Here is a 144,179-nt window from a genome sequence, read left to right on the forward strand (position 1 = left end):
CTTGATTCAGCTTTGAAAGCTTGTATGATTCTAAGAATTTATCCATCTCTTCTAGGTTATCCAGTTTGTTGGTGTCTAGCTTTTCACAGTTTTCTGTTATAATCTCTCATTTCTGTGGTGTCCATTGTAATTTCTCCTCTTTTATTTCTAATCTTATTTATTTGAGTCTTCTTTATTTCTTGATGAGTCTAGCTAAAGGTTTGTCAATTTTGTTTATCTTTTCAGAGAATGAGGTCTTAGTTTCATTGATTTTTTTCTATTGTTATTTTAGTCTCTATTTCATTTATTTGCACTCTGATTTTTATTTCCTTCTACTGATTTGGGGTTTCATTTGTTTCTCTTTTTCTAGTTGGTTTAAGTGTATTGTTAGATTGCTTACTTGACATTTTTCTTGTTTGTTGAGGTAAGCTGCTGTTGCTATCATCCCCACCCCCTACCCCCACTTAGTATGGCTTTATGCTATATCCCATAAATTTTGGTACATTATATTTTCATTTTCATTTGTCTCTAGGTATTTTTTCATTTCTCTTTTGATTTCTTCATTGACCCAATAGCTGTTCAGTGGCATTTTGTTTAATTTCCACATATTTGTGGCTTTTCCAGTGTTTTTCTTATAGCTGATTTCTCATTTTGTACCCCTTGGTCAAAAAAGATGGCTTTGGCATTATTCAATATTCTTAAATTTATTGAAACTTGTTTTGTGTACTAATATGTAATATATCCTGGAGAATGTTCCATGTGCATTGAAAAAGAATGTGCAGGGAGCTGGCCCCATGGCTGAGTGGTTAAGTTCATGTGCTCCACTTTGGCAGCCCAGGACTTTGCCAGTTCAGATCCTGGGCACAAACCCAGCACCACTCATCAAGCCATGCTGACATGGCATCCCACATAGCAGAGTGAGAAGGACCTACAACTAGAATATACAACTATGTACTGGGGAGCTTTGGGGAAAAGAAGAAGAAGAAGAAAAGGATTGGCAACAGATGTTAGCTCAAGTGACAATCTTTGAAAATAATGACTGTGTATTCTACAGTTTTTGGATGGAATGTTCTGTATATATCTACTAAGTCCCTCTGGTCTAATGTGTCATTTAAGGCCAATGTTTCCTTGTTGATCTTCTATTTGGATGACCTATCCATTGATGTAAGCAGAGTGTTAAAGTTCCCTACTATTATTGTGTTACTGTCTTTCTCCATTTATGTCTGTTAATAATTGCTTTATATATTTAGGGCTCCTATATTGGGTGCATAGATATTTATAAGTGTTATGTCCTCTTGTTGGATTATTCCCTTTATCATTACATAGTACCCATCTTTGTCTCTTGTTACAGTTTTTCTTTTAAAGTCTATTATGTCTAATATAAATATTGCTACCCCAGCTTTCTTTTTGTTTCCACTTGCATGGATTATTTTTTTCTATCCCTTCATTTTCAGTTTGTGAGTACCTTTAGGTCTGAAGTGTATCTCTTGTATGTAGCATATATACGCATCTTATTTTCTTTCCATTCAGCCACACTATGTCTTTTGATTGAAGCATTTAGTCCATTGATATTTAAATTAACTACTGATAAGTATGTACTTACTGCCATTTTGCTACTTTTTTCTGAGTGTTATAGTAGTTCTTCTTCATTCCTTTCTTCTCTCTTGCTCTCTTCCCTTGTAAGTATTATCTCTTCCCTTTTTAGTATTATGTTCAGATTCCTTTCTCATTATTTTTTGTGTATTTCTTATAGATTTCCAGCTTGTGATTACCATGAGGTTTATATATTATTATATATAAATACCTATGTAAATAGCAATCTATATTAAGTTGATGCTCTTTTAAGTTTGACCTCTTACTAAAAGCCCTATGCTTTTACTCCCCTCCCCCCACATTTTATGTTTTTGATTTCATATTTAACCTTTGTGAGAGTGTGTGTGTGTGTGTGTGTGTGTGTGTGTATCCTTTAACCTCTTATCATGGAGATAGATATTTTTAGTACTTTTGCCTTTTGACCTTCATACTAGGTTTATAGGTGTTTGATCCACTACATTTACCACATATTTGCCTTTACCAATGACTTTCTTCTTTGATAATTTTCTTATTCCTATTGGTGGTCTTTTATTTTCCACTTAAATAAGTCCCTTTCACACTTCTTGTAAGGCTGGTTTAGTTGTAATAAGCTTCTTTAGTTTTTGCTTGTCTTTATCTTTACCAAGATTATGTCTCCTTCCATTTATCTCTCCTTCCATTCTGAATGATAACTTTTTCAGGTAGAATATTCTTGGCTGTAGGTTATTTCCTTTCAGCACTTTAAATATATCATGCCGCTCCCTTCAAGCCTATAAGATTTCTGCTGAGAAGTCAAGTGATTGCCTTTTGGGGTTTCCTTTGTATGTAACTTGTTGCTTTTCTCTTGCAGCTTTTAAGATTCTCTTTATATTTAATTCTTGACATTTTACTTATAATGTGTCTTGGTGTGGGGCTTTTGGGGCTCATCTTGTTTGGTGTTCTCTGTGTTTCCTGTACCTGGATGTCTATTTCCTTCCTCAGGTTAGGAGGTTTTCAGCTATTATTTCTTCAAATAGATTCTCTGCTCCTTTGTCTTTCTCTTCTCTTTCTGGGACAACTATAATACAGATATTAATATACCTGATGTTGTCCTAGAGGTCCCTTAGACTGTCCTTGGTCTTTTTACTTCTTTATTCTCTTCAGCTTGGGTTCTTTCTTCTACTTTTTCATCCAGATCACTGATGCATTCTTCTCTATCATCTAATTTGCCGTTGATTCCCTCTAGTGAATTTTTCATTTCCATTATTTTAATCTTCAGTTATGATTAGTTCTTTCTTATATATTATAATTCTTTGTTGCAGTTCTCACCGTGTTCATGTCTTCTTCTCCCAAGATCAGTGAGCATCCTTATGACTATTAGCTTGTACTCTTTATCAGGTAGATCGTTTATCTTTCTTCCATTTAGTTCTTTTTCTGAGGATTTGTCCTGTTCCCTTATTTGGAACGTGTTCCTTTGCCTCTTCATTTTGCTTACTTTTCTGTGATAATATCTATGTATTAGGTAAATCAGCTATATCTCCCAATCTTGGAAATGTGGCCTTATGTAAGAGATGGCTTACAGGGCACAGAAATAAGCTTCTCTCTCATCACCGGTTCCAAACGTTCCAGGGATGTCCCTTGTGTGGGCTATGTATGTCCTGCTGTGGTGGTGAGGTTGCATGGGTAAGCTAGGCTTCCCCCAGGCCAGTTGGTTGTAAAGTTCAGCCTTGTACAGCTGCTATGGTTACTTTATTGGACAGCACAAGCCCCAGCACAGCTGGCTGCAAAGTATAATAGCACATGGTTACTGCTGTTTTGCTGTTAAGTCAGTCAGGCTCCCAGTGGGGCTGGTTGCTAGGCTCAGGGTCTCACAATTGTTACAGCTCTTTGTAGCATGCAACTGTTGTCAGCTCTCTCATAAGCGCAGGTAGCTGGGGCTGGCCCCAGGCATGGCAGCGCATAATTATTTCAGGCATTGGAAGTTGGGGCGGATCCCCTGTGTGCCTGTTTGAGATGACAAGCAACACAAGTCTGCTGTGGCCAACATGCCCCACTGTCTGTGAGCCCACACATGCCGCCAATGCAGGCCAGCATGCATGCATGCCCCACTGAGGTAGACCCACTCACCTCACTGCAGGGGTCCCACACACCCCAACTATGTGGGCCCACAAGTTTGCAGCAGGCTTGCCCACCCTGGCTGTGCTCGATTGAGTTGGTGCTCTAGTGGAGGGCAAACTTTCACACTAAGAGCCTAGAGGAGGGAATCCAATGGCAACTGCCAGTGTCCATGTCAGCATGACTGCACTAGGTCACAATAATGGCTGATGCCAGTGTCTCAGTCCCTGAGGCCCAGTTGCTTCCTGCCTCTCTGAGATGCACTCAGGGCTTAGTAAGCAAGTCTGTTTTACCAAAGGCTTATGCACTTTTCTTGTGTGTGTTGGTTTCCAGAACAGGTGAATCTGTGTGTGAGCTCTTTGAGAGCAGATTTTTCTTTCTCTGAAGTTTGATAGTTTTGGGGGGTATTCCCTGTTGGTTTTCAAAGCCAGCAAAGCCAGGCGTTATGCGACCTCATCTCAGTGGTGCTGAATCTAAAGGCTGGGATGCCTGTTATGTCATAGATCCCCTCCTGTAGTAGCATAGATCCCTGGCTCAGGTGCCCCACTCCTCCAGGAGAAGTTTCATACCTATAAGATTGCTCCTAACCATGAAGTACTGCAACAAAGATGTACTTTTTTTTCCTCAGCAGAGGTATAATTCTGCCTCCTCCACCTCTGTCAGTGTTGTCCTTTGTTGTCAGTTTTCTTTTTATCCAGTTCCCAGATGTCTCTCAGAGGAAACTGTCCCATTGGTAGTTGTAGGTTTGTTGTGTCTGTGGGAGGAGGTGAGTTCAGAGTCCTCCTACACTGCCATCCTCCCAGAATCTAGCAATTTCTTATACAGTTAAACTTACGCATACCCTAGGACTTAGCTTTATACTCCACAGAATTTGACCAAAAGAAGTGAAGATATATGTTTACACAAAGACCTGTAGTGAATGTTTATAGCAGCTGTATTAGTTTTCTATTACTGTTGTAGCACATTACCACAAACGTAGTGACTTAAAACAATACAAACTTGTTATTTTACAGTTCTGATATCAAAAGTCCTGGGAGGCTGAAGCCAGGGTGTCAGCAAGGCTCTGCTCCTCTGGAGGCTCTAGTGAGAATCCACTTTCTTGCCTATTCCCAGTTTAGAGGATGCCTTGATTCATCCCATGCCTCCATCTTCAAAGGCAGCAGAGAAGCATCTTCCAATCTTTCTGTCTCTCTCTCTTTCTGTCTCTCTCTCCTCTGCTTCAATTGTCACATCTTCTTCTCTGACTGATTCTCCTGCCTCCCTTTTTCCCTTATAAGGACCCTTCTGATTATATTTAGTAAACCCAGCTAATCCAGGATAATCCCTTTATCTAAAAATTTTTAATTTCATCACATCTGAAAAAACCCTTTGTCATGAAAGTATTCATAGTTTCTGGGGATTAAGATCCAGACTTCTCTGGAGGTGAGCATTATTCTGCCTACCCCAACAGCTTTATTTATAATCACTAAAAACTGAAAAGAAAGAAGATGGCACATCAACTGATAAATGGATAACAAATTGTGGTATATCCAATAAAATGAAAACAAAATCTAAGACCTGAACATCACTCTCTTACACAATCTTCGTACACAAACATGCTTGATGCAGGTGAGAAGAGAACAGAATGATAAAGCTACAGTCCATCTTAGAGTCATCACCCTCCCCACAATACAGACAGAAAGCTGGTGTTTGAAGAGATTAGGTGACTTGACCAAATTCACACATCTGAGATCTACTGCTTTTTGGTTCAGCACATTTTCCTGCCATACTCCTCATTAATTCTTGGTCCTAGAAAAATCATAATATGAATTAAAAATAATAGCATAGAGAACGATATGTTGCTCACTCTTCCCCTTAAGTCATAAGGCTTAGTAAAGCATACAGGCTGGCATGTTGCAGTCATTAACAACCCAGACTTGGGGAAAAACAGACCTGAATGCAAGCCCTGGCTCTGCTACTTCTTAATTATGTAAATCTCTGTGCCCTGGCTCTAAATTCATAAAATAAATAATACCTAACATCCAGGGCAGTTGACAGAATTAAGTAGAAACTTGCTGGTAAGGTACTTAGCATGATAAATACTTAGTAGCTGGTAGCCATTATTATTATTAATACCATTATTACTATCACTATCATAGATCTTATTGAAAATTCAAGGATGGAGGTAACAGACCTATGAAGGCCCTTTAACATCCACTCTTCTAAAAAACAGAAAATTTATACAAAAGCTCACAAGCCATTTGTTAAAGTTTTAAATCAGCCCAGCAGATGCTTAATTTAAAAACATGATAATTCCCTTTGCAAAGCAGATGTTTGCCTGAATTCCACTGACTGTTTTAGAAAACCATTTCTTGCTTGAATTTTACATTTTAAAATAAACTTGTCTGTCTTCAGACGGGCAAGATGGATAGTCTTGAGAATAGATCAAGTCCATCTTCACTTTCCTCAATTAGGTAGGATACATTGTTGAAGAAAAGAAATTATTCTGACACTTGTTAAAAGGTAAGGAAGACTGTATTGAAGACTATCTTGAGGGCTATGATGGCACTGGGGCTGCTCGACAGTATCCTGCAGTGGCATATTGATTATTTCAGATTAAAGTTACTTGAGAAGCAGCCAATGGGGGAAAAAGCATTTCCTCCTCCTCTTTCTTTTCCCCCTGAAAGCAGGAAATAAATCTCCCACGTGACAGGTACTCTTCCCACACCCACACCGGGAGATAGAAATCCTTGTCATCAGAGCTAAGGAATTCAGGGCCAAGCAGCCTGTATAAATAAACTTTGTTACTTCTACTAATTTACCACCTCAGCCCTAAACCCTGTTTAAATTTATCTCTTAGTACGCCCCCAAAACTTAAGTATCCTTGTCCTGTCATTTATCACAAATTTATTGTTTCTTTGTATAAAAGGATCTAAAACAGCCTGCTTTGCCTGTCTCAAAGAGCATCATTTTCGCAATTATCCTGTGTGCACATAATGTGCTTTTTTTGTTAATTAGTCTTGTGTCAGTTTTATTATTAGTCAGGCCATAAGAACACAAGAAGGGTAGAAGGGGGAATTTTCCCCTCTCTGACAGTGTCAAGGCTATCATAATAGAGGCAAGAGATCAGGCTCAACTCCAAATACAGCAAAGACAACTGGGGATTTATAGCCAAGGAGCAGAGTTGGGGGTTGGTGAATAAAAAATTAGTAAGAGGAAACTTCAAGAGTAGAGGAGAGTCTTGCTATTATGAGCAAACAGGATTCTTGCTGAGGGCAGGCCAGGGTAATCAGATATCAAGAGTGGGGCATGAGGATGGGCCAGCCTGGTGGCGTAGTGGTTAAGTTCCACGCACTGCACTTTGGTGACCCAGGTTCATGGGTTCAGATCCTAGGTGCAAACCTATACCACTCATCAAGCCATACTGTTTTGGCTACCCACATATAAAAAATAGGGGAAGACTGGCACAGATTTTACCTCAGGGCCAATCTTCCTCAAGCAAAAAGAGGAAGATTGGCAACAGATGTTAGCTCAGGGCCAATTGTCCTCATCAAAAGAAAAAAAAGAATAGAACACGAGGAATTTGATTAGATATCAAAGGGAATCAGGTATCAGGGTGGGGAAGGATTTTCTCTAAGTTGATGGAACAAGATTCTTGCTACAACCAGACTATGCAGGCCCAGCCAGGATGGGGGCCAAGGTTCAGGCCTAGTCAAGAAGAGGGCTCAGAGAAGCCTGGGTAAAGTTTGGTTAAGAAGAGAGTGTTTGTCAACATCACATTTAATATTTAGTGATAACCAAGATTAAGTTCAATTACAAAATGTTATAAAAATATATATAAATTCAAACTAACTTTTAGTTTGAAGAGAGATAGATAGGAGAAGGCTTTTTACACAATACAAAATAATTGACTTTACCCAAAGTTTCAACCCTTCAGTAAATATTGTCAGCAGTGCAGTCAGAATAGAAGGGCTTGTATTGCCTGCAAACCCTGTTTTTAGAGTTGCACAGAAATATATAATATAATATATAATAGTATAAACATATAATAATAACATCTCACATCTACTCTGTAGGGGAGGAAGACAAATCCTCTACCCTCTGGGTCTTTCTGGTTGGGCTACAAATTAAATTGACATGAGACAGAATAAGAGTAGAATATTAAACAAAGCTTCGTAACATGTATACATGGGAGAGGCTCAGGAAAACTGATCAACTTGACAAAATGGTAGAGCCCCTCACCTTAAATACCATCTTCAACTACAAAGGAGGAAATTGGGAGATTACCAGAAAAGCACAGTAAGCAAGAGTAAGGTTATTATGCAGACTTGAGTCCTTGCCTTCCTCATTGAAAAGAGTTTCTAGAGATAAGGTCATTCCTCCTTCTTCCTGGTTCAGAGAGGGAGACACCTTTACAGATGGAGATTTCCCTTGCAAATGTAAATGTCTCTTAAAAGGGTAAATTCTACTTTTCAGAGCTTCTCTCATGTCTGCAGTTTTTAAAAGTAATCAGCCCAAAATAATCCTCATACCAAAGATACACATTTTGCGGTGGTCAATTCTGATCTCCCACAACTCATTCTTCACTGTTTGCCAGTACTGTGCTAAGTCCTTTATGCACATTAATGATTTAATTTTCACCACAAATGTATGAATTAAGTACTGTTATTATCTGTATTTGTTAAATGAGGAAATCCAAACACTGAGAAATGAAATAACCAGGATGAGGTGATATGTTTGGTAAGTGGTGGAGTCGGGATTCCAGCTTCATTCTTGTGCCTCCCACACAGGTGAAGCACATGAGTGAAGCCAGTGGGCTCATTGATCATTGCTGAAGGTGTAGGTGGGGCTGTAACATGGAAGGAAGGGACAGGCTGGGAAATGTGCCAGCAACTGAAGGATCTTAGAGAACTCTGTCAAAATGTAAGATCAAGAGGTGGGATGAGAAATAGAAGCCAATTAGGGTAAGGTTGGGAAATCTGTGAAACCTTTATTTAACATACCAAAGAGAGAAGGAAAAAAAGTAGACAGGGTTGGAGAGAGAGGCCTAGTTGGGGGAGAGAGGACATAATTGGGGAATTGCTACTAAGACGTTGTCTTCTCCTGAGAAAGACACACCCCCTTTACTGGAGAAAAATGTTAACTTAAAAATGCTACTGAGGCTGGGGAGTGACTGAAGGAGGTAAATTTAGCTGGAGAGCTGTTATAAAGGGATAAAAGGAGAATGTCACTTGAAATTGAATACAAATTACACAAGAAAGGCTTAATCTCTTACTCAATTCTCTCTCTCTTCTGACAGGTCACTCTCTCCAATAACAATTAAAATAAGAAATGGTGTTTTGCTCACCTGTGTACCACCCTTCATTACAATAAGCACGAACAGATCCTACATTCATTCCATAAATATTTATATTGAGATATTTACACACGCACATTTTAACAATTTAAAATAAATCATACTCTAAAAATTGACAGAGGTTCAGTACAATCTCTTCATTTTACAAATGAGAAAACAGGCTTCTAGACATGAAATAGTAAATTAACAGGTGGTAATAGTAAAACAAGGAATAACAGTGAAAAAAAAAACCCAGTAAATTAACAGAAAGATTCCACATAAACATGAGGTTACTCTGATCCCAGCCCTACCAAAAAGCAGCCTAGTGCTGGCATTCTCCTCTGGATGCTCTCTATTGTGCTGATATGAATATGCATATGCACACACACAGACACACACACCTACCACCAACTATCCACCCATTTTAAAGAAAGAGCCTAGGAGCTACAGAAGGGGATTTATAATGAAACCAAGTGAATTTGGGCACAGAAATTTCCAAAGTCTTGTACTTTATTTGAATTTATATTTTGTATTTTTTCTTAAAATATTCCCCCAAATTATATAAAGCTCAGGCCTACATATGTCATTCTCAATCAGGCCCTGAGTAGTAAGAAAAGCATAAACTATACTTGCTAGAAACTCAATCATAAAGTGATGAGTGGAGCCCAGCAGAAAGTGGGGACAGAACTAAATAACATGAAGAATTTAGTCAGCCCAAGGGCATCATAGGTGGAGGGAAATGACTCAGCAATCTTGTCCTTCTTTTCAGTTAGGTAATTTTGGTGAAGAAAAAGAAGAAAGTAAGGTTGAGAATTGCAGGGGAAGGCTTCCAAAATCTAAGGAAGCTAAGCAAGTCACAGCAAGCAAGGCAGATAGGAGGGAAAGTAGTGCAGCACAGCGTGTCCTCACCAGTCAGACGCCAGCTCATGCCTGGTGTGAAAGAGCCCATCATTAAATTGTCAGGAATTTTATAAGCAAGTAGTTAAATGCAGCCATTATTAAACATTAAATTATATTAATTTACTAAGTAAATTGTATTACAAAACAAAGGTAATAAATACACAGCATTCTCAGTTTCTAATTACTGTGTTTATTGTCTGTGCTTGTAATCATACAACCAGTTTAGACTGACCCGTATTATCAAGAAACAAAATGTTAAAATTGTTTTTCAGGGGCAGTGAACCAAAACTGCAAGTCATTTAGCCAGAGAAGGTGCAGAAGAGAAAATTTTGACCTAAAATAACACCTGGAACCAACAAATCCCCCTGGTAGGTAATGGAACCAAAAGGACTGGAACACGACAAAACTCAAAAGACCAACCCTTTCCAGAAGTGAAGGGTCCATTGTCAGGAAGATGTGGCATTAAAGTCCCTTTCCATACCTCACCGTAAATGGTTTGCTCGGAGGCTTGCCAAATGAAACTCATCCTGCCAGCACTTCTGCATGCCAGCCTGCCCTCCTTAATCTCTTAAATTTTACCCCAAACCCTAGACTAAGACAGATTTGAGAGCTTTGCCTCTCTGTGTCCCTTCTAGTCGACCTCACAATAAAGCCTTTTATTCTCAAAAGCTTGTGCCATGGGTATTGGCTTCTTTGTGCATCAGGCAGCAGGCCCTTACCTGGTAACATGCTCTTCAAGTGATTGATGTCTAATGTATCTAAATACTATATAATGATATGCTCTTGTACATATTGCCCCAACTCCTTATTCGACACATCATGTTGGTAGCTTGAAATCTGCCCTGGTAGGGGTGTTTGTACCACAGAAATCAGCAAACACTACAAATCACACTTTGACTTCTTGTTTTGTTGATTGTCTAGACTTAAGAAAGTCTTAAGATGAAAACATGTTAGTAATGCAGACTAAACTTTAAGCTGTGACTGTTGCCATTACTTTGTGAATAGCTCAACAAATTGAGAAATATTCTTCCAATGTTTGAAAACTATTATCTGGTTCAGCAAAGAAGTCACTCATGTTGTGAGAGAAACAAGTGAAACTCTGACGTACCTCATTATTTCACTTTAATTTTACTTATTAGAATAGATGAAAATTTCAACCAATATCTATGGCAGAAGTAAATGAGGAGAGAAGATTGTTAACCATTTACCAGCATAACACAAGTCTTAACCTATGGTCTGCAAACATCTTCCTAGGAGGTCTTTGCCCATGAGTGAACTCCAGAACGTCTATTAAATTATATTTAACACTTAGCAAGCACATAGTATACTTTCCTGAGAGATGGTCCCTAGCGTTCATCAGATTCTCAAAGAATATAATAAAGACTCTGAAAGAGTCTGATTTAACTGACTATCTCTTTCCTCCTCTGTGAATAGGAGGATTAGTTTAAGTAGGCAAAAATTCTACACCTAATGTGTGATGCAGAGTCGGTGAGCTGAGGAGTCAAAAGAAAGATTTCTTGGACTCTCAAGATCTGGCAGTAGTGCTCTTTTATTTAGAGAATAGTGTGGAATAGCATGGGGACAGGACCATGGGCAGGCAGAGCTGGTGCTGGCATGCTGCTGCTGCCGCTGCTGGCATGGGAACAGGACCCATGGGCAGTCAGAGCTGCTGTGTGGGGACAGGATCCACGGACAGTCAGAGATGCCGCTGGCATGGGGAGCTGCTGCTGCTGCCACCGCTGCTGCTGCTGCTGCTGCTGCAAACATGGGTGGAGAGTTAGGCTAAATTTAAGGCAGAGGTATATGAGTTATCTCTTTACAAAAGAAAGAATATGTTAAAAAAGTTGTTAGAATGGTATCAGTGCCAGTAGGGTTCTGGTTATTGGGTGGTCCTATAACTTTTAGATAATAATCAAACTGGATTAAGTAAACAGCAGAAGCCACCACTTAAATATTACCTTCAGCTAAAGACAAAGGAGGACGTTGGTGGGGGGGGGGGGGGGTCAGTTACATGAGGTTGCCAGGCAATAAACAACTTAAGTCCTTGCCTTCCCCATTGAGAGTTTCCACAGATAAGGCCATCCCACCTACTTCCTGGCACAGAGAGGAGGCAACCCCCACAGACGGAGATTTCCTTTACAAATGCAAATGTCTCTCAAAGGGCAAGCAAATTCCAGTCCTTGGAGCCTACTTCTCATCTGCAGTTTTAAAATTAACCAGCCTAAAATCCTCATCAATGTGTGTGTATGGGGGAGTTACCCACATCCAAGCAATTCTCCATATCAGCTGTGTGTCTCACAATTCAACTCAATTCTGACACTATCTACTCAGAGACAGCATCAATTCCACAGGTTAAGGGCTCAGACCTAAAAGACTACCCCCCCACCCCACTTCAGATGCCAATCACAAGTCCAGATTGTTACCTGTACTTCTGACCGACCGACTATAAATCAGAGGTTCCTACAACCCCCTCCTTGAGTGCAACTAGTTTGCGGCTGACAAAACTCAGAGAATCATTTTCCTTATTAGATGATCAATTTGTTGTAAAAAGATATAACTCAAGAACAGCTAGATGGAAGTGATGCATAGGGCAAGGTACTGTGAAAGGGCTCAGCGCTTCCCTGCCCTCTCCAGGCACATCACTCTCCCCAAATTTCCATGTTTTCATCATCCCATAAGCTCTCTGCACCTGTCTTTTCAGGTTTTGATGAAGGCTTCCTCACAGGCATGGCTGATTAAATCACTGGCCATTGGCAACCGGACTCAATCTCCAGCCCCACTCTGTCCCAGGAGGTGGGAGTTGGAGGGATTGGACTGAAATTTCCAACCCTCAAATTGCCTAGTCAGCCACCGGCAAGCAGCCCCCGTCCTCAGGTGCTTTCCAAGTCATCTCATTAACGTAACAAAAACACTTCTTCAGCTCTAATCACTTAAAACATGGGTTTTACGAGTTTTGTGCTAGGAATGGGATCAAAGACCAAATATATATTTATTATCTCACAATATCACAGTAAGCATTTTTGAAATTATTTTAGTTTGCAGAACTCTTTCTTCAAATGAAATCACACATGTGGAACGGTTATAAGAAATAAAAGTATACCACTTGGGGTATGGGGGTGAAGGGGAGCAGATCAAGCAACTCCAAAATATGTCTCTTTGACATATGGATTATTTTGAGCAGGTTATTTTTAAGAAACAGCTGACATAAAAATATCTGAAAACTGGGTAGAAGTTACCCTTTTGTAAGAGACATTTACATTTATAAGGGAAATCTTCATTTGTAAGGCTATCTCCCTCTCTGTACCAGGAAGAGAAGGAGGACCAAATCTGTAGAATCTCTTATGGATGGAGAAGGCACCTATTCAAATCTGCATAACAACCTGACTCTCCTTTGCTGTACTTTAGGCACCTCACTAATTGCCCTGAGGAACTCAAGGGTGGGTGTGGACGCATTTAATTGTTTTTTCCAAATTATTCTTCTTCCTTCTGTTATGTTAAGGAGATGCAATCACCAACCACTCTGAACCTGACCAGGCCTTATCACAAGAGCTACGCCTTATTTTTAATGCTAAGATCTCTCCAGAAGGAGCTTAGTCCTTATTACCATCAGCTGCAGTGCATGTGGAAGCATGTTTTCCAACAGAGCCTGAGCGAGTTGCTACCCAACCTGAAGTGAGTTTGCTCACCTGTTGTGCATCAAGTCAATCTCTGACACCGGGTGTGGTGGAAGAAAGCAGGGATTTTATTTTTTCACGGTGCTGAGCAAGGAGAGAGGGCAGCTAACAGTGAAATCCCAAACTCTCCAAAAAGCTAAAAGGAAGGGTTTTTATTTGGGGTTTTAGGTAGGGGAGGGGAAGCATATGGCCTTGCTGGTAGTAGCTTTCCCACCAGCCTGTCTTTGGCCTTGACACACTTGCAGAGAGGAGGGAGCCCGTGACCTTGCTGGTCAGCAGATTTCCCACCAGCCTGTATCTCTTTGCAGGGAGGAGATGATCCAGGTGCTTGTCCCTGGCTGTGTCTGTCTCCATGGAGGATAGTGGATTCTGGAGCCAGAAGGCTAGAGAGTAAGCAGGGAATGAGCGTTTTGGTTTTAACCCCATATACACTGGGTTTAATGTGGGGAAACTGATATCAGGGTCACTATCAAAGTGAATACCCACCTTTCCCTTTTGAATATCATCCCCCATCTGAAATAAGTGTCCCTGCTTCCCCCTTGTTTGGGGAACAATGACTTTGGAAATTATTCCACATGGTCTCCTGTTTGCTCCAAATATACTTTGCTAGACAACTATTTCTGCTGGAGAGGCTGACGTAACTCACCAGGAGACAATCCACTTTGGTTTTAGCAGCACTTTACCTGATAAGCTCTGTCAATGAAAATAATCCATAACCAATCTATAAATGAAAATTTGGGTGAGTTTATTCTGAGCTTAAATCTGAGGATTATAACCCAGGGCCTTTCTTCCCAAAGGAAGAAAGGGCACCAAAGAAGTGGGGTGCACAGAGTGGTTATATACCCCCAGAGAGGATGTTTCACATAGGATTGAAATGTCCCTTTTACAATAGTCGGGAGACTGCTCTGTCGGTACAGTGATTGATGGAAACAGCAGGTAGGTCTGCTATCTCGGTGAACACAGCAGGGTGGCAGGTCTGTTGTCTCGAGCTGGGTGGTCACAGGTGAGCTGGGTGGTCACAGGTGAGTGTAGCAATCAGTTCCTAGCCTAAGGAAAGATGCTTATCCCTAAGGAAATGCTAATGTGGGGGAAGTTGCACCTTTATCTCAAGGGCCTTTGTTCTGGCCATAGGAAATGTCTAAGCAGATATACAATGCGTGCTCAACAGCCACAGTTAGGCCCTTTTGGAAAAAGAAAGTCAGGCCGAATTAGGTTTATACCAAATGGCTTCCTCATATACTCCAATATATCCTATTGCTTGCCATTTTTATTTGTCTCCTCCCATAACTGGTTCCCCCAAATCAACATCTTCTTTTGTCTTTAGCTGGAGACAGTATTTAAGGTGATGATTTGGGCCATCATGGGGAGTTACTTAATTTTCCTGGGTATCTCCCACATATAAAGGAGGTCTACATGTTGTTAAACTTGTGTTTCTTTTCCCTGTTAATCTTTTATTACAGGGAGGTCTCAGCCAAGAACCTGTAAGAGTAGAGGATTATCATTCTTTGTTCCCTAGAGGGCAAAGAGGAACAGGGAAAATCTCCCTTGATGATCCCTCAGATATTTCTAGAACACCCCCAGCTCTCCATGAAAACCACTGGAGTAAACAATCTTTAGGACACAGTGTTGTGGGGGTCTGGAATTGGCCACCCAAAGATACTGCTCTTTGGTATGAGGATTATTTTGGGCCTGCTACTTTTAAAAATTTCAGAGATGAGAGAAACTCTGAGAAGCAGAAGTTACCCTTTGTTAAGAGACATTTACATTTGTAAAGGAAATCTCCATCTGTAAAGGTGTCTCCCTCTTTGTACCAGGAAGAAGAGGGGATGATTTTATCTCTAGAAACTCTTATCAATGTGGAAGGCAAGGACTCAAGTCTGCATAATAACCTGACTCTTGTTTACTGTACTTGTCTGGTAATCTCTCATAACTGACTCCTCCCACCCCCAACATCCTCCTTTGTCTTTAGCTGAGGGTGGTATTTAAGGTGAGAGCTTCAGCCATTTTGGTTGGTCAGTTTTTCTGGGTCTCTTCCATGTATACATGTTATAAAGCTTTGTTCAATTTTCTCCTGTTATTCTGTCTCATGTGGATTTAACTTGTTGTCCAGCAGAAGGACCCAGAGTGGGTAGAGGAAATGTTTTCCTCCCCTAAAGTGTCATTCTAAAACTCTTCATATTATTTTCCCCCTCAATACTGACAAGAACCACTGTGACAAGAAGAACATATGAAAGCAATGACTCAGCCCAAACCCATACTACCCCTATTGGTAAAGCAATGCCAGGAGAACCTCTCATGAGCAGGATTATTTAGGTCAAGAGGGATAAAAGCATGAAGAGCGCTTTCAGAGGGATATTGGTCATTGCTTATGTCTTGCACCCTTCAGATCAGCCTAGCTGCCAAAATGAACTCAGCTGACTCCACAAGACCAGGAGAAACGCCGTGTCCAGCCCTGCCCAAATATCTGGCCCACCAAATTCTAGGCTACAACAAAGAGATTGTTACTGTTCATCACTAAATTGTGGGGTATTTTGTTATTCAGCAGTCGATAAATAAAACTGGAATAGTAGTAGCTTAATCAAACAGGAAATTTACTGGCTCTCATATCTGAAAAATCCAATGAAGTTCTGGCTTCAGATGTGGCTTGATGCAATTGCTCCTAGTTTTAAAATTCTCTGACTTTGAGTTAATGCCACTCTCAGGCCACTTCTCTTGGTTGTAAGATGGGAGCTGGCCAGTCTTATCTTCACAACTTCAAGATCAGTGGAAAGAGAGAACCCATAAAGTGTTACTGGCTACTTTCCAGAGTCCAGAAATTCACCTCAATTAGACTGACTGAGGCCCCCAACCCATCACTAATCACTGTTGTCATACAGATTGGATACGTTAACTGGCTTCCAGCCTGTCTCATGCATTACATTTTAAACCAGGGTGTTAATCTGTATTCACCTTTTTAAAAATTTTATATACTTTATGGTGCTTTGATATCTTGAGGGCTTGCAGACCTGGGCAGGCACTACTCCTCACAGGGTTAGTTAATTCCTAGAGATAGGAAACAACTCATCTGTGAGCATGACTTTGATATATCCATCAACAAATTTCAAGTCCATACCACTCCCATCTGCCTCGTTTTGCCTGTCTCCTGAAGTTCAGATAGCACCCCCTTCCCTAAATCACCCCAGGGCCAGGTACCAGATAACTAGAGACCATTGTATATCCCAGACTCCAGCAAAATTATCCAGACTAGCCAGTCTTAAACCTGCTCAGCTGCTTACCTTGCCTCACCCATTCCTCACTGATAAAGACTTTTGCCCACCTTTTCCCCTCACTCCTTCTGCCTCATAACCAACCCTGGTGCTTCCCCATGTGACCTGCCATGGTATGGCATGCCTCCTCTTCTTGGGAACTGTAAGCAACAAATGCAAATTATCTCCTGATCTATTGACCTCACCATATCTGCATAAAACAAAGTCCTAGGTACATTTAAAAACAACATTACCAAGGTCACATGTCCTGAGAGTAAGGTGGTTCATCCAACAAAAAACAGCAGATATTTCTGGAAAACACATATTTAATCATAAGTATCCACAAAATATGATCGTTAGTATATTAGTTTCCTGTTGCTACTGTAATGAATTATCACAAATTTAGTGGCTTAAGCAACACAAATTTATTATCTTACAATTCTGGAGATCAGAAGTCTGAAATGAGTCTCACTGGGCTAAAATCAAGGTGTCAGCATAGCTGTGCAAGGTTTAGGAAAGAATTCATTTTCTTGCCTTCTCCCATTTCTAGAGGCTACTTGCATTCTGTGGCTCACTGCCATTGTCCATCTTCAAAGCCAGTAACAGTAACAGTTCAAAGTCAGTCAATTCTTTCTTACAATGCCATCTCTCTGATTCTGGCTCTTCTGCCTCCCTGTTCCCCATTTAAGCACCTTAGTGATTACATTGGGCCTATCCATATAATCTAAGATAATTTCATTCTAAAGTCAACTGATTAGCAGACTTAATTCCATCTGCAACATTAATCCCCCTTCCTATGAAACATAATATGTGTGGGTAAGGAAAATACTTTTCCTTCTACATTCCTAGGTTCTTGGCTGAGATCTCCCTGTAATAAAAAGAGAGATTAACAGGAGGAAAACAAACAAATTTAATAACATTTATATCTCCTGTATACACAGGAGATACCCAGGAAAACTGAGAAACTCCCTGAAATAGCCCAAGCCATCACCTTAAATATCATCTTTAGCTAAAGATGAAGGAAAGATGGTGGGGGGAGGCCTGTTATGGGAGGTTACCAGGAAAAGCACAGTAACAAGTTACAAGGGTTTTTGTTATGAGAGAGGGAGAGACCTTATAAAAGGAGATTCCTCTTATAAATATAAATGTCTCTTACAAAACAGTAACTTCTACCCAGTTTTCAGAGCTTCTCTCATGTCTGCTGTTTCTTAAAAAATAATCAGCTTGAAATGATCAATAGGCCAAAGAGGCATATTTTGGTGTAGCAAATTCTGCTCCCCTTCACATGTGACGCAGAAGATGTTTCTGATCCATAATGCTGAGGCACACAGGCTTGGATATTCTAGAGCATGGTATTGGTGGCAGAGAAAAATTGTAGTATTCTCCTTTATTATCAAATTTTTACAGAAAAATCCATAGTCCCCAGCACCTAGTATATGCTGAATAATTGTTTGTTGAACTAACCTGATAAACCAATACCTTAGAGGTTGCCATCTTCTATAAAAAAGTAATTTTAAAATGTGTTCCATTCTCCAGAAAGAAAGGAAATTTTAAAAAGGAAGCCTATTAGACAGGTAGTGAAATTTTTTTTAAAAGGGCAGCAGACCAGAATAACCCCAGGAGGTAGGTACAGCAAAGTCAGTCTAGATTTAAGTGCCTCATTTGGGGTGTCGATAGGTGGCTCCCCAAACACCATCAACACAATCTGCTGGCCAAAGAAAGCTGGGTTTATTGCTCACTTCAGTAAGGAAGAACATCACCTGGCAAAGCTTTGGCAGTATCTCAGAGTGGCGGTGATAAAGTCAGAATTTATTGAGGATTAGCAGTTTGATTTAAGATGAGAGGCTTGTGACGATTGAGTCAGGATCATGATGAGGTTCAGGACATGCCACTCCAAAATACGGCACCTTGACATATTGAATATTTTAAGTTGAAGGAGTTTGAGAAAATGGCAGATAGAAGAAGGTTACTCTGACCTTCTCCCTGTCCTCGACCCCTGAAATAGGTCATAAACCCTCATGTGAGAAGTGCCCTCCTCGTATCCAGAGGAAAGGAGCATCCTCATCTCTGAAGACAAAGGAATGCTGTGAAGAATTCTAACCAACAGGCCTTGCTAAGTTTCCTCCAGTTTACTACACTTACCTCATGCTCTCTGAACTATCATATTTCCACACAACTGCCCACTCTTCAAACCTAGCATAAAAATATTCAGGGCTATTTCTTTGGGTCTTCATTTTCTTATGAAGGATCCCATGTCACATAAAACTTACATTAAGTAAATATAATTTATTACATTTATACAGGGCTCACAAAAGGCCCTTGGCCAGCTGACTGGGTCAGACACCTGGAGTGAAAATCTTCCAAGAATTTACTTGTCACCTGTGGATCCTGAGACTTAGATGATCATGTTTTGTCTTGGGTAGATAATTACTAGTTACCAGTAAGCGTGGAGTAACTAGCTTTTCCCAAACTCTACTCTGTGATCTTAATATGTATTTTGTTTTAAAAAATGTCCCATATCAACTTAATTTGGGAAATGCTGGATTAAAAGAGCCCAATGTATCCATGAGTCTTCCACCATGTTGTTGCTCCAGCTTCAATTCCCAATTGTCTGTGTCCAAGGCCTGGAAGATGCTTGTGTTACTGTCCAAGGGGGGGTCGTTTGTCCACAAGACATGCCAATAGTCAAGAGGTAAGGTGGTAGGAGAGAAAGAGTTTTTTATTACAGCTTGTTAGCAAGAGGGAAGATGGCTGACTAATGTCCTAAAGAGCCAGCTTATAAGACAAACACTATAGGCCAGTTATATACTGGGCTGGTCTCCAGGTAGAGAAGGTAGCTTGTCTCCAGGTTGGGTAGACATCTGGTCCCAGTTCCTGATAGTCCCTTGTTTTACTGGATATGCATCAGAGACCAGAGCAACACCCTATACCCTGATCTTTCAGTTGTCATTGATGATGGCTATTATACGCTCTCTGCCCAGGGGTCATCACATTCCTAGAGAACTCAAAAGAACAAATTTATCATCTTATCACAGCTTAGATGGGCCATAAAATCTACAGAACCTGCAAATCCCTCAGAGACAGACCCTTACTTATCTAGGCAAACTAAAGCAAAGATTCAAAGGGGCTGGTGAGTCAGGGTTAGTCAGTCAGAAGTCACTCAAAGTTACAATATGGTTTCTTTCCTTGCAATATGGCTTCCCTTATTCCAGCCTTGTGTTGAGCCAGTATCACTTGGAGGAGCTGCACTGCAGTGGCTGCTGGAGAGACTCACCCTGAGAATAAAAAAGACCCCACTCTGTAAGACCTATTTTCTGTGTCTCAAGCAGGGCTGGGTTCTAAGGGGAGAAGGAATGAAAGCTCTCCTCTTAGATTCTGTCTCATAAGATGTTGCCTGATGAAAAATCATGTTTCTATTTAGAACCTCATGAAGACAAGTGAAAATAAGTCCTTCTGTTTCTGGTCTTCACTGAAGCAGCCAAATAGTCAGTCAATATCTGCTTTTCTTCCATTATCCTCAGCCTGTCTCACACTTGCTGTCCTGTGATTGCAATCAAAGCCTTTACTCCCATCTAGTTACAAAACAATTGTCCTATGCGCGTCAACAGTTCTAGGTACCCGCAAACCAGAGGAGTGGTTTTCAGCAGCTCAGTTAGCAAATTCTGACTTATATAAAGCAGATAGTTTCTTTACTTCAGGCTTTTCAGAGGTTAAATCTACTAACATGCAAATTTATTTGGCCCAAATTCTTTTTGCATGACACACCCTGTGATGGCTCACAAAACCCAAGTTTTCAACAGATTCTCAGAACACACATTAGGGAAATAACTTCACAAGTCTTCTCTGCTCAAAATTGAGAAGTAGAAAGCCAGACAGGCTTCTCTCTGGGCTCTATTCCATTCTTGGGATTTCTCTTAGTGATGGGTGAGGGATACAAAATATCTATGTTTCTGAAAAGCCTGTGTCAAACAAATCCTACATTTAAAGCATATCAAATTTTAGGCACTCAGGGACTCATAGAGCTTACAATATCTGTAAAGTTTAGAATTTTCTAAAAGAATTCCTTTATAGGCTTCTGCCTTCCTTAACTCTAGAATCCAGTAAAAAGCAAAATTTGGTTAATTGATCCTCATCAGAGGCAGGTACAACCACTTTGGAAAAAACTATTTGTGAATACCTATCAAAGCTAAGCATACTTATGGCCCAGAAATTCCACTCCCGGTGCTTGCCTAACAGAGGTGAGTGCTTATCTCTACCAAAGATATGTACAGGAATGAGAAAGCTTTGTTAACGGCCCCAAACTGAAAACAGCCCATGTTCCATTAACAGTATCATGAGTAAACAAATGTGAAATCTTTGTAAAAAATGAAAGAATTATTGATCCACACAATGACACGGATAAATTTCTCAAAGATAATCTTGAAAGAAGTCAAAACAAAAAGTATAACGTATATTCTATATGATTCCATTTACATAAATTTTTTTAATTTTATTTATTTTTTTCAGATGTACATCACAATATATTTCGAATTCTTTGTAGATTACATCATGTTCACTGCCCAAAAACTAATTATAGTCCATCCCCTCACATGTGAGCCTAATCACCCCTTTTGCCCTCCCCTTTTTCCCTATAGTAACGGCCAATCCAATCTCCATTGCTATGTGTTTGTTTGTTGTTGTTTTTATCTTCTACTTATGAGTGAGATCATATGGTATTTGACTTTCCCCCTCTGACTTATTTCACTCAGCATAATACCCACAAAGTCCACCCATGTTGTCACAAATGGCCAGATTTCATCACTTCTTATATTTGAGTAGTATTCCATTGTGTATATATACCACATCTTCTTTATCCATTTGTCCCTTGATGGGCACCTAGGTTGCTTGCAAGTCTTGCCTATTGTGTATAATGATGCAATGAACACAGGGGTGCAGGTATCTTTATGTCTTTGCATTTTCAAGTTCTTTGGATAAATACCCAGCAGTGGGATAGCTGGGCCATATAGTAGATGTATACTTAATTTTCTGAGGATACTCCATACTGCTTTCCATAGTGGCTGCACCAGTTTGCACTCCCACCAGCAGTGAACAAGTGTTCCCTTCTCTCCACATCCTCTCCAACACTGGTTGTTTCCTGTCTTGTTAATTATAGCCATTCTGACCAGAGTGAGGTGATACCTCATTGTAGTTTTGATTTGCATTTCCCTGATAGCTAATGATGTTGAGCATCTTTTCATATGCCTGTTGGCCATCCGTATATCTTCTTTGGAGATATCGCTGTTCATATCCTTTGCTCATTTTTTAATAGGACTGTTAGATTTTTGTTGTTGAGCTGTATGAGTTCTTTGTATATTTTGGATATTAACCCCTTATCTGAATTGTAGCCCAAATAATGTCCATAACATTGTGACTGGGTGATATATCTCTAAATCTCTTTTGATATATATTCCTCCTTCATCTCTTTTTTCTTGCATTTTTTCTTGCTTTTTAACTGATAATTAACATGTTTCTCTGATTCCTATATTTTATCTAAAGTTGTAGTTGAATCTAAAGGCAACACTACTTTACAAGTGCTCTTATATGCTCTCACCATAAAGTCATGAATTTTATTTGTCTTTGACATTATCAGCTCATGGTGATGATTGTCAATCTATTAATTCATTAGAGGTTATAAAATGATGATTTCATATTCTATCTTTTTTTCACTTGTTAACTAAAATACATCTATAAGGAGAAAGTTTATCAACTATTTTGTTACCTAGAGGTTTAGGAAAGGCAGGTAAATGATTAACTCTTATTCTTAATTAGCCAGTTTTCAAAATAATAAGTTGATTGCTTAGTACCCTTCAAAGGTGACCAATGAGTTTTTAACTACATTTTTTAGAATAATATGAACTCGTGCATTTAAACCTATTCATAGTGTTTAAATTAATTGTAGTTATTATCCTTATCAATGTTCAAACTATATCATCTCTGGCCAGCAGGAGCCTCTTCAAGCTGGCTACTGAGTTTTTGTCACATAATCCTTGTAGTAGTTGGTTCAGCCTACCACAAAAAGATATTACAAACTAATGGGCTTAAACAACAGCAATTTGTTTTCTCACAGTTCTGGAGGCTGGAAGTCCAAGATCAAGGTGCCAGCAAGATTGGTTTCTGGTGAGGCCCCTCAGCCTTTCTTCTGTACACAGATGAAGAGAGAGAGGAAGAGATCGGATGTCTCTCCTTCTTGTTATTAGGACATCAGCTCTATCAGATTAGGGCCCCACCCTTATAACCTCATTTTCACCTTAATTACCTCCCTAAAGGCCCTATTTTCAAATACAGTCACATTGGGGGTTAGCACTTCAATGTGAATTTTAGGGGGACACAATTCAGTTCATGACAACCCTAGTAGGCTTTGATGCCATCCTTGCTTTCTTTCAAGACAAGATATTCTTGGCTTAATCATCTTGTACCTTTCCTAGCCTAGACCTGGAATCAACCATTTCAATAAATGCTTTCTTATTTTTTTCTTTATTAAAGTAATATGTGTGTGTGTGTAGTTTTTTAAATTTTGATAAATGTGTACATTCATGGAACTAACACTCTAATCATGACGGAATATTTTTACTACCCCAGGAAGTTCTTTTCTGCCCAAGTCTAGTTAATCCTACCCTGTCTACCAAGAAGCAACCATTATTTTGATTTCTGCCACTATAAATTGACGTTGCTTATTCTTGCTCTTCATATAATTAGAAGTATACATTACGCACCCTTTTGTGTGCATACTGGCTTCTTTGGTTCAACATAATATTTTTGAGAATCATTTGTGTTATTACATGTATTGGTAATTCATGTTATTATCCTTTCAGTCATCAGTAAATAGAACTCTGCCAGTTATCCCAGAGCTCCCTCCAAGAGCTTGTCCCAATCATAACTCTCTTCCTCCCTCCCAGAGTAACTACTCTCCTGACTTTCTAGTTATCATTTCTTACATTTCTTTGTGGCTCTATCATTCAAATGTACATCCTTAAATACTATAGGTTAACCCTCCCCATGTTTTTACATGTCTTCTAGTTCTTTTAATCTACATATTTTTCCTCCATTCCTTTCTTTTCCTTACAGTTTGCCATCTGACCTGTCAAGTTTCTCATGGTCAGGCTCTTGGTCGTGGTTGCTTTCAGTATGTTCCTCTGTCCCCTGTATTTTCTGCACATTGGCAGCTAGAGCCAAAGGCTTGACCAGACTCATGTCTGATCCTTTTTACAAGATTGTGTATCTTAGTGTCTCCTTTTGTGATATCAACCATTGATGATCATCATCTAAATCCTTTAATTTGTTGGGGGTTGTAAAATTGTGAAACTCTATTTCCATCATTTCATTTTCATGAAATGTTTCCCTCATATACTATTTGGTGAATCAGTAGGACAGGTCATACATGGAGGTCAGGAGTTATTCTGGATTCTTTCCCTTTATTTATCAGTTTTCAAGAGAATTGATTTCCTGTCATTCTCAGAATGTGACTGACTATACTTTTAAGTATGCAATTTGAACTTAAACATATTTTATGTGTTCCAAGACCTATCTTTACTAAAGCTTAAATTGTTTTATCTTTGGTGAGTGGGAAGCTCTTCAAATTGGCTTCTGTCTTTTGACATGACTCTATTAGTCTTTGAAGCTTCCTTGCTCTCTGGTATATCACGGTGTCCCATAAGCATCTCATACATTTAATGCCTTGGACCTAGAATCAGCCATTTCTCTACTAAGCCTTGTGTTTTTTAGTGGGAAATGGTATTTCAAGACAATAAAATGGGTGCCAGGGATGCACATTGTGACTGAGTTGTCCGTGTTTCTAGACGTGTGTCATCAATTGCTGCATAACAAACTATCCCAAAATCTAGTGGCTTGAAGAAACAACAATCTTTTATTTTCTCACAGTTCTGCAATTTGGGCTAGGCTTGGTGTGGACCATGAATGTCTGTCTCACACAATGTCAGAAGGGACATCTCCACCAGGGCCGGATAATCACTCACATGGATGGCAAATAACTGCTGTCATCTGGCAGCCCAGCTGGGGCTGTCAGCCAGGGTCTCAATTGTCTCCCTGCATGGCTTTTCCACACTGCTAAGTAGAGCTGCTCACAGGATGGCAGATGGTTTCTAACAGGGAGTATCCTAAGAGCTAGCATGCCAAGAGTTCAAACCTCAATGTGCAAGAACTTATCAAGCATCTGTTTGCATGACGTTTGCTCATGACTCATTGATTATAATGCGTATCCCAAAGTCAGTGTGGATGGGAGCTACACAAAGGCAGAGAGGTGTGGTTTATTGGGGGCCGCCACAGTAATAGGATAGCCATACAGACTTTCCAGTGAGCAGAGCTTGTGTTCCTTCTAGTTTATTTTTAATGATATTTTCCTTGTGTTTCTACTTCTTCCTTGAATTCTGTCTCATTATTTCTGAGTTTTCCAACTTATTTATGTTCTTTCATGTCTTTTATCAACTTCTTGATGTCTTTTAATTAGCTTTAAAAATAGGTTACAGTTTTGATCTGTTTTATGAGCACTTTCTGGTGCATTTTTTGCTATTTTTAGGAATGTTATTCAGTTTTTTATTCTTATAATAATTTTGTACAAAATTTAACCTTGATGGCTTTCTTTTGTCCACTTTTATGTGAGATTAGTGTTTGTGTTTTACATGAGGTTAGTTTTCCTCTTTTAGAGAGAAAAACTTTTAAAACTAGGCTAAGTTCACAGAGCTTCTTTTTCTGTGTTCGCATAGTTCTAAAGCATTTGGAACAACACCAAATATTGGCAAGGAAGTAGAGAAACTACATCACTGATACATTGCTGATGGGGATATAAAAGGGCACAGCCCCTCTGGAAACCTGCTTAGCAATTTCTTAACCAACTAAACATGCAACTATAATATAGTCCAGTAATTGCACTGTACACAAAAACCTCTACAGGAATGTTTATAGCAGCTTTATTGGTAATAGCTAAAAACAGGCTAGTTGTCCTTTGACAGGTAAGTGGTTAAACAGACTGTAGGACATCCATACCATGTAATACTACTCAGTAATAAAAGGAAGGAACTATTCACACTTGTAACAACCTGGATGAATCTACAAGGAGCTATACTGAGTGAAAACAACCAATCACAAAAATTACTTACTGTATGGTTCCATCTATATACTGATTCCATTTATATAATGATACTACAATGGTAAAATCACAGAGATGGAGAACAGATCAGTGGTGGCCAGTAGGGTGGAGGAAGAGAGAGAGGGAGGTAGGCAGATGTGGTTATAAAAAGGCAACATGAGAGGTCCTTGTGGTGTTGGAACTGTTCAGTATTATTGACTGTGGTAGTGGGTACACTAACCTACATATGTAACACAATTGTATACAACTAAATATGCACATACACAAATGTGCATAAATAAATCTGGGAAAACATAAATTAGGTCAGTGGATTGTATCAATGTCAACATCATGGTTCTCATATTATATTTTTGCAAGATGTTACCATTGGGGAAAATTGGGTAAAATGTACAGAGGATTTTTCTGTATTATTTCTTATAAGTGCATGTGAATCTATAATTACCTCAATAAAAATTTCAATTAAAAGTCACACAAAATTTGGCTGTTTATTTCTAAGACTTTCTGGGTCTGTTCCTGTCTCCTACTTTTACCTAGATGTTCTCCTTCTCTTGATTTTATTGTTCTGCTCACATTTGTTTCCACACTCAGCAGTTTTCCCTCACAGTGAGTTCCTATTTTGGAAGACAGCCTTGCTTGCTGATCTGTTTCAAAAATTCATAGGGCTGGAATGCCCCAGCCCTACAGACCTTGCCACAAACTCCTTACCCTTACTTCTATTAAAGAGGGCAATGTCTCTGCCCAGTTCAGAGTTCAATTTGCTCTTCTCAAATTCACCAACTAACTCTTGCCAGTGAATATGCTTGGTTATTGTAAGGTCCTCCTATTCCAGGGATCTTGAGTTTCCCCATTGCCTTCTCTGATTTCTTTTCTTTTTTTTGGACTCACATGCCTACACCATGTCAATCTTATGAGTTTTGGTAGGTTGTCCCTATTCACTTTCTTTTTGAGGGTTTAAGTAGAATGCCCCTTCATATACTTTTGTTATAAAACAAAAATATGTTTTTATTAATTTTTTTATCACAATTTTTTATTAATATTTGCATGTATGGAGTTCACAGAAAAGAAGGAAAACTCAAAGAAGCAGTTAGACTGGGGAGTTTAAATACAGTTTTCACAAAGGAAAAGAGAGTTTGGGCTTCAAAGAATGATAAATTGTGGCAAAATGTCTGTGGACTTTTTCTTTTCTTATCTATTTCCTCTATCTTTTGTGAGTATTCTAGAATATCCAAAAAGTATGCTCCCCCCACTGCTACCATCTTTCCAGAATTCCCAAAGATAATCCTGCCTCTTTTTTTTAATGTGTGGATATACTACCTTCCTTGATTGTGTCCCACCTTGCCAAGAGTGTGACTGGATGACTCCTTCGACATCCTAGTGATAAAGAAGAAGACACATGTAAAAGGAACATTTAAAATAGCTCCTGATGTATTTTCTATTGCAGAGATTTTCTTTTCCATGCTGCCTTTTTGCTATTAAGTTTAACTTGTGAGACTGAATGCTCTTGGGGAGGGAAAGAGAATTCTGCTTACAATGAACTCTATAGAATGAAAAAGATGTAGGTAGGGTTAATTACTCCAGGTCAAGAAGGAGAAGTAAAATCCCTTTTAAAGAGAAAAAAGAGATGATTGAAAGAGACTCAGCCCCTCTGGCCTGGGCCTTGATCTGGGGTGGTGGATGGGGCACAAGAACTGCAGAGTGATGTCCAGATAGGTTGAGAGAGAAGTCAAGAGCAAAGGAACTTGTGCCCCAAATCCTGATAGGAATTCTGGGAGATTACCTTATAGGTTGCCCCTGTATCAATGTAGGGCAGCTTCATAGAATAGTATAGCACAGGAAACCTTTTCCTCTCCCTTCTTGGGTTTATTTGCAGGGGCCTTCTAATTGAATTAACAAAAGACAGATTCACAAGAGAAATGGCTCACAATTTTTTATTAATATTTGCATGTATGGAGTTCACAGAAAAGAAGGAAAACTCAAAGAAGCAGTTAGACTGGGGAGTTTAAATACAGTTTTCACAAAGGAAAAGAGAGTTTGGGCTTCAAAGAATGATAAATTGTGGGACAGTGACTAGGAAATATATAGAGGAACTAATGGAATAGAAGGGCTATTTTAGTAAGGTCTGTTTACACAAACTCATCTGGCATCAAGTCTCCATCTTTGATGATGAGTCTCTCTCCCTGGTGTGGGACAAGGGGCATTTTCCTCAAAGTGAAATTTGTGCTCTACTTTTAGACATGTAAGGGGAGGGCAGAGAACTCTTCCTGCATCTATTGCCAGTAGCACAAAATAATTATTATACAGAGGTGGCATATTTTGGCTGGCGTATTCTGATCTCCCATAGGCACAGTGTTGTGTTCTCTTGATCAGAGAAGACCCCAGAGCTAGCACTTCTACAGCTCTGTAGTTACACTATGGTACATAAGGTATTCAAAATTCTGTAGACCTCAGGTGGTAACATGGAAGATAAGTAAGAGTTAAGAGACTCTGTGTCTAACTTGGGGGTCCCCAAGGTGAGATGACCCTATAGGGGAGCAGAATTTGCCACCCCAAAATGTATCTCTTTGGCTTGATTATTTTTTGGGGGGGAGGGAGTTTGGTGAGGAAGATTGGCCCTGAGCTAACATCTGTTGCCAATCTTCCTCTCTTTTTGCCTGGGGAAGATCATTGCTGAGCCAACATCTGTGCCAATCTTCCTTCACTTCGTATGTGGGATGCCACCACAGCATGGCTGATGAGTGGTGTGTAGGTCTGCACCTGGGATCCAAACCCACAAACCTTGGGTTGCCAAAGCAGAGCACATGAACTTAACCACTACACCACTACACCGGCCCCTGGCTTGATTATTTTTGACAACAAATGACTCAGGAAGAAACTTTGACCTCCCCCTAACTGCCTAAAAGAATTTGAGATAGAAGGTCTGTTCCAGGAAGGAGCTATCACCGCAAATAACTCTAGCATAATATGAACTAGGTGTGGTGGACAGGGAGGAAGGTAGCAAGGCCCATTTGATCAGAGTCCTATGTTCCAATGTCTCTGCAAGGCATGGCAAACATTTGTTTGTCAAACATTTGCTTTTTCATCTCCATGTGAACTGCCTTCCTCCCCTTTGAAGTCCCAAACCACAACCCCCAACATCCTCCTTTGTGTTTAGCTGAAGATGGTATCTAAGGTGGTGGCTTTGGCCATTTTCGTGAGTTACTCAGCTTTCCAGAGTTTCTCCCGTGTGTACATGTTATTAAACTTTGTTTGGTCTTCTCCTGTTGTTCTGTTTCATGTCAACTTAATTCTTAGACCAGCCAGAAGAACCTAGAAGGGTACAGGAAAATTTCTTCCTCCCCTACAATCCTTAGAAGAAGCTTAGGGAGAATAGCTCAGGCCAGGAACTGACTAGAAGAAACAGCTGAGACTCAGAGGATAGGAAGCACCTGGGAGAGCTGAGAAGAGGCTGAGTCCCCAAAGGGGACCACCCATGACTGACAGCAGGGAGGGTCATGAGCTGTACCTACACCCTTAGACAATTCTTCAGTAGTAAAGGCAGTGAGAACAGAGGCCAATGCCCAGAAACCAGGTGACAGAAGTAAGATTTTGGGTGGAAAACTCTTCCTTTTCTGAATCCAGTAGTAGGGGCCCTACAAATTATCTGATGATAAACAAAAAACAGAAGAAAGATGGGGTTTATTTATGCATGCATGTAGCAGCAAGAGTCCTCAGTGATGAGTAACTTGCCCAATAGCCAGAGATAAAACGTTTATAGACCAAACTTCCTAAAGGGTAAGGGTGGTTTAGGGCTTCATTAGGAAGGTGTGGAGGTTCTATTGAGCTTTTTGATGCTAATAAAAATGGACAGTCTGTCTCCATGGCAGCTAAATTCATAGGAGACACCCTTGGAGGGGGGTTAATGGCAGCTGTACTTTCTGGAGGCTCTGCTTTAGTCAGTTAAGGGACATTCAAGTAAGATTTCCTTCTGCATTTTCTTTAGCTCAAATGTTTTCACTTCAAAATAATTTTTATATCAACTCTGGGCATCTCAGTGGGTCTCCGCAAAGGTCAGCAACAGCTACCAGGAAAACCCAGCATTCAGGCCAGGTCACCCTAATCCCATGAGGGTGAGCTGTCACACCAGGAAGGAGTGGGGAGAGGGCTGGAAGGAGAGAGCTACCCTGAGACAGGTTATGGCTTCAAATTTACTGGATCACCACTAACTGGAAAAGTAACATCTGCATTTATTTAGTCATTGGTGAAAATGAGAGCTTCAGAGCAAGCAAGCAAGCAAGCATGGAAAATAAAGGGATTTATTCTTTTTCCTGCAGCATATATCAATTCTTTTTTTTCAATTATTTTATTAAGGTCATGATGGTTTATAACATTGTGTAATCTCAGATGTACACAATTATTTATCGGTTTCTGTATAGACTGCACCATGCTCACCACCAGTAGTCTGTTTTTTATCTGGCACCACACATCTGTGCCCTTGTACCTCTTATGCCCACCCCCAATGCTCTTCCCCTCTGGTAATCACTGATCTGTTCTCTTTGTCCGTGTATTTGCTTGTCTTCCACTTATGAGTGAAATCATGTGGTATTTGTCTTTCTCTGTCTGGCTAATTTTGCTTAACATCATACCCTCAAAGTCCATCCATGTTTTTGCAAATGGGATGATTTTGTCTTTTTTTATGACTGAGTAGTATTCCACTATACATATATATATATATGTATATATATATATCAATATATCTATATATATATATATATATATCTCACATCTTCTTTATCCATTCATTTGTAGAAGGGCACTTGAGCTGTTTCCACATCTTGGCTATTGAGAATAATGCTGCAGTGAACATAGGGGTGCATGAGTCTCTTTGTATTGTAGATTTCAAGTTCTTTGGGAAAATACCCAGTAGTGGAATAGCTGGGTCACATGATATTTCTATCTTTAATTTTTTGAGAAATCTCCATACTGTTTTCCATAGCATCTGTACCAGTTTACATTCCCACCAGCAGTATATGAGGGTTCCCTTTTCTCCACATCTTCTCCAACACTTGTTGGTTTTTTGTCTTGCTAATTATAGCCATTCTGACAGGTATAAAGTGATATCTCATTACAGTTTTCATTTGCATTCCCTAATAATTAGTGACGTTGAACATCTTTTCATGTGCTTGTTGGTCATCTGTATTTTTTCTTTGGAAAAATGTCTGTTTATATCCTCCGTCCATTTTTGGATTGGATTGTTTGTTTTTTTGTTGCTGAATTGTATGAGTTTTTTATATATTTTGCAAATTAACCCCTTATCAGATATATGATTTGCAAATATTTTTTCCCAGTTTGTGGGTTGTCTTTTTGTTTTGTTGATGGTTTCAGTGATGGTTTCCTTTACCTTGCAGAAGCTTTTTAGTTTGATGTAGTCCTACTTTTTTTTCTTCTGTTTCTCTTGCCTGAGTAGACATGGCATTCAAAAAGATGCCTTCAGCATATGTAAATTCTTGTGGGCAGTGTCTACTCTCTCTTATATCACAACTCCTCCAGAGTTGGTGAGGAACATCACCTCCTAAAGTGATTCTTTTCAAAACTTTTCAAAGGCACAGTGTCTCCCAATCTGAGGCCAGGGAAGCCTTCATGTGCCTAGCAGAGCTTCTGGAAGTCATGGAAAGAGAGAAAGAGAGAGCCTGGAAATTGGTGCTGGATGATTTCTTGAATAATTAAAAATATCCAGAACAATTTAAAAATTGATAAAGTATATTTTGGTTAGTTAATTTGTGTGTAATTGTACCTAAGTAGAATTATGAATAGGAAGCACTTGATGATATGGTTTTTTGTGGTCCCTAGGAACCATGAGACTCCAGTGTTAGCCTCCACACTCTGTTTCTGGGTCTCAGTATTCCCCAGGTAGACCCAGACCAGACCCTCCGCTGCCTCCTTTTCGCTTTCTGATGAAGTCTGCACTTGTGCTAAAGCACTACAGCTCCTTGTGCACCATTGAAGGCCACTACGTTTAAGGAAAAATAGAAATGTTTGAGGAAAAATAGAAATAATCATGGTCAGAGGATCCAGCTACTCCCTGGGCTAAGAAACAAACAATAACTTAAAAAGACTGTCTTACCCAGTCTGACGTTTGTGAAGGAAAAATTATTGTCATGCTGCTTTAACTCTTCCATTGGCTGTCTCTCCTGGAAACAGACTGAGTCACTTACTGCAGATGGAGCAGGAGAACACTGTTAACACAGGGAAATTCCAAGCTGAGGGGTCAGGGGCAGGTTACTCTCGGGCAAATTCCTTCTCATAATTCCTGATTGTGATTTGTATGTGACTACAGCTGGCTCTAAAGCAACATGTGGGTTTGGCATTGAGGAGTTCCCTGTAGAATTATCTAGCTTACTGTTTTTTCACACAAAAAAAGTACAAAGAGACAGACAAAAGGCCCTACTCAAATCAGTAACTGCTGTTAGCTGAAGGTTGTCCTTTACGCTCTGCAAAGACAATGATTCTTAGACTTTACTGCATATTAAAATCAACTGGGGAGATTTGACAAATGCAGGTTCCCTGCCACACCTCAAGTGAACCGAATCTAAACCTCAGGATGAGACCCAGGCACCCATGTTTTTAAAAATTCCCTCAGGTGAACCCCTTATGCAGCCAAGTCTAAGAACCATTGTCCTAGGAGGGACTTCAGGAATGATGACACTGAATCAAAAACATGGGCTCCCAATGGAATTAAGGAATGGAATGGGCTTCTCCCCCAATTCAGAGAGAAACCACCAATGAGAGGACAGGACCTTCAGCACAGATTGCAAATATAATCATACCATTACACATGGGTATTTATGAGTGGTTGACAAGCACCTCTTCCTCCTCTAGCTACACGTGCAATTAGCAAAAAGATCTCTAGTTTCCTAGGCTGTTCTGGGTCAATCAATCAATTAACAGTTACTCAGTCCAAGCATGGGGGGATTATAGCCACAGGATGCTAACAGTTTTTGTTTTGCTGAATGCAAAGATGGGAAATGCTCCGTGCCCTCTTCTGGGAGTTGATAAATTGATCAAAGGCTTGGATAATGGGCCCCTGCAGAGAACTTAAGTAACACCACATGTGCTCACTGAGAAGTGACCGGCAGGGTTATATGAGGTTAGAGAAGAGACAGGAGAAGTCAGTGAGGGCTTCTTGGGAAAGGGCCTGAACTAGGCTGGCAGACCTCACTGAAGCAAGGGGGTTTCCTGACCCTGACTATTATCAACACCGAGGTTTTTTGATATGTGGATGACATAATGCAAATAATTTCAGCAAACATTTTTGAGCCCCTCGTATATGCCAGGCATTGTCCTTGGGCCTGAGAACACAAAGTAAACAAAATAGATACACCCCCTCTTTGCCTTCCAGGACCTTAGAATCTGACTTCTCCCTACATCACTCTAATGCCCTTGGTCTGAATTACTCAAATACTCTCTGTACTGGGTTGAATAGTGGCTCCTGCAAAATTCATGTCCACCAGGAACCTCAGCATGCAGCCTTATGTGGGGTAAGGGTGTTGGCCAACCTAATTAAGTTAAAGAGCTTAAGATTTTCTTGGCTTAGAGTGGGCCCTAAATCCAATGACAGGTATCCTTATAAGAGACAGAAAAGTAGAAATAGATATAGACACAGAGAGGAAGGCTATGTGAGGAGCAAGGCGGAGACTGAAGTAATATGTCTACAATTCAAAGAATGCCACGGATTGCTGGCTACTGGAAGCTAAAAGAAAGGCATGAAATGGATTCTCTCTCAAAGCCTCCAGAAGGAACCAACCCTACAGTCACCTTGATTTCAGATTTCTCATCTCCAGAAGTGTGAGAGAAGAAATTTCCCTTGTGTTAAGCTGCCTAGTATTTTTGCCTGGTAATCTTTTACGCAGCCCTAGGAAACCAATACATCCCCTAACTTGGCTTCCTTCCTCTGCACTTGTCCTCCACAGCAATCAGAGTAACCTTTCTGGGACCCAGGTCATATCATCCACTGCTTTAATCAAGCTCTCCACGGGCTCCCATCTTATTCAGAGCAAAAGACAGGGTCCTTTCAAGGAACTTCAAAGTCCTTAGTATTGGGGAGTGGCAATCAGCCCAGTTACCTTTCCAGCCACATCTCTTAAACAAACCCCTCATGAGCCCTCCACCTCCAGAACACTGAGCTCTAGTCACTCTGAAATGTTCCTGGAACTCCTTTTCCACCTGCCTCGAAGGCTTTTCTCCCCTGGACACTCCTCGTGGCTCATGTCCTTTCCTCCATCATCTTAAATATCACAGTACAGTATCAGAAGAGGCCTTCTCAAAACACCCCACATAAAAGAATGTCACTCTACTCTCTTCTTATCTGCACCTGATGTCATATACACATATAGATGCACCTGATGTCATATACACATACAGATAAATAGGAATATAGATGTAGATATAGATTATTTATTTGTATACAACTTGTCTCTCTCAACAGAATACAATCTCCTAGAAGATAAGGATTTTTTCTTTGCTGCTTCATTCCCAGTACATATTTCTGAAATGTCATATCCCTGTGTTTTTACCTGTCCTTTGACACATGATAATTATGTTGTATTGAGGACATTTTTTCATGTTTCTTATCTCTTCTTGTGGGTTGCAAGTTTCTTAAAGTTAGGAATCTCTGTCCTGCCTGCTCGGCTTCTCCCTCTGCTTAGCCTATGTGTAGATAGTCAAGGCTCAAGATCGATACTAATTGTTTGGACCATGTTTTTATAAATAATGTATTTTCTGATGTAATGTTTTTAAGTATAAAAACTGTATATACTAAAATTTGAATTTCTTGTTTTCTTAAGAGATTTAAGGATGAACTCTCCTAAAGGACAGTTCATTTGGGGAATGAGTTTGTTAATTATATAAAAGGTTGTACCCAAATTATTCTTTTAGTGAAAAGAGATCCTATTCTCTTTGATATTTAAGTGTCAACAACACATCTAGTACTTGGCATATTAGATTTTGCTTCTTAAAAATGCCAGGTATGATGTAGACCACATATTGAAAGGACTATGAAAGCTCATTAATTTGAGTTCCTCTCATTTTGAGATTTTGTTACTGCCAACCGGCAGGTGTGCCATGGGTTGAAATATCTTACCTAATGACAAATAGATATGGCAAGCAATAGGATATATTGGAGTATATGAGGAAGCCATTTGGTGTAAACCTAATTTGGCCTGACTTTGTTTTTCCAAAAGGGCTTGACATGGCCATTGAGCACACATTGTATGTCTGCTTTAAACATTTCCTATGGCAAGAACAAATGGCCTTAAGATAAAGGTGCAATTTCCCCCCACATTGGCATTTCCTTAAGGATAAGCATCTTTCCTTAGGCTGGGGACTGATTGCTGTGCTCACCCGTGACCACCCAGCTCACCTGTGACCACCCAGCTCCAGACAACAAACCTGCCACCCTGCTGTGGTCACCGAGACAGCAGACCTACCTGCTGTGCCCATCAATTGCCGTGCCAACAGAGCAGTCTCGTGACTATTGTAAAAGGGACACTTCAATCCTATGTGAAACATCCTCTTTGAGGGTATATAACCACTCTGTACACTCAATTCTTTGGTGCCCTTTCTTCCTTCGGGAAGAATGGTCTCGGGCCATGGTCCTCAGGTTTTAGCTCAGAATAAACTCTCCCAAATTTTCATTTGTAGATTGGTTATGGATTATTTTCGTTGACACTAAGTACGTAAAGACTTTTTAGTATTTTAACTAATATCTCAGGGAAATTGTTTAAACTATTTAAGTAGTTCTCTAAGAAAATGATTTCTAAGTACCATACTTATAACTTCTTCAGTTCTGGACTAGAAACCAGGAGAGTCAGCTCCAGACTCTCTCCAGCCCTGTGTGCCTTAGATGAGTCATCTCATCCCGTTTGGGCCTCAGTTTTCTCATTTGTAAAATTAGGGGTTTGGAATGGATGAGGTCTCCCACAGTTCTAGTATTCTGTGATTTTATATAGTTAGATGTGGCATTGTCTTGGAAATCTGGCTTCCTGTCATATTTGAGCCCTTTAAAGGCTTGTCTTTTAAACTCAAGCCTTTACTATTTCCTCCAAAATGCAGAGTTTGATTAATCTGTGGCTCTATCATTGAACATTTTCAGGATAGCATATTAACCCAAGTCCTCTATTATGTAGGTAAGACATAATTCAAAGTAGATGATAAGAAGATATCCAATATAGCATTTTAAAAATTGATTTTTAAGCTGGAAAAAGTAACCTCTGAAGCATTTAATCTAATCCTACTGAAACTCTTAAGAGTTTTATTTCAAATATCTATAAATTTGTCACTAAATAAATAAATAGATAGGGAGAGAGAGAATGTTGGACTTTATCTAAACCCTGTGCTCACAGAAAGCAGCAATGTTGAGAAATCTCTCTGTGTTGTGAGAAACAGCCAGCCACACTGGGCCACCCTGTTCTCACATATTTCCCTCCATCCTTCCTTATGATTCCCTGTGGACTGGCTGTGGGCTTCCTTGTTTACCTCCTCCTGTACAGCTGCAGATCCCTTCTTTTCCTTTGAGACATCCCTCATTAGTGAATGTTATTTCTATTGTAACAGCCTGAATAAAATCATCTCCTTCATCACCTGGTATTGTCTTTAACCACAGATAGAGAGGAGGGAGTGCTGGGGGCTACGATGAAATGATACAGCGTGCTATTTTAGTTTAGGTGGTCAAGGAAGGCCTCGTGAAGAGGTGACATTTAAACTAAGATTTAAATAACAGGAGAGAGCAAGCCATAGACAGAACAAGGGGAAGAGACAGAACTCGGTAGGGCCTGGGGGCAGCCAGTGCAAGTATCCTAATGCAGGACCAAGCTGCTTGTTTTCCAGAAGTCTGGAGCTGGGCAGTGAAGTGGGATTAGGGCGCAGTCCAGGGGTGGTAGAAGAGGTTGGGAAAGAGAAATAAACAGAAGAATGCCTTGTAGCACATGGTAAGAACATTAGATTTTATTCAAAATACAATGGGAAGTACTGGAGGCGTTTAAACCAAGGAATAACAGGATCTGATTTATCTTTTCGAAAAGACAATTTTGGCTGTTACATGGAGAATGCATCTTATGTGGACAAGAGTAAAAGCAGGAACTTTGTCGGCCATTGCGACTGTCCAGGCAGGAGCTGATAGTGACTTGGTAGTGTCGGATGGGCATGGGGAACAGCGGGTGAACAATTTAAGAGCTATTTTAGAGGCAGAGTTAATAGGATTTACTGATAGGTTGGACATGTGATGAGAAATTAAGGACAAAGAGGAATTAAGAACAACTCCCAGGTTTTTGTTTTTGGCTTGGGAAACTGGTTAGACACTGGCATGAGTGGTGCCCAACAGTCTCCTGGGGAGGGAATTAAGATTTATACTCGAATTTAGATGTTAGAGGAAGTCTTCTTGGGTAGGTATTATACTTGCTTCAAATAAAGGCATGTGAGAACTCGAATTAATTAGAAAAACAAGATAAATGTGAAAGTGTTTATACTCCAAATTGGTCAAGCAAGCCATATAAGTTAAAATTCATTTACTGACAATAAATTTATCAGGTTTCTGCCATGTGCTGTGCCGCAAGAGTGTGTTCTCCATCCTTTACTTCTTGACTTTTCTAATTCTTTATGCAATCCCTTGGTAATCTCGTCAACTCTCATGTCTTTGCCTAACATATATATGCTGAATCCCCTGAAATCTTTATCTTCAGTCCAGGGACCTTTCCTGTGCTGTAGGTGTGTGTTCGTTCACTGGATGTCTATTGGATGTCTCACAGGCATATAAAATTAAATGACACAGAAAAACACATTATCTTCTCTCAAAGTATTTTGCTGCTATTTGTCCTGTGTTTGCTACTTCAGTGAATGGCATCAAAGCCCAGCCGTTCACCAGCCAGAAACTTGATTGTCACTCTGGATACTTCCTTATCTATCCCCTCATCCATGTCTAATTCAGTTCCATTAATGCGACCTCCATCACATAGTTCATATTTCTTCATCCCCTTTTCTGCGACTAAAGATTGTCAAGGAAGAGAATCCTCCTTTCCTTCTTGGGCTCTCCAGCTGGGTCTGTGAAATAAACTGACAACAGGCAGATTAACAGGAGAAAAGGCAGACACATTTATTTGATGCTAAAAGTTTTATAATGGCACGAGGCAAGGTTGGGAGGTCTTAGTAGAAAGGAGAGAAAACTTCCAAAGAAACAGCTAATCTTGGAAGCTTTTGTACCATTTGGACAAGGGAGGATAAGTTTAAAGAGAAATGATGAGGCAAGGGAAAAGATCTTTGAGCAGCAAACTGCAGGAGGGTAAATATGTGGGAAACTAATGGTAGCTAAGGACTAGTTAGTAGGATTGTTTGTGCAGACTCTTGCTCAGTGCCTTCTCATCTCTGGTTATAAGATTGTTCTTTCCTCCCGGGTACAGGAAGGACAGGGGACATCTTCACGTGGGGAGTTTGTTTTCTTGTTTTCACATGGATAGGTGGAAGACAGAGATCTCATTCTGTGCCCTTTTTCTCAGTTGCCTTCAGCTCAAAATAATCCCTATGCCAGAGTAGCGTACTTTGGGGTGGCAAATTCTGATATCCTACAAGATCATGTAATCATTATCCCTCACTTGAGGTTTGTATAGTGATACAACAATGATAGTATTGTATCTGATTTCCTGGGCACTGATGCCTCAATCTGCTTTCTGCACCATAACCGTGTGGTATATCTAATACATCATTATGACCATGCCACCCTCTTGATTAGTACTCTTTAATGGCCCGTTACCTACAGGATAAAGTCAAAACTCTGTAGCCTGGCATATACGGTCTTCATGATTTGAGTCCTGTCTGGCTCTCCCTTCTCGTTCTATACCAGCACAGCTCTACAGTTAAGCCATCACAAACCTCTTGAAGCTTCTCCAAAGGCATTATGCTGCTTTGCTTCTCCTGCCTTGAAAGCCCTGACCCCTTACGTACCATTGACCTAGTGAGTACTTGCTCATCTTTCAAGATGCAGCCCAAGTAACATCCTCTCTATGAAGTCATTTCTGTCCACTGCTCAATTGAATAGTCTCCACCCTCCTTTGTACTCCATCTCTATTCTGTATATATTTCAACCACAGCACTGTATATATCATTGCACCTACTTAGAAGTGTATCTTCTCCACTGGATTGTGCACACTTTGAGGGCAGGGAATGTATCTTACTTATATTTGTATCTTTAGCACATAGCTCAGTGCCTATTATATAATGGCATTTGATAAAGTTTCAATAAATTATTCGATGAGTTAATGAAAGGATGAATATATACATTGAAACTAGGGATCAAAACTTGGGACTCGATAGAGGCTATCATTTACTTCATGAAGACAAATCAGATAATTGACCTAAAAGATAGAGAAAAATCATGAGAGAAAAAATATCAAAGAAATAGTATGTGAAAAACTTTGTCACTGAAGAAAAACACAAGACTTCAAACTGCAATAGCCTACTGCATGCCAAGTAAGATAAAGAAAAGCTAGCTACCCCCTAAAGCATCATTGTAAAATTTCTGAACCTAAAGAAATCAGAGACAAAAAAAAAGCCATCCATTTAAAAATTTACACTTATTTGCCTACCTAGAGTTTAAAACTCCCTCCATTTTCCTAAGAGAAGCCTGATATTCAGTTTTCTAGACTTCCATTTACTTCATATGATTTAGGAGACACTGGCTTCATCTCCAGCATCAGGAACAGACCCTTACCGGCACACGCCAAACAGAGTAAATCTCCTTCTGAGTGACAGGCTCAAGAATGGTCATGTGGAGCAATAATTCAGGCAATTCAGGAAGTAGGGAAGGTTTATGAGGGTGTCTGGGAATATTCCTTCTTATTCTTCTAGAAAGCCTTCTGGTAGTGACTCTTTGTTTCTGCTGGTCATGAATGAGGAAGCAGGTACCTCCAAGGGAAGGTACTTACCATACTTTCATGAGGAAACCAGGTCAACCAACCCTAAAAATCATCCTACCTTGGATTTTCAGTTACAATTTGGGCCACTTTGAGTTGTGTTTTTTGTCCTTTGAGGCCAAAAGCATATATCCACAACAATAGAAAAATCAGGCTGACTTAATACATAATAGGTAGAAAATAATAGTCAGGACAAGGAGGTATTTAGAAGGCATAGCTTTCTTCTAACAATGATAAAAAAAAAAAAGAGGGGGCCCGCCCCGTGGCCGAGAGGTTAAGTTCACGTGCTCCGCTGCGGAGGCCCAGGGTTTCACTAGTTCGAATCCTGGGCACGGACATGGCGCCACTCATCAAGCCACGCTGAGGCGGCATCCCACATGCCACAACTAGAAGGACCCACAACTATGTACTGGGGGCCTTTGGGGAGCAAAAGGAAAAATAAAATCTTTAAAAAGAAAAAAAGAGAGAGAGAGAGAATCAAACTCCAGGGAAATAAAAATTACAAAGGAAGGGCATAGTTTAAATAAAAAGGAAATTAAGAAATGGCATACCTTTGAACAACTGTTGAGTTAGAAGGAAGTGAACTTAATCTAAACATCATCCTTTGCATGACATGGGAATTTGGCTTTGGAACAAAAGAGAAAGAACAATATCATTGCTCACTACTTAGTTCTGTAGTAATAACTATTTACAGAACTATAAGAATATGAATGCTATTTACTGATTTTGGTGTCTAGAATTAACTGATAGATGCAGTGTGGAAATGAATTATGGTTTCAGAATGGAATGTAAATGTTCTTAACCTTAGCAATAAATAAATAAGTAAATGACAGCTGGCAGCAGTTGGATGGTGGAAGTAGAGAGCAGCAGTAGAGAGCAAAGGGGATATGTATACTAGGGAAGCTGGTATCTTCATTTTACTAATTGGCAATCTAGGAGGTGCGGCCCATGCATGATGAATAAGAAGGAGAGTTATGGTACTCAGCCTCCAAATTTGCAGCCAATGAACCCTGCCACCTGGTACTCATGCCCTCATATAGTCTTTCCTCATATTGAATAGGGCTGACATAGTATATAACTAGGTTATATAGTATAGTATAACAAAGAAGATCTTGCAGAAGTGAAAACGTGTGACTTTCAAGGCTAGTTCATATGAGACATTGTAGATTCCACATGGCCCTCTCTCTCAGGTCACTTGCTCCAGGCGAAGCCAGCTGCCAGGTAGTAAGGACATTCATGTAGTCCTATGGTTATCTGTGTGATGACAGTGTGAGGCTTCCTGACCACTGCTAGCACCAACTTGCCATCCATGGAAGTGGATGCCTTCAGATGACTACAGCCCTAGCTGGCATCTCATCTGCAACTTCATGAGAGAACCTACGTCAGAACCACCTAGCTAATCTTCTTCTGAATCCTGGTCCACTGAAGTTGTCTAAGATAATAAATGTTTATTGCTGTTTTAAGCAGCCAAGTTTTAGGGTAATTTTTTAAACAGCAATAGATAACTGATACAGATTTTAGTATTAGAAGCGAGGTGATACTACAACAAAAAAATCTAAAATGTGGGGGTGGCTTGGGAACTGGGTAGTGGGTGGAAACTGAAAAGATTTTAGACAGAATGTTAATGAAAACCTAAAGTGTCTTCAAGTTACTTTTAGTAGAAACTGGATGGCCTTTAGGAGGCTGTTGTCGTGAACTAAGGAAACTAAAGAAAATGTTATTGAAAACTGGAGAAACAGAATCCTTGTTATGTAGTGACAGAAAGTAGCAATACTGCTGCCTGAAGTGATATGGAAAATAGAAAAGTGTCTGATGAACTGGGTGATGTGGTGAAGATTTTCAGACAGGAATTTGAAACTGTTACCTGGTTTTTTCTTGCAGCTTATGTTAAAATATAAGAGGAAAGAGATAAGCCAGAGAAAGAAATTTCATATGGAAAGAAACCAGAACTTCATGAAGCCAGGTTTTAAAATTTTTCAGCCTTTCCAAGTGGAAAACAATGCTAAAATTAAGATATGGCTTCTAGAAGAGGATAAAATCCTGGACACCATCAAGAAAACAGTACCTAGCTGCAAAGCCAAGGGTGCAGCTATAAAATCCTTTGTTAACACCTCAGAAAGATTTAAGGCGATGCTTTAAACAATAGAGCTTTCTAAGAAGTTTTAGGGTGCTGTCTCTCAACAGTCTTAACTGAAGATCAAGATGAAGAAGACTGGATCATAAAGAAACCCTTATGTGTGTGTCTCTTCTGTCCAATGGCGTGAATCCCCAAAAAGAAAATTATGCTGGAAAAAATATTACTGGCTTGGATTGAAAAGGACAGAAACAATATGAAAAGAAAAGAAGCACTGGACCCACAAACTTACAGGTGGGAAGCAAGCAGAGAGACTATTCAGGTGCAAACACAGATAACATTTCATCGAAAAGGTAGGCTAACTCAGAAGATGGCTACAGTAGCCCAGAAGGCAGAGCCAAGGGTCATGGAGAATTATTCCAGGAAAAGAGTAGGACCAAGTCAAAGAACCAAACTCAATGGATTCATCTCATGGTGAGTGCAGGGCTGGAAAGCACAATCAAGGCAGGAGCAGGTGAAGAAAGGTTTATTGCTTGCACAGGTAATGGAGAACACTGGGGATAACTCCCAAAGCAGTGTTTCCCCAAGCTCAGTGCCTGTGGAGACTTTATACAAAAGAGAGTAGAAGATCAGGGTTTATTTGTAACAATTGTGTCCCTTTAAAGTGCATGCATAGCATGTAGATGTGTTATTACTTATATCACATGATCTAAAAATGGCTGTTCGGACCCTCCCAGAGGAGGAGAATGTAAGATGCTAATAAGTTAAGGTAACTTTAGTACATCTGGTGCTGGAACAATTTGCAGGGATCTTCCTGTAAATGTGTGATATCTCTGCAAAACAGGGATAGCAACCTCCACAAAACAGAACACATGGTTTCTTTTTTGTCTGAAAAACACTTGACAAATTATGTTAATTTTTGACAGATCCTCAGTAACCCTTTCCATGCCTGGTTCCCTGGTCACATAACCACACCTGATTTAGATGGCAAGATCCTGCACTTCAAGTAGGTGTTATAAAAGGATAAGACTCATGTGGCATCATGAGACGAAGCAAGTGTAGTTTTTATGTGAGAGAGATGTGAATTGTGGAGGGCCAGAGGGAAGACTGTGTAGTCAGCTTCCAAGATGAACTAATTTCTGTTGTTCGTGACCTTGTGTAGTCCAATCCCACATTAACAGGGCTGACCTGTATAATCAAAAGGATAGTGCAGAAATGATGGTGTGTGACTCTCAAGACTAGGCCATAAAACACACAGAGGCTTCCACCTGGCTCTCTCTTGCATCACTTGCCCTGGGGGAAGCCAATGTCTTCTAGCAAGGACACTTAAGTAGCCCTATGGAGAAGTCCACAAGGCAAGGAACAAAGGCCTCCTGCCAGCAGTCAGCACCAACTCACCATCCATGCAAATGAGCCATTTTGGAAGCAAATCCTTAAACCCCCATCAAGTCTTTAGGTGACTGAAGCTCTAGCCGATGTCTTGACTACAATCTCATGAGCCAGGACCACCCAACTAATTTGCTCCCAAATTCCTGACCCATAGAAACTGTGTAAAATAATAAATGTTTATTGCTGCTGTAAGTCACTAAACTTTAGTATAATTTGTTGCACAGCAATAAACAACTAATATGAGAAATTTAAGTACTTTAATAAGATAGCAGTAACAAATAGAAAGTCTAATGGTACAAGGATATTGGGAGCATAAAGTGGAGCTGAGGGGGTGTGTGTAAATGAGCAAAACCCTTATGTGCCAGAACAGAAAGTCAATTGGTGTGTCTAAAGTAAATAAGCAAAGAAATAGCTGAATAAAGATATTGTTTAGAAATTTGAAGATATAATTATTAAAAAACTAAAAATAGAAATGATTCAAAGTGACTGCCTCTGGCTGGGGCAGGGAATTGTCACTTTTCATTGTAAGTCCTCTGTTCCATTTGATTTTACTTCAAATTCATGTTATACTTTGATTTAAAAAAGCATACTGAGGAATTTTGTTTGGATCAAAAATGAAATCAAATATATCTATCAACATAAATATAAATGCTGACAAATACTTCTATGTCAGACATTTTTATGTCTCATTTAATCTATGAGATATTTTAAACATCCAGCTTTGTTTTAAATATGAGAAAACTGAAGAGGAATATGCCACAGAATTCTTGCATTCAAATACATCAAAATTTTTCTCCACTAATCTTGAGTAAAAAAAAATTTTTAACAGTAGTTTATAAATGCTTTGGTGTCTATTTTTTTAATTTTTTAAAGTTTGGCACCTGACCTAACCTAACATCTGTTGCCAATCTTTTTTTCTTTTTTTCCCTCTTCTTCTCCCCAAAGCCCCCAGGTACATAGTTGTAGATTCTAGTTGTGAGTGCCTCTGGTTGTGCTGTGTGGGATGCTGCCACAGAGTGGCCTGACAAGTGGTGCATGTCTGCACCCAGGATCCAAACTGGTGAAATCCTGGGCCACTGAAGCAAAGCGCACAAACTTAACCACTCAGCCATGGGGCTGGCCCTAGGTAAAAATTTAAAAACACATCTGCCATACCTTCTACATTGTAAAAGATTGAATATTTTTAAATAAACATTTGTTTAATTAACTAGAAGTCTGCCTTACATTTTGTAACTTCAGCAAAGGTAAATGTTTGATACAAACTCACCTATTAAAAGCAAGTAACTCAGCTATGATCATAAAGTACAATCCAACTTTATGCTTGAGAAAGTTTAAGACAAAGGAACTCAATAATTCTGAATGAAAGGGCTGGCAAAGGCATATCACACGGTTAAAAACAAAAAGCAGGAGTTGTAAGCTTAATAGCAGGCCAAGTTATTTTCAGAGCCAAAAGCAATAAGTGAGACCAAGATGTCTTTTAATAATAAAATGCACAATCTAAAAAACATCTAAAAGTTGTTAATATATCAAATAATAAAGCATCAATATTCACACAGCAAACTCCATAAGAAATAAAAAATAGACTTTATCAAAGACTATTCTATTCTAATCACTTTCTCAACCTAAGAATATTCAAGTAGTCAAAAATTAGGTAATGGAATAAATAACAATGAGATGAGGCCATTCTTATTATGGCTATAATTTTCTCCTTGAAATAGAAAAAGACTATTCAAGTATCCACAGAACATTGTAAAAATAATTAGTCATAAATACTAGGCCATAATAAAACTTAAGTAAATTCCAAAAAATAGACATGGTACAGACAGCCAAGATCACAGTACAATAAAACCAGTAATTCATAACAAAACTAGAAAAGAAAGAAACAAACAAAACTACAATATGACAAAACAGACACTTCCTCACAGAACTCTTGGGTTTAAGAGAAAAACAAAATCCACATGACAGATTCCTGGAAAATAACAATGATAAGAACATTACATATCATTACTTTTGCTATTCAGCTAAAACAATGTTTATAGTTTCAAACACTTATCTTAACAAATAAAAAATAGTGAAAATAAATGAAATATCTATTCAAGAGATTAGAAAAATAATAACAAAGTAAATCTAAGATGGGGCTCTTCTGAAGGCGTGGTGGAGGTTCGCACGTTCTGCTTCGGTGGCCCAGAGTTTGCAGGGTCAGATCCCAGGCACAGACCTGCACACTGCTCATCAAGCCATGCTGTGGCAGTATCCAATGCAAAGTAGAGGAAGATTGGCATAGATGTTAGCTCAGGGACAATCTTTCTCAAGCTAAAAAAGGAATATTGGCAACAGATGTTAGCTCAGGGCCAATCTTCCTCACCAATAAATAAATAAATAAATCTAAGGGACACAGAAACAAGGAAACCAAGGAGATAAAAACAAAAATGAGTAGGAAAGCAAAAAAAATAATACAACTAATAAATAAATCCAAAAGTTAGATCTCTAAAAAAGATTAAATGAGTATGTGATTGCTAACTTAATCATATAAAAAGGAAAGCTCATAAATTCAGATAATAAGAAAGGATATTAGGGAAATAACCACAGATCTAGAGGAAATTTAAATTATCATAAATAATCACAATACTACTTTACTGAACTCTATATAAATAAACTTGAGAACCTTGTTGAAAAATGAGGTTATATAGAGGGTGACGTCAGCTTCATGGAAGAGTGAGTTGTTCCCTTTGTCTCTCCCCTCTAAGTTACATCTAAATGCACATCCGTTAACAAATAGAGGATTCCCTACACAGCACAACAGGAGACCTGAGAGATCCACACAGCTATACATCTGAAGGTAGGTGTACTGGGTCCCTGGGAAGCTATGGTTCTTGGGTTAGTGCTACTGAACTAATGGAGTGGACCCCTCCTACTCCCTGGCAAGAGCAATTTAGGATGTGGATCCTCACAAGGCAGCCAGTGTGACTATGAGTGGAGGCAAGGACATCCTGGCCAGTGTGGGAACATTTTCAGAGTGATAGCCTGGCCTATGGAAGCACCCACTGTGCCACAGCAGCCCTGCCTGTGGGAACACTCTCCCTTGAGTGGCATGGTAGAGGCTCAGACCCCACAAATGTGCCCCACCTGCCAAGCACAACACCAGCCCACACAAAATCACCTGGTCCACTGACACAGCAGCCAAGAGGACACACACACCAAGCAGAGTGCCTGGCTATGTGAAGGGGCCCCATCCATGTGGGTGAGACCTGCCAAGCACAGCAGCCCTGCCTGCAAGAGTGCAACCAGCCCACCCACCAAACACAGCTGCTGGCCCTTGCAAAGGCATTCTGCTCATGTGAGCATGATCTTCCAAGTGGCTGCAGCCAGCCCACATGAACACACGGTGGCCCAACCAGCAAAACTACAAGCATACAGGGCAGAAACAGAAAACACAGCCTTTGCTGCCCATCCCAGCAGTGGCAGGTTGGAATCTGCCAGATATTACCACAAATGCACAAATGCTGGCAGAGGAAAAATTCATCAAACACCATGAAGAACTACGGTAACACTGCAGAATGGAAGGAAAGTGACAAGTCTCCAGAAGCAAACCTGAGTCACAGAAGACTACAATCTAACTGACAGAGAATTCAAAATAGTTATCATTAAGAAACTCAGTGAGTTACAAGCAAACACAGAAAGTTCAATGAGCTCAGGAATAAAACTAAGAAACAGAAGGAATACTTCACCAAAGAGATTGAAGGCCTTAAAAAACTACAGAAATTCTGGATGTGAAGGACACAATTAATGAGATGGAAAATAATGTATAAACCATAAAAAATAGAGTAGATGTTATGGGGCACAGAATAAGTGATCTAGAAGATAGAAATCAAGAAATGCTTCAGGTGGTGGAGGAAAGAGAACTGAGATTTTTAAAAAATGAAGAAATTCTTTGAGAAATATCAGACTCAATTAGGAAAAGTAGTATAAGGATTATATGTATCCCAGAGGGAGAAGAGGGGGAGAAAGGATCAGAGAGCTTGTACAAAGAAATAATAGCTGAGAACTTTCTAAACCTGGGGAAAGAACTAGACATACAAGTACATGAAACCAATATAACTCCTAATTATATCAAGGCAGAAAGACCTTTCCCAAGGCGTATAATACTAAAACTTTCATAAGTCAATGACAAAGAAAAAAACATTAAGGGCAGCAAGAGAAAAGAAAATAACCTACAAAGGAACCCCCATTAGGCTTTCAGCAGATTTCTCAGCAGAAATCTTACAGGCTAAGAGAGAGTGGAATGATATATTCAAAACACTGGAAGACAAAAACTATAAGCCAAGAATACTCTATCCACCAAAATTATCTTTCAGGTATGACAAAGAAGTAAAAGCTTCCCCAGATAAACAACAGCTGAGAGAGTTCATCGCCACTAGACCTGCCTTAGAAGAAATGATAAAGGAAACCCTCCTACCTGACACAAAAAGGCAAAGATTTACCAAGCTTTGAATAAGGAGATAAATAGACAAAATCAGAAAATTGCAGCTCTCCATCAGAAGAGATTAGAAAACAATTATAACATAAAAGATAAAGAGAAAGAAAGCACCAAAAATAACTTTAAACACTTCAATTTAACCACAAACTCACCACACAAAAAAGAATAATTTGTGGCAACAATCACACAGAAGGGGAAAAAGAAATGGACAGAACACGCTTAGGCTAATGGAGATAAGAGGCTATCAGAAATATCAGAAAGAGGACTATCTCATCTGTGAGATCTTTTATACAAACCTCATGGTAACCATTAAACAAAAAATCAGAGCAGAGTCATAAATCATAAATAAAGAGAAAAACATCACAGAAAACCACCAAACTGAAATGGCAGTCAGAAATACAAGTAAAAAGGAACAATGGAAATGTAGAACTGGAAAACAACAGATAAAATGGCAGTATTAAGCCCTCATATATCAATAAACACTCTAAATGTAAATGGGTTGAAATCTCCAATCAAAAGACACAGAGTGGCTGGATGGATTAAAAAACAAGACCCAAGGGGCTCCCCATGGCTGAGTGGTTGGGTTGGCACATTCCACTTTGGCAGCCTGGGGTTTTACTGGTTCAGATCCTGGGCACAGACTTAGCACAACTCATCAAGCCATGCTGAGGCTGCCTCCCACATGCAACAACTAGAAGAACCCACAACTAAAATACACAACTATGTACTTGGTGGGGAGGGGGGGGGCTTTGGGGAGGAGAAGGAAAAAAATTTAAAAAACAAACAAACAAAAAAAAAAACAAGACCCCAGAATATGCTGCCTCCAGGAAATACATCTCAGCTCTAAAGACAAACATAGGCTCAGAGGGAAGGTATGGAGGATTATACTCCAAGAAACTGGCAAGCAAAACAAAGCAGGTACAGCCATACTTATATCAGACAAAGCAGACTTTAAGATAAAAAAGATAATGAGAGACAAAGAGGGGCAGTATATAATAATAAAAGGGACATTCCACCAAGAGGATATAACACTTACAAATATACATTCACCTAACACAGGAGCACCAAAGTATATAAAGCAACTATTAACAGATCTAAAGGGAGAAATTGAAAGCAACACAATAATAATAGAGGACCTCAACATCCCACTTACATCAATGTACAGATCATCCAGACAGAAAGTCAATAAGGAAACAGTGGCCTTAAATGAAACACTAGGCCAGATGGACTTAATAGATATAAATATAACATTCCTTCCAAAAACAGCAGAATACACATTCTTCTCAAGTGCACAGGGAACATCCTCAAAGATAGACCATATGTTGGGACACAAGGCAAGCCAAAATAAATTTGAGAACATTAAAATCATATCAAGCATCTTTTCTGACCACAATGTTATGAAACTAGAAATAAACTACAAGCAAAAAACTGAGAAAGTCACAAGCATGTGGAGACTAAACAATACACTACTCAACAGCCATTGGACCAATGAAGAAATCAAGAGAAGTAAAAAAATACTGGGAGGCAAATGAAAATGAAAACATAACATACCAACTCTTATGGGATGCAGTAAAAGCAGTACTAAGGGGGAAACTTATAGCACTACATGCCTACCTCAACAAACAAGAAAAATCTCAAATCAGTAAGACCTAACAGAACTAAAAAGGAAGAATAAACAGTCCAAGCCAGTAAGGAGGGAAATAACAAAAATTAGAGAAGAAATAAATGAAAAATAGACTAACATAACAATAGGAAAGATCAATGGAACTAAGAGCTGGTTCTTTGAGAAAATAAACAAAATTGACAACCTCTTAGCCAGATCCACTAAGAAAAAAAGTGCAAAGACTCAAATAAATAAAATTAGAAATGAAAGAGGAGAAATTACAATGGATACCAGAGAAATGAAAAGGATTATAAGAGAATACTATGAGAAGCTACATGCCAACAAATCAGATAACCTAGGAGAAATGATAAATTCTTAGAATCATACAATCTCCCAAAACTGAATCATAAAGAAATAGAGAATCCAAATAGACCAATCATAAGTAAAGAGATTGAAACAGTAATCAAAATCTTCCCAAAACGAAAAGTCCAGGACCAGATAGCTTCTCTAGTGAAATCTACCAACTATTCAAAGAAGATTTAATACCGATCCTTGTCAAACTATTCAAAAATATTGAAGAGGACAGGATGCGTCCTAACTCATTCTACAAGGGCATCACTACCCAGATACCAAAACCAGACAATAACAATACAAAAAAGGAAAACTACAGGCCAATATCACTGATGAACATAGATGCAAAAATCCTCAACAAAATATTAGCAAATTGAGTACAACAATACATTGAAAAGATCATGCACCATGATCAAGTAGGATTTATTCCAGGGGTGCAAGGATGGTTCAACATCTGCAAGTCAATCAATATGATACACCACATTAACAAAACAAAGAATAAAAAATCACATGATCATCTCAATAGATGCAGAGAAAGCATTTGACAAGATCCAACATCCATTTATGATAAAAAAATTGTCAATAAAATGGGTATAGAAAGAAAGTACCTCAATATAATAAAGGTCATATATAACAAACCCACAGCCAACGTGATACTTAATAGTGCAAAACTGAAAGCCATCCCTCTGAGAACAGGAACAAGACAAGGGTACCTACTCTTGCCATTCCTATTCAACATAGTATCAGAGGTTTTAGCCAGAGAAATTAGGCAAGAAAAAGAAATAAAAGGCATCAAAATTGGAAAGGAAGAAGTGAAACTGTCACTGTGTGCAGATGACGTGATTCTATATATAGAAAACCCTAAAAAATCCACCAGAAAGCTATTAGAAATAATCAACAACTACAGCAAAGTTGCAGGGTACAAAATCAACCTAGAAAAATCAGTTTCATTTCAGTACATCGATAATGAACTAGCAGAAAGAGAAGTTAAGAAGACAATCCCATTTACAACTGCAGCAAAAGGAACAAAATATTCAGGAATAAATTTAATCAAGAAGGTGAAATGCTTATATGCTGCAAACTATACGACGTTATTGAAAGAAACTGAAGCAGACATAAAGAAATGGGAAGATATTCCATGCTCGTGGATTGGAAGAATAAACATAGTTAAAATGTCTAATTTACCTAAACCAGTCTACATCTTCAATAGAATCCCAATAAGAATCTCAATGCCATTCTTCACGGAAATAGAACACAGAATCCTAAAATTTATATGCAACAAAGAATGACCCCAAATAGACAACGGAAGCCTGAGAAAAAACAAAAGCTAGAGATATTACAATCCTTGACTTCAAAATATATAGTAATCTATATAATCTATAATCTATGCTATAGTACTATATAGTATTATAGATATATTACTATAATCTATAGTAATCAAAACAGTATGGCACTGACATAAAACAGACACATGGACCAATGGCACAGAATTGAAAGCCCAGAAGTAAAACCACACAGCTAATCTTTGACAAAGGAGTCAAGAGCATACAACGGAGAAAGGAAAATCTCTTCAATAAATGACGTTGAGAAAAATGGACAGCCATATTCAAAAGACTGAAAGTAGGCCATTATCTTATACCATACACAAAAATTAACTCAAAATGGATTAAAGACTTGAATGTATGACCTGAAACTGTAAAAATCCTAGAAGAAAATACAGGCAGTACACTCCTTGATATCAGTCTTAGCAGCGTCTTTTTGAATACCATGTCTACTCAGGCAAGGGAAGCAAAAGAAAAAGTAAACAAATGGGACTACATCAGACTAGAAAGCTTCTGCAGGGCAAAGGAAATCGTGAACAAAATGAGAAGAGAATCTACCATTTAGGAGAAAATATTTGCAAATCATATATCCAAGAAGGGGTTAATTTCCAAAATATATAAAGAACTCATACAGCTCAACAGCAAGAAAACAAACAACCTGATCAAAAAATGGGCAAAGGGTATGAACAGATATTTTTCCAGAGAAGACATACAGATGGCCAACAGACACATTAAAACCTGCTCAACATCACTAATCATCAGGGAAATGCAAATCAAAACTACATTAAGATATCATCTCACACCCATCAGAATGGCTATAACCAACAAGACAAGAAATAAGAAGCATTGGAGAGGATGTGGAGAAAAGGGAACCCTTATACATTGCTAGTGGGAATGCAAACTGGTACAGACACTGTGGAAAACAATATGGAAATTTCTCAAAAAATTTAAAATAGAAATACCATACAATCCAGCTATCCAACTACTCGGAATTTATCCACAGAACATGAGATCAACAACTCAAAGAGATTAATACATCCCTATATTCATTGCAGCATTATTCACAATAACCAAGATGTGAAAGCAAGCCAAGTGCCCATCAATGGATGAATAGATAAAGAAGATGTGGGGTATATATACATATGTGCGTGTATATATATACACGCACATATACATATATACACAATGGAATATTGCTCAGCCATAAAAAAGAAAAGATTTGCCATTTGTGACAAAATGGATGGACTTTGAGGATATTATGCTAAGCAAAATAAGCCAGACAGAGAAAGACAAACACTGTATTATTTCACTGATATGTAGAAGATAAACAAACACATAGATAAGGAGACGAGATTAGTGGTTACCAGAGGAGAAGGCAGTAGGAGGGAGGGTGAAAGGAGTAAAGGGGCAAATATATATGGTGACGGATGAAAATTAGACTATTGGTGGTGAGCACGATACCGTCTATACAGAAACTGAAACATAGTAATGTACACCTGAAATTACACAATGTTAGAAACCAATATGATCTCAATAAAATAATTACATAGAAAAAGCTTATATAAACCTTAGCAAGGAAGAGAAAATTATGATCATATGAAGATAAGATTATGTATCTGAAAACCCTAACATAATCAACTGAAATTTTATTATACTTAATACAAAATTCAATATGTTGGCTGGGGGTGAAATTAATATGCCAAAAGTTTATAGCCTTCATATGTACAAACAAGTTGAAATCTAAAATTGCATACAGTTTAAAAATATAAGCATGAAAATATTAAACCATAAAAATACTAATAGAAAATATGGGAGAATTTTTCTTTAAATGTTCTTGGTTTTGGTAAGGCATTTCTAAGCAATGCCTACAGAATCTAGAAGCCATTAAAAAAAAGAAAAAAGATTCAAAAATGCAACCACATGAGATTAAAGCAGTTCTTTGTGGCAAGAAAACGTCAAGTCAAAAATCACAGAGTTAATTTTCTTAGCATCACAAATCAATACTGGAGAGTCTAGTAAATTATCAGAAAAGTGGGCAAGAAATGACCAGATACTTGCAAGTTAAGAAACATGATTGGCTTTAAAATTTATGAAACGATATGCAACCTCAGACCCAGTCATAAATGAAACACAAACTAAACAACGAGGTGACTTTTCTTTAAAAAAACAACAGCGCCAGCGAGAGTGTGGGGCACTGAATCTCTCCCACTTCACGTGGGAAGATATATGGATACAATCGCACTGGAGGGAAATTGAACAGGAAAGTTGATCTTTCGGAATTAAAAGTTGATACGCTCTTCGGCCTCGCAATACTTCTAAGTTTTTACCCTACTATAAATTTTTTGTGTGTGAAATGAAAGATGCACACAGATATTAATTACAGCATTATTTGTAATAACAAATATTGAAAATAAATTTAATACAGTGAAGAGTTAAATAAGTTATGCTGTGTCCCTATATGCAGTACATTGTCATTTCAAAGCACCTTCACATGTACTGATTTGGGAAGCTCTCCGAAAATACGTTAAGTGAAATAATTACAGAACAGCATGTTTGTCACTACGTGTCTGTGGGGAATGTTCAGAATCCTATAAGTTTTTAAATGCATTGCCCATTTCTGCTAGGACTCTCAGAAACTAGTAACAGTAACTCTTCTGGGCCAGGGGCTGGGCTCCTGAGGGACAGGGGTGGGAGACTGCCTCTGCACTGGCTTCCCTTATGCACCTTTAAAATTTTTACGTATGAATAAGTTATTTGTTAAAAATAATAATTTAACATTGTCTAATTTGAATATTCATCCCTGAAGAAAGACACTGAGCGGACTAGAGAGAGTCTCCTGCAGGAATGCTTGAGTGCTGGACCCAGGACCAGTATTGGACAGGCGGAGCAATCAAGGGCACACTCTCAACATCAGGGGAAGGACTGAAGGGAGAGTTGGCAGAACCATCAGAGAATTAACGTGAAGGCAAAGTAAATCAACCTCTTGATATTCGGTATTGTTTCAGTTTTCCCTGTCAAAGCGACTGAAAGGGAGAAGACTTTTGTTTGCCTTTAAGTTCTTTGAGGGGCTTGTTTCTCATTCCCCTGCTTCGTGGCTTGATTTTCTCTAAGTTTCCAAGCACATGGACCATCTGGGGGTTTTGTCCTTTGCTTAGAGCTCCAGAAAAGACTTCCTATGGGTGAGGGGTTTCTGCAGCCTCGTTGGGAGTGGTAAGGGCAAGACAGCTCCCTCTGTTAGTGGAACAGGCCAGGACTGTAGGACTAAATGGTGTAATTTAAGAAGAGGAAGCACCTTAGGGAAAATAAACAGTTCTTAGCTGCTGGGGACATAGTTATTTCTCAATTTAATAAATTATACTCTGTCCAGCAACAAAAGATTCTGATGTACCTTAAAATATAAATGTTTTTCAATAAAGAATTTAGTGGGAAGGAAAATTGAGGTCAAATCTCAACACCAAAGCAGGGGAATGTAAGTACACAGAAAGACATGACATGAAGTCCTACACAATTAGTAACAGTGGGTCAAAATTCACTTCTACTTCCTGCAGCCAAGATAAGACAGCTGAAATGCATAGGCCCCTTGGGGAGGTCATTTACTGACTGGGGTTGTGTAAGTGACCAAGAGCAGATTCTTTTCTGGGAACTGGGTTTGATTTGAAGGAGAAAAAACATGTTTCCCAAAGACAATTAAGTCTGTCTCTAATATTCTGCCCTTGTCCCCTGCTCCCCAGGATGCGAGCACAGAAAACTGTTCTGGCTTCTACACTCCAACCTCTGACTGGAACCCCATCTAGGATGGATGTTAGCAAGAGTGCCAGCCCAGGACAACATTATGAAGTACTTTTGGGTTTTGGTTTTTGTTATCATTTGTGCTTCCTCACTCACACTCTTCTGTTCTCCCTTTCCTGCGTAGCCTTTCTTATTCTTCTCCATTTTTTTTCAAAGCACAATTCTAAGAGTGATTTCTTGGCTAATTGTTGTAGAGCCATGTTCCAGCAGAAGGGGGCAATTGCATGGTGTAGCTTTCCTGCTACCAACAGTGTTTTTCAATGTTACAAGGAGTTTTGAAGGGAAAAATCAGGGGAGAAAGAATGTTGGAGTCAGGAGACACAGGTTCCAGGTTTGGTTCCTCTTCTGTTTACTAGTTGTGAACCATAGGGGTAAATCATTTCGTTTGTCTGTGACTTATTTTGAAAACTGGCAGTAGTATACTAATTGCCTAAGGGTGGAACCAAATTGCTGCAGGATCATTTAGGATCTAATTCTGTAAGAGATGTAGTGAAAGTCTAGCACACAGCCCAGGACAACTGAGCAGGCTGAAAGGACAGTAACTGTGTGTGTAAAATGGACCTGGGATGTTTTTAAAGTAAACTGGCTAGTTCCTCAAAACCGTGTTAGGACCTAACAGATAGTTCGTACTCCTATTTGTGGAACTCCTAACCTACATCATGAAACTATCACGATGTACCCTTAATCCACATTAAATGTAATTTTTCATTTACAATTTAAAGCATATTTATATTCTTTTATTTTTTGTGAGTAATTTACTTTATCACTATAAATCACAAAACTGATGTTTTGACATTCATTTTGCATTCTCAGAAATTCTTGTAAAGTGAAAATAAAATCTAACAATGAATTATATTTAAATATAGTAAAATTTTTACAAGTACTAAATTCAATGTTTAATGAAGTTAACACATATTTATCAACATTTAATTAAATGTTTTTCCTTTTTGATTTTGCAACTCTCTCAGCATATCTTGAAGCCTATAATGTCCTCCGTAGGTCTCAAACCCTAACAAGCTTAAAGTATCCAAGCGCTGTTAGCTCTAGTGCCTTCTGAGCAAAGTTGCTCTCCAGACGCCTGGTCTCATGACAGCAATGGGTAGGAGTGGAGGCAAATACTGTCTGCCTCAGGGACATCCGCCCCGAACTGCTGACAGAGGGGACTCCACACACTGTCAGAGGCATAAGTCTCCTTTTCATTAATTGATTTTAATGCTGTGGCTTTGGGATGTGACAAAGAAAGAGATGCAGAATCCAATCAGATGTCATTTAATTTCTTTGAAAGTTTTAGTTCAGACTAAAAGAAAATAAACAAACAAAGAAAGCAAGATCCAACGAAGCTGTAAAGGAAGCTGCTATAACCTTCAGGCTGGGCACTGACTGACTCAAATCAAATGGAAGATTTCAGGAATAGTATAAACTGGGATAATGGAATCCTAATTAAAAGGGATGCACCTGGAATCCTATGTTATAAAAACCATAAAAAGGGGCTCAGTATGTCTGTAGTGACCCAATCACCTTGTAGGTGTTCTGTTATCTATTGTTGTGTAACAAACTACCTTAAAATTTAGTAGCTTAAAACAACTTGTTATTTTTATATTTCACAATTTCGTTGTCCAGGAGTTCAGATGGGTTCCCTAGGGATGATTTGATTCAGAAGCACAATATCTGGGGCCACAGCTGGCATGATCTGAATGGTAGTAGGCTGGGACAGCTGGCACTGGCCAGGTGTATCTCTCTCTATCCAGACATGACACCTGCTAGTTTGGGCTTTTCCATGGCGTAGTGGACTCGAGGTCGTTAAACTTCTTACATAGCAACTGGCTTCCTTCAGAGTGAACATTAAAAGAGATTGGGTGGAGCAACAAGACTTCATTTCTGTCACATTCCATTGATTACAAGGAAGTCAGAAATTTTGAGGAGATGTGGATTCCCAGAGGCATGGTCCATTGAGGGCGCCATCTTGAAAGACCATCTGCCACATCAGGTCTCTTCCTGGCTCAAGGTCTATGACTGATAAACACCTCAGGTCCTAGAGACAGCAACCCCAATATGACTAGGACAGACAGTAAAACTTAATCCTGGCAAGGCTTAGAATTGTACATAGACAGGTAATAAAATGAATCAAATATTCGGTAATAACTTGGGGCTAAGTTTAGGAACAATTTATATATTTGGTGCTATGTTTGAGAAAATCTGTCATATTCATGTATCTGACAGATTAACTTTGTGATTCCAATTTAAAATGTGTAATTAAATAATTTATTTTGGGCCTGAGTTTTTAGGTGAGAGTGATAAGAGAATAAGTTTGTAAACAATGTTGGAATGTTTAAGGGAATCTAGGATTCGCTATTTTTTTAATTTATTTAGATTTAGGAGAGTGGCTAGGTAAAACAGGTTTTGCTTTTGATGTTAGGCATTCCAAGTGCTTCAAAAGAAATCAAATATATTACACTTGTAAAAGCAGTGTAAAATGTTTGTAAAAGTATAAATAAGTTGTAAATAGGGTTAATTATTTAGCATATTTTGTTCAGAATAAACTGATTAAATGGTAGTCAAAAGCTTCCTTAATTGTTAAAATTCACTGTATTTATAAATACAATAAAGAAAAATGAACTTTAAGCTTGTGTTCAACAAGGTTTAAAGAGAACCAGGATTTTTAAATTTTTATATTAGTAAATTAAAAATTAATTGTGTTTAAAGTAGGCGCAAATAGTCTTTGGTATGTGTGAAGCAAGCCATGCACACTAAGTACCACAAATTAATACTTCTGATTCAATCTTATTCCTCTGTGCTCCACTAAATTCGTCATTCTCATTCTTTGCCTTAGTGTCTCGGAACTATTAACTCTGGTGCTAATCTCTGTTAATCTATTAAGAGTTAAAGTATGAACATCTTACTTAACACTCCTTAAATATGGAAATAGCCTCAGAGGCGGGAGACTGTACACTCACACACAGATCCAGTTTTGGAGGCCTGAGCTTAGAAGATTAGGGAAGGGAGCTCTTTAAAAAAGAATATGTAAACATATTTAGAATGAAAAAATCATAATGAATTACAAATTTTAAAAATATTACAAAATCCAAAGAAATAGTATAATTTTATCAACTAACTGCCTGATACATTCTATAATATCTTTTTCCTACCTTTTTAAAACTTTTTGGCTGCATACTTGGATTGCCTCTTCATATGACAATGATTTTGATAATAGAGAATAGAAGTAAAATAGAAAAGATTATATATTCTTTTCTCTAGTATGAATGAGCTTGTTCTTCATTATTGATTATTACAAAAGTTTCTTTCAGTTTCACAATTTTTGTTGATAATGCAATGTGAATTTTTAAAATATTTGTCAGATACTTTCACATCTCAATACAACCTCTAACCTTCACTTTTATGTGCAATGCTGGCTGGTTGGCACGGTGGCAGTGGGGGTTTTCCTGGGTGCCATGCTTATGCCATAATAGGTAGCAACAACTAGACTATATTGGAATGAACCACACAATAGATCCACTAAACCAAAATCAAATATTTTGCTAAATCTGCTTCTACTTAGCAAGATCTCAATAATGGTGCAGTCTGTCCAAAACGAACATGTCACAGAGAAGTCAGAGTGGTCAAAGGAAAGTGGTCCTAACCAGTCGGGGGAGAAAAATCTTACTTCTCTAGATTGTACCAAATGTGTATCCATGTGATCATACGGCATATATACAATTGTGTCAAACAGTTTTAAATAATTTGGGCTTGATTAGATACACAAAATACATTAATTGTACATCAGTTGAAAATTACTTAAAAGTTTAAAGAATGAAATAGAAATCACCCATCATTCTTCAGTCAAGGCATAATTGCTGTGAATATTTTTGAGAGTTCCTTGTGATATTTTTAAAAACATAGTTGTGATATTTTTATAAACATAAGATGCAACATTTTGATTAAGGCCAAGTTAGAGTAACTGGTTTGCCCATGTGCACCCTTTCCATGACCGGGATTGCATACATTGTATAAAAATGGCCTCACTAAAATGTAAAAGAACAATTTAAACAATTACCATGTAACTTATGTAATCAGCCTCTGTTCTGTAGCTGTGACTTCGCCCTCCTCATCCTACCCTTGAGGCTCATGCTAACCGCCCAGGGCCAAGAGGGAAGGTGAGGCTTAGGGAACGGGTGAGAATGTTTCTTCCCATCTTACCTAGGAGGTTTTTTTCTCTTTTAACTTTTAATTTTGATATAATTTTAGACTTACAGAAAAGTTGCAAAAATAGACAGGAAGTTTCCAAATTCCCTTCACCCAGTTTTCCCTGGTGTTATTAGCTTCTATAACTAATGATAATAGTTCTTCTAATGATAATAGAACTATTATCATATACGGAACCAGGTAACTATTATCAAAACCAGGGAATTAACATTGATACAATGCTGTTAGCTAATCTATGGATTCTATTTACGTTTCACTAGTTTTCCCACCAATGTCTTTTTTCTGGTTCTAGGAACTAACCCAGGATTCCACATTGTATCTATTGCCACATCTCCTTCGTCTCGTCTGTGACAATTCCTTACTCTTTCTTTGTCTTCTACAACTTTGGTACTCACAGCATACTGGCCAGTTGTTTTGTAGAACATACTTTGATTTGGGTTTGTCCTGATTTGATTGAGTTTATGTGTATTTGGCAAGGATACCACAGAAGGGATGTGCTCTTCCCAGTGCATCACATTAGGAGATACATGATGTCTGTATGTCTTATTACTGATGTTGACAACTTTGATCACTCAGTTATGTTGCCTGTGCCAGGTTTCTTCTCTGTAAAGTTACTGTTCTTACCTTTGTAATTAATAACTGTCTTGTGGGTAGATGCTTTGAGGCTATGTGAATATCCTGTTTTTCATCACACTAATTTTAGCATCCATTGATGGCTCTTATTCTTATCTGCACTAATAGGATTTTTAAAAGCTATATTTCTGAATTTGGGACCCAAGCCAATAAGGCAAGATTATGGCCTACCCATTCCTGAATATTTAATTTTCATTAATCCTTCAGTTGATGGAATATCTTTTAAATATTTTTTTCAAGAAAAGTAATATGTGAAATGTTTCCTCAGCCCTCATACAATGAACATCTATGTCTGTGGCTCTTCCCCATGAGGTCTGACCTGAGGAGGCGCACTTCTTCACACTGGAGCTCAATGGATGCTGCCCCATTGTTTGTTGCTGTTAACCTGTGGTTCCTTTATAGAAGCAGCTGCCCCTTTCTCTTCCTGAATTCCGGAGAACAGTTTTCTTCTTATAATTTGAAAGTCTGGTCAGGAAAGACATAGAGATGTCTTTCAGTGATTGTGTTTCAACTATGGTACTTTCAGTCCACACATTCCTTTGGACACGCATGCGTTTAGAGATTTCAGTTTAGGCAAGGTGCGCTCAGGTAGGTCTTTCATCACTGCTTTTGTTCTTGCTGTCTTGATTTCTCCCTAAGAGTCATGCATATTTCTGAGGTAATATCATGCTTCTTTAGGTGTCTATTTTGACTGTCTCCTTCACTGTTTTATCTTTGTGACCTTCCTTTACATTACAGAGAGATTTCTCAAATTTCTCATCTATATCAATCATTCAATTTTCTGTAATGTCATTTTATTCTTTATTCTCGTCAAAGGGTATTTAAATTATTCTGCTGAATTTCTAATTTGGGGGAAGATCTTCACTTCATGTATCTGCCTTTTTGTTTCATCGTCTTCTTTTTTCATCTCAGCCTGTTCTTTATTATTTTTTCCTATTTAATAGAGACCATAGCTTCTCACACATTGCTGAGGGTAGTAAACGGTTTTCTAAAAGTTTCTTCTTTAGAAATTCCTATAGCTTCAGGGTGATGTTTGCATTCTGCAATCTTGAAAGGTTTTTTTTTTAATTTTAAGCAAAGTCCATATATTTTTGTTTCTTGTATATTCATCTTTGAATGAGGAAAACCCCAACAGACCTGGCTTTTTGCCTTGGACCTATTGTTGCTTTCTTTAACATAGGTCTGTGGTATTTTTTATAGTAGCCCAAAGGGGCTAAGACACATCTCAACTAAATACAGCACCAGTTTAGGATCACAGTATAGCACAGTATAGGATCTGGAACCAGAAAGGAAAAGGAAAGTTGAGACAACCAGAAAAATTTGAATAGAGTCTACCAATTGAATGCTTGTACTGTCACAATGCTGATTTTATGATTGGGTGGGTTAGAGGGTGGTGAGGTAAGAGAATGTCCTCGTTTTTGGGAGTGACACACTTTAGTATTTAGGGGTAATGGGGCATCATGTCAGAGTGTGTGTGTGTGTACACATATACACATACACAGAGAGAAAAGGGTGTGTATGTGTACACATATACATAGAGAGAGAAGTAATTGTGTGTGTACACATATGCTTATATACAAAGAGAGATTGGGGTGTGTGTGTGTGTGCACATATACACAGACACAGAGAGAAAAGGGTGTGTGTCTGTACACATATACATACACATAGAGAGAGAAGAGGGGTGTCTGTGTGTGTACACATATACATACACATAGAGAGAGAAGAGGGGTGTCTGTGTGTGTACACATATACAGACACATAGAGAGAGAAGAGGGGTGTCTGTGTGTGTACACATATACAGACACATAGAGAGAGAAGAGGGGTGACTGTGTGTGTATACATATACAGACACATAGAGAGAGAAGAGGGTTGTCTGTGTGTGTACACATACACATACACATAGAGAGAGAAGAGGGGTGTCTGTGTGTGTACACATATACAGACACATAGAGAGAGAAGAGGGGTGTCTGTGTGTGTACACATATACAGACACATAGAGAGAGAAGAGGGGTGTCTGTGTGTGTACACATATACAGACACATAGAGAGAGAAGGGGGAGGGTGGAGGAGGAGGATGGAGACCATATAGTAATTGGGGAATCTAAGCAAAGGGGAAGCTGGAGTTCTTTATATTGTTCTTGCAACTTTTCTATAGATTTAAAACTATTTCAAAAAAACAATACTTGTCTTAAAAAACCTAACAGAAATTTATGACCAAGACCTTAAGTTTGATAATAAAGAACAGGAGCAGAAACTTGGTGTCCCAAATTAAACTAAACTAAATGCTAAAAAATGGTGCTGAACAAAAGACTCCAAATTGTGAAAGAAATCCTGAGAAAAAACAACAAAGCTGGAGGCATCACAATCCCTGACTTCAAAATATACTACAAAGCTATGGTAATCAAAACAGCATGGTACTGGTACAAAAACAAGCACACAGATCAATGAAACAGAATTTAAAGGCCAGAAACAAAACCACACATCTATGGGCAGCTAATCTTTGACAAAGGAGCTGAGAATATACAATGTAGAAAGGAAAATCTCTTCAACAAAGGTGTTGGGAAAACTGGACAGCCACATGTAAAAGAATGAAAGTAGATCATTCTCTTATGCCATTCACAAAAATAAACTTAAAATGGATCAAAGAATTGAAAGTAAGCCCTGAAACCATAGGACTTCTAGAAGAAAATATAGGCAGTACACTCTTTGACGTTGGTCTTAAAAGGGTCTTTTCAGACACCCTGTCTTCTCGGACAAGGGAAACAATACAAAGAATAAACAAATGGGACTTCATCAAACTAAAGTGCTTCTATAAGGCAAAGGAAAACAGTATTGAAATGAAAAGACAACCCACCAACAGGGAAAAAATATTTGCAAATCATATATCTGACAAAGGGTCAATCTCTGTAATAGATAAGGAACTTATGCAACTCATCAAGAAAAAATCAAACAACTCAATGAAAAAATGGGCCAGGGATATGAACAGACATTTCTCCAAAGAAGATATAAGGATGGACAATAGGCACATGATAAGATGCTCATCATCACTGATCATCATAGAAATGAAATCAAAACCACACTAAGATATCACTTTATACCCATTAGAATGGCTATAATCACCAGGACAAAAAATAACAAATGTTGGAGAGGTTGTGGAGAAAAAGGAACCCTCGTACACTGCGGGCAGGGATGCAAACTGGTGCAGCCACTATGGAAAACAGTGTGGACAGTCCTCAACCATATGACCCTGGCATCCCACTACTGGGTATCTATCCAAAGAACTTGAAATCAGCAACTCAAAGAGACTTGTGCACCCCTATGTTCACTGCAGCATTATTCACAATAGCCAAGATGTGGAAGCAACCCAAGTGCCCATTGACTGATAAATAGATAAAGAAGATATGGTATATATATACAATGGAATACTACTCAGCCATAAAAAGACAAAATTGTCCCATTCACAACAACATGGATGGAACTGGAGGGTATTGTGTTAAGTGAAATAAGCCAGATAGAGAAAGACAAATACTGTATGATTTCACTCGTATGTGGAAGATAAACAACATGGACAAAGAGAACAGATTAGTGATTACTAGGGAGAAGTGGGATGGGGAGTGAGCAAAAAAGGTGAAAGAGCACACCTATAAGATGACTGACAATTAATAATGTACAACTGAAATTTCACAATGTTGTAAACTATCATAACCTCAATAAAAAAAAAAAGAAAAAGAAATGGTGGTAAGTTCTGAAATAAAAATGTTTGTTTCATTTCTCTCATCACTTTTGTTGACTTCCGCCATGTATCAGGCTCTGTTTCAGGTGCCGGCCTGCACATCAAGATGGATAAGACACGTGTCCTAATGAAGGAGACTGATACATACAAACACAATTAGGAACTGCAGCCAAGGTGGTACAAGGAATCCACGCTTTAATCACCCTCTCTGATCAAAAGATATAGCAATGACTGGTGTTCAATTGATAAAATAAGGCCATTATAGTAAGACGCTCTAATACCTTAGCAGCCTACGTAAGCAAACCAAAATATAAGCCTGTAAATGCTTCAAGGTTAAGAAATCAAAACCTAAGGACCACCTACCACAAACAGCCAACTAGTCTTTTCCAAACAAGGCAAATGGTTAAGCTAGAGCCAATTAAACAGCTTCCTCGTCTTGCTCCCACCTTTTCTCTGTAAAAGTCTTTTCCCAGCTTCTGTCAGTGGGGCACTTCTAACCACTTCTGCTTCAGTACTGACTGATTTGAGTCAATTTTCGCTCAAATGAACACTTAAAAATTTTAGTATGTCTCAGTTTATCTTTTAATACTGGTAAAATATAAAAAGAGAAAGTGAAAATGACTTAGCTGAGCTCAGAAACCAGAGAAACATTTCTATGGGCTGGAAGCTGAGCAGGGAACAGGGCTGAAGGTGATCCCGGCCCTGATATCAGTTCGACTACATTAAGCCCAGCATATATGGTGTTAAAACCAAAGCCCTCTTTCCCTGCTCACTCCCTGGCTCCCTGGCTCCAGAATCCACCATCCGCCATGGAGACAACTGGCCAAGGACCACCACCTGTGTTCCTTATCGTCTCCTCCTTCTCTCTGCAGGTAGTCTCAAGGCCACGCACACAGCCTGGTGGGAAAGCTCTGACCAGCAAGGCCATATGCTCCCCCTCCCCTACCTAAAATCCCCAATAAAAACCCTTCCTTTTAGCTTTTCGGGGAGTTTGGGATTTCACCGTTAGCTGCCCTCTCTCCTTGCCCAGTGCTGTGCAATAATAAAATTCCTACTTTCTTCCACTACACCCAGTGTCAGAGACTGGCTTGCTGTGCAACGGGTGAGCGAACCTACTTCAGGTCTGATATCTAAGGGACAGGCTCTGCGCCTGGAAAAAGGCCCTGTGACCAGGGTTGAGATCCTGCCTGGAAAAGCCGACAAAAAACAAGCCCTATTCCAGAGGGAAAGGTGGGGTTGGGGGATGGGCTGTGTAAGCTGAGCTCAGGCTGGAAGCCAGGGCTGGGGTGGAGATCTTGCTGACTGTGAAAGGCAGTTAGAAACAGAAGAAGACTCTGAATTGAGCAGTTAGAAATCTCGGATTGGGAAGAAGGATAATCAGGAACTCACACAGTTCGAGGCGCTTTACACATATTAACTCCTGTAACTGTCTCACAACCCATCGGGGAAGAGCACTGAGGTGCAGAGAGTCTAATTAACTTGTCCAAGCTGACACCACTAACAATAGTGGGCAGAAATGGTTTTTCAGCCAGTGCTCTTGAGCAAAGCAGATTCTCCTTACAGCAGAATGGTGGAAATTCTAGCATGCCTCCCCTTTAACTCTGCCTCAAAATGACTCAGGTTCTGTTAAATATCTTATTTTGAATAGCAATACAAATTGGCAATTATCACTTTTTAAAAAATCATTCTATGATGCACATTTTTCCACACTTCAATATCTCTAAAATTTGAAAGTTTCCCAGAATTTCTGTTGGCCACCAGTCTTTTGTGATGTGGTGGTCCCTGACAGGTGATAAGATGATAAGACAGATGAGGGTCAGAGGCATGAAGAAAATTCTGAGGATGTTCTAAGAAATGTTCTGTCACCCATGCTCTAATTACCACAAAGACCAATGTGATGTAAAAGATATGAACATCAGTGTGTGAATCCAAAAAGCTGACAACGGTGTAGGAGCACCTTAGTCACCGACTTTTACACATGTACAGAGTTATATACAATACAAATTGACATCTAGGGGCCAGCTGGTGGTGTAGTGGTTAAGCTCATGCACTCCGCTTCAGTGGCCTGGGGTTTGGGGGTTAAGATCCCAGGCAGAGACCTAGCTCATCAAGCCATGCAGTGGCTGTGTCCCACATAAAATGGAGGAAGACTGGCACAGACGTTAGCTCAGGGCCAGTCTTCTCCACACACACACGCACACAAATTGACTTCTAACTCAAAAGAACTCTTTTTGATAAGTATAAAATAAAAATTACGTGTGATAACACAGCATTATGGCAAGATTTAATTGGCAGGGTTTTTCCCTTAGTGGTACATAAAATAGTGCTGACTGTTTAGCACTCTCACTGGCAATCAATGACACCCTGGATTTCATAAAATATGACACATTGCTTTTGTTTAACTCGTAGCTACCATCTGGGGATTAGTTCTGTGACACTGTCTTTGATACCCTCAATATCAATCCAGGCTGGGGATGAACCCAAATTACCATTCAAAGGTCTACCTCTTACTTGGAGGCCTGGCAGGCCCGGTGAGGGCAGCTCCACACCTGCCGGACAGGAGGGGCGAGCTCAGGGTAAACCCCAAGCAAGAGAGAGAACAGAAAAATCTCCTACTCGAAAAGAGCCTGCTACTAAATGTCCGGAATCCCATGACATTTTACAAAATAGCCAATAGACCAAAAAAACCAGAATACAAATTCTCTTCAGATGAAATCCAGTTTATGGAGCAGTATAAAAAAATACATAAAAATAAAGATGTTTATGATATTCAAAGAGATAAATGAAGACACAATTTGCATTAAAAATAACAGACAGTTTTAAAGGCAGCAATTAAAGATAGGATATGAGAATTATTTTAAAAAGATTCTTGACGTAAATTTAGATGTCAATAAAGCAACGTGACTCTAGTGAGCCTCAACACGTGTATAAGACCGCCTTTAAGTGCTGTGCATCCGTGGCTGTCCCAGCATTCACACACACTATGAGGTAAACGCTCTTATCCCCATTTTCCGCATGAGGAAAGTGAGGTCCAGAGAAGCTAGTAAGTTGTCCAAGCCCGGTCAGCTAATGAGTTACAGAAACGGAACTGAACCTAGACAGACTGGCAGCAGAGCCCCAGCTCTTAAACACCCCCAATTCTGCTTCTGCCTAAATCCTGAATGGAGCTTTGAAGAGAGGATGTGTGAGTTTGAAGATTGGAGAACTGAAATAAATCTAAACAGAATTTGGCACAAAACTGTCTTTAGCACAAAATTCACAAAGAGACAGATAATTAAATAGCAGGTTTAAGACACAGAGGATACAAGGAAAGGACCCAACACTTATGTATCAGGAGTTCTAGAAGAAAGAATGAAAGAAATGGTGAAGAGGCAGTATTTGACGAAATAATGGGGAAGAATTTTCCAAAATTAAATGAAGATGCAACTCTTGAATGGACTGTTGAAGAGAGAATTTTTGAATTGGAAGATTAGAGAATCGAAGTAAATCTAAACAGAATTTAACAATACGACAGAAACCAAGGGCGTTTTATCCACGAAGGACCGGACACAGAGCACACTTCTCATCAGCTACAGTAGATGACAAGGGGGTAATACTTTAATGTGTTAAAAGAATATGATAGTGAACAGGATTTTGTGCTCAGTAAATGAATCATTAAAGAGTAAAGGAAAAATAAAGGGAATTAGTCACAGATCCTCACTAAAAGACCTACAAAGTATCATATGTCAGCAAGAAAAAAGTGCATTAAGGATAAAAGAAACAATGGTAACGTACATTGACAAGTGAGAATTTAATTAGCTACCGAATGTATTAAAAAAGGGTTTATGTTAAACAAAGAAGAGAAATAAAACATGTAATGAAAATAAGCAGGGGGAGTGTCCTAAGGGTAAAACCCTCCAAGGTCCTTTCTGTGGTCAACTCTACGCTCTGTTAGAACAATTCACAGCTGGGCATCTGTGTGTTACAAATCTCAGCATAGCCCCTGTAGCAGGCTGAAAACGCCTCCGAAGACGTCCTCCTCTGCATCCTCGGAACCTGAGAACATTGTCTTATGTGGCAAAGACTTTGCAGATGTGATTTTAAGTTAAGCACCCTGAGACGGAGAGGTTATCCTGGGTTATCTGGGTGGGCTCTAAATACGAGCACAAGTGTTCTTCTAGCAGGGAGGCAGAGGGAGATCTGACAACAGGGGAGAAGACAACAAAGGCAACAGAGGTGGACCTTAGAGTGACACGGCACAAACCGGGGCATGCTGGCACCTACCAGAAGTTGAAAGAGGCAAGGTAGGATTCGGTCCTGGAGACTCTGTGGGGAGCGCAGCCCTGCTTCCGTCTTGGTTCTGGACTTTGGGCCTCCAGAGCTGTGAAAGAGTAAATTCGTCTTGTTTCAAACCACAAAGTTTGTGATAATTTGTTACAGCAGCTACAGGAAGCTAATGAAGATCCTAAATTTAAAACAAAACAAAATATCTTTCTCTAGTTTAAAACAAAAGAGGTAAAAAGAAATTCATGTATAATAACAATAACAATTATAATGTACCCATAAATAATTTAACAAATAAACAGATATGGAAGACTTCAGTGGAGAAGATTTCAAAATATTATTAATTACCACTAAGGAAGGAGCAAGAGAGAGAGGAGGAAGGGAAGGGGGTGAAATCAAGCCTTGAGAATATCTCTAACGTCTTATATCCTTAAAAATATCTGAAGAAAATATGGCAGAATGTTGAGTCCTTTAAATTCAGTAGTGGGTATATTAATGTTATATTATTCTCTTTTCTTGTTTTTATATTTGAAATGTTTCACAATAAAAAAATAAAAGAACAAAAGCAAAAATAAATAAAATACCATGGGGCCCTTTCGTATCAAAGTGGAAAGAGAATTCAAAAGATAGGCTCTGTCTTCCTGCTGGATGTTTGTTTGTAGATGAAGCCTTGGAAGCTGTTGAGAGAAGCAGCTTCGCATGCACGTGACATCAGCAAGGGCTCTGGGAGCCCGGCAGCGACTGAGGTTGGCATTTGGCAAAGACAGAAGGGACGGACCATCCCCCAGTATGAGGGAAGGTGGATATGCTGGGCCTGAGATATCACGTGTTCTTCTCTTAGTTTTAAAGAGATTCTACAGCACAGTTCAAACAAACGCTTTCAACAATCTTTTTTGGTTTTTGTTTGCTTTTTTTTTTAATGCACTTCTTTTTCAGATAACTTGGAAGAGACAGAAATATCCCCTGAACTCTAGTAACTGAGCCCGGTTGTGTGGGAAAGAGAACCTGCCTCCAGATCAGTGAGAGGTTGTGTGATGGGGAGGGAGGTCTGAACCCGAGCCAGGAACCGGGTTCCAAGTCTCAGTCTACAAGTAACTCGCTGGGAGGTCTCTACGATTTCCATCACCTATAAAATGAGGAAATACATGTAAACAACCGCTAAGGTCATTGTTGACATTATCATGCTACAGCCACCTCGCAGTGTTTTTGTGCCTTTTATACATTAAATAAGCCAACCAAATAAATATCTTTTTCTCCCTTAAGATCCCCCAGTAATGAATGAAAAGTGAGAAACCTGGATTCTGGAATGGAAGCAATTTGTCTCTTCTTTTTGAATGAATTTCGTCATCACCATCAGGATTGTCTTTGAGAAAACAGAACTATGAGATAACAAGTCTTCATTCTTGGAACTTTGGTCTGATGATTTTATTTAATGAATATTTTTGATATTTTACAACTATATTAAGAGAATTCTGAAGACCTCTACCCAGAGAAGAAAATATCTGAGCAAGTATTGTGAAAGAGAACCCAAGGAAATAGTTAGGTTAATGAGCTCAATCCACTTGTTCACATATTCACTCTTCACTAAAGGAAATAATAACCTACTGGACAGCTGTGGCAGAGACCACTAACAGCCCCTGAGGTCCACTCTCTCCTTCTCCCTTTTATTGATATAATCACTAGAGTGTTAACTGGGTAATTGGCTTCCTAGCTACCAATTGCCTTTCTCAGCCTCCTTTGTGCCTCCATCTGGAGTCTGGCCAACGGATGCAAGAGGAAGTTACAAGAGCAACTTCTATGTCTCATCCTCTAAAAGGAGAAATTGCATGCACTTTACTCTGTTTCCCCCTCCTGCAGACTGAAATTCAGATGTGGTGCTAGTGAGGCAGCTTTGATTTGTGAAGAACAGATGCTTGGGGATAACAATGATGGAGCAACAAAACAAAAGGACCCTGGCCCCTGCATGATGCTGTGGAGCAGAGCTCTCTCCCAGGACTGCAGACTGCTCGCCTGTGCACTTTGATGTGAGAGAGAAGTCAAAATCTATCTTGTTTCAGCCCCGAAGTTGTGGGTCTCTTTGTCACAGTAGCTTAACCTGTGCCCGAGTTAATGCAATGACTGAAAAGGAACTCAAGATTTTCACAGAAGTCCCAGAGGAGAGGGGAACTTTTATTAAGGATCTGTAACTGCCAGTAAGACCAGGAACAAATACTAGCTTGAATCTAAATGCAAGGAAATGATCAGAAAAATCCATATAGATGGACATTCTGCAAAACAACTGGCCTGGATCCTTAAAAGTTGTCAGTGGCATAAAAGACAAAAAGAGGCTGGGGTATTAATTAGATTAAAGAAGTCTAAAGAACCATGACAAGTAAATACAATACATGAGCCTTGATTGGACCGTAAATCCAAATATTTTTGAAATTTATTATATGTTTATACCACATATATTATAGCATTATATACATATAGCATTATTGCTACAAGTGGAGGAATTAGAATATGAAGTGTGTGTTGGATAATAAAGCAGCGTGGGTGCTGGCTGTCTCGAGGATTGCAGCTGCAGTGTGGTTATGGAGGAGAACGCAGGAAACACGCTGAACCAGTTAAGGGGAAAGTGTTTAATGTCCACAAGTTATTTCCAAATGTTCGAGTAAACTAATAATAATAGAAGTAATAATAATTTTTATATATGGCAAAATATTAACAATTTATGAATCTAGGTGAATGTAGGTGAGGAGCATATTGACATTCTTTGTACTTTTCTTACAATATTTCCGTAGATTTGCAATTTTAAAAACATAAAATATTGGAAGATAACTGGCAGAAAATATACATGAATATCTTTTAGACTTTAAGCTGGGAGAAATATTCTTAAATTGGTTATATAAGAAAAGATTGATATATTTAACTACATTAAAATTAAAGAATTTTGTTCATCAAAGAAACTCTAATTCTGTTTATGATATTTAAGGTTTTTGTTATCTGCTTGACTTTCCCCATTAGAAATGTAGCTTCCGGAGGGGAAGAACGTTGGTACTGTATTCCTAGTGCTTACACCAGCATCAGCATACAGTAGTTGCTCAGTACACATACGGTGACTGAATTACTGAAGGAAGGAATGAATGAGTTATATGAGTAAATTCTAATGTTTGTTAGTAATCCTTTAAACCAAATTATAAAGTATTGTGGCTCGATGGGCTTGGTTAAGATCTGGTTTTGAACAACAGTTCCGGAATGCTAACTTAATTATGTCATTTAATCTTGTCACTGAATCCCAAGGGCTAGTCTGGTGACAGACTGCCTGAGTTCAAATTCTGATGCTCTCAGTAAGTAGCTACAGAGCAGTGATCACAGACAAGTCACATAAGTTCACTAAGCCACACTTTCCTTACCTTTAAAATTGGGGAAAATACTAGTGGCTACTGCTAGGGTTGTTGTGAACAGTTAAATGAATCGTACACACAGATCAAAGTGTGGGCTTCATCCAGAACTCAGCAGTGGAGGGCTGGTGTGGCCTCCAGGCTGGATCTGGCCCTTCCCTTCTCTCCACCATCCTCCATCTGCTCCCACTTTGTGTTTATGCTCCAGTCACTGTGTTCCTCGTTTCCGTGAATACTCATGCTCTCATTCATCTAAAGGCCTTCGCGTGTGCTGCTGCCGTGGCATAGAACACCCTTCCCTGGTGGTTTATCTGATCGCTCCCAATGTGCATATCTCATCTCAGAACCTCTCCCCCAGAGGGAACCTCCTCACACCTCGGCCCCAGTTTAGTTAGGCAGCCTCCTATGTGCTCACATAGGCCCCTCATAGCCAGACGCTACTGAATAAGGGCTCAGCAATTGTTAAATGAGTGAATTGTAGCCCCATTCCCAACAAGACCAGACAGCTTCCTAAATGTACTGAGCCGGCACAAAGGTATTCAATGGAGAATTTTAAAAACTAACAGAGACTAAGAGTCGCTAAGGAGTGCTTCCTCTCTTTCTCATCCCTATACCATCCTCTGAGCTTATTCACGCCCCTCCAGCTCGAGACACAGGGAACTGTTAAATCACTCCTTGACCACCCCCCAGGCCCTGGCCACATCCCCCCAGCTTGTAGAAATACACAGTTAGTTTTCTGTGATTTTAGGCACCTCTTTGAAAAAGAGAGCTCAGTGAAACTTCCCTGCTCACACTCAGAGCGGCAACTCAGCACTGGGGTTTGAACTGTTGGAAAGCTGAAACCACCCAACATGTGCCACTGTTTTGTTCCCTTGTGAGTCACTGAACCTGGCGTCTGGCCTGATAATGTCCTATTAATATGAGGTATGAGTATCCGTGGCATGCAGGAGTAAGGAAGGGTCTGTCTCCTATCACTCTAACCTTGACAGGAAGTGGCTTTGAAGATGACCGCTTGCCTAAAGGTAAAACATGTTGGCAAGACAGAGCTTCCCTCTGACTACTCCATTCCCTCCACTGCCCTCTGGCTTGATTCCTATTCCCAGCATTTAAACACGTTGTCCTCTTTTCTGTCTGAGCACAGCTTGTGTCATCTCTGTCAGATTGCCTTCCAGGGCAGACACCCAAGCTTCAAGGACTCACAGTCTGTACTCAGACCATCTCATGGGCATCTGAGGTGGGGCACACATATTCCCTCGGAGCTGAGCTCTGCTGACGTTGAAGAGTCTGCACACCTGAGGGGCATGCATCTTGTCTTCTCACGGTGAGTTTGTGAGGGTAAACCATACTAAGTGTTAGCCACAGAAACTGAACACAGTATCAAAGACGCATGTGCTGTAGAAGAAGAACATGGATGTTAGAGGAGAGCAAAACTGCTCTTATCCAAAAATTGACCAGAATACCACATTGTGTCATATATTCCATTATTCTACCTATTTCATCAGGATTTGTGGAGGCAGAAAATTCTTACATTTGGTTCAATTCAAGAAATAATTGATGAGCAACAACTGTATTCCAGTAATATGTAAGGTGCTGTGGAAGATACAAAAGACGAAGCCTGGTCCTTTCCCCGAGAAACAGAGACCAGTTATTCCAGTTGTAATCCCACCTTTATCATTTCACTAGCAAAAGCACTCATATTTTTTTTTCTCTCTTTACCTACAAGTTATCTATTTCTTTTAATTTAGTTTCCCATGCCTGGAATCTTTCTATCCAGTTCATTTAACACTTTCTTAAGGTACATTCTAGAACTATACACACAGTCTTTCGACTTTAGACAAAACATGAATTTCTATAAGATGGAGTCATATTTTCTGCTTATTTCTCATTGTTTTTGGGTGATATCCAATGGCAGATTGATGCTGATTGCCTTTAGGAGTACATTGGAATGATGTCTGTCTTCAAGGATGTCTATATCCGTTTCTTGGACTATGAACTATCAGGTATAATCTAGCAGCTTCCAAATCTGGTTTGTGTTACTTACGGCTAAATGTGATACAGTCTATTGACATATAACCACGTTGAAGCTCCTATGCCATTTATATGACAACTTAGATAAACCTTCACCTTGATAGCTTGACAATCTACTTAAAATCTCAATAGTTCAACGATAACTCTATTCTTTAGTTAACGTCCTTTCGAAAGACTTTTTGAAAAAGAAGTTTTCATGATGAAAAACTATAACCAAGGCACATGATACAAAGAGGAATAGGGACTTAGGAGCCCAATCAATTTCAAATTACGTCCTACGTCTGCCAGTTACTCTGTACATGAGCTTGGCCAAATCACTGAACCCAAGATGTGGTTTCCTCAGCAGCAAAAACGAGGTAATAATACTTCCTGTGGAGAAGCGTGAGGATTAGGAATAATGCCCAAAGGCATTTGGAGAGTGCCCACAGCACGGAGAGCACTTTCTGCAATCACGGAAATTCCCTATTGTGTGTATCTTATATGGTAGCTGCTAGCCGTATGTGCCTATTGAATATTTGCAATGTGACTGAGGAACTGAATTTTTAATTTTTAATAATTAATTTAGTTTAATAATTCCATGTAGCTACTGTATTAGATATCACAGGTCTAGACTATGATAGGTCCTCAATAGATAATAGTCACTGATATGATTAATAATGGGAAGTTTGGATTTCCTAAAAGATGGTCTAAAACAAAAAACAACTCCAACAAACCAAAAATTCTCATTAAAGTTTTCTGAGATTTTCTATGAGACCTTGTGGCACATTAACCTAAATATGGCCTTTTAGATCCTCACGACCTCACATCTCTATGTCCTTTCCCTAGCCCTGAGACCAGCCCCTGCACCAGGACTTCCCTTCCTCCTTACTACTGGTATGCCCACCTCTGCTGTCATTATGTCCTCCTGAGATCCTAGACTGAGAACCCTGTACCCCTGATGCTGCAACCCTTGAGTCACCAAAGATACCATAAAAGTCTGAGAGAGAGCGCGTGTTCTTTTGGTGTTTGAGATCAGCTCCATCCAAAGCTTGCAAAAAAGCATCTCTGAATGCGTCATATCCTATACTATACACTTTGTTCACCTTGTCACCACAACAGAAAACGGGCTTCAAGATTAACGAGTTCAGCCAACAAATACTGCTGGGAGTAATTTTATCACTCTCACATTTCTCAAAAGTAACTCCATACCAGTTTCTAAAAATACCAACCATTCCAGGCCAAGTGACCTTGGAGACCTCAAGGTCTGAGTAACTTGGGCTTCAGTAGTTCTGACCTCTCTGATTTCTAGAAAGTCCAACCATGAAGAAATGATTCTAATTGTGAAAATTTCTTTGTTTATGGTTTAGAACCTTGATCTTATAGTCTGGATAATTATGATTGATTCTGAAATATAGTAGCAGAAACAAAGTAAACTAGAGGTTAGTTGCATGCTTTATAAACCAGACATAAAGAGACTGATATTAGAATTTGCCAGAAATTCCAGAAGGATGCATAAAATGATGAGAAGTTAGCCAGAAACTTGAACAAGCAGGAAAAGTATTATCCAGGTAGATGTAATACTTTGAGGCAAACATATGCTTTAGTGTGTAGAAACTTATACCAAATAGGCCTAAGAGCACAGTGAAATTATAAATAATAGCGTGTCTAAGCCAGAAGGATCTTAGATATAAGCTAGATGATCTGTGTGTTCTATGGAGAAAACTGAAGCCCACAAGTGTGATTTGCCCAGAATCATGCTGTTAGCTATTGGCAGAGCCTAGAATCAGTACCTCCTGTCTCTCATTTGAGTGCCCTTTCCAGTGTACCAGAAAGTTGTCTAATTTGGGGATAACAAACCATTGAGTAAGGGAAGTCACCTTCTACATTCAAGAAGAGATTCTTTCTTAGGCCCAGGGTTTGTCCGCAGTCCCAGAACTCAAACGCAGGCAGCTGAATTGGCGGACTTGTGAGTCATGTTAGCAGAAGCATCAAGAGCTCCATCGACTGAGTTCTACTATATCAAATCTAGGTCCTCCGGTAGGAACTGAAGTGTTCAGCTCCCTAGAGATGCAGTTTGCTCAGCAAGTGCCTGAGAGTCATCAGATAACGCAGAACACATTGTTTGCTCTCCAAAGGAAATGTGATGCAGACTCCCAACTTCCCTATGCAAGAATAAACTCCTGACCCACCCTCTGCAAAGGCGAATTCCTGCTACAGATTCAACTGAGTGCATAGGCTTTAGAAACAAGAGTGCCCGCTGCATATCAGGGTATGCTCCTGGCCTATGATGCCGGGAGGGCATGAGACGCTCGGGTCTAAAATGTAAACTGAGAATTGATTCATTCATTCCACAAACATTTCTTGAGTACATATCACATTCTGTTCCAGCTACTGCAAAAACTACAAAACATAGACGTCATTTAATTCATCAGAAATATTGACCGAGTGCTGTCTCACTGCAAGCTGCAGATATGGTTTGCTTGTCTGGTGCGATGTTGCTCCTGCCTCTGTGGTCCCTCAGTGCGTTGTCTACACCTCTGCAGGGCCCTGTTTTATTTTCAATATTTGTCTCTGTATATTCGTTTCCCTTTCCTAGAATGCATCTCCTCCAGGACAAGGAACAGAAACTTCTTCATGATAGCTCAGTAAAAGACAGGCACATTTGTTAGCAATTGCGAGAGACCATCCACTCTTTGTAATTTGGTTCAGTTTAACAAGTATCTGTTCTTATCTACGATGTGTTTAACATTGTGCTGGGTGCTGTGGGTATTGCTACAGACTGAATGTTTTCACCTCCCTCAAATGCTTGTGTTGAGATCTAATCCCCAATAAGATGGCATTAGAAGGTGATGCTTTGAGAGGTGATGAGGTCACGAAGCTGGAGTCCTTATGATGGGATTGGTGTCCTTAGAAGAAGCCAGAGAGCTAGGCCTCCACATGAGGTTACAACCAGAAGTCAGTCATCTGCAACCCAGAGGAGAGCTCTCACCAGACCCCAACCATGCTGGCACCGTGATCTGGGGCTTCCAGCTCCAGAACTGTGAGAAATCAATTTCTGTTGCTGATAAGCCACCTACTTTATGGTGTCTTGTTTTCACAGCCTGAGCTGACTAAGACAGGTGTATATAACTACCTAAAGTTGTATGCCCTTCTCTTCAGAGGTTTGCAGTTTTCTGTGGGGTCCAGAGAGGGAAGAAAAGATAAATATAAATGCAATTCAATGCTAAATTAAAGTAATTAAACGAGAAAATGCAATAATCCAACAAGGTATTTGGTGAAAGGAGAGAGCAGTGTAGCTGAAAAGACATCACTCAAGCGAGTAATCCAAGCATCAGAGAGAGGAGGGAATTTAGGTGACAAGGCAAAGCCTGAGGGGAGGCATACAAACAGGAATGGAGAGGAACTGAGTCTAACTCGAGTGGAGGGTAAGCGGTAATCACTGACAGAGATTTGCTTGTGTTCACCACGTTTGCCATTTTCTGAGCTGCAATAAAAATCATGGAACTGTTTTCTAAATCCACCTGCATTTCTCGTTGTAGAAAATTATTGTTTTCAATAACCGATCTAGAAGGATTCTATTCCAGACCCTAACAGTCAAAAGAGATATTTGGGGGAATACCTTTACCTTCTATAATTGAGAAAATCAGGGAAATGCCTTTGTCTTCTTTAAGGCAGTGATTCTCAAACTTTCTCATGCATCACAGTCACCTGGGGAGCTTGTTAAAAGACAATGTGAGGCCACTCCTCAGAGTTTCTGACTCAGCAGGTGTTGCCCGGCCTGAGAATATGCCTTTCCAACAAGGTCCTGAGGATGCTGATGTTGCTGTTTGGAGAGCACACGTTGAGAACCACGGGTCAAGAGCAGAGCTGAAGTGGGCTCTCCTATGCCTGCTTATAAAACAGGTGATGCCAGCCACAGGCACGAGGAGACCCCGTATTAATAACCTAGATACAAAAGTAAGGCATATATGTGGTTAAATAAACTTAGTGTGTTGTTTGAGATTGTGGGATATAAAAAACAAACATTACAAAGTGACTTCTAGGAATATAAGCCTTTTAACTCAATAGTGAGCTGACTCATATCAACTTAAGTTAAAAAAAAAATCAGCGTCATTGCCACTGGTTTTGTGTTTGGACTTTGGCACAGCATGGGTGTGTTAGTGAGAGTTCCCCAGAGAAACAGACCAACATGCGTATGTATATGGAAAGAGACTTGTTTTAAGGAATTGGCTCATGCAACTGTGGAGTCTTGGCAAGTCCAAAATCTGGTGGGGTGGCCAGCAGGCTGGAGACTCAGGAAGGAGCGGCAGTTGCAGTCTTAAGGCAGTCTGCTGATACTGCAGGTGAAATCCTGAGGCCTAAGACCGTCTGCTGACAGAAAGCCCCCTGGCTTAAGGAAGGCCAGCCTATTTTTCTATTCACACCTTCAGTGGATTGGATGAGACCCTCTCACATTACAGAGCAATCTGCTCTAGTCAAAGTCCACTGAGTTAAACAGAATAATGTTTGACCAAACATCTGAGCACTGTGGCCCAGCCAAGTGGACACATAAAATTAACCATCACAATGAGTTTATTTCACTTCTTTTTTATTTGTCTATTTTCTTTTTGTTTTCAGGATTGGTTTAATTCAAGTCAACAAATGTTTCACTTGCTCAATCGTTTTAGTAGGCTGTAGTTCAGGAAAGGGAATTATTAAGATTTAATTGCGAAAAAAAGTTTATGTTTCATTCTGTAAATATTTAGTTATATTTAATAATTGAATAATAAAGTAAAAATAAGATATGAGTACTAAATATTTATAAAGATTTCTCGAGCGCTAATTTTGTGAAGCCAGCCCTGGTGGTCTAGTAGTTACAGTTCAGCGCTCTCATCACCACAACTCCAGTTTGTTTCCAGGTCAGGGCACCACGCCACTCATCTGTCAGTTGTTGCACTGTGGTGGCTGCATGTTACTGTGATGCTGAAAGCTATATCACGGTGTTTCAAACACCAGCAGGGTCACTCATGGTGGATGGGTTTCTGCGGAGCTTCCAGACTAAGACAGACTAGGAAGAAGGAACTGGCCACCCACTTCCAAAAAAATTAGCCATGAAAATCCTATGAACAGCAGCAAAGCATTGTCTGATGTAGCGCCAAAAGATGGGAGGATGGTGCAAAAAGACTGCTCAGAGCTCTGCCCTGACGGACACAGGATCCAACTAGGAGTCAGAATCGACTCGTTGGCACAAACTACAACTTTGTCAAAGGCTCTTGGTGTGGTTGAATTTTAGACAGAAACTCTTGCCAAGATTTTGGTTTAGGGATGCATCTGTGGTTAGGGGTTGGGGAGTGGAGAGAAGGTCCTGGCTTTGCCTCAGCTTTGTTCACTCTGGGAAACTCATTATGTCTAGGCTATGGCTGACAGTGGGGAAACACCAAAGTTGAGGTCTTAGCCAGCTCCACAAGGGTTTTGTGGAAGAGATGTGAGGGAGCCTTAAGGCAGCGGAATGGAGACACTGGCAAGATATCAATCTTAGGGACTGATCCTTCACTCTGGCTTGGGATTTGGGGAAATAAAGGTCTTTGGACTAAAACTAAGAGAGGTTTGTTTTTGTTTTTTATCTTTTTTCCATTTAACTCTAAGGCCAGGGGAAACTTTAGTGCCCAGATGAAAAAAAAATATGATTGGAATGGATGAAAGAAGAGTGTAGTAGTTGAATGGTACCCCCCCCCCCCAATAAAAATGTTATGTCCATGTCAATCCCTGGAACCTGTGAATGTGACCTTATTGGAGAAAACGTCTTTGCAGATGCAGTCCCTGAGTCTGTGTTAATTTGCTATGGCAGCCTCAGGAAATGAATACAGGGAGTTCTGCTTCTGCTAAAAATACCGATTGATTGTGGCTTTCCAGAGTCCTAGGAAGTGCAGCACTGAAGCACAACAGAGGAGCTGCGGATGTGGCCAGTGGGAGGCAGCGGCCCTGGCCAGAGCAGCTTGATAGTGGGAGCCAAAGGCCCAGATGAGGGCCCTCCATGCTGCTTCCTGGGCGGCAGGGCACTCAGCAGTTCAAATTGCCTCAGCACTGGAAGATAATTTAAGTAATACTTTGAAGTAATACTAAAAAATTAGCTCAGACCATTTCAACTCCTATATTCTATTCAGGCCAGTGATGGAGGGTGAAATCTTTACCCTTTCCACCGGGGTTCTGTCAATCCACGTGGAGGTGAATTTGCATATGTCTGACTGCATATACTCACATCTGTTTGGTCTTGATGTCCTACTGACAAATGTATATGAGCAATAGGCAGTATAGGCAGACCCAAGGAAGCCTTCATGATCACGTTCTCTTTACCTAGTCTTGCCCACCCTGGGCACCTGAGGTTTGATTTGAATAGTCCAAAGGAATCTACATCTGATACTTGAAAGTGCTTAATGGAGACCACATTCTGGAATGAGAACTAAATACATTTGCTATATATATATATATATGTTGACTGAGATATACATATACAGTAAATTCTCATTATTCATGGATTGCCTATTTGTGAATTCACCTACCTGCTAAAATTTATTTATAACCCCAAATCAACAGTTGTGGCACTTTCGCAGTCCTTGTGGACACGCCCAACATGCATACTCCCAGCAGAGGTGGAACAAGGCAACACTCTGCCTTCTTGTCTCAGTTCTCACACTGTAACCAAGTGTCCTTTTCGTGGCCTGTTTAATGCCATGCGTTTTGCATTTTTGAGCTTTTTGATGTTGATCCTTAACTGCTTAAAATGGCCCCCAGGCATGGTGCTGAAGTGCTGTCTAGTGATGCTAAGTGCAGGAAAGCTGGGATGTGCTTCCAGAGAAAACACGCGTGTCAGATAAGTTTCATTCAGGCGTGAGTTATAGCGCTGTGGGCTGCAAGTTCCACGTTAATGAATCAACAACATGTATAATAAATAAGGAGTCTTTAAACAGAGACACATATAAAACAAAGTTGTGTATTGATCAGTTTTGAAAATGCTGTGACCACGTGACCAGAGGCTCACAGGAACCCACCCTGTGTTTCTCCTAGGAGTGATGGCTCAGTGTCCGCGAGTTCACTGTTTGTGGTGACTTTATAGAACATAACTACTGTTAGCCAGGAGGAGCAACAGTATACGATTATAAAAACTATTTAGTGTAATTCTGACATAAATTCCCAAGTGTTCCCAAGAATGACCCTTCACCAAAGTCTGCTTGGATTCACCCTGCCGCCCTTTCCCCATGCCCTGTCTCAGTCCCTCTGGTGCCCACCCTGGCCTATTCCATTAGGTCCCCTCTCATCCTTTTCTGAGTTGAATTTCACAGTCTACGCTCAGGGCCTTTATCGTAGTGTGCACAGTGTCCTTGGTCTTTTCATAGACGCAAACTCTAAGTAAAACTTTTATAGAGGCTTAACTGTCTTTAATTTCTTTGCAAAAATGCCAACTTTCTGCTTTACTCGTTGACTTAGGAAAGCTTCTCTTTGTGCCTCCATGTTCCTCTTTCTGAACTGAGTACCTTTATGTTGTGTCTGGGTTTTGGCCAGTTCAGCGTTTCCTCTCTTAAGGAAGATTTTTGCATGTTGGCTTTGGAGCTAAAACCACATATTTTATTGCAAAGCACCATGACACAGCCTGAGTGGTATTAAACTTCCCCTCCCCATCCTTCCTCCTCCCAACCATCAGTAGATAGAGATAGAGAGAGAGATGTAAAATATATATGTACTCATATAAGATATATTATATGTACATTAATATTTAATAGTTATACTCATTAATACAGAGTATTGTTAATTGTTAATACTCTGAGATAGTATTTAATACTCTCTCATATCTTAGTAACACATGAACTACTTGTAGCTCTTAACAATCTTTTAGCAATAGGATAGAAGCCTCAACCCGGAGGGCCTTATTCTGAGTAACTTAGATTTTATGCACTTTTGCCCCAGGAGGATGAAAGTAGCTGTTGCCCACCCATCTCAGAAATTCTATCCTGTGGCAATATCATGAGGGTCAGCTTGGCCTGCTTTGTGAATGGTTTCTCTCAGAGTATTTTCAAGTCTTTATTTGAGGCTCATCTCAAAGTGAGAAGCCAACATTTGGGCAGTTAAAATAAAGATATTTCACCCATGCTTAATTCACTGGGAAAATTAGGAAAAAGTAGTTCGTAAGGAGAAATCAGAAAAAGAAAGCCATGCCTGGAGAGCAGGAAAACATGGGCTGCCCCATCGTGGAGGTTTCCTCTAATGGCTTGTACTGGTGCTGTCGTACATTCATGTTGCATGTAATCAGATTCTTATACTTTTATTTCATATGTTAAGAGACGAACAAAGGATGCCTCTGTTTCCTCCAAATGAAGCTTACTGGCTCTATATTAAGAGAACAACAGGATCAAAGAGGATCCAGGATTGGAGGGCAAGGAGAAGCAAAAAGAGGTTTAATTGAGAAAGGGCAGGATATCAGTATCTCATGGTGACTGAGGACACAGACGCAATCTGTTGCTGGAGGCCTCAGTTCTGTGACTTCAAGTATTCTCACACTCGCTCATAAACCCAGAAGTCAGGGCGTGGGGCGTGGGAAAGAATGTGGTTGTGGTCACCCCTCTGTAAACGGCAGCAGCGACTAGGGACACAAAGACCTTTGAGAAAACAGCCCACCACCATGAGAGAAGATTACAAGAAAGGAAATTTGCTTAGCCCATGACAAAGTTTACTAGCTTAGTAGATCTGTTTGTCTAATGAATGTCCATTTCTGAAGACTCCATTCATCAAATTGGCTCAGGCTTAGTCATCCATGAAAAAAGCTGTTCAAAGACTCAGGAAAGACAGGGCACAGAAAAAACTTACAGACCAGGGCTTGGGGAGGTTTGAAATAAACACAAGAATCAAAGATAAACACCAACTGTCTAAGGGGAGGAGCTGATTTTCTCAAGGCTGGGTAGATGGATGTCGAAGGGAACTGCCATGTTTCTTGTTGGGCAAGGGAATGAGTGACAAGAAGGAGCAGGAATAGCTGATATGCCTACTGTGAAAATAATTCTAGATGAAGTCTCAAGGCCGAGCTGAGTTTGCGCCAGTTATATGCCTAAGCATCAGCACAAACCATGTTTTATCTAGGGGATGCTAAGAGTCAAAACTGGGAAGATGAGAGTCTGCCACTGAGTTCAGAGGGAAAGGGCTAGAAATAAGAGACAAAGTCAAGATGAGGGGAGATGGTACATAATGGCAGGGCCAGCACTTGGCTCGGCTCCAGGGGGCACCATTCACAAGTAGTCTACATGAATGGTGCGCCATAGGGCTGGGCTGTGGGTAACCTGCCCTCCTTTGCAGTTGTACATAGTGCAAGGGACCAGGGGAAAAAAGAGTGAGACTGTATCAAAGCTAAGAATGAGCTGGAGTTTTTATTTGCTCCCCATTTAAAAGCATGGATATCCTGGGATAGAATCAAGACATGGTGGAAGGAAGACAGGTCTAGAAATGAGGAGACATAGGGTCAAATCCCTCTCTGAGAAGTTGGTGATTTATTCACTATTTTCTGAGTCTGGTTTGTTATCTCTAAAATGGGCTCACTAATACCTGCTGTGCTTCTCTAACTCACGAGGTAGCCTCCAATTTGACCAAGTACGTAAACAAGCATGGGATGCTTTGCCAACAATAGGTTTACAAATGATGCTGTTGTCACGGTGTAAGCAGGATGCTGAGTCCTTTCAACGACCTGCAAAGCCCACAGTACCTGCCTCCTTCTCCCATCTCTCTGACTCACCTTCTCCCAGCTCACCTCCTTGATTCAAATGTCAGCTACTTAGTGAAGTTTTCCCTGACGTCACACTATTTGAAACTGCCCACCTCCTAGCACTCTCTCATCAGTTCTTATCTTAGCTTTCTCCAAAACACATCACTCTCTAATACACAATTGAATTTACTTGCTATTATGTGTATATTCTGTCTTCTCCCACCAGAACATGTGGAAGGCAGGGATTTTTATCTGTTTTGTATCCTAAGCCAAGAGTAAAGTTTAGAAAATTGGTAGGCACTCAAAAAATACCAGATATATGAAAGGGGAAGAGCCATTCAAAGTCACAGCTTCTCCGCCTTACCAGGATACTTTTTGCACTTCAATTGAAATGGCTCCACCCAAAAAGAATGTCCACAGAAGCCCTTTGCTATCTATCCACTTGACTTTTGCTCTGGTTCCTTTTGACGCTACAAGACATTTCCTTAAAGTTTTAATTTATCCCCATTTGTTGTTGCCCAGGAAAGAGCATTAGGAAATGTAAGGTCCACTATTCACCACATTGCTGACTAATGAAATGAGACATATGTTAGAGAAGACTGTGGGTTAAATAAGCTGGGTAGAGTCTTATGAAGGAGAGAAAGCAGGTGACACCAACCAGAGAACAGGCATTCAAGAAATACGCTCTGGGCACTGCAAAGGAAAAAATGAAGTCCATTGATTTCTTTCTCATGTTTTGGGTTTTTCTTATCAAACACATTGTCTGAACTCAGTAACTTAGAGAAATCTGTTACTGCTGTAGAACTGCAAAGCATATACAGAGTTCTACCAAGAATAAATCTATTTCCCGGGGCCGGCCCCATGGCCAAGTGGTTAAATTCACACGCTCCACTTCGGTGGCCCAGGATTTTGCCGGTTCAAATCCAGGGCGCAGACATGGCACCGCTCATCAAGCCATGCTGAGATGGCATCCCACATACCACAACTAGAAAGACCCACAACTAAAAATACACAACTATGTACCGGGGGGCTTTGGGGAGAAAAAGGAAAAATAAAATCTTTAAAAAAAAACAAGAAAGATATCTATTTCCCTTTGTGTGTTATTGTCTTATTTTGAGTTATTTTCTCTTGGCCTAGAACGTGGTGCTAAATTATTCCTAAATGGTTTGCTTCTTTTATACGTAAGGCCACAATTACTTCACTGTGATCTGGTCAAAGTCAGTCTCTGATCTTCTGGGAATAGGAGAGTGGCTGGAAAAGAGGCCCCCTCTTTGCCATCTGAAAATACATACTTGTAGCTTATTTTCTCAAATTGGTGGATACAACAATGTTAGGACTTGAATGTTCCCACCATATGAGAGTACCTATAGGATTCAGAATACACTTTGGCAAAGCAATACATTGTCATATTAAAGATTAAGGTTTAGAATCTACTATAGACTGAGTTAAATGTTAAATGGTAATGTCCAAGGTGATGGTATTTGGAAGTGGGGCCTTTGGGAGGTGATTAGGTTATAAGAGTGGAGCCCTCATGAATGGGATTAGTGCCCTTATAAAAGAAACCCCAGAGAGCTCCCTTACCCCCTTTCTGCCATGTGAGGACATTAAGAAGACGGATGTCTACAGACCAAGAAGCTGGACCTCAGGAGACACCAAATCTGCTGGCCCCTTGATCTCAGACTTTCCAGCCTCCAAACTGTGAGAAATAAATTTCTGTTGTTTCTAAGCCACCCACTTTTGTTATAGCAGCCTGAACAGAGAAAGAAAGAACCCAATGGTCTCAGATCCAAATTTCAATCATTCTACCTACTGCCTCTATGCCTTTGAGCAAATTCCTTAACCCACCTGAGCCTCAATTTTCTCATCTCTAAAGTAGAATAATAATAATCAAATGAGATACTGAACGTAAAAAGGTCAACAAATGGTGCTTGCAAATGGTTATTATTCTTCTAAAAACTCAGGAGCATAGTTTCGTTAACCAGGGCAATTTGCTCTTAATTGATAATAAAAAAGAACAAAGGAAGGAAGAGAGTATAGTTAAGGTGATATAGTCACTGGGGGAAACTTTGGTCAAAGTGACAAAATGACATGACTCCTCCGAGCCCTGTATAAAGCATCCTACAGCAGACCATCAGAGCTCCTGGGCTGCAGATGAACAGACGGAAGCCGGTGAGCAGCTGGACCATACACCCCGAGGACAAGGAGAAAGGCCCACTCTTCCTTCTTCTCTCTCTCTCTCTCTCTTCCTGATACATCTTTTTAAGTCTGTTCCAGTTATCCTCTCCACATGGTACCTATCGTGTGTCTACACTGGATCCTCTCTGGACTTCGCAGAAAACCTGGGCCGTAGCCCAAGTTTGGTTCACTCACTTGTTGAGCTGGGCAAATCACTTTACCTCAGAGTTTAATGGTTAAGAACGTGGCCTCAGAGCCAGTCTGTCTGGATCCTAACAGCCCGCTCTACACTTACTAACTGTGTGAACTTACATGAGTTGTTTAAATCCTCTGTGCCTCAGTTTATCCATACTTGAAAAAAAAGAGATATACGGTAGTATCTACTTCATAAGATTGATATGAGAATTAAATGAGTTATTCATGTGAACCGCTTAAAACAGTGCCTAGCACACAGGGCTGTGAAAGTTCCCTATTATTATCTGTAAAATAAGGAAATTGTCCTATCTCCAAATTGCTACCAGATCAAGCGTTTTGTGAATCTTCTCCGATTCTCCCTGCTGTGACTGAGTTTCCCACTATCTGCTCTGTTCTCCTTTCCCCATCCATTCCACCTGGTTCATCTTTCAAGTTTCACTACTTTCCCCCTTGGCAGAAATTACAGAGCTGTTCAAATGTACCATAGTTGGCTTGATTATTTAGACAACACAGCTGCTCTTTGCTAAGAATTTGGTTCTTGGAATCAAGTGTTTATCATGTCACAGTATTATTATGTCCATGTTATCATATTATTATGTCCATCATCATCCTGCACATGGAGGAGACTCCAGGAGCCTTCATTTGAAACAAGGTCAGCACAAGCATCTGTATTATCACTCTGAAGGGTCAGTAGGGACTGTGCATTCCACAAGATGATGGGTACATGTGGAGTATAGCCACCCAGGCCAACAACCCAGGCCAAGTGCCCCAAGGCAGCAAGGCGTGGTAGAAAGAAGTCTGGAGAAAGGACACTCGTGTTTATGTTCCAGCTCTTGTTAATGAATGTGAAATCTGGGGATTTGTAAACCTCAGAGGCACTATTTTCTCAGTTACTACTAAAGAGACAACAAAAACAATTTCATAGGTTGTCTTAAGAATTAAGGGAGCAATCGTGTAACGTAGCGAGATGGGGGAGCAGAGGAAAATGCTTTGTAAGGTATACAGGCTCTACAAATGGTAGCCACGTAGTTATTCTCATTAGAACTTCAGCACATGGATGGTCTTAAATTCCCCAGTCTTCCTGAAAAGACAGGACCTTCATTTTATGTTTCTTCTGTCTTTGAGATAGTTGTTTTAATTATTGGTATTTTTTTGGCTAAGCAATATATTCAAGTTCAAAAGGCAAAATCATAAGAAGGTATAACAGTGAAAGATCTTCCCTCCCCACCCACTCTTGTTACCGGTTTTTGTTTGGTGAGCTCCCAGAGCTTTTGAATACATGTGCAGGTAAAAACATTTAGACATTTCAGTACACGTTCTCCTCTGCCCTTCCCCTTTTTAACCACAAATGGTGACACTACACCCACTGTTCTGAACTTTGCTTTTCTCCCTGAGTAAATCTTAGAGAAACTTCCGCATTGGTACATAAAAAGCTTTCTCATTTCCTTCTTCTCGTCTTCTTTTTAACCACTGAATGAGTTATATTCTACGAATGTACCAGAATTTAAGTTGCCAATTGATGGAAATTTAAGTTGCTTTTAATCTTTACTATTAAAAATTATTTTATATGTATGTGAATATATTTGTAAGACAAATTCCTATAAGTATAATTTCTGGGTATAGAGGCATAAGTATTTATAATTTTAATATTTATTGACAAACTGGCCTCCATAAAGATTGTACTAAGCCATTTTCCAACAGAAATGTCTGGGAGTAGCCGTTTCCCCAGCATGTCTTTACCAGCAAAGAGTGTTATCAAATCTTGATGGTTTTGCCAATTTGAGAGGTGAAAATACTGTTTCAGTATAGTTTTAAGTTGTATATATGTGTTTAACAAGTTTGTTCCTAAATGGACTATGTATAGGAATAATTTATTATTTCCTCTTTCTAAATTATCTCTTGTTTTGCTCTTACTTCATTGTTTTCTTTTTTCTTATTGATTTCTAGAGTTTTTTTATGTATTGGAGAGATTGACCTTATTTCCGTGATATGACTTGAAAAATATTTTTTCTCACTTCGTCACTTGTCTTTTGAATTTATTTCTGGCACATGTGTGTGTGTTTTGTCATATACAATTCTCTAATCTTTTATGTTGTCAAATTTACCAACCTTTTATGTCTTATTGATTTTGAGTCATGGTGAGAAAGTTTTTTCCACTCTAAAGATATAAAAATAATTCTCCCATGTTTTAGCCTTTTAGAGCATCACTCTATAGTCCTTTAGTGAATTTGTTTCTTACATTTTAATATTGAATTTATGCAGAATTTATGTGAAGGTGTGAGTGAAGTTTTAACTCTTTGCCCCCAAATGACCACTCAATTGTTATTTATCAAGTAGTACTTCTGCCCACTGATTTTGAGATGCTATCTCTATCATACATGACATTCCCATGTGCACTGAGTCTGCACCAAGTGTTTGGAGACCAGAACTTCCAACAAGTGAATCCACCAGGAAGTGTAATATCATTGGCAGGGGAACAAGAAGCCCACGATATCGTGTCAGGATCATGAGCATCAATATGATCCTGCTCCCACGTTCCTGACTTTTACTTTATGTCTATTTTACTACTCGGGAGGAACTGTGCTACAGGAGGTGGCAGTCTCTGGGCAGGCACTGGTTCTCCTTTTTTAGAGAATAAATTTATTATGGGATCACATAAAAATAACTTTAAAATATCCCCATGACTGGACTGAAACTCTTTGTGCCTGTTTACGGAAGTCAGGAAGAGAGGCCTGACCCACATATGGAGCCAGACTCAGTCTCAGTTCCAAAGATCCTAGGATCCCTGGGAGAGGGAGCAAGAATCTTTGCAATGCCATTCTTCTTCACTTTTCCCTCTAGTCACCCCTCCAAAGTTCAAATCATGATAATCATAATAACTAAACACACTGAGAGATGTTTATGGGCCTGGACCCTGCTAAGCACTTCATTTACATTATCTCACCTGAACCTTACGACAGCTCTGTGAAGGAGCTACTCATATCAGGGTTCTTTAAATGCAGACAACACAGGGCCGGCCCAGTGGCACAGTGATTAAGTTCAGGGGCCCAGATCCCAAGCCATGCTGTGGTGGCATCCCACATACAAAAGAGGAAGATGGGCACAGATATTAAGCTCAGTGCCAATCTTCCGCACCAAAAGATAAAAAATAAAATAAATAAGATAAAATAAATGTGGACAACAGAGAGTAGCTCTATCCAAGTGAAGCACAAGGAGAACTTAAAAGAAAAGTACAGGAGAGTTTACAGAACCCAAAGAATCATTGAAGAAACAGGCTCGGAAAGGACAAGAAAGAGCAGGAAGCGGGTAGCAGGAACTAATTAATACACTGTCTTGCTGGAATTTTCCCTGTGAGGTGAATTAACTCCAGGCTTTTTGCATCATTTTTCACATTACTCTGCCCCAGATTCCAAGTCCAAGGAGCGAGGAGCTTGATGTGGTGGATCACATATGGCCACAGACACTTTGTAGTTCCTCACATCAAAAGCTGGAGTCTATTTCCTCTCCCTGTGCAACTGGGCTGTGACCTGCTCTAATGGGTAGAATGTGGCAGAGGTGACATTGGTGAGTGAGTGCCACTGCCTCATAGCTTCTGCCTCTGCCCTTTGGGAACCTCATGCCAGCATGCCATGAAGAGAGGCCTGGGAGAGCCTTCTGCAGCGTAACAGATCCCATGGAAGGAGAGCAGGCTCAGAAGAGGGAGGCTCAGCCATGTCAACTGATCCCCAGACACGAGTCAAGCTGCCCAGTATAAGCCAAATTCTTTTCCAATCCACCAGCTAAATTCAGCTACATGAGTGAAGTCAGGTGAGACCAGCAAGAAAACTGGCTATCCAACCCAGATTTGTGGGAAATAACAAAATTATTTTTTTATCACTAAATTAAGGAATGGTCTCTTATACACCAGTGGATAACTGATACTGTTAGACTGGCCTAATAGGAGTCTTATCTTCCTCCAACTCCCTGACCTTGTCTGGGAGAGAGTAGAGAACATTAACTGATGGATGATTCCCTGAAGAAAGGGGAGAGCATATTCAGTGACCAAAAAGACAACAAATATGTACTAGACTATGGTCTAGCATCCATAGTACATACAATCATGGTATATGTAACTCTAGTACTGTAATTACTATAACTACTGTGGTTTATGCTACCATAACCATTTTACAGATGAGAAAATTAAGACTCAGAAAGCAAAGTTGTCTTAGGTTCTAAAGCAATTAAATACCAGATGAGATTCTTTTACATATATTTTTCATTTTGAAATAGTTTAGGCCTCCCAGGAAGTTTCAAAAATAGTACAGAGAGTCCTTGTGTACCATTTCCTGCACTTCCCCCAGTGACAACATCTTATACACCCACAGCCCATTGTCAAATCAGATGGAATTTGAGCCAGATTTGTCTGGCTCCAAAGTCCTCATTAGTAATCAAATGCTAAGTCCTAGAGTTGTGCTCATTGCACACACTAGTAAGGAAGGGTATCCATTTATCCCAAGCCTATTTCTTTCCTACTCTTTCATTACCTGATTGCTTCTAGCAAGAAGGATGCTACCACAGTGGGGCATCAGCTCTGGACTCATGACTGAAGCCCTCTCAGAGGGGCCCTGCCATCCTCTCTCCAACTGGGGGATAGGTCCTGCACAGCCCAAAGTGAGGTCTTCTGTGGGACCTTCCTGAGCAGAACTGATAGACTCTTCTGTTCTTGAAACAGCTGGTGCACACTTTGTGTCATAATTATTTGAAATTCAATTTGATTGTGAGGCTTTCAAGACTCGCAGGCGATTTGTGCATTCTTATAGATCCAGGACTTAGCAGGCTCTCAGTGAATGCTTGCTGACAATAAAAAAGGAGAGGATCTTCACGTGACTTATTGTGGCAAAGGATTTCTTAATATCTTGGATGTTGGGATCCTTGGTTATCTTAATTTTACATTTCCTTGTTCCTCATCAATAGTATTGGTTGAAATACAGATCCACTCCCTTCTATTTCTCTCAAGCATTATACAGCAAGCCGCGCGCCAGAAAGCCACTCTTGGCTTAGCTAGGATTGGAGCCGACAACTCAAATGACTAGAAGTTCCATTGTTTTTTCCCAGTGTTATACATGAAACATTCTACCTTTTTCAAAATTTTGTGGGAGGAAAAAGGACCCCCAAAAAACAAAAACTGCACAGGATAAAAATGGAATCTTTATTTTAGTTCTTCTAATGTAAAGCTTCTCAAACTTGATGTACTTCTACTTCACCTTGGGAAATGCAAGCTCTAACTCTGTGAGTCTGGGGTTAGGAGTCTGATATTCTACATTTCAGCAACATCCTGGAGGAGGCCACAGCTACTGGTTCATAGATCACACTTTAAGCAGCTTGAACCTAGAGGGACCAACTGGTAAGGGTGTTAGTAAAACATATGAGCAAAAAAGATCAGAAAATTTGGAATACACTAATCTCAGGGTTAGTGGATTTGCTTTTGGCTTGTCTGTGGCTGGTTTTCCAATTTGGTTGACGAATAAAGAGTTTGCATCAGTTGTGGGTTGAGAAATGGGAGAGGCCTATCTCCTTTGCCATTTTCCCATGGGTCATTCTGAGAAGTGGCATTGGGGGATCAACCCTAACACACTGATAACTTTCCTAAAGCCACACATGTATGAGAAGAACAATGGATGACTGATTGGAAGTTGTTTTTTTGATATAAATATCCTATGATAAAGCCCACACTTTTGGCAATTGAACCCAATTTCTTAACTGAATTGGGAAACCCTTGACCCATTGACATTATTCTATATGATTGTAACCTGAAGATACATCAGATATCATAACCAGTTCTGCTTATGTGAGTTGATAAGAGATAAGACTACATACTTTTCTAAGCTTTTAATGAGCATTTTATATTTACTCATACTGTAAAGGAGAAATAGAAGTCTCTACCCATAAGGAGCTTGCAAAATGATGAGACATCAACTCTGGTATAGAGGGACACAAGGTGACCAGTGTAAAATGCTAATAATTCAGTGCTGACTTGTGTGGTGCAATCCACACTAAAATTCCAATGGCCTAGAATTAATTTAGTCTGGAGACCTTTAGAGTTTCATGATAAGATAATTAGAGATAATTTGGGGTATCACTAAAATGATGAAAAAATAATCTGTGAGTCACTTTCAAAGAGCACAGCCTTATCTTAAGGGCAGGAATAGTCTGGCCGGGGTAATAATGGTCCCTACCAGCACTCTGCTGTGGTAGATCCACATTCTTCATGGTGTATACAGCCTATGTCATTAGCTCTTGGTGGTGGTGGTGGTGGTGGTGGTGGTGGAGATGGGGTGGTCATCCTCCTTCCTGTCCACCCTTTACCTAACTTAATTCTCCTTGACCAGAAACAAAGTTCCTCATCTCATTAGCCTATGTATATAAAGCCTAATATATATATATATATATATATATATATATATAGCCTAATATATATAAAGGTAGGCAGAATCATTATTAAAAGCCTCATATATCCTGAGTTTTCATGTACATGGAAGCTATATAGGTGGCCCAGGGTTTGCCGGTTCAGATCCCAGGTGCAGACCTATGCACAGCTTGTCAAGCCGTGCTGTGGCAGGTGTCCCACATATAAAGTAGGGCAAGATGGGCACGGATGTTAGCTCAAGGCCAGGCTTCCTCAGCAAAAAAGAGGAAGATTGGTGGCAGATGTTAGCTCAGAGCTAATCTTCCCCCCCCCCCAAAAAAAGGTGCCTCCAGAGCATCATCCCAGAATCTAGGTAAGTAGCTCCATTGGATTGGAACACAGAGAGGACTCAGCTTTTGAGTTCTGAATTTAGGATGGGAGTTAATGGCAATGCCGAGCAAATGCAATAGACAGCATCTGTGGCCATGGCATCAGTGCACACCAGCAGGCAGGGGTGCCTTCCTAGGGTGCCGCAACCATCTAGGGGAACCAGTTAGTAAGTCAAGAACAGTCTAGTGCGCACTAGGCCAGACCACCGTGCTGACTGCACCAATTGTTTTAAATCTAGATTTTATTATTATTTAGGTATGACAAGGCCAACAGATCAGGAGATGACTGCCATTGAAAAGATAATTTATTATAGCCACAGATCCCAAGAGAATGGGTATGCCATACCGTGGAGGGCCACATGGGTAAGCACTGGGATCAGTCAGAAGGCAGAGGGAGTAAGGAAAATGTGGGCAAGAGCTTTTATTGTGTCAAGTTTCTGTATATCTCTTATAAGGACATTTGTCATTGGATTTAGGGCCCACCCAGATAATTGAGGATGACTCCTCCTCTCAATATCCTAAATTAATTACATCTGCAAAGACTATTTTTCTAAATAAGGTCACACTCACAGGTCCCAGGGAGTTGACGTGATATATCGTTTTTGGGAGGGGCCACCATTCGACCCACTACAACTACCTTACAAATACAGGATGAATCTGACCAATTTTCACCATCTCCACTCCTACCACCTTGTCCAAATACTGTCATCTCTGCCCTGGGCCAGTGCAAAGCCTTCTGGCTGACCTCTCTGCTTGCACTCTTGTCCCTGAAGGGGTTCAGAGCAAGCCCCCAGAATATGCCACTTTGACACGACACTTATTTTGAGCTAAAGGAAATCAAGACACAGGAGACTCAGGAAGAACTCCTTACTTCCTCTTTAAACACCTAAAAGAAATAGAAATTTTCCCATTTGTGGAAGAATCCTGCAATTATAAAGGAAATTTACACTGGAAAGGGGGCCTGTACCAGGAAGACAGCTATTATCAGAGAGAACATTTTTATCTGAGAAACTTATCTGCATAACAGGGCAAACTTTGTTTACCAAGCATTTCCTCTTCTCACTTTCCTGTGAATTGCTTTCCTTCCCTTTGTAGTCCCAGGTCCCTGACCCTTTCCTAAGCTCAGGATAATATATTAGCCTCAATTGTCTGGCTGCCTTTTGAGTCTCATCCCTTTTTGGGGCTCCTGCACATGTGTAATTAAATTTATTTTTTTTCCTGTTACTCTCTCTTATGTCTCTTTAGTTGTTAGACCTGCTACAGAACCCAGAAGGGTAGAAAAATTTTTTGTCCCATATCTCCCCTAACCATGTATCCTCCAAAACACAGCCAATATCATCCTTTTAATACCTAAGTCAAATCCTGTCATTACTTGACTCAGAAACTCCATAGGCTTCCCTCTCATGTAGAATAAAATGCAAAGCCCTTGTTCTGGCTTATGTAATTTGGCCTCTGGATTCCTCTCCAACTTTTATCCTCCACAACTTTCTCCTGTGACCCAGCCTATCCAGCTTGTTTGCTATTCTCCCAGCATGCCAAGAATGTTCTGTTGATGTGAAATAAACAGCCCATGATTTAATCAATAGAATGGGTTTATTTGGGAATGGCAAAGAATTGCGATCCAGGACACGCAGTTTGAGGCGAACCACTGGCAAGGATGAATTTGAGAGGGGCTGTTGGAGAGGAAAAGTCCACTGGAGGAGACTAGGGGTTTAAAGCATAGTGGCTTTTCATTGGCTGAGCTGTTGCTGGACAAGGAGAAATTTCTTCCTTCCTTCTGCTGGGGTAATTAGTCCCACTTCCTATGGGAGACGGAAGGGATGGTCTCTTCCTCTTGGGGTCTATAGTGTGTGTTGAGTGGCACATGCGTGAGAGTTCTCTCTTCTAGCCTCTCAACTCCATTTTAAATGAGGTTTCTGTTTATTAATTTTCACAGTTCCAAGGCCTTCCCGTTTTCCCTCCCCTCCAGTTGGACCTGTCTTCTCCAGTATGTATCCCTGGTTTGTCCCCTCACCTCATCCAGGTCTCTACTCATTCAGATGTCATCTCTTCATAGAAGCCTTCTCTGAATGCCTTATCTAAAATAACACACTCTAATTCTCTATCCTGTAACTCTTTCTAAGCACTTATTGTTACTGAGCCAGGTTCATTTTCCCTGTTGCACAAGTAGCCAATCCCTAAGATGAGAAGTTTGCAGCAGAGAAAGCGTTTATTCACAAGACAGCCGAGTGAGGAGATGAGAGAACAAATCTCAAATCCACCTCCCCCAAACTTTGGACTAGGGATATTGATGGGGTAGAGGGCAGAGTGGTCTGAGGTGTGGAGACAGATGATGGAGGCAGGGAGGAGTGAGGTGATTGATGATCCGCACAGGTGGAGTCAAACCTCCCGGCTCTTCATAGGACACGTGTTCTCAAAATGGTGGTGTTAACCATCTGAGGGTGGAATTTTTGTCTCCCTGATGCCAGGAGTTCACCTGTCATACACCTGTGCAGGCCCGGTTGGTGGGTTGGTAGTCTTGACAGGCCTGAACTGGACAGGGGTTGATTCTTAGTTGCTAAAAAACAACTCAGGCATCTGTTACCATGGTGACCCAAGCATCAGAGAGATGTTATCCATGAGGAACTTAATGGGAGTCAGACAATGGATGGCCTATCTACGTGACTCTTAAAAATTAGCCGTATAGGGGCTGGTGGGTGGCACAGTGGGTAAGTTTGCATGTTCTGCTTCAGCGACCCAGAGTTCTCCGGTTTGGATCCCAGGTGCGGATCTACTCATCGCTTGGCAAGCCATGCTGTGGCAGGCGTCCCACATATAAAGTAGAGGAAGATGTACATGGATCTTAGTTCAGGGCCAGTCTTCCTCAGCAAAAGGAGGAGGATTGGTGGCAGATGTTAGCTCAGGGCTAATCTTCCTCAAAAAAAAAAAAAAAGCAGTACAGCTAACCATGGGTGGGCAAACAACTAAAAGCTATAATTAATAACTGCCTAAAAAAACTTTAGTTACTAGTTACCTAATCATTAATGGCTAACTGTCCACTGGTTTCATTATGACATATGCTGTTGGCCCATTGTTCATTGTCTGTGTTTCATGAGAGCGAGAGGATCTCTGCTCCATAATAGTGCTTAGGAGAGTGCCCGGTGCACAGACGGAAGATGCTCAGGGAGCACTTCTTACTGGGTACAGTAAATGGCTGAGTAAACAAGTGGGTGAATTTGTTGAGGACTTTCCTAATTAGGTTTACCTCATCATTTGCCAAATTATCACCAGTGGCTGCCTCATTTCTGAACTAAAGCCCATAAGAAAACACTCTCTGTGTGTTCAAGGGAGCAATGAGCACATTTTTAAAAATGATTTTTATTGAAGTATAATTTTATTTTTTTCATTTATTTTTTAAACAGCAGAACTGGGCTTATGTTGATGGAACTGTGGAATGGGAATTACATAGTTTATCACTTAGGAAAGTGTTGAGCTGATACTCTCATTATTCCCACATAGACAAGGAAGAAACAATCATGAAGATAGTTCCTTTAACATCCTGCTTCCCAGGGATGTGGGAAATGGCCATTTCTGACTATTGGTTTGAATTCTCTATAATGTCTAATTCTGTTAAAATTAGCTATTAACAACTTGCTGAGCATTTACTGAGTTTACAGATACTAGGTTGAGGAAGAAAAAAGGTGCCTATCCTATGTAAAGTTATGTAAACAATATGCAAATTAAAAAAAGAAATGAAAACATAAGAGAGTTAAGAGATACAGCAAGCACAATCAAGAGAGGCTATTGGAGACGAGCTGCTCAGAGTTGGGTTAAAAGTACTCAGCATCACATAATGAAGGGCTCAGTGGCCCATCTCAGACCCAGACTCCTCCTTACCTCTCTCCATCAGGTCCACATTTCTTCCACTGCTGGGGTCTGGATGAGAATAGGCACAATTCTTAGAACAACAAGGTACAAGGTGCCACATGACTGCTCTCATCACTCTCTACTTGAAATCCCTTGCCAGCTTCCTCACTGGCTGGCCTGGCCCCTGATGTGCTTTTCTGAGCCATGCCTGAGTTTGACATCTGCCTGGACAGGGCCTGGGCTCTCCAATGGCATGTGCTGTGACTGGCCCCTGCAATCGCATTCACGTCATCAGCTGTTCTCTGTCCCCAACTCCCCCACATGGAGGGGCTCTGCCTCCATCTGGCTCTGGCCTTGTCCCTGGTCCCTCCACTTGTGTCATGTTATTGGCCCTGAGCAGAGCCAAACTCTCTCTCTTGGTCCTGCGCCCAGCCAGTCTCATGTGTTCCCGGGAGATGGCCAAGGACTGGAAGTCCCTCCTCTATGTGCACCTCAGACAGACCTGCAGGCAGGCAAGTGCCCCAGGGCATCCCTCTGCCCTGGAAGCTTCTACTCACAGGATGCATTGGTGTGTGGGGATGGATTTCTGCTTTCTCACTTCCCTGTCACTTCTCAAACCTCACCCCTGGAAGGTCACTTGCTAAGATCTCTAATGACCTCCAGTGGCCCAAATCTTACCTGAATAATTTTGTCCTGATTTTTTTTTTTTTTTGCCTGCTGTGTTCATTTCCAAGGGCTGCCATAACAAAGTACCACAAACTGAGTGGCTTCAAACAACAGACACTTATTCTTTCACACTTCGGGAGTCCCGAAGTCTGAAGTCGAGATGTCAGCAGGGTTGGTTCCTTCTGGGGACTCAGAGGGAGAATCTCTTCCCTGTCTCTCTGCTAGCTTCTGGTGGTTTCTGGAAATCTTTGTCATGTGTAGGCTTGTGGCAGTGCCTCTCTAATCTTGCCTGCGTCTTCATGTGGCCTTTTCCTCTCCGAGTCTCTCTGTGTCCTCTCCTCTTCTCATAGGGACATCAGTCATTGGGTTTAGGGTCCACCCTAACCCAATATGATCTCACCTCAATCCTTAACTAATTATATCTGCAAAGACTCTATTTCCAAATAAGGTCACATTCTGAGGCTCTGAGTGGATGTGAATTTTGGAGGGACACTATTTAACCCGTCACACCTTTCTAGTAGCATTTAGCAAGCTTTCCCCACACCTTTCCCTCATCTATCTGGAAAATCCTCTTAGTGCTTTCTCTATCTATAAGAAACGTAAAAAAATACATGGTTTCTTCTGAAAAATTGCTGAGTCTATATTTCCCATGGCTATGCCTTTAGATGATGACTGCCCTTTCATGCACAGTACCTACCTGGTCCTAACAGCATTTGAGTTTCTGATTCTATCACATGGAGAAGACTTTCTATAGTCAGTATAAAATTTGCTGAAATAGTAGTGACAGCACAATAAAATTCTATCATGTCGGACAAATCTATTTATTAATTTCACTCATCTATCAGATAATACCTAAAAATGAACGCCCACTATAGGTCAGACACTATTCTTGGCACTGAGAATACAATTTTGAGCAAATATAGACACATCTGCCCTTATGGAGTTTACTGCCTAGTGAGCAAGAAAGATTTGAAACACACAAGTAAATGAAAAAATATAATTATATAAATGAGAGGTCATGCTGCTGAGAAGGTAGAATGGGAGAGATTTTAATTAATCTGAAAACTAGGGAAAGCCAACATGAAGGATGAGGGATTTAACTGGATTAGAGGAAGAGGCAATTCATGCATTGGAAATAGTATGTGCAAAGTGATGCGGGGTCGGTGAGCCGAGGAGTCAAAAGAAAGATTTCTTAGACTCTTAAGATCTGGCAGTAGTGCTCTTTTATTTAGAGAGTAGAATAGCATGGGGACAGGGCCCATGGGCAGGCAGAGCCGCTGCTGCTGCCCCCGCTGGCATGGGGACAGGACCCACGGGCAGTCAGAGCTCCTGCTGCTGCCACGAGTTGAGGGTTAGGGCTAAATTTAAGGCATAGGTATGTGAGTTATCTCTTTACAAGACAAAGAATATGTAAAAAAGTTAAAATGGTATCAGTGCCCGTATGGTCTGGCCATTTGGCGGTCCCACAACTTTTAGATAAGAATCAAACCAACCGGATTGAGTAAATGGCAGAAGTCACCGCTTGAATTTTATCCTCGGCTAAAGACAAAGGAGGATTTGTGGGGGGGGGGGGGGGGGGTCAGTTACATGAGGTTGCCAGACAGTAACCAACTTAAGTTCTTGCCTCTGGCATTGATTAAGAGCTTCTAGAGATAAGACCATCCCCCCTTCTTCCTGGCACAGAGAGGGAGGCATCTTCACAGATAGAGGTTTCCCTTAGAAATGTAAATGTTTCCCAACAAAGGGGCAAACAAATTCCACTCCTTGGAGCCTGAATCTCATCTGTAGTTTTAAAACTAACCAGCCTAAAAATCCTCATCATAAGCCATTTTAAAATTAAGCAGCCTAAAAATCCTCATCACAAAGGTCCCAAGGATGGAGGGACCATTACATGTAACAAGACCAAGAGAAGAATAATATAGCTGATAGCAGGAGGGAAATGTGGTAGAAAACAAGGGAGAGAGGTGGACCATGCAAAACTCCATTGACCATACTAAGGAGTTTGTCTTTATTATAAGGGCAATGGGAAGCTGTTAAATGTTTTAAGAAGTGGAATTTGTTCACATTTGTCTTATTAAAGAGATTACCCTGGATGCAATTTGGAAAACATACTTAAGGGATGTGAGGGTAGGTGTGGGTAGGCCAATTAGGAGGCTTCTGCCAAAATCTAAGTGAGAAATGATGGTATTTTGGAATAGGGTAGTCTGATAGAGATGAAGAAATATAATATAGGGGAGGAAGACAGATCCTCTACCCACTCTAGGTCCTTCTGGCAGGGCTACAAATTAAATTGACATGAGACAGAATAACAGGAGAAAATCAAACAAAGCTTCATAGCATGTACACATGGGAGAGACTCAGGATAACTGAGTAACTCACCAAAATGGCAGAGGCTCTCACCTTGAATACCATCCTCAGCTAAAGGCAAAGGAGGATGTTGGGAGTGGGGGGAGTCAGTTACGGGAGATTATCAGAAAAGCACAGTAAACAAGAATAAGGTTATTATGCAGATTTAAGTCCTTGCCTTCCACATTGATAAAAGTTTCTAGGGATGAGGTCATCCTCCCTTCTTCCTGGTAGAGAGAGGGAGACATCTTTACAAATGTAGATTTACCTTACAAATGTAAATGTCTCTTAGAAAGGGTAACTTCCACTTTTCAGAGTTTCTCTCATGTCTGCAGTTTTTAAAACTAACCAGCCCAAAATAATCCTCATGCCAAAGAGACAAATTTTGGGGTGGCCAATGCCAACCTCCCACAGTCTTGCCTTTGAAACTTTAAGAAGTTTCATAGTCCAGAAGCTCAGTGGTAGATTGTTCCATCTCACTGAACACATTTCTTAGTCCTGATAATAGATCAGTCCACTTAAATTTATTTTAGAAGGTGTTGATGCAGGTGGGTTCCCCAAGTTAGGGCTATATTGTGGAAGAAGCAATCAGGTATTTAATAAGAAGTATTTCTACGTAAATAAAAAGAAAAAAATAAGGTTAATGGTTGGAGCACATTATAAACCAGCTCCTGAGTCCAGGGGGCAGCCAGTCAGAAGATTTCTAGATGTCAGGTTTGAAGCATCTTTTTCAGCTTGAGATGTCTCTGATGATGTCATTGGGTGTTCAAGTATCTTTCTGAGTGGCTCACACAGCAACAGACGTGAATCTCTCTTAAATTTATATCAAGTTGTTCAGCTTCAGTTTGCAAGGCTTCAGGTTAAAGGGCAAGTTCTGTTCTCAATGATTCCAAATGAAAATGATGGAAAAAAATTAAATGTTAGTTTAGAGATTTGTAGTCAGATATTTCAGGAGACTAGAAGAATTCAGCATCTAGTCCAGCTTACAGGTAGGAAAAACCTCAAAAACAATTAACAGAACTAGGATCTAATATCCACAAATGTGTATTACAGTTTTTACTGAAATATAACTTTCCTCTCTAAAATCACCCTCATTTTTACCAAAGATAGCCAAATTAAGACTAATTGGTTTGCAAAGTAAGTTTAGTTTCAATAAACTTGGCCCAATTATTTGCATAAGTACAGCAAAAATAGCCATTGATCATATAGGCTCTTTTAAATCTGCTTTGCTGCAACTTTTCTAAGGAATCTCAGATTGAACTGTAAAGGCCTCTCAAGGCCAGGAAAGCCAAGCCAAGGATTTGTCATCAGGTGTTGCTTGCAATACCTTAGATTTGGGTGAATTCCTCTCTTCTCTTGAGGTTCCCCAAAATATTGAGATTCCTGCATGTGCCAGATAAGTGACCTTCCTTACTTACCCTGGTAAGATTGCTAGGAAATAAGATACCAGGCCAATGTTTCCAAGTGAGTTTATTCCATAAAGTCCAAACTTTGTTTCTCAAAAGCCGTCTAGTCATATCTGAGTCTATGCCTGTTTCTCTCAAATATGACATTCCAGCCAAAGCTTTGGTAACATAATCAATGTTTCCACTTGTGTCCTGTTATAAGGAGAACAGATCTTATTGAACTTATGCAAATAACTATATTGCCACAAAAATAACAATATTTACTGAAAGTTTCCAAATTCTTGAAGGATTGAGTAGCGAGAAAAAGATAAATGTTTCAATTTTGTTTACAAAAGTGTAATTTACCAAATTTCTTTTTTTTAAACACAAGAAAAAATGAACAAATGGGACTACATCAAACTAAAAAGTTTCTGCACAGCAAAGGAAACCATCAACACAACAAAAAGACAACCTAACAATTAGGAGAAGATATTTGCAAACCACATATCAGATAAGGGGTTAATATCCAAAATATACAAAGAACTCATACAGCTCAACAACAAGAAAACCAACAATCCAATTAGAAAATGGGCAAAAGATCTGAACAGAGATTTCTCCAAAGAAGATATACAGGTGGCCAACAGGCATATGAAAAGATGCTCAACATCATTAGCTATCAGGGAAATGCAAATCAAAACTACAATGAGGTATCACCTCACTCCGGTCAGAATGGCTATAATTAACAAGACAGGAAACAACGAATGTTAGAGAGGATGTGGAGAGAAGGGAACCCTTGTTCACTGCTGGTGGGAGTGCAAACTGGTGCAGCCACTATGGAAAGCAGTGTGGAGATTCCTCAGAAAATTAAGGATAGATCTGTCATATGATCCAGCTATTCCACTGCTGGGCATTTATCCAAAGAACTTGAAAATGCAAAGGCATAAAGACACTTGCACCCCTATGTTCATTGTGGCATTATGCACAATAGCCAAGACGTGGAAGCAATCTAGGTGCCCATCAAGGGACGAATGGATAAAGAAGATATGGTATTTACACACGATGGGCTACTACTCAGCCATAAGAAATGATGAAATCCAGCCATTTGTGACAACATGGATGGACCTTGAGGGTATTATGCTGAGTGAAATAAGTCAGAGAGAGAAAGTCAAATACCAGATGATGTCACTCATAAGTAGAAGATAAAAATGACCAAAAAAACCCCACATAGCATTGGAGATTGGACTGGTGGTTACCATTGGGGAAGGGGGGGAGGGCAAAAGAGGTGATTAGGGTCACATGTGAGGGGATGCACTATAATTAGTGTTCGGGTGGTGAACATGATGTAATGTATACAGAATTCGAAATATGATGTACATCCGAAAAAAATAAAAATTAAAAACATTAAATTAAATTAAAAAACAATGATTGGCACCTGGGCTAACAACGTTGCCAATCTTTTTTTTTCTTCTTCTTCTTTATCTCACCAACCCCCCACCTGTACATAGTTGTATATCTTAGTTGCAGGTCCTTCTAGTTGTGGGATGTGGGACGCCGCCTCAAAGTGGCCTGACGAGCGGTGCCATGTCCACGCCCAGGATCCAAACCCTGGGCCACCGCAGTGGAGCGTGCAAACTTAACCACTCGGCCACGGAGCCAGCCCCTACCAAATTTCTATAAGTTATCGTTAGATTAAGAGAAAAAGTTTACCCTACACCTGAAAAAAAAACCCAAAATGCTAAACAAAATCAGCAACATTTTAAACAAAAACTCATAAAATTATAATCATCCTCATCAGTTCATTCAGTTCTGTGTAATCAATTTTTTATCTTAATTTTCTGTTAGCAGTTTTATGGGTTCATAAGTTTCTCTTAGAGTTCTGTAATTTCTTACTTAGTTCAATTTTACAATCTGAAAATTCATCAGAAACCTGTATTCTAGAGCAAGTATCAGAATCCTTTCCATGAATCTCTCTGAAGATGAGACATATTTGCCAAAGCATCAGAGTAAAACAATAACTGTCTGTAAATGACAAAACACTTAAAAATGACAATTGACAAACTCGGTTAATTCTGTGGCTACAACACTTTAAGACGATAATGAGAATTATGGCTGACAATCAGGACAGATCAGAATTTTAGGAATGTTAATATAATTTTTAAAACTTACACCAGTAACATTTACCCACATAATACCGTAGGTCCCTTTGAAACAATGTTTAGTTATCCATTTAACCATAGTGACAATTAAAGATTTTTAGGTAAATGCAGAAGATTAAATAGCTGTAAGACCTTAGCACCTGTGATTAAGGACTTGATAAACAATGCAGGCAATTTATTTTGATAAAACATAAAATCCCTACCCTTCTGCTAGACTGCTCAAAGAGAAAATCTTTTATAATCTCTTTATCAAGAACAGATTAAAAGTTCAAGAAAATTATCCTTTTAAGAGAAGGGAAAAAAAGCCAAATTCTAATTTTGCACCAGTTTACTTTTGATATTAAAACTCATTTACTTAATTAAATTCATTTTAATTTTAGCCAACTTGACCATGCACAAAACTGTTTTCAGAATTTCTTTTTCATAAACCTTCTATAGCTGTTTTTACTTTCATAATTTGTCCCATGCCTCCTTTTTTCCTCCTAGTACTTTACGACCAATTTATCTATCTTAACCCAATGAACAAAACTATTTCCATTCTTTATACCTTGTTTACTGAAAACGTACATCTTACTTTCTTGATTACAAATATGTTTTCCATATTAATTTCTAGCAGCTTTAATTGTATACTAGAATTTTTAATATGTAGAAACCTTAATTTCTAAGTAAAAACTAAGTAAGCAATTATAAACTTTCTTTTACATTAGCATTCTGTAGCTCAGAAGTTTATAAATAATTTTTATAATTTTAGAAACATTTCTTTATAGTACAGTCTTTCATTAAAACACAAGACTTGTTTACCAATAAACCCAAACATCTTCTAGTTTTTCTGTAATAAGATGCCAAAAGTAGATAAACTCACACTTAGTAATTAATGTCTAGTATCTTATTTGGAAATGATCTAGATACTCAATGAATTTTATCATTTATATTAACCTAGCAAAACTTCAAAGTTTCAACTTACCAAAGAGATTTTGGAAGTTATTTTAAATACACATGCCATAAACTATAATTATTGATAAAATTTTATCTATAAAATTTTATTTCATTTATAGCTAAATCATTTGTTCTCAATAATTATGCTTAGATTACCCAAAAAACTTCATGAGACATTAGACAAAATTAGCCATCCTTCTGAGTTATTATGCTGAAAAATTTGTAACAGGGATAGCATGAGCTTTTTTGTTTGTCTTTTAATTAGTAAACCCAGGCTGCATGTCTGCATCATACCCAATGATGATAATTTTGAGGACATGTCTATTTTAATCATTCAGCAAAGTTTATTTCATATCATGTTAACTTGAAAGACATGTTAAGTGCTTACTTCAAGTCATTTAAATAGAGCCCTTGATTTTGGCCATATGATCTGGAGGTAAAATATCACACATATATAACATACATACAGACACACATAAACACACAGGTAGACAGAGACAAAGACATTAAATTTTTATGAATGAAGTGCAATACAAAACTTATTAGTTTCTGGGAAACATTTGTATTTCAAAGAATGGCTCTCAGGTCCTAGAGAAAATGGGACCAGAAAATCTGCATCATAAAGACAAAGAGAAAGCAGTCACGTTTTCTTCAAGAAGGAGTTTCTGGGGCATATTTGCCTTATCTCTTTCTAATGTCTCAATTTTTTTGTCTCAATTAATATCTAGGAGCACTTTGAGAGGAACAGGGGAGGCCGTGGGGTCAGCAAAAGACAGGTGAACTTTGAACTGCATTCTAGAGCCAAATCTGTGGCCTTCCAGAGATTTGCAAAGCAAAGATGGTTGCTTTCAGTTCTCCAAAGAACTGGATTACAGCCTGAATGACAAAAAAAGAGGCTGACTCACCCTTCCAGCTACATCCTTCCAATTGCTTCTTTGTATCAGGGAAATTATTAACTTAAGAGGTGGATCAAAGATTTGTATGTTCTAAAACTTTCAGGACAATGTATCACACCTTTAAAAGTCTTACAGTCAGGCAGGGTAAACATCCCCCAGTGAGACAATGTCTACCTGCACAGTACAATCTATAACACAACCAGACAGAGAGATACAATCACTTTACATAAAGCCCGTAATATATCAAATTCCTACAAATTTCATCTGAATTCCATCAACTCTTATACCTCTAATCATAGCTTTCATTAGGACTTTATCAATAGGTCTTGGTAGTAGAATTTTGGATGGGGAAACATTCTCAGTCAGACATTTTATTTTATTTCTTATTTATTTATTTATTTTTTTATTGAGTTAATGATAGGCCACAATCTTGTGAAATTTCAGTTGTACATTAATGTTTGTCCTTCGTGTTGTAGGTGCACAACTTCACACTTTGTGCCCACCCCCCACCCCACCTTTCCCCTGGTATCCACTAAACTGTTCTTAGTCCATAATTTTAAATTCCTCATATGAGTGGAGTCATACACAGATTATCCTTCTCTCACTGGCTTATTTCACTTAACATAATTCCCTCAAGGTCCATCCATGTTATTGCAAATGGAATGATTTTGTTCTGTTTTACAGCTGAGTAGTATTCCATTGTATATATGTACCACATCTTCTTTATCCATTCGTCTGTTGCTGGGCACTTAGGTTGCTTCCATGTCTTGGCTATTGTAAATAATGCTGCAATGAACATTGGGGTGCATAGGACTTTTGGGATTGCTGACTTCAAGCTCTTTGGATAAATACCCAGTAATGGGATGGCTGGATCATATGGTAGTTCTATGTTTAATTTTTTGAGGAATCTCCATACTGTTTTCCATAGTGGCTGCACCAGTTTGCATTCCCACCAGCAGTGTAGGAGGGTTCCTTTTTCTCCACAACCTCTCCAACATTTGTTACTATTAGTTTTAGATATTTTTGTCATTCTAATGGGTGTAAGGTGATATCTTAGTGTAGTTTTGATTTGCATTTCCCTGACGATCAGCGACGATGAGCATCTTTTCATGTGCCTATTGGCCATCAGTATATCTTCTTTGGAGAAATGCCTGTTCATGTCTCCAGCCCATTTTTTGATTGGGTTGTTTGATTTTTTGTTGTTGAGTTGTGAGAGTTCTTTATATATTACGGATATTAAGCCTTTATCAGATATATGACTTGCAAATATTTTTTCCCAGTTAGTGGGTTGTTTATTTTTTCAATCCTGTTTTCATTTGCCTTGAAGAAGCTCTTTAGTCTGATGAAGTCCCATTTGTTTATTCTTTCTATGGTTTCCCTTCTCTGAGAAAGCATGGTATCCGAAAAGATCCTTTTAATACTGATGTCAAAGAATGTACTGCCTGCATTTTCTTCCAGAAGCCTTATGGTTTCAGGTCTCACCTTTAGGTCTTTGATCCATTTTGAGTTTATTTTGGTGAATGGTGAAAAAGAATGATCAATTTTCATTCTTTTACATGTGGCTTTCCAGTTTTCCCAGCACCATTTGTTGAAAAGACTTTCTTTTCTCCATTGTATGCCCTCCGCTCCTTTGTCAAAGATAAGCTGTCCATAGATGTGTGGTTTTATTTCTGGGCTTTCAATTCTGTTCCATTGATCTGTGCACCTGTTTTTGTACCAGTACCATGCTGTTTTGATTACTGTAGCTTTGTAGTATGTTTTGAAGTCAGGGATTGTGATGCCTCCCGTTTTGTTCTTTTTTCTCAGGATTGCTTTAGAAATTCGGGGTCTTTTGTTGCCCCATATGAATTTTAGGATTCTTTGTTCTAATTCTGTAAAGAATGTCATTGGGATTCTGATTGGGATAGCACTGAATCTGTAGATTGCTTTAGGTAGAACAGACATTTTAACTATGTTTATTCTTCCAATCCATGTATATGGAATGTCTTTCCATCTCCTTATGTCGTCATCCAATTCTCTCAGAAAGGCCTTGTAATTTTCATTATATAGGTCCTTCACTTCCTTAGTTAAATTTACCCCAAGGTATATTATTCTTTTTGTTGCGATTGTGAATGGTATTGTGTTCTTGAGTTCATTTTCTGTTAGTTCATTATTGGAGTATAGAAATGCTACTGATTTATGCAAATTGATTTTGTACCCTGCAACTTTGCTGTAGTTGTTGATTACTTCTAAGAGTTTTCCAATGGATTCTTTGGGGTTTTCTGTATATAAGATCATGTCATCTGCAAACAGCAAGAGTTTCACTTCTTCCCTCCCTATTTGGATTCCTTTTATTCCTTTTTCTTGCCTGATTGCTCTGGCCAGGACCTCCAGAACTATGTTAAATAAGAGTGGTGATAGAGGGCATCCTTGTCTCGTTCCTGTTTTCAGGGGGATGGCATTCAGTTTTTGCCCATTGAGTATGATGTTAGCTGTGGGTCTGTCATATATGGCCTTTATTATGTTGAGGTAGTTCCCGTCTATGCCCATTTTGTTCAGAGTTTTTATCATAAATGGCTGTTGGATCTTGTCAAATGCCCTCTCTGCATCTATTGAGATGATCATGTGGTTTTTATTCCTCAGTTTGTTGATGTGGTGTATCACATTGACTGATTTGTGGATGTTGAACCAGCCCTGTGTCCCTGGTATGAATCCCACCTGATCATGATGTATGATCCTTTTGATGAATTGCTGAATTCTGGCTGCCAAAATTTTGTTTAGAATTTTTGCATCTATGTTCATCAATGATATTGGCCTGTAGTTCTCTTTTTTCGTGGTGTCCTTGTCTGGTTTTGGTATCGGCGTGATGTTGGCCTCAAAGAATGTGTTAGGAAGTGTTCCATCTTCCCTAATTTTTTGGAATAGCTTGAAAAGGATAGGTATTAAATCCTCTCTGAAAGTTTGGTAGAATTCCCCAGGAAAGCCATCTGGTCCTGGGGTTTTATTCTTTGGGATATTTTTGATTGCTGTTTCAATCTCTTTCCTTGTGATTGGTCTGTTCAAATTGTCTGCCTCTTCTTGAGTGAGCTTTGGGAGATTGTAGGAGTCCAAGAATTTATCCATTTCCTCTAGGTTATCCATTCTGTTGGCATATAGTTTTTTGTAGTATTCTCTTATAATTCGTTGTATTTCTGCAGAGTCTGTTGTTATTTCTCCTCGCTCATTTCTGATTTTGTTTATTTGAGCTTTCTCTCTTTTTTTTATTTGTAAGTCTGCCTAGTGGTTTGTCAATTTTATTTATCTTCTCAAAAAACCAGCTCTTTGTTTCATTGATCCTTTCTACTGCCTTTTTCGTTTCAATAGTATTTATTTTTGCTCTGATTTTTATTATTTCTCTCCTTCTGCTGACTTTGGGCTTTATTTGTTCTTTTTTCTCTAGTTCAGTTAGGTGTACTTTAAGATTGCTTATTTGGGATTTTTCTTGTTTGTTAAGATGTGCCTGTATTGCGATGAATTTTCCTCTTAATACAGCTTTTGCTGTATCCCATATGAGTTGGTATGGCATGCTATCATTTTCATTTGTTTCCAGGTATTTTTTTATTTCTTCTTTAATTTCTTCAATGATCCATTGCTTGTTCAGTAGTGTGTTGTTTAGTCTCCACATCTTTGTGCCTTTCTCAGCTTTTTTCTTGTAATTAATTCCTAGCCTTATAGCATTGTGATCGGAGAAGATGCTTGTTATTATTTCAATTTTTTTAAATTTGTAGAGGCTTGCCTTGTTCCCCAACATATGGTCTATCCTTGAGAATGCTCCCTGTGCACTTGAGAAGAATGTGTATTCAGCTCTTTTAGGGTGAAGTGATCTATATATGTCTATTAAGTCCAATTGTTTTAGTTTTTCATTTAGCTCCACTATTTCCTTGTTGATTTTGTGTCTGGATGATCTGTCAATTGATGTGAGTGGGGTGTTGAGGTCCCCTACTATTATTGTGTTGTTTTTAACATCTTCCTTTAGGTCTGTTAATAGTTGCTTTATGAATCTTGGTGCTCCTGTGTTGGGTGCATAGATATTTATAAGTGTTATTTGTTCTTGATGAAGTGTCCCTTTGATCATTATATATTGTCCTTCTGTGTCTCTCTTTACCTGTCTTATTTTGAAATTCACTTGGTCTGATATAAGAATTGCAACACCTGCCTTTTTTTGTTTGCTATTAGCTTGAAGTATTGTCCTCCACCCCTTAACCCTGAGTCTGTGTTTGTCCTTGGGGCTGAGGTGTGTTTCCTGGAGGCAACAAATTGTTGGATCTTGTTCTTTAATCCATTTTGCCACTCTGTGTCTTTTTATTGGAGAGTTCAATCCGTTTACATTGAGAGTGATTACTGATGCATGTGGACTTAATGCTGTCAATCTGTCGCTCAATATCTTGTTTTCCTGCGTTTCTATTCCTGTGTGCTTTAGACTACCCATTTAATACTGCAATTTCTTATGCTGGGTTTCTTAGATTTTTCCTTATTTATGATTTGTGACTCCGTTCTGTACTTTCTTTTAGTGTCTACCTTGAAGTTTGTATTTAGAATCTTGTGTATAATATAGTCTATTCTCTGGTGGTCTCTTACTTGCTTGACCAATACTGATTTAGACCCTTTGCTCTTGCCCTCCTAAATAATTATTTTCATTTCTTATTCCAACTCGTGTTATGAATTTGCAGTTAGAGTGATAAGATCGTCCTTGCTTTGGTTTGTTTCCTTACCTTTACCCTAATGCTATAATTGAATATTTGCTATCCTGTTCTGGTTCTATCCATCGGTCTCCCTAGTCTGTGGATTGTGACCCCTTTCTCCCTTTTTTCTTTTTTCAGGTATGAGAGCCTTCTTGAGGATTTCTTGTAGTGGAGGGCTTTTAGTTACAAATTCCCTTAACTTTTGTTTGTCTGGAAAAGATTTAATTTCTCCCTCATATCTGAAGGAAATTCTTGCTGGATAGAGAACTCCTGGCTGAAGATTTTTATCTTTTAAAGCTTTGAATATGTCACTCCATTCTCTCCTAGCTTGTAGGGTTTCTGTAGAGAAATCCACTAAAAGTCTGATAGGGGCTCCTTCATAGGTTATTCTCTTCTTTTTTCTTACTTCCCTGAGTATTCTTTCCTCATCTTTCCTTCTTGCCAATTTTACTACTATGTGCCTTGCAGTAGGTCTTTTTACACTGACAAGTCTAGGAGATCTGAAACCTTCCTGTACACACATTTCTCTGTCAATCCCTAGACTTGGGAAGTTCTCTTCAATAATTTCGTTAAGCACACTTTCTGCTCCATTTTCCTTTCCCACATTCTCGGGAATTCCTATGATCCTTATGTTCTTACTCCTCATTGAATCCACTCTCTCAGAGATTTTCCTCGTTTTTTTTAATTCTTAGTTCTCTTTCTTCCTCTGTCTGGAGCCATTCAGCCTGTCTATCTTCAATTATGTTAATTTGCTCTTCTATGGTGTCTACACGGGCATTCAGGGAATCCGTATTCTGTTTTATCTGGTCCATTGTGTTTTTCATCTCTAGTAATTCTGTTTGATTCTTCTTTATGATTTCAATCTCTTTTGTGAAGTAACTCCAGAACTTGGCTTGTTTCTCTATCTTTCTCTCTACCTCATTGAGTTTTTTGATTATAGCTGCTCTGAACTCATTATCACTTAGCTTACCTAATTCCAAGTCCTCAGGACTTAATTCTGTGTTTTTATTGTTTTCCTTCTGGTCTGGGGCTTTTATAAATTGCTGGATGGTAGAGGAGCGGTTTTTTCACATGGTGGTAGAATTTGGTTGCAGTTACAGCCTGTCGCCACTAGATGGTGGTCAAGAGCCGCGTGTTCTGAACTCTCCGACTTCGGGCAAGATGGCGGCACCCAGTGCACTTTGCGGGGGGGCGGGGGCGGGGGGGGCTGTTACTCACTCACACCGATCTGGATTCAGTTCCGTTCTGTTCTCTGGTCTCCCAAGGCCCTTGATTTATGGGGTCCCCGCGGATGGAAGCTTTCCCCCCGTCAGCGGGTCTCCACTGAATCAGCGGCAGGAGTCCTGGATGATCCCCGGTCGTGCGGCCCCTCCCCCGCTCCTTCCCGACCCGCGCCGCAGCGATCGCAGACTCTAGGGGAGGGAGCGATGTTCTCTCCTACCGTTCCGGCACCTCCGAGGCCATAAGTAGGGTTTATGATCTCCGCCTTCTTGGTATTGTAGGTCTCTAATGTGTTGGCATTAGATTTATTCTCTGAAATTCAGTTTTTCCAATCCTTTGCTGTATTTTGGAGGGGAGAGAATCCCGGGTCAGCTCACCCTGCCATTTTGCTCTGCCCCTTTTGCCCCTCAGTCAGACATTTTAAAACATGCTCAGGTAAAGTTGATACAACCTATTTATAAAAAATCAGCTCAAACATTCCAACCTTTATAATCTTAACACTCACACTTTTATATAGTATCAATTCAATTATATCCTGAGTCAGGGTCTTAAGGTGAGTTGTTGTTTTATTTTTTTTCTATTTCCTTTTTAACTTGGTATTTTCATAGGTCCCAATAAAAATTATGGTGAGAGTTCTCACAAACTTTTCCCCCAAATTTAGAAGTTTTCCTAATTTAAATGATCCATCATTTGGCCACATTGATGAGTAGCATCTTAACAGTGACTCATACCAATAAACTTACCATGGAAGCAAGAGGCATACCCAAAGGAGATCCAGAAAGTTCACTCCCAAAAATAGTCTAAGAAAGAAAAGGCATTCGTTGCACATCAAGCAATGAAGGTTGAGACAACAAAGGCCCCTTATGAAAGCAATTGGGACCCCTTATGACAAACTCCCCTGAGAGCTGACACAGCCAGACAAAGAGAGTGTGTCCTGGAACTCCAGTCTACCTGACTGGCTGCCACGATGCATACCAGCACATGCATCCTCCAGATAGCAGACACCAGAAAGGTCACAAAGCCAAGCTCTCAAGACATAGAATAAGACAAAAGAACAAACCTCATCTGATATGCACATTAACAGCTTTAGCTCAGCCTTGGGTTTCTTGGAGCCAGAATAATACCTAGGAAGGTGTTGCCACAGGGTTGGAGACTGTGTGTGTTTTACAGAGTACCTCGTCATTGCATGGACATTTTCTTGAAGTTGACAGGGGACCTGTGTCATCTACCCTGTTCTGTGACCAACTCATCCTTCCATGGGAGAGTTCTTAAGGTGGCAAGCGTCCTAATGGTTCTTAACCTCTTGACTCGTGCCCACCAAATTTGTGGCCTTTTTGCCTTCCAAGATGCCCTTAGCAACAGCTTTCACCTCATGCGTGTATTCCCAGACAACAGGCTTATAGAGCTATGCCTCTGTCTTATGACAAACAAAAAACAAAGACAGAGACAAAGAAGAATACTATCTCCAGGAGGAAAAGGATCTACAAACAGTGAGTACTCAACCAAATCCTAGAGTTGCTGAGTCCAAGAAGCTAGCTTCACCAAAATTTTCTCCTGCTAAGCTAAATTTAGAAAAGCAAAAAAACTCACCACTCTCACTTCCATTGGACCCTGGAGGCAGAGACCCAGGAGACTGATGTGGTAAGAACTCTTACCTCCTGCTGACTCTTGTCAGGGGCCCAGGATCTCACAGCTGCAGCAGTCCAGGAGCGAGCAGTGTCCAGCCAGTGAAATGTTATCAGTCCAAGTCACCAAACTGTAGAGAAGGAAGACATTTCCTCTACCCACTCTAGGTCCTTCTGGGCAGGCTACAAATTAAATTCACACAAGATAGAATGACAAGAGAAAATTAGGCAGAGCTTTATAACATGTATATATGGGAGAGACCCAGGAAAACTGAGTAACTCACCAAAATGATGGAAGCTCTCACCTTAAATATCATCTTCAGCTAAAAGCAAAGGAGGATGTTGGGGTGGCAGAAGTAAGTTATGGGAGATTACCAGAAAAGCACAGTAAACAAGAGTAAGGTTATTATGTAAATTTAAGCCCTTGCCTTCCACATTGATAAGAGTTTCTAAAGATAAGGTCATCCCCCCCTTCTTCTTGGTACAGAGAAGCAGACACCTTTATAGATGGAGATTTCCCTTACAAATGTGACCCTTACAAAGGGTTAAATTCTACTTTTCAGAGCTTTTCCCATGTCTACAGTTTTTAAAAGTAACAAGCCCAAAATAATCCTCATGCCAAAGAGACACATTTTGGGGTGGCCAATTCCAATCCTCCATAATGAATAGATTTGAGAGAAGCTCAAGAGTTAAAATCCACAGAACTTGGTGATGAATTGGAAATGGAGAGCTAGGGAGATGGAGTCAAGGCAGCTCCTAGTCTAGGAAGTGTCTAGTAGATGTGTTCGCTGAGGTAGGGAGCACACGTCTTAAACGAGGGGCAGGGGGGTGAGCAGGTGCTTGCCTTAGGACTAGCTGAACTTGAGGTGCCCCTGAAACTCTCAAGAGGAGATATTGAAATGGGGAATGGTGATTTGAGTCTAGAGCTCAGAGAAGTCTGGGTTAAACTGGATAACATTTGTAAAATGCTTAGCTCAGCCTCTGTTCAAACGTGCTGGCCAATGCTATTATTGTCCAACAATATCTTTAATGTGGTCAAAATTGACACGATAAAATTTATGTGATTAAAAGCATTAACACATTTTGAAGTACTTAAAACAGTGCCTAGCACATAGTAAGAGCTTAATATAAGTTAGGGAAGAAATGAAAGAGATTATATCTCTGAAAACCCTTCTGATTTCTGTGTGTCAGCATGAGGAATTATTATGTTGACGAGATTTTCACATATTGAGCTATATGGGGTAACTATTTGAGTTCAAAATTGATTAGGCTTGAACTAAAAGGCTGACTTATGGCCTATCAACACACATTGTCCATCTGCTTAACCATCAAAGTAAAAGCTGTTCTCTCTTTAGATAAGACTGCAGACTTCCCCTCCTACTCCCTGCTGGTAACGTCCTGCTGGTGAACGCCCGGATTAGTCCCTTTCCTGACATCACAGTCACGTTGACTTTTCTAAGTTGCAGCTGAGTACCTCTTGAAATTTTGATGACGATGTATCCTGGGTGTGTTTAATGTATGTTCTTTGTTCCAAAAAGATATAAGACTGTACTGAAGCCCATGCTTCTCTGGAATGCCCACTAAGGCCTTCCAGGGTTATAATCCTCACACTGGCGCAGAATAAACTCACTCCAATTTTGATTTATAGGTCGGTTATGGATTATTTGTGTCAACAATGTATTCAAAGTCTGACCCAGTTTTGGGAACTTCACAGAAAATGGATGAGTTTCTGTACCCATTATTTAGAAAACCTGACTCTGCTTTCCAGATAGAAATTTAACATTTCTAAAAATGACCCATAATATTGTTATCAGTAAAAGTACTGAATAAAGAGGCAAGAGACCTGGTTCTAAGTCTTAGTCCAACCTTCTTTACTTCTGTGACCTCCCTTAGGCTCCCCAAAGGAATTGTGTAAGATGACCCCCTTCAGTTTGAAAATCCCGTATCTGGTTTCTAAACATCTTAAGCAAAAGACAGCCTCTCACCACTCAGATAGGCAAGCCCACAGGAGAGCCACAGAGAAGCTGGATGCCAGCAAAGAGCCTGGCCTGCGTGCTGCATTACCACATCTCCAGCTGCAGTGGTCACACAGAGATGGCGTGATCATCTGATTAACAGGCATCTTGGATGTCTTGCTCAGTGTTTCCTTTTAAGTGGAAGGTCAGTGATTTCCCCACTTCCTGCCCCTGAGACAGAGGAAGATGAGACACACAGAAACAGCAGGGTTCGGACACTGGCTCCTGGAGAAAAATCAGTTTAGGGAGTAAGGACGTGGGCGTACTGAGGCACCACTTTGGGTTTCCAAACCCATGGGACCCTTGAGCCCTGAGAAACAGATGAGGCAGCTGAGTGAACTGCTGAAAGCAGATCTAACTTAGGATTACCTCCCACCAGACAACCCTTTCAAGAGGAAGCAAGCACTTTGGAGGACACTGGGGGCGTTTACTGCTCACAGTGACTCACTGACGCCTGTGCCTCAGAACAAGGCTGCAGGTCACAGAACTGAGAAGAAAGGTCCACTGCAGAGGAGGTGACTTTACACCCCAGTTCTGCCATCCACTTGTCACCATAGACAAGCTGCTTTCTGAGTCTCGGCTTCCTCATCTATAAAATCTTCATTACTTACCTGATCTACCTTATGGGATTGTCATAAAAAGAATGATCTTACAGGTAAAAGAGCAAAGCACAGTACTTAGCACACGTAAAGACTGGTTTCTCAATGTACATCCTAGATTATCTCCAAAGCAGACATAAACTTTATTTTGCCTCATTGCGTTCAACAAGAAACTTCCCTGTGTGAGATGCTTATCAGAGTAAATGTTGAGTACATTTCTTTTCTTGGTCCTCATTCCCAGGGAGTGACCCTCTTGCAGAATTCTGCTGAGATTCATTATGGCAAAGGAATAAAGGAAAAAGAGAAAGGCAGAGAGAGACAGGTTCTGAACCAGTAAACTCAAACTCTGGAGAGCCCAAAAGGATCTGAGCTCAGCAGAACATTTCTTTGTGAGTTCTGTGTTTTCAGCCATGCAGAGCCCCAGAAGTGTTCTCTGGATCACAGGTCTTCTCGAATGTGTTTGCAGGAAGATTTTTGCTATAAACAGAGCTATTCTAAGCATGTGCCAAATCATGGAATCTGCCAAGAACCCCAAAAGATCGAGGAAAATAGATCTGATGAGTAAAGAAAGTGGTTTTGTTAGTTGCATATAATCTTTGAAGACATAATTTCTTACACTAATACCCAGAAAGAAAAAGTGTTTTCAGACACATTATCTTTTTATTTTTCCGTTAACCTTTATTAAGCTCCTACTGTGCACTAGGCAGTATTTTAAGTACTTTAAATGTGTTGGTATATTCATCACATAAATTTGATCATGTTGGTTTCCATAACCAACTCCCTCTCCCATTATTATTAGAGGAAGAGGGTGAAATGTTCCCACTTTCCTCATGACCTCTGTTGGTTGATGTGACAGGGAGCACCCATCAAGCTCCCCGTGCTTCCCTTGCCAAGCACACAACTGCCAGAGTAGCTCAAGGGAAGATCCATAGAGGCCCGCATGCTGCCGTCAAGACCCCTGTTCCCTCCTCATCACCCACTGTCTCACCAACACAGTCTGCCAAAGACCACCAGAGCTAATCTCCTCATGCCCCTTATGGGTCAGCCTGCAAAATGCCGGATCTTTTCTCACTGCCAGACTCCAAGCCTAGATGACCCTCACACCCCCCAGTCTGGGCCAAAGCCCTCTGCAGCTTGTTGCCACTTATCAGGAAAATATCATTTAATCTTAAACTCTTCCTAAACTTTACTTTCACTTTCTTGATCTTAGTCATTTTCATCCCTGGCTGTAAATTAGACTTAAAAATTTTTAAAGTTTAAGAATCCATACCTTCTTGAGGGAGGGGATGATGAAGTGGAGTTTAGGCATTTTTTTTTTTAGTTCAAACAGGAAAGGGTCTATTATAGGATATTAGGTCATCTCCTAATATCCTATAGGATCTCCAGGAGAGCCAGAGCACCAGCTGGGCAGCCAGGAGCAAAGTTCAGTCCTCCTTCCCGGGGGATAGCCTGGAAAGGGGGATGTCCCCACTGCCACATGCACCAGAAAATGGAATCTACTCACCACACACTCCCCAACGGTTCTCACTACCAGTAAGAGGATTTTTTTTTTTGGTAATTAACATACAATAAAATTGACTTTTTTATTCATGAACAATTGTATGAGGTTTAACACATGTGCAAGAACAGTTCTATCACCCCAAATAACTCAGGCACCCCTCTATAGTCACACCCACCTCCCACGGCCACCCCTGAAAACCACTCACTTGTTCCCCATCACTGTAATTTTGCCTTTTGGGCAGTATGATATAAATGGAATAATATAGTATGTAACCTCTTAATACTGGATTCTTTCACTCAGCACTATGCCTTTGAGGTCAATCCAAGTTGTTGTATCAATAGTTTGCTCCTTTTTATTGCTGAGTAGTGTTCCATTATATGATGTTCCACTTTATTTGCCCGTTCATCTGTTGAAGGACATTTGGATTGTTTCAGGCCTCTGGTTACTAGCACTGGAACCGCTGTGTACCTTCATGTCTAGGTTTCGGGGTGAATATAAATTTTCATTTCTCTTGGGTCAACAACTTGGAGTGGGATCCCCAGGTCACATGACAGGAAACTACTAAACTGCTTTGCACTGTGGCTGTATAATCTCACCAGCAGTGTGTGGCAGTTTCAGTTGTCCACCTCATTGCTGGAGTGTGGTATTGTCCGTATGTTTCATCTTAGCCATTCTCATAGGTGTGTAGTGGTATCTTGTTGTGGTTTTAATTTGTGTTTCTCATTGGTATTTTCTAATGTCCCCACATGACTTGGATATGTAGCTAGAGTTACAAACCACTGGAAAAACTGAAGCTTGACTGCCCAGCAAGGTCAAGCCCCTGCCACCAAATTTGTTAATGTACCTGCACGTATACACTATGTTTCTACCTGTTGCAATAGGGGAACTGTCCGTGTTCCCACCGACTGCTCCATCTGCACTCACTCTACACACTGGATGTTGTTCCTTTTTCCCTGTCCAATGGAATTACTTGAGGAGTTGTTCCTTCTCTTTCTTGGTATCATCATTTTATCCAACTCCTCAATCACATTATCAACCGCATACAAATATGCTATAGTAAAAAATAATTCTTTTCCTTCACATCCCTCTCTAGCTATCATTCCATTTCTCTGTTCCTCCTTCAACAAAAGTCTATTGAAATAGCTGTCTATGTATAACTATCCTCACATCCTTCCCCGACTCTGTCTTTTTCCCCCATCTTCTTTTGCATTTACTCGAATCAGACTTTCACTCCCCCAGTCCATAAAAACTGCTCTTGTCAAATTCACCAATTGCGCTCATGTGATAAATCCAAAGTTCAGATGCTCTCGGTCCTTAACTTAGTCACTTACAATCAGCAGAATTGATCACCACCTGTCTTTCCTAATTTTCTTCTGACCTGGCATCAGGGTTATCCATGCACCTCAGTAGCTATTCTGTCTTGGCTTCCTTTGCTGGCTTCTCTTCATCTTTCTGACCTCTGCAATTTGGAGTGGCCTTGGGCTCAGTCCTCAGATGGCTCCTCTTTACAGTCCCTTCATAGATGACCTTATTCTATCCAATAGTCTCAAATGCCATCTACAGATTGGTGACTTCTTCCTTTACATCTCTAGTCTAGACCTCTCCACTAACTCCAGACTCCTATAGCAAACTTTCCATTTGGCATCTGCATTTGAATGTCTTATAGACATCTAAAACGACACCTGCATAACTGAATTCTTGAATAATTTCTCAGTTATGTTTCCCATCTGATCTTCCCCATCTCAGAAAACAGCAACTCCATTCTTCCAGCTACCCAGGCTAAAAACCTTGCAATCATGCTTGATTTCTCTTTCTCTCACTCTACATCCATTTAACTGGCAAATCATGTTGGCTTTGTTTGAATACATCCAGAAAGCAAACAATTCTTTCTATTCCCACTGCTATATCCTGATACAAGCCACCATCAGCTCCCACTGAATTACTGCAATACCCTTCTAAAGGGCCTCCCTGCTTCCACTTTCCTCCTTCAGTTTATTCTTCACACATCTCAAGGGTAAACATTGAAAACATTCACACTTTAAAAAATATTAGTCAGATATCACTCCTGCACTTAAGAAGCTCCAGTGGCTCCCGACTCATTGTGAATGAAACCTGAAGCCCTTTACACTCACCTTCCCACCGTCTTCCCCTGACACCCCTCATCTACTTTCTGCTCATCCCACTCCACTCAAGTAATCACTATGGCTGTAGCTTGCAACAGATATAGTTGCAGTTGTGGACCTGATTTGGGGGCAGGGATGACATGATCGCGGTCATTGGCCATTCCTAGCACGCTTCCACTTTGGAACCTCGGCCTTTGCTTTTCTCTCTGCCCAGATGCCCTTCCTTTGGATATCGCCTGGACTTCTCCCTCCCTTCATTCAGGGAAGTCTCTGCTCAAATACTGCTCTATCAAAGAGGCTTCCACGGCCACACTTCCTGAAAGAACATCTCCCTGTTGTTTCATTGTCTCCCAGCTTAATTTTTCCTCAAGGCGCTTATCACCACCTCATGAAGAGTTACTTCATTAATTTGTCGTGGGTTTCCCATCCACTTCCCACTTGAACATGAGCCCCATGAGTCAGGGGCTTTCTCGATTGTGTTCCTTGATGAATCCCATGTGGCCAAAACAGTGCCTAGTACATTGAAGGAGTTCAATATGAAGTTGAATGAATAAGTGAATGAATCTGCCCTCACATAACCAGTCAGTAATACTTTTTCTTTCTAAAGCATCTCTAAATATGGTTTGAGCCCGGTTTCATCTGGACCTTAGAGGACCCGATATACTGTGTTTTCTCTAACCGTATATTCTAGCCATGACTCTGAGGCCCTCAGGCCCTCTGGGGATGCCCTCTCTCTAAATCAGGTTATAATGGTATCACTTCAAAGAAGAATCCTGTTTGCAAATTCATGTGAGTGGAAATTAACTGTAAACAGAGTGCCCTGGGACAAGGGTTCACACACACTCACCTGTATACACACATAGTCACATACACTCTCATAGAAACAATTTGGCCTCTTTGATAAGCACCATATTTTGTCACTAAGTCAAAAATATGTCTTACTTATCCTCTGGAACACTTCTTTTAGCTTTTAAAATGTTTTCAATATAAACCAAAGAAACTCTATTTCATAGGGATTTTTACAGAGAACTAGTTGAAAAGTTTGTCTACGAAAATAATCCATAACCAATCTATAAATGAAAATTTGAGTTTATTCTGAGCTGAAATCTGAGGATTATAACCCAGGAGAGTCTTTCCACAAAGGAACAGAGCACTCCAAAGAAGTGGGCGTATACAGGGGGGTTGTATACCCTCAAAGAGGATGTTTCACATATGATTGAAATGTCCCTTTTACAATAGTCACGAGGCTGGTCTGTCGGCACAGCGATTGATGGAAACGGCAGATAGGCTTGCTGTCTCGGTGAACACAGCAGGGTGGCAGGTCTGTTGCCTCCAGCTGGGTGGTCACAGATGAGTGCTGCAATCAGTTTCCAGCCTAAGGAAAGATGCTTAATCTTTAAGGAGATGCCAACATTGGGAGGGGGAGTTGCACCTTTATCTTAAGGCCATTTGTTCTTGCCATAGTAAATGTTTTAAAGCGGATGTACAATGCGTGCTCAATAGCCACAGTCAGGCCCTTTTGGAAAAAACAAAGTCAGGCCAAATTAGGTTTATACGGAATGGCTTCTTCATATACTCCAATATATCCTATTACTTGCCACTTTTATTTGTCAAGTTCAATATTTAAAATGAGGTCATTCACAATGTAGAAATGACTAAACACAAAGCAAGATAGAAAAGAACAAAAATGCATGCATTAATGTAACAAATTTGTATTTTTAGGATTAACTTGATAAAATTTTAATCATGTTGATTTTTTTTATTTTCAAAGTCCTAAAATTACATCATAGCAAGTTAAAAAATTACCTACCTACAAACATGTTGATATCATTTTAATGTATTTCTACATAAGGGTATATTTTATAAGTTTAGCCTATCTCAGAACTCTGCATTTACTCCATTCTTCAGGAAGTGTATTCAGAGACGTAATCACAGTTGTGTCTGTAGTATTTATGTTTTAGAGGAATGGAGGTAAAAGCAAAGTAGTCTAAACATTTGCACTTTTCTGTCTTCTGAGTATTTTTTTCTTGCTAAATTGGTGAAGTGTCCATAACTCTTTGTGTAGTGTAAGCCCTGACAGTTGGTTTTTCCTTTTTGTAATACAAGTGCCTGACTTAAGCTTTGACAACTAAAGCAGCCACTACAAAGAGGGTTATCTCTTGAATAAGCACATTGTCAGCCACAGGACTAGATAAGGAGGGAGCCCCTTGACCCCCACCCAGGCTTCTTTGTTTTAGGGATCTTGGTTGATTTCAATAAGTGACCATTGTGGCCACTGGTTTTTTCTCACCTTGCACTTTAAATTCCTACCTTTATGTTTTAAATTCACCAATAAAAGAGTGAGCCTGAAAAACCCTAGACCCCCACCTTAGATCTCAGTAAAAGCAGAACCCCAGGCCTGCGTGCCCTCTCTCTCTCTTTCCCACCACAACCTCACTGGCCCCAGGTGTGCCATGTAATTTCTAGGACCTACATGTAACAAACCCTTTTTTTCCCAGAGTTTCCTGATGGTTAGTGCTGAGAGTGTCTTGCAATCATAATAAAAACCACAAGGGCTGGTCCAGCCACAACGTTGGTTCCAGATGGGCTGAGATTCACATACAACACTTTGCACCTTCTGACAGCCTTATCTTTCCTTCGTCTCTCAATAAATGCTTCCGGAGGACCTGCTATGTGCCTGTTCTAGGAGTTGGGATATATTGGTGAAGATAACTAGAAAAGATAACTAGATCTCTGCCTCAAGGAACTTACTTTTTATTAAGGAAAGACATATAATAAAATGTCTTCATTTTCTGTTGTTGCACAGCAAATAGCAGAAACTGAGCAGCTTAAAACAATACACATTTATGGCTCACAGATTCTGTGGGTCAGGACTTCCGTGCAGTCCTTGCCTTTTAGGGGCTTCCAATCACTCAATGACGGAGAAAAGACATGTGAAAAGATTACTAACCATTCAAAACATTAGATACTGAAAACAAAGCAAAATAAAACACCTTAAAAACTTGAAAAATAGGTACATCAACTGCGACCATTCAATTTTAGTTTAGGGCCAAAAAGCTCACTCTGTAATTTCAGACATCCTTCCTCAGCCCTGATTGGAGTCACTGTGTCCCAGTACCTACGGGACCAGGTTTCTGGTGATGACATTAGTCATAGGAAACAGGCGGGTCCTGCTAAATGTAGTCTGTACAAAAGGCTACAAAGATATATTTTAAACTAATTTCTATCTAAAACAGCTAGAATGTGCTCATATTTTAGTGTTTAAAGGCATAGATCTCAGGTATTAAAATAAAAATTGGCCCTCAAAAACAGCTAATTTCTTAAAATTCTGAGTAGTCAAAATTTGACTGCACTTTGAAGTTGGGAGGATAGGCCTGAGATGCTACTCAGGGTGCCAGGGGGAGGTTTGCCCCAGTGGAGGCAGCCCTGAGAAGGCAGGCCTGGAACCCTGAGCAAGCAGGCCTGGAACCCTGAGCAAGTGTGGCCTGGAACCCTGAGCAAGTGTGGCCTGGAACCCTGAGCAAGCAGTCCTGGAACCCTGAGCAAGCATGGCCTGGAACCCTGAGCAAGCATGGCCTGGAACTCCGAGCAAGCGTGGCCTGGAACCCTGAGCAGGCAGGCCTGGAACCCCGAGCAAGCGTGGCCTGGAACCCCAAGCAAGCATGGCCTGGAACCCCGAGCAAGCGTGGCCTAGAGCCCTGAGCAAGCGTGACCGGGAGACTCTGTCCCAGTTTCTGGTGGATACGTGCATGTTCAAGGCACTACTTCCCTTTCCTCCTTAAATTATTTTTGTGTTTTATTTTTTAAGTGACAGCATGATTCATGTAATTACTTCGTCCTCTCACAATGTCTCAGAAAAGGCCTTCTAGATGAGAAAATAAATGATTCCTATGGCAATTTAGTGGCAGGCCGGGATTAACGTACTAACTTGCAAAATCCCCCCTTCTCCTTTTCATTCTGTATGTTTATCCTAAAATGGGAAAAACTGGGTGAAATTTATATAAAGATTTATGCTCTGGTTCACATCCATCCCCAGAATTCACTCCTCGTGACCTGAAGAACTGGGTTTCATCCAGTGGTATGTGGTTATGAGTGGCAATTTTAACTAGGGTGTGGATATTCCAACATTCATAAAATATTTTTCCTTCTAATTGCTGAAAGTGAATAATTATCATAAATTAGACTACAAAACAGAGAAAGATATATTAATAGTTAAAGGTATGTCACAGCTCAGAAATGTTCTTTGATTATTAAGGGAAAGTCATGTAAACTCAATGAGCCTCAATTTCTTCATCTGTAAAATGGAGATAAAGAATATATATTTTAACTACTACTTATAGGCTTATTTTGAGGGTACAGTGAGCATATTTTGTAAGTTTGCTGAATTATAAGAACTACTCGAGTTGCTTATTTTAAAAAAATACCAACTATCCAGATTCCTGTGCTTTCCAGAGAACTGAGTAATTCTTTTCATCAGATAAATTTGGGAAACAGTAGATAACAGCAGATGTACTTTGCAAGCAGGAGAAGATTACAAAAATATAAGATGTTTACTTTTCTATTAGTATCTTACAGCTGTCCAAAAAATTCCTTTTTAAATTATTTCACATCTCGGCCTTTGTCAATATTCTGCGAGTAGAGATTGCCTTGCCATTTTTATTGCTGTCATTGTGTTATATTTAAAAAATCAGCAGAACCCAAGAGTAAGCAATGAAAATTAAATCCTGTTCTCATACAAGATTCTTAATCACTCCTTCCTCAGAAGTCAACTTAGTGAATTCTGCATCTTATTTTCCAGAAATATTCTATGTACATGGACACACACAAACTCACACACACATACACACAGACAAACATTGTGAACACTATTCTATGCTTTCCTTTTTCCTTAAGATATCTCATTAAAGTATCTTGTAAATCAATCAGTTTCAATACACATATATCAACCACATTATATTTCACATTCTGTAGAGTGTTTCATACAATTATACCATCATTTACTTTGTCATTCCTCATATTGATGAACATTTGGAGGCCTTTTGGTTTTTTGCTATTAACTAATCACTAAACAACCCTTTAGTGAATATTCTCGCACAAATGTCTTTGCATGTATCATATGGGTTATCTGTAGAATAAATTCTTTTAAATGGAATGACTGGAGGAGAGGTGTCAAGATGGCAGTGTAGGTGGACTCTGAACTCACCTCCTCTAACAGACATGACCAATTTACAACTACTCTGGGAACAATTACCCCTAAGAGAGAACTGAAAACTGGATAAAAAGAACCCCCACAACAAGGGACAGTCATGACTGAGGTGGAAGGGGCAGAAATTCCTTTCTGTAGAGGAAAAAAAAGCCACCTTTGAAAGTCATGGTGATTCATGGCCAGCAGGGAGAAAGCCTAAGGTACGCAGCCTTCTCTGGAGGCATGGGGGATCTGAGCGAGGGAGTGTTTCTGATATAAGATCCTTTGGAATCAGCACAAATGAGACAAGTGTCATGATATCTGACTCTGCTGGCTACTAACAACAACAGGGAATACCCCCAGAAAAGCTATCAGACACAAGGGGAAGAAACCCAGCTCTTAAAGGGCCCATGCACAAATTCACCCATTTCAGAAAGCAACCTAAAATCACCAGAAAGTTGCACAGTCCTTGGTGAAAAGAGACTCATCTGGTAGGCTCTGGGTGCATCTCCATGAGAGGTGAGACATTGGCAACAGCCATTATTGTGACCTAGGACAGGCAGGCTGACACAGATGTTGGCAAATACCGTTGGAGTTCTTCCCCTGACCTGTTTGTCCAGGCTCTGCCCCACCAGTTAGAGTTCTGATTTAGTCCAGCTCAGCCAGGGCAGGCAGCCCACAATAGGGACTGACCCCAGCCAACAACAAGCCCTCAGGCAACTTGTGGGCCTGCATAAGCTGGGTGCCTGGATCCTCTGCAGTCTGGTGAGTGGGTCCATCTATGCAGGGCAGGGCAGGCATGAGGAGTGGGTGGAGTGTGTGGGGCATTGGTGGAGTGTGTGGGGCCTCTGCAGTGGGGTGACCGGGTCCACTTCAGTGGGTTGGGACGCATGCACAGGGCAGGACTGTATTGACAGTGTGTGGCCCTGTGGGTGGTAGGTCTTGTCAGCTGCAGAACACTTGTGCTTCTCAAAGAGCCACATAGGGGATCAGCCCCAACTTCCAAAGCCTGAAACAATTGAGTGCTCCTGTGCCTGGGGCCAGCCCCGGTCAGCTGCAATCCTGAGAGAGCTGACAATAGCCTTGCAAGCCAGAGACCTAGAGCAGTTGTAAGCCCCTGAGCCTAGCAACAAGCCACGCTAGGGGTGTACTCACTTAACAGAAAAATTGCAATAGGAATGTGCCATTAGACCTTGCAACCAACTGTACTGGGGCTCCCCACACCTGAAAAGTGACTGAAGGGTCCATAGCAGCCACACACAGCTGAGCACCACAACAAGCTGGCCAGGGGGACAGCCTAGACTACCCGGGCACCTGCAGGGAGAGAAACCCTGCTGCCACAACAAAAGGACACACATAGCCCACACAGTGTTCACACCTGGAACATTTTGAACTGGTGACAAGAAGGAAGCACACTGTTGGGCCTCATAAGGCATCTCTTACATAAGGCAACCTCTCCAAGATCAGGAGATGTAGCTGACCTACCCAATACACAGATATGAGCACAGAAAAAGAAGCAAAATGAGGAGGCAAAGTAATACATTCCAAGTAAGAGGACAGGACAAAACCTGAGAAAATAACTAACCAAAACAGAAATAAACAATCTACCTGACAAGAATTCAAACAAAAAGTCATAAGGATGCTCATTGATCTTGGGAGAAAAATGGATGAACCCAGTGAGAACATCAACAAAGAATTAGAAAATATAAAAAAGAACCAATCAGAAATGAAGAATACAATACTGGAAATGAAAAATTCACTAGAGGGACTGAATAGCACAGTAGCTTATACAGAAGAACAGGTCAGTGAGCTGCATGAAAGACTAGAGGAAATCACCCAAGCTGAGCAGGTAAAAGAAAAAAGAATTAAAAAGAATTAGAACTGTCTAAGGGACCTCTGAGACAACACCAAGTGCACTAACATCTGTATTATAGGTGTCTCAGAGGGAGAAGAGAGAGACAAAGGGGCAGAGAATCTATTTGAAGATCTAATAACTGAAAACTTTCCTAACCTAAGGAAGGAAACATATATCCAGGTACAGGAAGCACAGAGAGCGCCAAACAAGATAAACCCAAAGAGGCACACCAAGACACATTATAATTAAAATTTCAAAAATTAAAGATAAAGAGAGAATCCTAAAAGCCACAAGAGAGAGGCAACAAGTAACATACAAAGGCTGTCTTCTCAGCAGAAACCTTACAGGCTAGAAGGGAATGGCATGATATATTTAAGGTGCTGAAAGGAAAAAACCTACAGCCAAGAATACTCTACCTGGCAAGGTTATCATTCAGAATGGAAGGAGAGAGAAAGAGTTTCCCAGAAAAGCAAAACTTAAAGGAGTTTATCACCAAGAAACCATTTTTAGGGGCTGGCCCAGTGGCACAGTGGTTAAGTGCACACATTCCACTTCTCGGTGGCATGGGGTTCACCAGTTTGGATCCCAGGTGTGGACATGGCACCGCTTGGCAAGAGCCATGCTGTGGTGGGCCTCCCACGTATAAAGTGGAGGAAGATGGGCATGGATGTTAGCTCAGGGCCAGTCTTCCTCAGCAAAAAGAGGAGGATTGGCAGGAGTTAGCTCAGGACTAATCTTCCTCAAAAAAAAAAAATAAAAAAGAGAAAGAAACCGTTTTCACAAGAAATGCTAAAGGGACATATTTAAGTGGGAAAGAGAAGACCACAAATAGGAATAAGAAAATTACCCCCCCAAAAAAGGCAATAAAATCACTGGTAAAGGCAAAAGTACAGTAAAGATAGCAGATCACCCAACTATGAAGATAACATGAAAGTCAAAAGACAAAAGTACTAAAATTACTTATTTCAATAATAAGAGAGTAATGGATACACACACGAAAGAAGAGGTTAGATTTGATATAAAAAACATAAAATGTGGGAGGAGGGAAGTAAAAAAGTAGAGCTTTTAGAAAGAGGTCAAACCAAAGAGATCATCAACTTAATATAGATTGCTATATATGTATGTTATTATATATGAACCCCATGGTAATCACAAACCAGAAACCTATAATAAATACTCAAAAAATTATGAGAAATGAACCCAAACATAATACTAAAGAAAACCATCAAACCACAAGGGAAGAGAGTAAGAGAAGAAGAAAGGAACAGAGAAGAACTACTAAAACACCCAGAAAAAAATAACAAAATGGCAATAAGTAAATATTTATCAATAGCTACTTTAAATGCCAACAGACTAAATGCTCCGATCAAAAGGCATAGGGTAGCTGACTGGATAAAAAAACAAGATCCATACATATGTTTCATACAAGAGACACACTTCAGAGCTAAACACATTCACAAACTGAAAGTGAAGGGATGGGAAAAGATACTCCATGCAAATGGCAATGAAAAGAAAGCTGAAGTAGCAATACTTATATCAGACAAAATAGACTATAAAACAAAAACTGCAACAAGAGACAAAGAAGGGCACTACATAATGATAAAGGGAACGATCCAACAGGAGGATATAACACTTGTAAATATCTATGTGCCCAACATAGGAACACCTAAATATATAAAGCAATCATTAACAGACAGAAAGGGAGAAACCTACAGAAACACAATAGTAGTAGGGGACTTGAACACTCCACTTAGACCAATGGATAGGTCATCCAAACAGAAGATCAATAAGGAAATATTGGCCTTAAAGGACACATTAGACCAGATGGACTTAGTAGATATATACAGAATATTCCATCCCAAAACATCAGAATACACATTCTTTTCAAATACATATGGAATATTATCCAGGATTGATCACATATTTTACCACAAAACAAGTCTCAATAAATTTAAGAAGATTGAAATAATATGAAGCAGCTTTTCTGACCATAAAGGTATGAAACTAGAAATCAGTGACAGGAAGAAACTCAGAAAAGCCACAAATAGGTGGAGATTAAACAAAATGCTACTGAACAATGATTGGGTCAATGAAGAAATCAAAGGAGAAATCAAAAAATACCTGGAGACAAATGAAAATGAATATACAACATGCCAAAATTTATGGGATACAGCAAAAGTGGTTATAAGAGGGAAGTTTATAGCAATACAGGCCTACCGCAACAAACATGAAAAATCCCATATAAACAATCTAACAGTGCACCTAAAGGAACAGGAAAAAGAAGAACAAACAAAGCCCAAACTCAGTAGAAGGAAGGAAATAAAAATCAGAGCAGAAATAAATGAAATAGAGACTACAAAAAAAAAAAAAATGGAAAAGATCAATGAAACCAAGAGCTGGTTCTTAGAAAAGATAAAAAAACTGACAAACTTTTAGCTGGACTCATCAAGAAAAAAGAGAGAAGGCTCAAATGAATAAAATCAGAAATGAAAGAGGAGAAATTACAACAGACACCTCAGAAATGCAAAAGATTATAAGAGAATGCTAAGAAAAGCTATATGCCAAGAAATTGGATAATCTAAAAGAAATGGATAAATTCTTAGAATCACACAACCTTCTAAAACTGAATCAAGAAGAAAGAAAGAATTTCAATAGACCAATCACCAGTAAGGAGATCAAAACAGTAATCAAAATCCTCCCAAAAATAAGAGTCCAGGACCAGACATCTTCCCTGGTGAATTCTACCAAACATTCAAAGATGACTTAATACCTATCCTTCTCAAACTTTTCCAAAAAACTGAAGAGGAGAAGAAGTTTACTAATTCATTATACAAAGCCAAAGTTAACCTGATATGAAAACCAGACAAGGACAACACGAAAAAAGGAAATAACAGACCAATATCATTGATGAAGATCAATGCAAAAATCCTCAACAAAATACTAGCAAATTGAATACAACAATACATTAAAAAGATTATACATCATGATCAAGTGGAATTTATTCCAGGGATGCATGGATGGTTCAATATTCATAAATCAATCAACATGATACACCACATTAACAAAATGAAGAATAAAACTCACATGATAATCTCAATAGATGCAGAGAAAGCAGTTGACAAGATACAGCAGCCATGTATGATAAGAACTCTGAATAAAATGGATATGGAAGGAAAGTACTTCAACATAATAAAGGCCATATATGACAAGCCCACAGCTAATATCATTCTCAGTGGAGAAAAGCTGAAATCTATCCTTCTAACAACAGAAATCAGACAAGGATGCCCACTTTCACCACTCTTATTTAACATAATATTGAAAGTCCTAGCTGGAGCAATCAGGCATGAAAAAGAAATAAAAGGGACCCAAACTGGAAAGGAAGAAGAGAAACTGTCACTATTTGCAGATGACATAGTTTTATATATAGATAACCCTAAAGAATCCACCAAAAAACTTTTAGAAATAATAAATTAACATGGTCAAGTTGCAAGATACAAAATCAACATACAAAAATCAGTTGTGTTTCTATACACTAACAATGAAGTAGCAGAAAGACAAATTAAGAATACAATCCAATTCACAATTGCAACACAAAGTATAAAATAACTAGGAATAAATTTAACCAAAGAGGTGAAAGACCTGTATGATGAAAACTATAAAGCATTGTTGAAAGAAACCAGGGAAGACATAAGTAAATCGAAAGATAATCCGTGCTCTTGGATTGGAAGAATTAACATAGTTAAAATGTCTATACTTCCTAAAGCAATCTACAGATTCAATGCAATCCCTATCAAAGTTCCAATGATGTTTTTCATAGAAATAGAACAAAGAATCCTGAAATTTATATGGAATAACAAAAGACCCCAATTAGACCCAATTAGCCCAATCTCCTGAGAGAAAAGAACAAAGCTGGAGGTATCACACTCCCTGGTTTCAAAATACACTACAAAGCTAGAGTCTAAAACAGCATGGTTCTGGCACAGAAACAGACACAGCAGCATATTTTCAAGTACCATGTCTGACCCGGCAAGGGAAACCGTAGAAAAATAAGCAAATGGGACTACATCAAATTTAAAAGCTTCTGCACAGCAAAAGAAACCATCAACAAGACAAAAAGACAACAACTGGGAGAAGATATTTGCAAACCATATATCTTACAAGGGGTTAATATCCAAAATAAAGAACTCATACATATCAACAACAAGAAACTAACAACCCAATTATAAAATGGGCAAAAGATCTAAACAGATATTTTTCCAAAGAAGATATACAGACGGCCAATAGGCACATGAAAAGATGTTTAACATCACTGATTATTAGGGAAATGCAAATCAAAACTACAATGAGATATCACCTCACTCCCATCAGAATAGCTATAATTAACAAGACAGGAAACAACTGTTGGAGAGGATGTGGAGAGAGGGGAACCCTCGTACACTGCTAGTGGGAGTGCAAACTGGTGCAGCCGCTATGGAAAACAGTATGGAGATTCCTCAAAAAATTAAGAATAGAACTACCATACGATCCAGTTATCCCACTGCTGGGTATTTATCCAAAGAACATGAAAACACAAATGCATAAAGATACATGCACCCCTATGTTCATTGCAACATTATTCACAATAGACAAGACTTGGAAGCAACCTAGGTGCACATCAAGAGACGAATGGGTAAAGAAGATGTGGTATATATACACAATGGAACACTACTCAGCCATAAGAAAGTATGACATCCGGCCATTTGTGACAACTTGGATGGACCTGGAGGGTATGATGCTAAGCGAAATAAGTCAGAGTGAGAAAATCAAATGCCGTACGATCTTACCCATAAGTAGAAGATAAAAACAACAAACAATCACAGACAGAAAGAGATTGGATTGGTGGTTACCATAAGGGAAGGGGGGAGGGAGGAGGGCAAAAGGGGTGATTAGGTATGTTTGCGTGGTGATGGATTGTAACCAGTCTGTAGGTGGTGAAAATGATGTAATCTGCACAGGAATCAAAATGTAATGACTTACACCTGAAATTTATATAATGTTATAAACCAATGTTACCACAATAAAAAAGATGGAATGACTGGATATGTTCATGTAGAGTTTTGAAAGACGTTGTTAAATTGTTCTCCCTTTAAGTTGTAGCAAGGTAAGAGTGTATTATTTCTCTACCCTTATAAAAATTCTGTTTATTGATAACTTTCTGATCTTTGACATTTTCATAGATATAAATGGAGCATCGTTAATTTATGTTTCTTATAATAAAGCTGATTTTGAGAATATTCTGAGATTTTTACTGCTTTGTTTTCTGCAGTTCTTGCCCATGCCTATTGGTCATTTTTCTACTTGATTTGATTCTTATTTATTCATAGACTCTTTATATTTTAAGAAATTAACCCTTTTTTGACCACATCTTACCAATATCATTGCCATTTATTTTTGTTTTTTAACTTTGTTCTGGTGTTTTTTGTGAAGCACAATTTCTTATTAACTAAAATTATCAATATTTTCCTCTCATGGGTCATGGATTTTTCTTCTTATTTAGAAATTCCTAATAAAATGATTCCATTTTTTTCTTAGATGTCTTTTTTTTAACGTTTACATTTATGAAGTACCTGGGAAGTAATTTAATGTAAGAAGTAAGGTAAGGATTTATTTTTTTCCAGATGGCTAGCTTGTTGTCCGCAAACCATTTATTGAACAATCCACCATTTCCCCAATGATTTGAAATGCCTTCTTTCTCCTATATTAAATTCACACATGCATTTGGTCATATTTCTATAATATTTATTTTATTTTATTAAATCATCTGTAATTATACATCACACAATAATTGTTTCAGTTACAATACCTTTATATATAATATTTTAATAACTGGTATGTTTTAATAATTGTACCTCAGTACTCTTTAAAATTTTTCTAGTTATTCTCACACGTTTACTTTCTACATAAAACTTTAGAACAAGCTAGCCTGGCTTCTACAAACATTTCTCCTAGTAGTTTTACTGAGATCATACTAATTATAAGTTATTTTAAGGAGAACTGATCTTACAATATTGAGATTTTCTATCCAAAACTAGATTATATCTTTCTGCTTATTCAAATCTTCCTTGCATAGCTGGAGAGTACAGAGATGGAAATGGAAGGAAAGAAGAGTGGTAAGACTGAACAGCCATGGAAGAAAATTCTGAGCATATCCACTGTTTGGAGTCAAAATGAGAGTAGATAAGACCTGGAGATACAGGAGGAGTCAGGGTGTTGAAGAGGCTTGAGTGCCGCCTTAAAGAATGTGAACGTTATTCAGGCTGGGGAAAGGCTTGCTTTCAGGAAGATTCTTAAGGGCTGCCAGAGGTCCTCAGCCAGGGGTGATTTTGTCCCTGGGGGACATTTGACAACTTCCGGAGACATTTTTGTTTGTCAGAGTAGAGACGGAGGTGCTCCTGGCATCTCGTGAGTGTTGGCCAGTGACACTGCTAAACATCCTGCAATGCACAGGACAGCCCGCAACAAAGAATGATCCAACCCAAAATGTCAGTATTGCTAAGGCTGAGCATCCCTTCGCTGGAAGGATTGAAGGGTGAAGAAATTGCAATCAGGGAAATAATTAAGAGGCCAGTGGGGCACAGCGGGCTCTGAGCACACCTCAGTGTCGTTGCCGTTGGCATCTCCCCTCCCAGCATCTGTCATGCTGACACGGAATGGAGGCAGTGAAGCCCACAGGGCCTGGTTGGGCTCTCATATCCTCTCCCCACAAAAGGACTGTTGCTCAGTGGTTTGAATGCCACATATTTAGCTACATTAATTAAAACAAACACATAGAAAAATCTCAACCCTTCATCCAGAAAATGTTTTGAGAAATTCTTGCTGCAAAACTTTCTTTAAAAATTAAAGCTTGTTTAGACTTTAAATCCTCAGGATTAGGGAAATCACACTGGGCCAATTTTAGAAAGACCATAATTCAAGTGAATATGGGTGTTTACTGGCCTTGAGAAAAATGAACAGCATTTCCTTTTAAGGAACCACATCCCTGAAAATGTTATAGCTCCCACTTTTCAAAGTGGTCTCTGTTTCTGGGCCTCCAAAGCAACACCGAACATGTTGCATGCAAACAGTAGGTGCTGGATGAATAAAGGTGAGTGAATACAGAGGAACGGAAACGAGAACATGTGACTATTTTATGTGAAGTAATTTAACAATATGAATGAACAACAACAGCTAGCATGTATTTTGCCCTTAATATGTGCAAACACTCTGAGTGGGTATCACACTGACTCCTCAAGATAATGAGGTGATGAGGTGGGTGTCATCACTACATGTAAGGAAATCAGGCCCAGAGGGCAGGTGGATCGCCCACAGTCACCCAGCTTATGAGTGGAGAAACGGATTCAGGCAGTCTATCGCAGAATCCAGCATTTTCAATGCTAGCCTGTATTAACGCTGCTGTTCCTCTTATTAATGACGCACAACTCCCACCTTCTATCTTATTTGATCCTCACAATGGCCTTGAGGGATAAGCATAGAGGATGCCATTTTGTAGACATGGAATTTGAGGCATGGAGAGCGGGACGCGCCTGGGCCCTGTGTCTAGCGAGTCGCAGTGCTGGGTCCAGAGCCCGAGGTTTCTTGTAATATGTCACGGTCTGTGTCAGTTATCAATCTATTGCCTCAGCTCCAAATCTACCCTTCACTGTTCTGTGTAATGGAGCTGGATCCTCTCGAAGTTCCGCCTTTGCCAGCTGGCACAAGGTGAACCTTTGTTAGTAGTGGACGCTGGAGGGACACTGCCAGAGGAAGGAGTTTTTCTCTCCCTGATTCCACAGTGCTCACTTCTCCAGGCTCGAGCCACGCATGGTCTGTCCAACGTCCAGCTCCTACAGTGAACGGGCCCAGCTCCTGCAGGGCCCAGTGACCAGTAGTGCTCCTCAGCGACTCTGCAGGAAGCTTTGAGGGATGGCACCTCCCTGTGGACAGCTCTCCCTGGCACCCCAGAGGGCAGGTTTCCAGCAAGTTCTGCCAGCATGTTACCTGAGCAACTTCATGGCCATCCAGGGAGCCTCTGTGCCCTCCAGGAGGTCTGGACCTCAGCCTTATGGATAGTGACTGCACTTTCTATCTGCAAATCCTGTGTTCACTAGAGCTCTCTTTCCTCCTTGCTAACCAATTCCCCATAATCCTACTACAGTTAATGACTCTTTATTCTAAACATTCCCTCTTCACATGACTGTGTGTTTTCTGTCTCCTGGTTGGTCCCTGACTGATACAGGTTGTTTCCCTTCAAATCATCTTACTGAGATTAAAATCTGAAAATTACCTGGCCCCTCATAAACATGAACAGGGAAATCACGAAGCCAGGAGCCAAGAGAAATTTGCTCTTATATTCTGTTCTTGGTCTGTCATCTAAGTTTCATGGAATGCAGGAGAAAAGGATCAACCATACTGCACTTTTTGTAAGTGATACCTATGAAATATATAAATATTAATTTTTTATGCTCTAAAAACAATTCCAAGTCTTTTTTTATCTCTAACGTATGTTTCAGATACATCTCTAAGTACAATAGCCAGTGTCCAATTCTCCAGCCATTGGGTCGATTGATTTTGATCACCTTTAATTTCAGTATGTTCCCTCTCCCAGGATGACGACACCTCCTCTCGTGCACACAGCAGCTTCACGTCGTGTGTGAGGTTGTTAAACATCAAAGCAGCTCCCAGGACATCGACAGCAGGTTCAACTCTCCCCCCACTTCAGATAAGAGAAACCTGTCACCGGGAGAGTTAAATGACTCTGAAAAGGGCAAGCGATAAACAGCCAAGCTGCGAGCAAGGACTACAATCCAAGTCTTCCGAGCTCGTTGTTCTCTTTCCATTGTGTCCCCCACATCTGTTTCCAGACAGAAGCTTTATTCTCTGTTGGGGAATTTCAAAGATCAGCAAACGGGAGTCCATGAGGGCCTGTTTGGGTCACTGCAGGGCCCTTCCCTCTGCCCCTCACATCGCTGTTGAGCAGAGGGCATCTCACACACTGGCCTCGCTCCACCCCCAGCCCAAAACAGAGGCAGGGACGGAGGGTGGGGAGGGCTGGGTGCGGGAGGGACGGTGGAAGTAGTGTTGCACAATCTGAGGGTGACACATAAGGTCCTTCCCCATCAGGGAGCCAAGGCTGCACAGAGGGAAGTGAGTGTATGTGCAGGGGGAGGACGCCCCGGGCATGGCCAAGAGACATTCTGTCTGCTCTGCTTGGATGCCTGCACGGCTCTGTGAGAGAAGCTGCCTGTCATCTGAGGGTGCATGCTGGCTACCCTCACGTGGTCGTTTAGGACTTGTGCACTGGCAGAAAACTGACTCCAAATAAGGTGCTGGCATGTCATGCTTTGCACCAGACTATCTTAGTTTACACCTACTCTAGAGCAATTAATTTCTGTTAATTATTTTTAGCACCCCTTTCACTCTCAAATTTAATCCCCTGGTCACCCTATTGGGTACCACAGACAGCAGACACTGGAATGCAGGCCTACGGGCTGTGCAATGATGCCACTACTTTGAGTGTGAATGTTATTCTCTCGAGAGAAGCACACTTTGGGTAGAATGATTTGATGTTCTTTGAGTTTCCTTCATTTCGGGGAAAAATTCTCTCCTCTTCTTAGCACTACTGATGCAGTTTCTCTGCTCACCAGCATACCCATGCAAGTTTTAGTAGAGTGAACTCAGATTTATTCTCCAACTAATTCTGTGGTCCTTGGAAAGTCTCTAAGGATATATTTACAAGCAAACCATCAAATAAATAAATAAATAAAACCTTTTAAAATTTTCTAATAAATTATGGTGGAGTTGACTAAGAGTCAAACTGAGAGAGAAGTCTATAACTGGAAAAAGATATGTGAAGACGAAAAAATTCCCAAGTGAAATATATGCGTGTAAACCAAACGTTTCTAGACTTCAACAGCTTGTACCAACCACAGTGGCACCGACAGTGATGACAAAGCAGTGACCAGTTTTGGTAAGCACTTACCATGGGCCATTGACTGTTCTAAGCATTTTCTATGCACTATTCCACTTAACCTCAAAATAGCCATATAAAGCAGGTGTGAATAAAAAATACTATATTTAATATAATATCCAAATGGTAATCAATATTAGCTTCTGCCCACAGGAACTTTTCATTCTCCCACACCCTGCCAAAGACCTCCTCACCATCCACCTCCACCTCCACTTATTTCTGGAGCCCCGCAGAATCTCACACGTACTTGTGTTTTCTTGTGTTTTTTTACTTTTTTAAACTTTCCATTTTGAAAGAATTTCTGACTTACATAGAAGTTGCAAAAATATTACAAAGAATTCTAGTATACTTTCACTCATATTCTCCGAACGTTAACATTTTATATAACCACAGTACAAAGATCATAAAGAAGAAAGTAACATTGGTATAAATAACATTATTATCTAACCTACTAATAGCTCACTAATGTAGCTTTCCGGTCCAAGATCCAATCCAGAAACACGTTTTACATTTTGCTGTCATTTCTCCTTAGTTGCCTTTAATCTGACACAATTCCTCAGTCTTTCTTTGACTTTCACCATCCTGATGCTTTTGAAATGTACTGACTTCGTACAATGTTCCTCAGTTTTGGATTGTCTGATGTTTCCTCAATGTTTCAGTTCAGGTTATATATTTTAAGCAAGAATATCACACAGTGATGTCGTGTCCTTCTCAGTACGTGATATCAGGACAGACATGATGTCCTTTGTCCCCTTACAGGTTAAATTTGACTGCTTATTAAGGCGGTTTCTGCCAAGTTTCTCCATAGTAAAGGTACTATTTTTCCTTTTGTGCTTAATAAGTATCTCATGGGAGGTACTCTGAGAACACGTAAATGCCATGTCGTCATCACACCTTTGCAAGTTAAGTTTAGCCTGTATCAATGACTCTTGCCTGTAACAATAATCACTATGGTGTTTGTCAAATGGTGATGTTCCAGTTCTATCAATCCTTTTACATTTATTAGCTGGAATTCTACATAAAAATGAGCTTTCTCTTCTCCTCTGTATATTTAATGATTATTTATTTATATCAGTATGGTCTCAAGGATTCTTACTTTGTTCCATGGGTTCTTCATCTCAGATTTGGCCATTGGGGACCCTTTCAAGGTGGCTCCAACAGGCCTCGCGGGTTCTCCAGGTGAGGCTCTTCCCTCAGGGAGGTCTGTGTGGGGGCCGCTGTCTGCAACAGGCCCTGTGCCCCCCCACTGAAAACGCTGTGTGTCCAGCTCTGCACCCGCCCGTGCTCCTGCAGCCGCTGCCACCACTCGGCTTTGCTTCTCTCCTCAGGGCCTCTGGCTTCTCTGGGATCTGGGGCAGGAAAGAGACGTTGCTCTGCTCTGCATCTGCATCACTGAGCTTCAGCAGCTCTGCTTGTGACCCAGAGCCACACGTCAAGCAGGGTGTTTTCATCAAGTGACTGCCTTCTGCTTCTGACTTGTCCATCTCACACAGACAGCTTCAGCAGTCCTAATAAGAAGGACGTGATGAGCCTGGGGGCTTTGGAACGATGATGGCCGCAGAAAAGAATTAAAAGGCTCATGGAAAAGTGAGCAACAAACTGTGGGGTGGAGGGATAGTCTCCAATTCAATGTATTAGGAACCCCTGTATTGGAAGAGTAATCATTTTATATGTCTCTTTCTGTTAGAATAACAGTGAGCACCTCTCATACCATATATATGTACAGGTTTTGTTTTCCTCTAATAGCTTTTGTATCCACTATCTATCTTGATCTCAATGCATTCTTATGGAAAGAAGCGAAATAGGGTTGTTGTTGTTTTTAAATCCATTTTTTGGATGAGAAAACTAAGGCCTTCATAAGGTCGTACAGCAACAGTGAGTATCTGTACCTAATTTAGGTGTCTGACTCTTCAATTCAGGTCTCAGGTCACGCTGCCCACTGAGTCGTTTTCCTTCTCTTGGCTGGTTTCCTCTGTTATACAAAGCTGTGGTTGGATTAGGAAATGTGTTATTCTGAGAAGCATATCAAAACTTGGTGGGAAGACAATATGAGGTTTGGAAACAAAGTAGAGTTTTGAACCAGTTGTTTTGATTTGCTTTTGGTTTTTTTAAATGTGTTTTTAATGGCAACATTTATTAAAATTCAACGAACATAGAAGCAAGCTATGAGATCTTTACATTTGTCAAAGGGATCTGCACAGAAAACACCATGCTACACTGGACAGGATGGTCTGCAAGCTCCTATCCAGCTCTGCTGGTCACGGATTCCAATTCCATTTACTTAGTGGAACTATCCAGAATTTCATTGGCATATTTTGACCCTCATTCCCAATAACTCTCAGAAACATTTATTAGGTTTGGTTTTCTAAAATTTTATTTATGCATGTATGTACATTTGTATGTATTTATGCTAACATAACTCAAACAAGAGGGTTAAATGATTTAAGACAGAATCTGGTCCAGAGGTAGGAGAAAGATTTGATGAGGTTCTTTCAGTTGCAGATTCTAAAAGAAAATAGATACCACCCAAATAAAATGCTACTGTTTTGATACAACCCAGAATATCTGTGATTTGTTTTGGTCGAAGTTCATTCTCAGGAATGTGTTCTAGAACTACGCTTCCAGGCTGGAGATCGAGCAGAATCTCTCTGCAGAGAACTAGTAAGAGAAACAAATCCCGTGAACTCTGTAAGAGAAATGAAATGTATTGGCTACACATTCTACCTGCCAGCCCCTTCTTTTTCCAAACTCTGGAATCTCGGGGAGGTATATGAATCATCTTTTATTTAGGTCAATGATTTAGAAATGTTCAAGGTATGTTTTGAATGTTTGGGGTAGAGAGGTAGTGGTTGAACGATAAGTTATGGAAGAGTAGAACAGGAAAGTAAGGAGAGAGCTTGGCTACAATGTGGCTCAGAGCGTCTCTCCTTTCCTTCTCCTGCCTGCACTGGAAGGAGCAGAAAATCAGGGTTTTTTGGTATTAATCATAAATGATGATTGCCAACGAGATAAAAATGAGGTGAAACATTTATTATAAATGACTATTGTAACCACCATTTTTACAGCTCATTTACTCAGAGAAGTAAATTACTCATTTACTCTGTTCGTTGTACCGAGCCCTCCTGTCAGTGTTCGGAAAGTGCTGTGGGTGGAAGTCAGGAGGCCTGGATTTGCACTCTGACTCTGCCATTCTCTAGTTAAGTGACCTTAATATGACATTGAACCTCACAGAATGTCTGTGTCTCCGTCTACAAAATGAAGCGAATAATACCTGCCCTGTTCATATTGGATCAAACGAGGGGGTGTTCATAAGATGTAAGGTGCCGCCTAAATTTAAGATGATACTATTATTATTATTTACCATTGGGGCTTTTATTTGCATATACTATACTAAATTTCTGTCTCTCCCAAAACCCTGTCTCTGGTTTTAAGGTTTGTTTCAGACCCAAGAGGAGATAGGAGATTGCCAGAATGTGCTATTTCTTCCCTTCCCAAGACTGAACGTGCTGTGTGGCTCAAGGCCCCTCAGCAGAGAAACGAAACCCTCTGTCTTGGTCTTAACACAGCTTGACACATGCTGGGACACAATATTATAATGTTATTGCTCCAACAGACCCAGTTTCAGGCCAGGCAGCTTGTCAGCCAACTTCCTGTCCCAGGGCTCTGCAGAGCAAGGCTGATTTGAGCGTGGACCCCGTGCCAGGAGCCCCTGGCTTTGGTGTCAGACGGGACTGCATCTGCGACTCTGAAGCAGCATACTTGCGGGGAAAACCGAGGCAGATGCCGCTTGTATTGGGTTGGAGTTCTTGATTTGGGTTACGGGACCGCGGGGAGGGTGTGGCTGGTGCGGTGGTGTGAGGTCCTCTTTCGCCTGAAAGGATGTGTCTCTAGCTTTATTTGCCAAATAGAATGGATCCTTTTGCCAGGACTCTCAGGAGAGGAGCAGTCACATATTTTAGGAGCATTTGGCTCGGGAATGTGAATTGTGAAATGATTTTCAGAGAACTATCCAGCAATATCCTATTTGGGTGGAAAGTAAATAAGGTTTTTTTGGGGGGATTTTTCTGTTTGTTTTTTAGTGGAAAAGTGAATCTTACAAAATCAGGCCAATACCCTGTGCTTCCTCTGGTTCCCTCCCCCTGTGGTTAGAGGAGAAGCCACTGAAGTACTGTGCGTGTCTTCACGCTCCCAACAAATGGGAGAAAATAGATTCTCCCCAGTGAGGATGGCAACCCCATAGTCATCTCTCTAGTTCAGTGCGTGTCATCAGAGCTGTTTGTCTCTAACACTTGAGGTACTTGCTCATGGCCTCGCCAGGCTGGAGGCTTCTTCTTAGCTCTCTTCCTGCTGTTCTCTCGTTTCCTCAGCCCAAACAAGACAAAGATTTTGTTAGAGCCGCTTGGACTCCTGTACACTCCACCACAAGGTACAACCTCCACACCTCTGAGAGACAATGAAGCCAGAGGTCGCCAGCTACAATATGGTCACAGTAACGCAAAATCTGAGACCCTGGTTCAGGCTCTGGTTCTCTCAGGTCCGGGACATTCCCGCAGCCTCCTCACCAACTTGCCTGTCTCCTGCTGCGCCTCCCTCTCTCCTGCATCGCCCTGCCAAACTCACCTTCCTGGATTATCAGTTTCATTGAGCTCCCTTCTCTGCTACCAGTAAGATGAAGCCAGATTCCCCCAACTGGCCTTGGAGGTACCTCATAACCCAGGCCCAGCCTGCCTCTCCTTCTTCAGCTCCCATTTCTGTCCAACATGAATTTTGTTTCCTCTCCCCCTGCCTCCCTTTGTCTACTGTCATTTGTGCTCAGCTCAAGGTGTCTGTTTCGGGTTTGCCTAAGATACATTTCTGAGCTTCTCTGTCCAGCTGAAAGCCAGCTCCTTCTAGAGAGAGAAGCTCAAACTTGACAGCTTCCACAGCACCTTCCCTCACACAGTGACCTCTCCTTCCTTTGAACTGTTCCGGGAATTTTCTGTATTATTCAATTCTGTCAACCAGGCAATCTCCCACAGTTGTGATCCTCAATAATTTTGCGGACGAATGTTCACATCCCTCCAAATTCATCTGTTGAAACTCTAGCCCTCAGTGTGGTGGTATTTGGAGATGAGGCCTTGGGGAAATGATTAGGGTTAGATGAGGCCATGAAGGCAGGCACCCTGGTCTCATGAAGTTAATGCCCTTGTAAGAAGAGACCCCAGAGCCCAGAGGGCGTCTCTCTCCCTGTGTGCATGCAGGGCCTGAGGAACGGCCACGTGAGAACATGGCAAGAGGGCGGCCGTCAGCAAGCCAGGGAGAGAACCCGCACCAGCGCCCGACCACGCTGCACCCTGATCTCAGACTTCCAGGCTCCAGAGCTGTGAGAAAGAAACGTCTGTGGTTGAAGCCGCCTAGCGTACAGCATTTTGCTAAGGCAGCTGAGCCGGCTGAGACAGATAACGCTGCAAGTCTTTTGCTGAGTAACTTTTTGTCTTGTTTTACTTCCCTCCATCCCAACAGGAGAGCTCACTCTCCTGGAGAGCAAGGTCTAAACACCGAGCATCCTCCACAGGGCTTGATATTCAAAGTGTACATTGGTCTCGTTTGAATTCAACTTCGCACTTGAGGCCAATTGAAGAAATCTCCGTCCACATTTATGGAAGTCTGTTTTCTGAAAATAATTCAGGAAGTCCAGGTTTATAGCTTCAAGATTATATTCTAACTAGAATAATGCTTCCTAAAAATATTGTTCAAGAGAACTCCCTTTGAGACTTAATATGTAAATAGAAATTGTTTGCCTATCAAGGGATGAATGGATAAAGAAGATGTGGTATTTATACACAATGGAATACTACTCAGCCATAAGAAAGGATGAAATCAGCCATTTGTAACACCATGGATGGACCTTGAGGGTATTATGCAGAGTGAAATAAGACAGAGGGAGAAAGTCAAATACCGTATGATCTCACCCGTAAGTAGAAGATTAAAAAAAAAAAAACTACAAACAAACACATCGCAATGGAGAATGGATTGGTGGTTACCATGGGGGAAAGGAGGAGGGCAAAAGGGGTGATTAGGCTCACATGTGAGGGGATGCACTATAATTAGTTTTTGGTGGTGAACATGATGTAATCTACACAGAATTTGAAATATATTATGATGTACATCCAAAAGTTATATAATGTTATAACCCAATGTTACTGCAATTAAAAAAGATAAATAAATAAAATAGAAAAAAAGAAATTGTTGATTCCCTTAGTAATTGGATATTAATGAGAATTCCTTACTCTTGACAAAGCTAAAATTAGTTTTTCATCCTTCTAAAGTAGTTTGAACCTCCCACCTGCAATCTTGTTTACATGATCTCTTCACAGCAGGAGCCCTTTCTTTTTAATCGCAAAAGTAAATGTCAGCCCATCCTTCATCCCGAACCCCATGATTCCCCAGGAAACTGCAGAATTGGTGAAGCTTAGCAATATGTGAATTTTATAAAATTAGTTCTCATCCCTAATTTTGCAAAAGCTTTATATTTTCTTAGCACACCCACTACTATGAAGGAAAGAATGAAAACCCAGAAAAAGTTGCTGGGGGCTGATTTCCTGCTTCTCCCCTACGTCTGAGGCGGGCTTCTGACTCTCTTCCGCTGAAATACGTGCAGAAACAGTTCTGAGAGGAGCAGGAAGGGACCGACTCCTGGGAGCTCAGTGCACCTCCTCTCAGACGTGTAAGAAGGCTAGGAGGCCCAGAGATCACTGCAGCTGAGGAGCAGAAGTGTGGGAGGGTATAGACAAGTGACTGAACGCTTTGGGGTTGCTGTATCCTCATTGGGCAAAAGGGTCACAGTGCATTTCCTTTCTTCGAGCGCCTGTCAGTTTGTCAGCTGTCATCCATAGAAAGTATACTGTTAATGCCCCTGTCTGGTCAGCCCGAGGACCTTCGCCTGGTTTGGAGCCTCCCATCCTTCCAGCTCTGCTGCAGTGGCTGCTCTCTGGTGATTCCCTACCACCCCTGTGTCATTCACCCCAAGTGACTGCTCAGAATCCTTGTTCAGAAACATTTGATGGTCTGTTAAGTGCCTACAACATTCCTTCCAAACATCTTCAGAATAGTATCGAAAGCGCTCCACAATTTCTCCTCTTCTAAACTTTTCAGCCTTTTCTCTTATTACGACTTCTCATATGTGTTATTCATGACCCTGTGGGTCTGAATGTTCTCTAGTACCTCCAACCTTCACTCAAGTTATTGTCCTTCCTAATGCCAGGGGCCTGTGCCAGGGGGTCTGCGGCTCAGCTCCTTGTGGGAGGTCAGCACAGGCAAGCTCACCAGGGCAGGCTTCCTAAGAAAGATGGTGGGACAAGGGATTTTCTAATGGGACACATGCTGTTTGTCCCATGCCTGGCTCCCCACACCCTCCCCGAAGCCTGTTGGCTGAGGGAGTTCCTCAGCTGGGTTTTTGAGCACTCAGGCTGGCTAGCTCTGCCCTGAATATCAAGCACATACAGTAGCTAGAGGCTCCATTTCCAGGCTGGGAGGAGCCCTGACACTGATGTGTACAGAGAATATCCACAGGGACGCAGAAACACAGGAACGAGCTGCACCATCAGGGCTGCCTACCACCCCTGAGAAGGAAGAAATCTCATTGTGGAGACCCCTTCTTAGGAAGGAGGGTGAAAATAAGAAGCTGAGAACTGCCATTTCTGAGGCAACATTCTGGATGTTTGTGCACGTGTCATGTGATGGCCCCAGGAAGGCAGAAGCCACCCTCATCTTCCCCAGGAGACGACTGAGGCGCAGCGGTGGCCTGGCTCACCTCCTGTGACTACTGGCAGGACAGGATGGAACCAGTTCTGTCTGATTCCTCCTCTCAGGCTTTTCCCAGAAACCAAAACCCTAAGACAATCCCCTCCTCTGAGGCATGCAGGAGCCAGGCCTGTCCACTCAGGCAAGGGGGCCCCACGGCCACCTGGCAGGATGTCAGGGCTGCCACTGCCTGAAAAGCTTCCCTCCATAGCTTGCCAGCAGTGCCTGGAGCTCGCACCCTAATTTTTCCTTGGGTCTTTTACATCGCAAATATATTTACCTGTATTCACCCTCTTCCTGTTTGCTGGCGTTTTCCCCCTCAGCCCCTGCAAGGCAGTCAACTGTCCCCATTCTAAAATTAAACAGGGGAACTTTCCACACCTCTGCCTGCCCCTATTTATAGCCTTCTCGTGCATGTTCCAACTCTGCAGAAGAGTCAGAGCACAGCTGCCTGTCCTTGCCCCACAGCCGGCTCCAGGGCTGCCAAGCCGCTCCTTCCTGAGGGCCCTGCTGACTCCTGGTTGTCACCTGTGGTGGCCTCTTTTCAGTCTCCTTCCTGCCTGGCCTTTCCATGGCACTCTGTCCCTAGACAGGTAGAAGCTAGCTTTTGCCTAACGTTGTTTTTTCGGTAGAGTAGCTGACACGTCACAGGAGCTCAATAAACGATAAAGATGACCATGAAAATATATGAATGAATGAATGAAATCATGCATTTAAATTGTGCTTTGTTTTTTAGGTTTTTTTCCCCAAGTTTTTTTGGATAAATTTGGCATGGAACATTGTGTAAATTTCAGGTGTACAGTGTGTTACTTTGATACATTTATGTATTGTAATATGGGGCTTGCCGTTAAATTGTTCTTTCCAGAACTGTCAGGAATCAGGGAGGAGAGGGGCAGGATAGACAGAAGCGGAAGCGGAGGTGATGAAGAGAGTGGCATAAGTCAGCTTATTGGCTCACCAGCTGGACTGAAATGAAAGGGCCAGGGAGATGGTACCCGGCAGAGCTGGTGGGCAGCATCGCACCGCGGCTGCCTGGGTCAGATAGGAGCAGCAGTGAGCAGACTCCTGTCCTGGCCTGGACAGCCTGAGCCTCCTGGACTGAAAGGGCATAGAGAAGTGACCCAAGTGACCACTTCACAGCTTTCCCTCGAGCCCGTTTGTGGAGTGACCATTTTCTGTGCCTGAAGAAAGCTCCCGGAGGTTGAAAGAGCTGGAAGCTTCTGAGGGCTACATTTCAGTCATGTGGTTAGGGCTCCTCCTGCCGGATCTATACAAAACAGGTAAAGAATCTTTCCTAACTCTCTTCCTCTTACCCATTTATTCAACTTTCTCTCCATCAATTTTTTTATCTGTATTAGTTTTATAGTGATACTGTAACAAATTATCACAAACTTGGTGCCTTAAAACAACAC

The 144,179-nt window shown here is 40.2% G+C and overlaps 1 long non-coding RNA gene across 1 annotated transcript; it reads right to left on the bottom strand.

The window, feature by feature from the left end:
• Nucleotides 1-36,875: 36,875 nt before the first annotated feature.
• LOC138920039 (uncharacterized) lies at nt 36,876-96,014 on the bottom strand. The gene is made up of 3 exons (XR_011430640.1): nt 95,822-96,014; nt 67,688-67,784; nt 36,876-38,001 (listed from the first exon to the last, which is right to left on the bottom strand). It is a non-coding gene; the product is annotated as an uncharacterized lncRNA (long non-coding RNA).
• Between the last annotated feature and the right edge of the window lie 48,165 nt (nt 96,015-144,179).

Source organism: Equus caballus, chromosome 2 (genome assembly GCF_041296265.1).
Source record: "Equus caballus isolate H_3958 breed thoroughbred chromosome 2, TB-T2T, whole genome shotgun sequence".
Taxonomy (NCBI): Eukaryota; Metazoa; Chordata; class Mammalia; order Perissodactyla; family Equidae; genus Equus; species Equus caballus.